Source organism: Juglans regia, chromosome 2 (genome assembly GCF_001411555.2).
Source record: "Juglans regia cultivar Chandler chromosome 2, Walnut 2.0, whole genome shotgun sequence".
Lineage (NCBI taxonomy): Eukaryota > Viridiplantae > Streptophyta > Magnoliopsida > Fagales > Juglandaceae > Juglans > Juglans regia.
In genome coordinates this window covers 30599087-30743265 of record NC_049902.1, presented here as the reverse complement: position 1 = coordinate 30743265, position 144179 = coordinate 30599087, and the positions used below count along the sequence as shown (strand labels likewise).

The following is a 144179-nucleotide window of genomic DNA, read 5'->3' as shown; positions in this document are numbered from 1 at the left end:
CTTTAAGAAAAACTGAAAGAACCTGGTCGAACAGGCATCGTAGTTTAACCATATAATCAGCACGACGATCATCGACGCCATCTCTTTCGGAATTATCAGTAGCAAGGCAACGGCCATTATTTTGGAAATCACTAACTACCTCAACACAATCTAACACAGACCCATTTGTTATAATTGAGCATCCCGCCATGAACTTGGACTTATTTCTTACTAATATTTCTTTCTTCTTCTTCTTCTGTTTTTTTTTTTTTTTTATATGTCAAACACAACCAACAACAACGAGGTTCTTATCTTAGCTTTTTACAGAAACCGATTATACAAGAAGAAATTTACCAAAAAAAAAAAAAAAAGGGGGAATTATGTTTGGGCTTGGGGGGGGGGGAGACCCTTTGCCCTGGTTTCTCAGAAGATTTACCTCATTTCTGGGTCGTGAACTGTCTTGCCTCTAATGCTTCGCAAAAGCCGCAAAATGGGATACACAGGGGATAAGAGGCGACAGGGAACAAAAGGGTGGGTTAGGCAAGCTAAAGCAATCTAGGAAATGATTAGTGGGTGCCAGACAAGAGGAATTAAGATGATCAGACGGAGAGAGAGAGAGAGAGAGAGAGAGAGAAGAAAAAATAGCCTCTGATGAAAAGTGTATAATTGAAATCAATATAAGAAGATGGAAATATTATCTACTTAACAAATACAAAAAATGATGCAATTTCCCATCCCCTGGGTACGAAAAGTCGAGATTGAAACCAAGCGTGACAAAATTTAGCCATAAAAAAACAGTCGAGAAGAATTAAGAGCAAGTACGGAGATCTAAATAGACATAGGCGGTCGTGTACCTGCCCTGCTTCCCAGTGGGGTCGGGAGAGGCAAATTCCTTTTCTTGGGGCAAGTTCAAGTTGGAGCAGAATTCTTACACCTTCAAAAACCCCCCCATGTTTTCATATCGATCCCATCACAACATGTTTGAAAAGAATACCTTGTGTGGTTTTCGACTTTCGAGAGGAAGAGAATAAACGTGGGTTCAACTTTAAACTTAATAACTAAAGAAGGATCTGGTTTAGATTTTATAAAAATAATTTTATAAAAATAAATTTATAAAATATTAAAATATTAAATTACTTCAATTTATAATTTTTTTTTTATAAATTTCTTTTTACCAAATTTGATAAATCTTATTTGGAAGTTCATATTTAACACATAACCAGTGATGCATAGTATATAGAAACATGTGCCCCATCAACTTATAAATAGAATTTTAACTTCTTTATAATTTTTTTTTTAAAAAAAAACTATAACAAGTGGTGTATTGAGGTGCTAAACTTGCACGTAACGTAACTCGTATAAAAATTAAAAATAAAGATACTACCATAATTGGATGAATTTACAAGAAAAAATAAAAGAGAACTTTGGCGAAAATGCCTCCCCATGAAAGGTAAATAGTTATATATAATAGAATATGAAAGGTAACTAGTCCAAGCAAATAATCATTTTTGACAAAATTGTTATTTTATGATTTTTAATAATATTTTGGATAAATATTTTACCCGAATCAGTCTGGAAAGGTATAACAAAAATATTAGAGAATAATGATTTAGGAACCGTTTGGAATTGCGTTTGTAGTCTTAAAAATTGCTTAAATAGCTTTAAAAGTTATTTAATGAAAAAATTAGATTGTTTGTGTTACATATTAAAATATTTTTTGTTTCAAATAAGTTAAAATGCACGTTTGAAGAAAAATATTATTTTGATATTTTTTCTTAAATGTGCTTTTGCAGATAATGCATAACGTAATTCGAATTTTAAAAAAATTATCAATAGACAAAAATATTCATACAACTTTAAAATAATTACAATTTTTAAACTTTTAAATATATGGTCATAATCTTTAAAAAATCAAATAATCATCTTTTCTACGTCAAAAATATTTTTTTTAATTTGATAAATATAATACGTTTAAAAGTGTTTTAAACACATAGTTATCGAACAATAAATAATTTTTAATAGTATAATTTATTAATTAAGCTATAAATTCTAAATTCTAAAATTATAAATTATATTTCCCACCACAATCCTAAACCTATACTAAACTCTTTCCCTTCACAAAAATTCAAAAATTTTACGTTCTAATAACTCGCAAAACACGTTAACAAATTAAAGAAAAGACTGATCGGGTTGACCTTGAAATAACTACTTGTTTGGATTCGCAAGTCATCCCAGCTCATCTCAACTCATTTCACTACTATTCATTATTATTCAGCAACTTTAACTTACAAATCTCACTACTATTTACAACTCATCTCATTATTATTCACAATTCATCTCAGCTCATCTCAAATAAAAGTTTTATTTTTATTTTATGAATACTGAAATAACTAAAAGTTGGTTTATGTCGTCCTAATTTAATTTGTTTTTTTAGGTTGTTCACAAATATATCAGTGGTCATCTTTTTAAGTGGAATTTCTTGCATAATTTGCTGTTTTTCAAAAGTAACCCAAATTCCTAATATAATCGTGTTAACAATCACCATATCCTTAATGTTCTAATAACGGACATTTAATTATAAAATTAATGTTCTATAATAAATATTTATTTTTAATAGGCAAAAAAATGATATTTACAATCCTACCGTTACCTTACTTGCGAATTGGCTCATTTTTCATAGGCTAAGGTTAATTGTATGCATTGACGTGGAGGAAAAAAATCTATAGCTTTTATTTCTTCATTTGTTTTTCCTCACAAACATTCAATCTGTCTCGCTTCACTCAAACATGCAAACTCATTTACTCCTGCTTCGAATAATGAGTTGATAACTTGATAGGAGATATAATTGAGATAGTTTAGAAATAGTAATGAAATTATTTGTAAATGATTTGAATTAAAATGTTTTATGACATTTTGGAAAAGAACAAAAAAAAATTAAATAAAAATATTATAAAGTTAAAATATTATTAGAATATAATTTTTGTTTTGGAATTTGATAAAATTAAATTATTTTTTGTGTTTTGTTTGAAAGTTTGAAAAATTATAATAACTAGGTAATGATTAATGAAAAAGTTAAAGATTTAAAATTGAAAAGTATTTATGTTTGTGATATTTGAATATTAAGATGGAATGAGATGAGATGAAAACATCTCTCTATCTAAATCAAGATTCGTTAAACAACCCAATTGAACACCAGCATTGGCTTAGCCAAATGCCAGTTCATCTTCAAAATTTGAAAGAGATGAAATCATCTGTATTGGAGTAGTCAAATACTAGTGACTTCAAATATGAGCTACAGTATTTTTAAGTGTTTCTTCATATTTGAATATGTATTGTTCATCTACAAAAATGATATTTTATTCTAAAATATCAGACCCCACTACTCATAACTACTTCGATATATAAAGATTTGCTTCTATATTATACTTGGTCTTGTCTATTAGGTTCACATATCAGTCTTCAAGAATAAGTTGATTTTGTAAATTAGGTTGAGGAAAAAAATTAGTTAAGAAATAATAATTTAAATAAAAATTAAATTATTAATTAACATATGATTAGTGTATTTGTAAAATATGAAAAAAATTACAAATATTATTATTTTGACTAATCCAATGTAAGATTATGACTTGAATGGTTTTAAATTTATAAAAAATATATACTTTTAACTAAATTTTAAAGATAACTTTAATGAAGTCAATGATAATGCTAATCTCTCAACCCCGTAACTATTTGCTCCGTGAGAAAAGAAAAAAAAATTATTTATTTGCAAGCCTATATTTGGACACATCAAGAGTCAAGACACACCAATGATGTGGAGAATGTAGAAAGATGCCACATCAACTATGACTATTTTATAACTAAAAGGGGCCCCATATTAAATGGTACGTTGACACACCGAGTTTGTAAGAAAAAGTATCCAAAGAAAGAAAATAAAGAAGGCCATTACCCGAACAAATGCGTTACGAAACTATACATATGTAGCACGTCACCCGAAAAAAGGGAAAGAAGAGCAGAAAATCAAATGCTCTGGACAAGACAATATTAACACTCATTCAAAAACAACTGGAGCATACTCTGATCCCAATTCTAAAACAAGGCCAAAATAGCACCAAGAAGGTGGGCAGGAATAATTGATTCCTTCTAAAACCGTAGTAAAGACATATTTAGCTTCTAGCAGTAGATAAGATGTATATACTTACAAAAGCCAGGATTCTTCCATCTAACTTTAATGTCAAATTAGAGTTTTATATACGTGAAACAAAGCATGTCTTTTCGTATTATATTTCCCTAATTCCATTGGGCTGATTAAGCCTAGTTTATTTCACAACTCCTCTCAACTCATCTAATCTAATCATTATAACTTTATTAAATTCTCACATAAAATAAAATAAACAATTCAACTTTTTCAAATTTCAAAATAAAAATAATATTAAAAAAATATATTCTAACAATATTTTATTTAACTTTTAACTTTAATTTCAATTTTTCTTATCTCATCTACGAAAGCAAACCGAGAGGCTACAATCTCCGAGAGACGATCAGCGTGACATGGCAACCCCTTCGACTACAATCCGACTCGAGCAAATAGATTGCTTCTAACATATTGGCTGGCCAAAAACTAAGGACGAATCCATTGCAAATGTATAATGGACCTCCGGGATTGAATCGTGCAAATTCTATATTTACTTTCTGTTTTTCTTTCCATTTCTTCCTAAGTTTAAAAGTAAATGTATATGCACAAAGACGCTATCCTTTTGAAATGGGCATGACTCCTCAATACCAAATTAACCAAATCACAGCTAAATCTGCAGCTGCCACTTAAAAGGAGAGAGAGAGAGAGCTGAAAACTCTAGCAGATTTGTAACCTCCTCTTAGACCATGTTTTGAACAGCAAAGAAGTTGGGACTTGACTTCTTGATTGCCTGATTGCTGCTAAACTATAGGAGGATTGAAAATCATCTCCTGCATAGTAAGAAAAACACATCCCACTGAGTCGAATATAACAATAAATATATCTTTCCCCCAATCATAAAACTTCATCATTCAGGCAGACCTTATCACACACAGGACATGCATCACTTCTTTCCATCCACTCAAGAATGCATGCAAGGTGAAAATGATGCTCACACTTTGTGGTAATTTTTGGATTCTCAGCATCATACTCTACAGGGAAGAAGACAAGAATATATGTACATAAATTTTCTTCTCCAAACACAACGGAATCAACTTCACATCGTCAATAGCAAAAACAAACATTAAAAAAATGTTGAAGGAAGTCTCAGTGCGGACATCACCTTCTAAGCAAATGGGACAATCCTCTTCCTCTGAAGCAAAAATAACAGGTTCCACTGGCTTTGAAAGTTCAACTTCTGACCCTTTTGCTGAATCAAGGTCAAAATCGATTTTCACTTTGCATTCTGATTCTTTTGGATCTTCCGACTTAGCTGAATTTTCTAGAGTGTTACCATCAACTGTTTGTTGAAAAGATTCAGAATTTGTTGTTTGCACTGATGCATCCATCTTGCTGTTGCAAATTTCTTGAGCCATAGGTGGAGTTTGAGGACGCCCTAAAATTACATCATATGGCATAGGTGCCGGAGGTGGTCTATAAGTGTCAGGGATCGATGTATCCAAATTTGTATCAACCAGGAGCCCTGCAGAGAGTGCAGAGGCACCTCCATGACCAGATGATAGAGGCAAATGCTCTTCTGATGCTCTTGGGTACTGCAGAGAAAGATAAGTTAGCAAAACCAAAAATATAGACAATGAGGGTCATGATGCAGCTACAGCAGCAATTGATGATTACACAAACATTTCTGAACAATCACAGCCATGTCAAGTGAATAGAAGAGCTAATTCTCCCATGACAAACTATCTGTACTCAGGGACCAGCGATAAAGTTTGATGTAGACTGTAGGCATTACATTACGGTGTTAAGTTAGAAGACCTTATCACCAGTACCAAGACTAGCTCTTAAAAAATCAACTTTGCATTGTCATACACGGATTCAAGGTTGAGCTTTTATCCATGATAATTTCGTAATCTTCCACTGGGACCACTGGGTGAATTATCCTGCAACTAAGAATTTAAGGGGTTTTCAATCTTTAACTGGTAGTTTGAGGGAACTTTGTGCATTTTCACTTTTAATTAGTTATGTAAATTTAGTTCTAGTAGTGGATTTATTTTTCCTGAGATATATGGATAACTGAAATAAAAAGAAAAGAATAGAAGGAAAAACATAAAACCAATTTTAAAAGACAACATAATTAAAAAATGCTCTTGATAAGAAATATTCAAAAATTTCAATTTCAATTTCTTTAAAAAATATCCCTACTAAATTAAAAAAAGTTAAAGATATAAAATTAAAAAATAAAAATAAAATATGAAAAATATACTTTTTAAAAAATTAATTTAAAAGTTGGCACATTAAAAAAAATATGCTTGATAAAAAGTTCAAAAATTAAAAAACAAAAAAAAAGTAAGAAAAAAATAGTTTTTCAACTTGTTGTGTTTTTAAATATATTTTTTCTATTTTTTTGTTTTTTAAGTTTTCATTTTAATGTTTTTTGAAGTTTTACTCTTTTTCTCGATTGTTTTAAGTTTTTTATCAAGGGTATTTGGGTGAAAAAGTTTTAACAGAGGGTATATTTCAATTTTTGGTATGTTTGGGGGGTATTGCAAAAATTCTGAGTTGGGGTAAACATTGCATATTGCATGGTAGTTTGAGGTGAGTTTTCGTATTTTCTGCTTATTCAAAATATCAGGAAGGAGAAAAAAAGGCAGATATTCTCATACAGCAGAGTCACAATAAACAATTGCAAAGAATTACGTATGTGATACAAAGATAACATTTTGATCTAGACTTGAAGACAGGCCAAGAAAAAATTATACTGACATAATAATATGCTGATGCAGTGTTCAATTCAGTTCCTTTGAAGGAACAACAGCAACAACCTCCCATTTCCTTTAATTTATCTTGAAACCCTCCTAAAACATTCAGTATTCGCCATTTGCTGCAGCATATCCCCTTCTTTAGTACCAAATCTATTACACAAGAGAAAAGCAATTATGAATGTTAGATTTATACACGAAATAACCAATTTAATTATTATTGAAGACTTAGTAAACACTAAAAGACAAAAAAATTAACCAGCTTCATGGTATCTCCTACTCAATGTTTATCACAATCTAAGCTAGCCATTCAAAACATACAGGGTTACCCAATCGATCAAGGCAATTCATGGGTCCAAGACTACATCAACAGGCGTAGCATATGGCATAAGAATCAGAAACAGACATGAGGAACAATTAGGCTCGTAATTTTAAGCAAAAACCCACAATGCCATAATTGCCACAAAAATCACAGAATGATAATACCTTCCGAGTAACAAGTTACTCCACAACGCACACGCCAACCTCAAGGGGTAATCTAACTCCCAAGGTATCTTAGGTGTTTGACAAACTACCATCCTTAATGGACTTCATCCACTCCTCACCTACTTCAATTTTCTTAGAAAACTAAAAAGAGAGAAGAAAAAAAACACTGCATAATTTATATTATTAAGTACATAATGATCCAGTAATTGCCAAACCTATCTATTTTTTTTATGTTACCACCACTCATTCAGTCCAACCGCTAGAACACAATATAGCTTCCTCTCCAATAATATCAACAACGTTTGTTGCAACAGAATTATGGCTTTCTCAGGCTTCACAATCATACAAGTTTAAGAATAAGAATCCGAAAATTAGATGATCCAATCTTCAACAACTCCGAAACCATCAGTAACGCTGAAAAGAAATCATAATTACTATTTGATCACCAGCATATCTCAAATTACATTCACCTCTATATGAACCATTGCGTAGTAACGGAACACCGGAGTAATATATTTGTGTGTCATGTGTAAAAGCAGAAACACATGGAACGCGTGGTGAAACCAGTAAAGGAGCTGACGGTTCCGAGAATACAGATGTCAGAAAGATGATCGATGCAAGAACAAACTGAGAAAACCTAAGAAAATAATTTAAAAACATAAATCCAAAGGTAGCGATAAATACGAACAAGACAGCACCGAAACCGATTAGGAAAAAAGCAGGTAAACCAAAAACCAAACGCATTAGAATCCAAAGCTCCGACTACGATCTTAACAAACGCGCCACGGATTGTAACAAAAGTAGATTGAATACGGTGGAAAGCGAGAGAGAGAGAGAGAGTGATCAACTCGGTTTCAGCAAGTCTGCTCGAAACGCGTTGGTGGAATCGTGGGAGTGGGAATCTTACCTTTGCGATTGGGAAATGCAATCGGAATTGAAAGATTAGATAGAGACAGTGAGAAAGAGAGGGGGGGCGAGGGAGAGTTTGGTGAACTGAGGTTCTTGTGTGCTTGTTGGCAAACCGTGACGAGAGAGCCTGAAGAGCCTTCACACAGAGAGAGAGAGAGAGAGAGAGAGAGAGAGAGCTCTCAGAGAGGGTTGGTTTCGTGTGCGAGTCCGACTCTCGGAAAAAGGAAGTCGGATAAATATTAAATAATTATAGACAAATCTTACATAAACATTTATAAAAAATAAACTTCATATTAAAAAATGTAAAAAAGTTATTTTTTATTAATAAAACTCAGTTTTTTATAAGAAGATTAATCGAAACTTATATATTTAAAATTTGTATCTAATATTAATTTAATATTAAATTATTAAAAATTATTTATTATATCTAATTTATAAATCATATCACATTATAAAATAAAAAGATAATTGTAAAATAAATTTGTGTACATAGATGGTATGTTTTTAACATTTTCGTATGCAAATTGAATTGAGTTTTAGGCTAATTATATCGTTCAACATCTGATTATAACTATATATTTAGTCAACAAGCAAGCCGAACTCGAGTTTGTCCTATTGATATTGAGTGACGTGGTGACCAGTCTTATTTGACGTCGTGACAAATATCTACTATAAATCTATAACCGCGTGGATAGATCTATTAATTTGACTGTTTATTAGCGATAATGTTACTACTAGACTTCTTTTTTAAAATAAAAATAGAGAAATATTATAGATACAGACAAATAGATTTTATAAAAATAAATCAAAAAATTGACATAATTTAATATAATATATTAGAATATAAAATTATTTTTATTATAAAATAAATCTAACGTATTAGATAAATACATATTAATTTATAAATTTATTTTTATAAAATATTATTTTATGAATAAAGCATTTCTCATAAAAATAATTTAATGAATTTGCGAGGAGGGAATTGCGTGCGTAATTTTGCACGCGCTGGCTCTATAACCGCGTGGAAGTGTGCATTATTCAGAGATGTTGGAAGTTTATTCCTTTTTGTTTTTGTTTTTGTTTTTCCCTTTCCTTTCATTGTGGGTAGAAAAGGACATATAGCTCAGCAATCCCCGAAAAATAGAAAAAAATTTACATAATTTTTTACTATTCTCACAACTTTCACACACTATAATTTTTTTATTTTTTTATTTTTTATCAAATATTTAATATATGAATAAAAAATAAAAAATTGAATTAGTTTAAAAAAAATAAACTCAAAAAAAATTTAAAAAAATATAATATGTAGAAGTTGTGAGGTTGTGTAGCAACTTTAAACGCAGAAATCAATGCTACACATGGCACAATAGTCTTTCCTACTTTTATTCTTTATTTTCTTTTTTTTTTTTGGAAGTATAAGTGGTATCTTATATTTACTATCAAACAGTACTAGTCATTACAATATTTTTCTCTCAACACAGAATTCATAATCTGTAAGGACCCTCTTCTATCCACACGTATTCTTCACTACAATTGAGTGCCAATTTAGCAAGTAAATGAGTTGTATTATTAGCCTCTCTATAATTAAAAATAACCAACCAATTCGAGTTGTCAATAAGTAATCTTCTAGTATCTTCAATCAAGATTTGATAGTCTGCCCATATCTTCTCCTTACTATTAGTGTCCTTGACTATCAACTGTGATTCCCCCTTCATAACAACACTATAAAGACCCAACACTAGGCATAAGACCATGACTCTTCTCAACTTCAGCCATTACAGGCTTCATGACAACATCTATATTTGAACAGAGACAGGCTAAAATGTCTTCTTCTAAATTTTTTATGATAATTCCAATTCCCACCTTCTTGTTCTTCACATCAAGAGTTGCATCCTAGTTTACTTTACCAACCATAGCAGTAGGTATTTGACACTTAACCACATTCCTATCAACATGACTAGGCTGTAGTTGAACTTTTGCTGCTATAAACTCATCCTTGCTCTGCTTGGCAGCACTTAACACTCTCCTCGGATTCTCAAATTTATTCTAAAAAATCAATGAGTTCTTTTTCAACCAAATTTGCCTCATGGTACAAGCCACCAGACCTACCTTCTCTTCTTCCAAGCACAAATTCAGCTTTTGCCATAACTCCATAAAATCCACTTTTGTGTTAGCCCATTTATGGATTGGGCTGTCATGTTCTACCCATACATCCAAGGCTGCTGAACAACACCACAAGGTATGAATAGTGGTCTCCACTTCTCTCTCACAAATTGGACATAGGTTGGTATCAATGATATGCTTCTTGAATAGATTCAATCTTGCGAGGATTAAATCATGGCAAGCCTTCCGAATGAATTGTTTCACCAACCCTTGTACATTTAACTTCCATATTGAGTTCCGGCCTACTTCAGCAGCAGCCATAGTCAAAGTTTCAAATTTCTCAATCCTTAACCTTGAGTACTCCAAGTGATAAGCAATCTTGACAGAAAAGAACCCTTTATTAGAATAACCCCACATCACTTTGTCTTATGCCCCCAACTTATTGAAAGGTATGCTGCAAACAGCATCAACTTCATCCTTATGAAAGAAATCTCAATCAGCTTTGTCTTCCAAGTACCGATACTTACATCAATAAGCTGTTGGACACATGAATCTTCAGGCAGAATCTTTGCAAGAGATTGCACCATATGAGATGAGGAAGATGGCAGCCATCTATCCTTCCATATTTTAATTTTACTCACATTCCCCACCCTCCATAGAAGTCCTTCCTTGATCAAGCCAATAGGGTACCACAGACTCCTCCATATCAGAGATGGCCCATGTCCCAGCTTAGCTTCCAACAATCTTTCCTCTTTAAAATACATTTCTTTCATTACCCTTGCAACGAGAAAGGAATGATTATTGAAAATCCTCCAACATTGCTTGGCCAACATAGCTTTGTTGAAGCTCTCAAGATCCCTAAAGCCCAACCCTCCTCTCATCTTTGAATCTCTCATCTTAAACCAGTTTCTCCATTGTATCCTTCTGTCATTATGCTATGCCCCCACTAAAATCTTGCCAGAACAGCTGATTTTTCTTTGCATAACCTTCCAGTAGCCTGAAGGCACTCATTGAGTATGTAGGTATCGCCTGCATGACTGCCTTTAGTAGAATTTCCTTCCCAGCTTGTGAAAGGAAATTATTTTCCCAACTGTTAACTTTGAGCCATAATCTCTCCTTCAGGTTTTTGAAAGTGTTATACCTGGAGCTCCCAACTATAGATGGCAGACCAAGATACTTCTCATAGCTGCAACAAATAGCCACTCCTGCTTCTTACTAAATCTTCAATCTCACTGACATGGGGGTATTGGAGCTAAAAAAGATGGTAGTCTTCTGTTTATTCAAGCTTTGTCTCGAGGTTTTTTCATAAGTACTTAAGAACCCTTGAATCTTTACCCATTCAGAGATTTTTGCCCTTCCAAAGATGATAGAATCATCAGTAAAGAGTAAATGATTCACCCTTGCACCTCTTCTTGTAACTGCTACCCCCTTATTTCACCTCTTCTTTCAATTGATTCAAGTAGGGAACTAAGTCCCTCAGCACACAGCATTAACAAGTATGGAAAAATGGGGTCTCCTTGTCGTATTCCTCTTGAAGGATTTATAACTTTTCCAGGCTGTCCATTCACAAGGACAAAGTATGTTACTGAAGTAACACACAACATAACCAAGAAGATCCACTGCTCCCCAAAGCCAAGCTTTCTCATCACAGCCTCTAAAAACCCCCACTCAATTATGTCATAGGCTTTTGAGATGTCCAACTTTAGCACCATGCTTCCAATCTTCCATTTTTGTCTTGTTTTCATGGTGTGCAAAGTTTCATATGCAACCATGACATTGTATGTGATTAGTCTGCCCGGGATAAAAGCATTTTGGCTCTTTGAAATGATGGTTGTAAGGACTTTCTTCAACCTGTTAGCTAGCACTTTTGAAACAAGTTTATACAAGACATTACAAAAGCTTATAGGTCGAAATTCACTAGCTACTATAGGGTTTTTCAACTTTTGAAATTAAAGCAATATGAGTAAAATTAAGAGAACAATCCAACCTTCCCCTCGCATTCAAAAAAGAAAGAATACCTTCACCTACCTTCTCCCCTACTACACTCCAGTAGGTTTGGTAAAAGCAGGCCCATAGCCATCAGGCCCTGGGGATTTTAAGGGATCCATTTGTCTTAAGGCAGCCTCTACCTCAATCATAACAAGCTCTTTTTGCATATTAGCATTCATGGCGCTGGTGACTTTTAGTTCAACACCCCTTAAGCATTCTTCTATAGCTTCTCTTGAAGGGTTTAAAGATCTGAAAACGCTTTTGAAGTATTGAAAGAAAACCTCATCAATACCTTATTGTTCTGTCAGACATCTTCCTTGGGAGTCTTTAATTTCCCTGATCCAGTTCTTCCTTCTTCTTTGATTGGCACACGCATGGAAGTTCTTGGTATTCTTTTCCCCAAGCTGATACCAAGTTCTTTTTGCCTTGTGCTTCCACGTTAAATCTACCTTTTCGAGAAGCAGTCCCAATTTCTTCTGCAATGTTCTAATGGCAGCAGCATTATGTGGACCCTCAACCTCCTGTTTTGCTTTAGCTTCTTGGTCATAAGCAAAATTTCTCTTTCACAATCCCTATCTTTCTTACAGCTCCACCTAGTGAGGTCTCCACTATACTTCTTTAGATTTCCCTAAACTTCTTTTAGAGGGTTTAGTGCTACACTGCTTCTCTCACAAGTTGTTTCTACAATCATGCCCCTTTCATCCTCCAATACCCATTTTGCCTCATATCTGAAGTGCCTCTTTCAAAATATTGCAGTACAGTTTTCCTCTAACATCACCAATAACAAAGGCTTATGATCAAATTATCTAGCTGTCAAAGTCTCCACCACTCTTTCTTTGAAAAGGTCAGTCCACTAGGGGATGGTAGCAACTCTATCTAGTCTTTCTTTAGTGAATGTATCATCTGAGTGCTTATTAGTCCAAGTATATTTCATTCCTTTCCACCCCAGATCATATAACTCATAGCCCTCTAAACATTGCCTAAAATCTTCCATTAACCCCTCTGGTCTTGGTTTACCCCTCACCTTCTTAGATTGAGATATGACCTCGTTAAAGTCTCTAATTACACACCAGGCTTGCTCTTTGGATGGTTTTAGAGACAATAGTAAGTTCCATGTATGTCTCTTTCTACTGGCCTCAGGGTGACCATAAAAGTTAGTTAGCACCCATTGAGTCATCCTCTCTTCCTGCAAGATACTAGCACTAATATGGTGCTAAGAGAAATTAACAACTTCTAACTTCACCTCTTATCTCCACAGTAGAGCCAAACCTCCACTTCTACCTCTTGAATCCAAAACAAAACAACCTACACAATTCAACTTCTTCTTAATAGTTTCAAACTTACATGCTCATGAGAAAAACTATATTAGGTCTCTTATCCTTCACCAATAGGTAAAGATATTGAACTATTCAAGGGTTCCCAAGTCCCAACGGTTCCAACTCAAGATTCTCATAATGCTTGGCAGGGCTGACTTGCAGCCACAACCACTGCCTGAGAGGGCACAATATCATCAATTACTACTTTTGCCTTCCTTTTTTCATAGGACTTTCTTCATTACAACACACATCTAAATTAGATAAGTTACGTTTGCAACTATCAGTCAATAAGCTCACTACAGAATTACCTGCAATTCTAGCTCTTCTCTTCCACCTTCCTTTGCTCACCACACCACATCCCTTTTCAAGCACAGAAACTTGCTGCTCCATTCCAGTCAGTTTATTTTGGGCCTTGGGACTTTCTTTCTGCTGCTTGGTGGACCTTTGAGTTTTTTGCTTTCTGCTCTGGCTTATAGGCTTAATGCCAAACTGATCCAATATACCCGTCCCTCTTGTCTCTCTACCCTTTTCTCAAACTGATCCGTACCCCCTCCCTGTCCCACCTCTTCTACTCCCCAGTTAGATACTTGTTGGATTTGGTTATAACATCACCCATTTTCTCCACAGGTGTCTCGTTCGTGCCATCAGATTTTACCAATATCTGAGGTACACAATTAGTCTCCTTTTTGCTTTGGGACCCCTCAAATCTTGAGACATCAATGTGTACAAGGCCAGATTTGGAATTAGATTCTCTTTCCCTTTCTACATTTTCCCCATGAGATTTCCACTCACTAGTCCCATATTTTCCTCTATCACCAAGCGATTTTCCATTTTTTCTTCTAGTCATGCCAACTGCACGAAGCCAAACCCCATACTAGAGTTTTTCCCCTTATTCACAATTGTGTTAGCTCCCAAATTATTACATCATTTTCCACCATAAACTATCATCCCACACTTAAAGCACATCCTAGGTCGTTTCTCATACCGCAAGGGAACTCAAAGCTTTTCCCCCAACAAATTAACAATTCTTTCCTTTGCTATTGCTTTTTTTCAAATTCATTTCAATTATTTCTCTCAGATAGCTCCCACAACCAGTTCCATCCTCCCTTACGTCTACACCCTTCACATTGTCGAATGATTCTCCAATTTGTTGTCCAATTTCCCGATTTATACATGCTAATGGAAGATTGTTCAACTGAACCCAGAATTCTTCATTGTCAAAATTCATCTTCTGAGGGGGGATAAACTCATCGAATGGTTTTAGTACCAACAACCAATTATCAAACAACCAGGGCCTCCCTTCCATCACTCTCCATTTATCCTCGTGGCTTTCAAAAATTATAACAAACATGTTTGTATTGATCTCCTGAAAGTGGAATGAGCTTCCCACCTTCCATATCCTAGTCATATTTGATTTGATAACATCCTTACCCATTCTGCGATACTCCTCTCCCCTTTTTCTTCTACGTTCTCTACATTTACCGATACGATTTCAATAACAGAATTCTCGTTCTCAGTGAGACTAAATTGATCCCACTTCTCCTCCAAATCCTTCATCCCTTCCAACCTTAGTCTCACAAACAGACTAAGGGAAAGCTCTTCCTCAATTGTTCCAAGAGCAACGAGACTACCACTCCACCTATTCTCTCTCTCAAAGAAAGCTTAGAAGAGACTCTCAAACTTGTCACTTAATTATGAACCACCTCACTTTTACTCTTTGTTGGTTGCGTGTGTTGTGGACAATATTTTATTATTTGGGGCATAGTAACTTACACGTTTTATTTTCATGTTACCATTAATTTAGGAACGTTTTGGCACCGTTTGCAAGTTCGGCACGAAATTAAAGGGGTAGGATGTAGAAGTCTTATTGGTTTAATTAAATAGGTAAGAACCTAAGATTGTGGTTGACTTATATTTTACTCTAATTTGACTTGGTATAATGTAAATCTGAAAATCACATTTAGGTTGTGTTTGGAGCGTGCTAAGTGCTGCAAAATAAAGCATGGATGAGTACATAGCAGCAAAAACTCGGCAACAACCTAGCAATATTGAGCGGAATGTGGTAAAGTGGCAAAGACCTACTAATGTGATCATGTTACATTGGATTAGTCAAATTATAAATATTTAAAATTTAACTACAGTAACTTTCAAAAGTTTTTCCAAATTTGAAGGTTACTGTACATACATCAAATACATATTTTATTAATTATTTCTCTCTCAATTTTTCTATCACATATTTTATCACAATTAATATATTAATTTGATTTAGTGATATATTAATTTAATAAGAACATGATTATTAATTAACATATAATAAGTTGAATAGTAAAATATGATAAAATTAAAAAAATTAATAATTAAAAAAATTAAATATTTTTGAAATTAGTAGTTATTCATTACCATATAATGAATAAATGTATAATCTAATGTAGAGATTTAATGTGAATAACTAAAACTAAATTCATCTTATATTATTTTATTATTATATAATAAAAAAATAATTATTTTAATATAAAAATTTATGTGAATAAAATAATTAAAAATTAATTTTTTTTATATTTATTAAAACTGTCATTTAATTTTAACTAATTCAATAAAACTGCTCTTATAGAGACGCATACAGCTCATTTACTTGCTAAATTAGCGCTTATATGTAATGATGAAAAGGTGTGGAAAGAGAAAGTACCCTTACAGATTATGAGTTCTCTTTTGAGGGAGAAATACTGTAACGACTAAAGTCAATGAAAGATACCATTTATACTTCAAAAAAGAGAGAGCTCGAGGATGCCATGCCATAGGCATGGGTCCAATAATGCAAGAGGCCACTCTGCACAAAATCTTTGCCGTGAACAACAATGGCTATGTAACGTGACAGTGTACATACACCAACCAATAATGTCAGCAAAGAAAACGGGGGCAGTTAGGCATCCTTGGACTTTACCGAACCGATTATTTCCTTTATTTTATGTCGGATAGTGATAACTTTACTATTTTATTACTATTATTTAAATACATTTATTTTTTTTTATCATTTTTTTAAATTTTTTTTAACATTCTTAATCACTTAAAAAATTAAAAAATATATATATAATTTTATTAATATTCACTTTCTTAATTATTAAATAAAATTAAAAATTAAAAAACATCAAATATAAAAAAAATAGTATATAGATAATAATAAGATAGTAATCCTATCATTATTATATACTTTTTTTTAAAAAGAATACAGTTGAAAAATTAATTTATTTATATAAATTATTTATTTATTCCCTTTATTCAAAAGAGTGGACAATATTTACACTATGAAAATGAAATTGCATAGGCACGTCAGGTCAATTAGGATGAAATCCACGTGTCAGCATTGCACGACATTGGTTTCACAGATCTCCGTTTCACCGAACAACAGCCTGGCCCAACCACCCCCACCACCTACATTATCGTATTATATAATTGAGTTGGCGGTCATTTCCATTGTGCATTAAAGTGTAGTTTTATGTCTAGTCCTCCCAAGCCACCTTTGAATATTTGATCATCCTAGTCAATTTTCAGACCCATAAAATCTGCCTTTAGATATTGTACGTAGACATGAAGGAACCCAACGTTTTAGCACAAAACATGAGTTGCAAACAGGCATAATGTTTGCTAAAACTTCCCTTGGGTCATTGTCAGGATGGTTTTAGTCCACCTTTGTCCAAATCCTCCTAGACAGAATGTTTAATCAGTCACTCAAAATGAATGAGAATGTTAGACATATCCGTCTACTGATATAATAATAGAGAGGCATCCGCCAAATATTACAGGGTTAGAATCCAGGAAAGAGATTAGATATGGTTGGCTAACTACCCTTTCATATCAGTCTGCTAATTGGATCAACATCTAAAGGTTAGGGGTCAATAAACTAATATGTATATTATCATACAAGCACTCAACATTCACAGTTCCCCTTTTATCTCAGTTTGCCAGTTGACTTGTGTCTCTTGGCAGCATGAACAAATTCAGGGATCACTTGTGCCTCGTCCACTTCTAGCTGCATCAGAAAAAGATATCAGATTTATGAGCGTGCATATTTGAGAGAGAGAGAGAGAGAGAGAGATAGCGACCTGAGTGACATGCCGCTGTGCGGCGTTAAGCAATCGGTCCCTCGATGGATTAAAATTGCTGCTCACCTACAGTTAAATTTTAAAATTAAGTAAAAGCAATACAAATATGCAGAAAAATACATTCAAGTCCAGAAGGAAGCAGAAACTCACAAGGCTGAAGTGTCTGCAATATCTCCACAATGAGTCCGTACCCAATTTGGCCAAGTTTACCCTCTGATAATCCACACCAAAGATTGAGTAAATACTTTAGCTTAGCAAAAACATAAATTACTATCTGCTAACTGAAGAATCGTTGTGTGTGAAGTTTTGCACGTGCATTGCACATCTAGAAGATACTCCTAATGCACAGAAATAGATGCCAAGTGCCACAACAAATTGCCACATCAAACCATATACTTGTTTTGATGCCTGAGGGCACAAAAAAGAACTAATCCAGCATCTAAGATCTCTACAGATGAATTCGAGCAAGGTATAAAAAAAAAAAAGGGTTACTATGGTTTTTCTTCTCTGTAAAAAGCTTGACTACTTTTAGTAACTATCATAGAAAATCCTTTAGCCATTCATCAGCAAGATTTGAGTCCTAGATGCTAGCTGCACAAAAACATCCTCGAGCTTCATAAATCTCTTAAGTTTCCAAATTCTTACTCTTTGAGGTGCGTGGATGGATTGAAGTTCTCTGTAACAGCCACGATTTGTTGACTTTGCTGATGCAGATGTTACCCAAGGCTTTGTCCGTATTCTTGGCTTACTAAGTCTGTGGAACTCAATACTAGTAGCTGCTCAAGCAAACAAAACCGACCTTAAAGGCAGTACTTCGAACAAAAAAGAAGAAGAATATGACATGCCGAAACGTATGTTTTTTCCTTTTTGAATAAGAATGGCATGCAGAGACCACACAACCAAGCATCATCATTCAAGACTGTAACTTACAAAAATCATTATCCTTTTCACCAATGTCAGAACTACTGCTAGAGATATCATAATCATGATCCTCATCTTCTTCATGCCCAGTAGGATGTTCCAGCACACTCAACGCGTTTCTTTGCAGCTTTACTTCAACCCCGTTTTTCAGAACCTGCCATGTCAAAGTATTGCCAGTAAACATATGCAACCTGAAGATGGATTACATTGGTGACAGTACAAAAGAGGACAAAATCCCAATCTGTTGAAAAGACAATAAATTTATAGTGACAACTAACACGAACGAACCATAAATCAGCTCCAGACTAAAAAAGTAGGATTTTTAATGAAATCCCCAAAAAAATTATTTCTCTTTTTTCAATAACAGAGATTGTTATATTGCAGCAAAAAGGTTGCATATATCTGGAAAACTTTAGATTATATTATCATCCAAAATCCATGCATTGCTAGAATTTTCGAGTTATTGTTAGAAGTAAAAAGCTTCAAGTAACAATCTATTAGGTTTAAAACAATAGTTAAAATATTTCTTTCCCTTTGAACTAGGGAAAATAGAATGTTAAATGTTTGCAAGCTTAGCCATCCACGGTTCACACAAATTCTGTACAAAAAAAGAAGAATTCAATTAAATAATTAATTTACAGTAGTTGCATGTAGCATCACTCTTTGCTACAAATTTCCAATTGCCAAATTTAATAACTTGTAACTCTATATTTATAAAAATCCATAGTAACTTACTAGGTCAGACATGATGGCCTAATCCAGAATATTTCTCGGCTTTGCGGCCAAATAAAAGCAACTTTTTTCAAAGATTTGTTCTTTTCACATAGATTCGAAACCTTCAAACCCTTTACACACGTTAACCATGTGCAGCCTTATTCAATTAAGGAAGTAGAGAGAACCCAATCTAGTTTCCACATCAAAACGATTAAACGCAACATTAGAAGAGAGAGCCAAAAAATAACAATCTAAGTAACCAGACATTAATACGAGTAAGATAAGTAGATTCCTCTTGCGAGTGATTAAACAAGGAATTCATTAAAGTTAAAGGAATAAAGCAATACCAGCCAATGCCAACCTCCAAGACCAACAGCCTTCTTGACGACGCCTTGCAAGCCCACCAACACAGACTTTGTTCTGTTGTTTCCAGTAACAATAACTTTGGTATGCCTGGGAAGCACGGAAAGTTCCTCATCCCCACTTTCCTCGCGGAAAGGCGAAAGAATCCTAGAAGTACAAAGCTCAGGCTCCAACATTCTGACTCACCTTCCCAACTTTTCTTCTTGCTTTCTTTTGTAAGGCTAAAAGTTGAATTTACACGAACCCAATTAACAGGTAAAAAAAAGCTACATAAAAACTCCACTATCCAATACTCAAAATCTCTAAATTTTGCAAGTTCCCGAAATCTTCATTTATCACTTCTAAATGGGTTTTGCTTGTAGTACTAAAATCAAACTTCTCGAATTAATCTGCAAAATGAAAACAAGCTTCCCAAGGCCATCAAACTCATTAATTTTCCAGCTCCAATTGCGGTTCCTGAAGCAGAAACAAAATAATGGAGTCATAAGATTTCTATAGACATTGACTTAACGAATGAGAGAGAAAGAGAGAGAGAGAGAGAGAGACCTTTGTGCTTGAAGTCTGACACGTATTTTTCAAGGTCGTGTTAAATCATAAATGCGGATGAGCCACGGAGAGAGTATCCTATTCCATCCAAGATATCTTTTCACGGACTCGGATTGATCACAATGAATGAATGAATCCACTGTTCATTCAGTTCACTATTTTCTTATGCCTTTTTATAATTTAGAGTGACATCACCACCACCGCACCTGAAAAAAGATTATCAAATTAAATATCAGGCTAATTATTAAATGCTACTTTAGATGACAGTTTACTAGTCCACTACCAAACAAAGAACTGGCAACCTTGGACATCGTTTGGTTCCCGCGAAAGGGCAGGAAAAGAAGTTAAAGAAATCAAAGATATTGTTTTTTCTTGAGTTACGAAATTGTTAATTGCGTTTGGAAACGTGTGAAAGTTATCTGACGTAAAAATAATATTAAAAAATTGCCGTAGTTTATTTTCCTAACAAAACAAAGAAGATTGAAGGCATGGAAATACTACTTTTCCTCCGCTTTCGAGGAAATCGAAAAGATAAGAAGGGCAAGAAAACTACACCCTTTCACAAACAGCACTGTCTATTATGCCCAAAGCTGTTCAAAGCCACTTGACAACTCACATAAATAGTAAACAAAAATCAAAATTCAAAGGAATAAGGATTCAAGATTATAAAAAGAACCGCTAATCGGTCTAAATGCGAAAGAAAGTCAGGAGTCGGAATTCACTGCCAGTAAAAACGAACGAGCATTCGATATTTATGTGATTGGAAAATCCGAAATAATAAAAAAGAAAACCGTGAATCAATAACTCCGAAAGCAGAGCAGCACCGGGAGCTTTAAAAAGCTCAAGTACCTGTTTGTGTAGGAAGAGGAGCCAGAATGCAAACCGATTTGAGCGGCCGAAACCACGAAACTAGTGGGGGAGAGGAATCGAATTTCGGTGCGTAAATTCTCGGAGGAGTGACCGAGTGAGGGATGTGGAAAATATCGGATTGGATTTGTTGTTTTGAACGTGGGTAGTGAAAAATGCAGAGCTTTTGAGAGAGAGAGAGAGAGAGAGAGAAAAGAAAGAAGATTGGGATAGAGGGAGGAAGGGAGAGAGGCAATCAGTAGAAGCAGCACATTAAATGCGTACCAACTGCCATTGGAGGGGGCAAACGACCTGCCATGTGCCGTACGGTCACCCACTTAATAACCGGTTTCGCCGGTTAGCCGCACTGCCAGCTCTGTACAGTCACTTCGCGCTCCCTCTCCGGTTAGTGTTATCGGCTTTCTGGCTCCGTTGGCTCGGCTGGGCATGGGCAGCTTTAACTGTTTTCGGCTTTTGTCCTTTTTGGTGTGGAGCGGCCGCTGGTGGTACAGATATTGTGGGCCCCGGTTCACACTGCTGAAGTAAGATTTCTTGCACGATAATGCCTGGGATCTTTTTATAGCATCACCGGCTCATCTCTCTCCAATCTCCTCTGTTTGAATTTTGATTCGCGGGTACTCGCACCTCCTATTTAATTATATATATAATTGTTAGTTAGGTTTTAAATGAAACTTAAAAGATTGAATATAATTTTATTATAATATTATTTTTAAAATTTTAAAAAAATTGAATTATTTATTATATTTTAAATGAGAATTTGAGAAAATTATAATAATGAGATGAAATAATTTTTGTATAGGACCTTAGTTTAATTGATGCAAATCTTGTTCTCTTTCTAAAAAAAGTTTATTATTAAAAAATAAATTATTTTACATAAGTTATAAGCTAAAATGAATATGTAAATTAAATGAGAAATATGTAAATTGTAGTAAAATTATTTGAGACTTTGAGTTATAATGTTTTATGAAATTTTGAAAAATGAGAGAAAAAAATTGAATAAAAAAATTATAAAATTAAAATATTGTTAAAATATAATTTTTTAATATTATATTTTTTTGATGTTTGAAAACTTTAAATTTTTTTATATTTTATTTGAAAGTTTGAAAAAAATGTAATGATTAAATTAAAAGTTTTTAGTTTTTAGTGATATTTGATAAATAAATGAAATTAAATGAGATAAAATGGATAAATTTGATCAGATCAACCAAAAATAAAAAAAGATAAGACAAAAAACATTACCAAACATCCCCTTACCTATCTATTTCCCATAAAATATTAAAAAGTCATGTCTTTTTCTTTTTTGAAAACTGTAATTCCTCTCCTTTAAACATCCTACATTTATTTTAAAATGAGTAAAGTCAAGATTAAGTAGAGGGTTGGATAGTAAATTAAGATGAAATGAGATTTAGAGGTTTTAATTTTTATTGTAATAATAAAAATTAAAAATTAAATAAAATATTATTATAAAATTATTTTTTAATATTATTTTTATCTTGAAATTTGAAAATGTTGAATTAGTTATTGTATTTTGTGTGGAAGTTTGAAAAAATTATAATGATAAAATGAGATAAGTTGAGATAGTCTCTAAATCCAAATAATTCCTAAATTTATTTAGATTAATTGTAAAATAAATCTATGTATTTTTACCTTTTTATACTTTGTTTTGGATTTTCAACTTTTGTAAAGTTGACAGCACCTCCGACATGCACTTACACCACTAGTGAGCAACACAACTGCCAAGCTACAATGCTATGCATTAATCTGATAAGAGAGTAAGCTTTTTACATGTCAACTATGCCATGCATTAATCTCAAGTGTCATTTTGATTTCCTAACACAATCTCTTATAAATCTAGCTACATCTATTCCTTCCTGATTGATGTGTCTGGCAGCTGGCTTGTACTAGAGATCATACCGACTAATGAGAAACGATGAGTTATAATACTTAAATCCTGTCACCTAAGCACAACATTATACTAGTTATTATCGCCTACTTCACTAAAACAATGTCATGTTGGTGTATTTTTCGATCTCAGGTATCCAATAGTATAGTCGGATGATCTCATAGATTAAAGATGACCACCCTCTTGCTCCTCCTCTCTTCCCCCAATTACAAGCCTCATTGGTTCTCTCCTAAAAATCCTCCAATTCTCTTTGGTCGTAGCTTCTCTTTTAAATTGCAATGATTTGTGAATAATAGTGAGATATTGTTGAGATTAGATGAATAAAAATTGATCGAGTTAAAATATTTTATAGAATTTTAAGAAATTAGAGAAAAAGTTTAATAAAAATATTATAAAGTTAAAATATTATTTTTATTTTGAGATTTCAAAAAGTTGATATTTTCTTAAATTTTATAAAAGTTGTAATAATTAGGTAATGATTAGATAAAAAAATTTAAAATTTAAAATTGAAAAATGTTTTATTTGTGGTTTTGGATATTAAGATGAGATAAGAGTATCTATTTATCCAAACTCGTTTGCATTTAAAATCTACATTAATTCATCTCATCTCATTATTATAACTTTTTCAAATTTTCATACAAAATATCTCAATTATTTACAATTCATCTCAATCAATCTCTATTATCTCTTACTTTTTATTAATTTAAATTTCATTTCTTAAACTTTAAGACTACGTTTGGATGTTGAAATGAGTTGTGAATAGTAATATTCTACTATCAAACACAAGTTAAGTCACGTTACTACTTTATGTCCATTCTTTATTCTGTTTGGTTAGAAGAAAATTAATTTCTCCCTTTATTCCTATTGGCCTCTTTATACTTGCATGTTGACTTGACTCCTCAACGACGTTACCATTTAACTCATTTTATCCTTACACTGAGACAATGTAATACTGCATCGTCCATTACATTTCTGAAATTGCTAATACAATCACCATTTAGGATTATTGGGCCAGACTCTGTGGGGGAGGGCGTGCTCCGACAACGGTCTGTGACGTCTCACGAGTCACGAGTCTTCTCTATCTGACACAGGAGGGCATGGTAGGGCATTTAGAAAAGTTTGAGCTCTGACACAGCTAGCTGCTAATATAGCTTAGCCAAGCCAAGCCAAGCCAAGCCAATGACCGGTTACTTGAAAGAAAGGTGGGGAGAGACAAATGAAGTACACGTGTCAGGGACACAGCTGTCGGATCTTATCCCAGCAGCAAATGTATGGTATTGTACAATCATTTGTACCGTAAGATCAAACAAAAATAGTACCAAATCAGAGCAACTGTTCCCCAGTATATTTAGAACTGTTGAGGAATACAAAAATAAATAAAGCAATGAATTTAAGATATATTTTTTTTTAATTTTTATAATTGAAAAAACTTTTTAAAAAAACCATGATTAAAAGTACCACACTCTTATCAATAATATTTATAGAAAAATTTTATACATTAACTAGTATTTATTTTCAACCTCACATATATAATTTTCTTTTCATTAAGTGTGGTGGTCTTTTTTTAGAAATTTTTTTATTAAATATGAAGTATGAGATAGTAAATAGTAAGTCAATAACTAATAAAAATAATTTTTCATATTTATATATCACTAGATTAGGTTAGGTTTAGATACAATAACACTTTCAACTAATCTTATATCATCTAATCATTATAATTTTTATAAATTTTTACATAAAATATAAGAAATAATATAAAATTTTTAAATCTCAAAATAATAATAATATTAAAAAATAATATTTTATTTAATTTATAATTTTCATCTCAACTCATCTCATTTTAACGTACTATTTAAACATCTCCTAATTTTATTTTTTAAAAATAATATTATATACTATATGGTATAATAAAAATTAAAAAGAATAGTAAAAATGTGATAAGACTATTATTATTCTTCCTTATTCTTTTTGGAATGATACTATTATATTGTCTGAATAGTACCGTTCCAAGTAACAGTTAAATCAAATTTTTATTTATTTATTTTTAATTTCTTTATTCATATTTTTTATCATTTTAAAATATTTTTAAAAAATATAAAAAATATTAATATATTAATAATCACTTGTTTAATTATTATTAAAAAAATAAAATATATGAAATATCAAAATAAAGGACAAGTTTAGGCAAAACAACATTTTTCTTTTCTTTTTGGGATTTTGAAGTCGGACGTCGGCGCAATGCCAGCGAGCTTAGCTGGAACGCATTTTGAAAAGCCCGCTTTCAGATTTTTAGAAATTTCAAGAGGTGGACCCCACTCCCCCGTACTCTCTCTCTCCATCCCTTCTATTTTTTTTTAGAACTATGGGTTTCGAATTCGGTTCCAAAATGTGTCCCAAAAAGATTTTTTTTTCTTATTTTTTTAATTATTATAAATATTTTTTTAAAAAAATATAAAATTTACAATATTATTAAAAAATATTTTTTTAATCATTCAGTAAAAAAAAAAATTCTCATTCGGGACACAATTCGGACCCAGAGCATTTTCTTTTTTTTTTTTTTGGTATTTCATGCTTTTTTAATAAAAAAAAAAACTGCTGCCTACCAAAAAATATATATATATAAAAATAGACTGTCGTGACTCGTAACTGCAAGTGATTTATTAAATTTATTTTAAATTAAAAATAATTCTATAATTAAACGTATTATATAAAAAATACGTTAATTTATAAATTTATTTTTATATAATTTTTTTTGACTAATTTTTTTTTGTTTGTATGATCTGTTGGCATGATATGAGAATCCATGTTGGATTTAAGTTATTCGGGTTCTTATTGAACTCCAATGAGATTTGAGCCCTCAAGATGAATTTTGTATTTGTAAGAGCATTTTAATTTGGTGTCTTAAATCATTGTTATTTCTAAATTTTAGAGAAAATTTTAGGAAGAAGATGAAAAATTTCTTCCCATCTCATTCCCTATTTTACCATTTGATTTTAGATGAGCTATAGTTGTTTGATTTTATGGAGAATCATTGTACATCTCAATCTCTTTCTCTCATCCCTTTTGGGTTGTTGGTCTCACATGTTTCTCTCTCTCGACTCTCGATTGCCCTTTGTCGCATTTGCTGTCATCATTGACGGTGGTTTCTCTTCATCGGCTCAAGTATATGTTAGTTGTACCATATTTCGTACGATTTTACTTATTGAAACCCCCTCCCATGGTTGGACTTTGTCATTTTTGATCCACGATTTTACACATAATCCATTTCCCATGGTTGAATCTGATGCGTATTGTTCTGTATAATTTTTCCTTACCATTGGATCTAACTTTGGTCCCAAATGTGGCCAGAGTAAAGACATTTCCAGGCAACGGGACAATTTTTTCACTTCCAATGTATGCAATCAATGCTTCCCAGCATTCCTGGGAATCCCTATTGTTCACCAACCGCAAGCAATCGAGCAATATCATTGGCATTTGGTGACTGCAAATATTTATCTGAAAAAATAGTTACGATTATCTTGCAGAAATTTTTTTAGGCTCTCAATTGCGGTGCTTTCTACAATACGTATGTATTCATCCAAAAAATCTTCAGTAACCCCATACACTAGCATTCTAAGCGATGCAGTTATCTTTTACATAGAAGATAAATCAAATCTTCCGGCATTATATTTTCTCTGGACGAAGTAGGACTCGTAAGCTTCTATCTCATTTAGAATACAGATAAATAGGTGACAATCCATCTAGGGGTGATAACCGGACCGAGACTTAGACCGATCCGGTCCAGTCCACATTTTAGAGGACCGAATGAAAAAAAAAAATTATATATATTTTATATATAATAATTGTTCAATTAACAATATAAAATTTTGAATATATTATTAATACTTATTAATATTCTATAAATTAACAATATAAAATTTTAAATATGTTATTAACACTTGTTAATATTCTATGAATTAACTAATATATAATATCAATTAGTTAATTATATAGTAATTATATAAATTAATAATATAATTTTCATCTAATTTATTATCATTAACCATATAAAATATTTTTTTATTGAGTTTGTTACATAATCCATATTGATATGTCACTTAATTTAATTTAGTATATTAAATAATTTTTTTTATTAATTATTTAAAAAATAAAAAAATTAGACCCGATCGGACTATCGGTCTAGTCCGATCCCTTTGGGTGTTCGGTCCAGTCCGGTCTGGAAAAATGATGGACCGTTCGCCGGACCGGACCATTTGCACCCCTAGACTCATCTGAAATCTCATTCGAAATATATTCGAGTGATATACTGAATTTTTTGTGGAATAGTCGTGAAAAAGGCACTCATGCCCTTGAATATGATCACGCCGAATAAACTTACGACGTTTGCGATTGCCACGATGCCTTGATGACTCTCCATCGGCCTCGGCTTTAACAACAACATCCAACTAGTCTTTAGAGGACAAGTATATGATCAATTTACGAAAGAATGAACGAGTCATCTGATGAAGGGAGTTGGAGATGATGGGGGAATGTTGAATTTCGGTTCTAAGATCAAATGAGACTTGGGTTTCTGAGAATATGAATGCAACCAGAATGTGTATTTATAGAGAAAAAAGTTATCATTACATATAGGATAAAAAATATTACCGTTAGAGAAAAAACAAAAAAAGTTACCGTTTAAGAAATGACAAAATATGTTACCATTGGAGGTATGAATTCAAAATGTTAACGTTGAAAAAATGATAAAAAATTTTATTAACAATACTCGGATAGGTATTACCGTTAGAGAAATCGAAAAAATATTACCATTATATGAAAATGAAAAAAATGTTACCGTTAGAAAAATGCAAATCAAATGTTACTCAAGTATATATAGGCAATATCATATTAAAAATCCCATTGTATTGGAAAATGCACATATTAAAAAAAATTATTATTTTTAATACTTATGTTGGATTGAAAATAATATTGTATTTGGAAAAAAAATCTTATAATTATTTATAAAATTATTAGAATGTGATATTTGAAAAGAAGATAATAAAACAAAAGAGTTAGTGGTGAAGAATGCAAATAAAAGTGAGAGAAAAAGATAATAAAACAATAGAAGAATATTATTTTAACAGAACAGATAAATTATAGGGAATGAGATGTAGAAGGTTTTTTTAAAATTAACAAAATTTAGGATAAAATTATAGAGATTAGTGAGTGTCATTTTTAGCTAAAATTTAGGGAACCGGATAAGAATGCTATAGGTATCCTCCCTCTTATGTTGTGAGGAATTTTGACTTGTGAATTGTGAGTCTTTACAAACTCATCTAGAATTAAGGCTCCATTTGAATTGAGAAATCATCTTAACTTATCTTATCTCATCATTAATATTTTCTTAAATTTTTATACAAAATATAATAAATAATTTAACTTTTTTAAATTTCAATTCAACTTTTTCAAATTTTAAAATAATAATAATATTAAAAAATAATATTCTAATAATATTTTATTCAACTTTTAATTTTTATCTAAAATTATTTTATCTCATCTCACTATTCAAACGGAACTAAAAGTGATAAAGTCTCTTCCACCCTCCCAATCTTATCTTCTTCCTTTATAAAAATAAAAACCTGCACAGCAGTACAGTACCGTTCGGTTCATAAAGGGAAGAAATATGTATCCTATAGAACTGACTGAAGTTGCTTGTTAACATTATGACCATCATAAGAACAATTTGAATTATATAAATCCATAATTATTGTTTTGATTCCTGCTAGCTAGCTATTCTCAACTGCTTTCTCAAGCTTATGTCTTAGCTGCCTATCAGGATTTTCTATTCAGAAAGAAAACTTTTTAAAAACCAGAAAAATATTAAAGATTAAGAGAGTTTATCGAGTAAAAATGCGCAAAATTCAGTAAACCAACAACAACAACAATAATAATAATAATAATAATAAAAAAAAAAAGGCAGAAAATCTAACAATAATATGAATAAGTTTGGCTTGAAGCTATGTTCAATTTTTTACCTTCAGTGACTTGACAACTCACTGACTGATTGACAAAAAAATTAACCCAGCTTTCCTCTCTTTTCTAAAAATAAAATGATTTAGACCCGGTTTGAATTCTATAATAATTTCAATTTATCACATTTTATTATTATAATTTTTTATTTAAATTTAAAAATAATTTTAATTCATCACATTTCATTATTATAATTTTTTTAAATTTTTATATAAAATATAATAAACAATTCAATATTTTCAAATTCTAAAACAATAATAATATTAAAAAATAATATTTTAATAATATTTTATTCAACTTTCAATTTTAATCTAAAATCATCTCATATCATCTTACTATCCAATCCTTATCTTATACACTGCGGTCTTCGAATCTTAATATTTTATAAACTTTATTGATTATACAAATTAAATATGTTTGGAATAAGCTATCATTGAGAATTCTAACATTAATATTCCAAATCATAACAATAATACTATATATGTGCGGGGCTTGGACATGTATGAAACTTTTCAGCTAGAAACATGGGATAAATTTTCGTTGTTGTAATGTGAAGGTTAGACTGTCAATTTTTTTCGGACCCACCCATAATTGTTAATATTGACCCATATGAAATAATGTGTTTGAGCTGCAATAACGAATGATATTTAATAATTTTTAATTCATAATTAGAATGATATATATTATAATAAAAAACTTTGATTTTTGAAAATTATAGATTAATCTAAATTCCGAAAATGATTTGCTATTAATTATGTGATTTTAATATTTTTTTGGGTATGTATTTATTAATTGCTATTAGTTAATACAAATTTATTTGTAAATAATACTCAGTCATTACAAACATTATGCAATAATTGGTGAGGCCTACAACTATCAAATCATTCAAAAAGTTAAAACTATCTCATTTCATTTCTAAATTCAGACACACAAGCTTTTAAAAATATAACTTATCTCATATCAACTCACTGTCCAAATGACCCTTTACAACCTTATCATTAATTTAGGCAAAATTTTAGATAAGTTTAGCTAACATGTCACTTTTTTAACTTTTGGCTAATCACTCAAAATTTGAATTACACATTGGATTAGGTATCTCACTTTCTATAATAATAAAATAATTTTATCTACTTATTTAATCATTATTTACTTTTTAAATTTTTTTTTTTTTTTTTTCATAATTTCCATCAATTTATATATTAAAATACATAAAAATCCATCTATCAACCTAAATTAACTTCATTTTCAAATACAAAATATTAAAATATCTACAAAATATATTCATAAATGAATGAGAAATAATATAAAATTCATTTGCCTTAGTTTCTGTAGCTCAATAAATTTGTTGAAACTCATAATCAAATTTATATACCAATGCCTAATCCAATACGAGAGTTTTAATGGAAATATTAGCTAAATTTTAGCTAAAGTTGAAGCATGCCTAAGTCAATGAGGATGCTTTGGTTATGTTTGGGTAGTGAGGTGATTTCAGATGATCAGTAAATAGTAATGAAAAATTAATGATAAAATATTAAATAATAATAAATAGTAATGAAAAGTAGGTGAAAAGTAATGATAAAATATTAAATAATCAAACAACTACCCAAACACAGCTTAGGCTATGGCTATGTTTGGTAAGACTACTTCACTAATATTCATAAACAATTCACTACTATTAATAAATTATTCACTATTATTCATGACCTTTTTTACTTTTATTCATAGATCATCCGATATCACCTCTCAACATACAAATGTAGTTGAGGCTCTGTTTAGTAACACAACTGTTCTCAATTATTCTCATATATTTTCTTTACAAACATCATTTAAATATAAAATACTTTCAATTTATAATATTTAATTTTTTCATTTAATCATTACACAATCATTATAATTTTATCAAACTCCAAATTAAAACATAAAAAATAATACTAACTATTCAAATTTCAAAACAAAATAATATTAAAAAATTATATTCAAACAATCTTTTAATTTTATAATATTTTTATTCAATTTTTTCTCGTTCATTTCTCAAAACTTAATAAAACATTTTAACTCAAACTATTTAACTATTATTTACATATATACTAATATATTCTAAATATCAAAATGGGTTACCATCAACATCTCCATTTTTCTTGTTTCTCCATTTTTTATTTTTCTCTCATTCCTCATCAAGTCATCTATCACAACGTCTCCACTGGTCTCCACATCCGCCGATCTGTCTGATGAGGAAGAAAACTGTTCAAATCAATGGTGCATGTGGCTCACGCGCAGCTTACAGTGCTCGTAGGCCTCATGCGCCTCCGCATCAGAAGGAGTTTCCAGCCACCACACGTGGCACCACCGTGGCCAGCGGCCTCGGATCTTTCAGATCCGCCTGCTCCTTTCTTGCTTAGTGCGACGAGTGTCCTAAATGCGCAACTGTCGTCAATGACGGTCTTTTGCTGGTGTATCGGGTCTTCTAGTTGCTATTCTCCTATATTCCTGTTTTCCCTAACAAGCGATCAAGATGATATGGTCGTGATAGTCTCTTACAGTTGGACCAGATCAATGAAATGCAGTGCACCCCTCTCAACTATGGCGTTTAGTCGTATTTTAAAACCACTTTTGAGCGGCATCCCCTTGTGGGACCGGGTTGGAGCCAAGCTTTTGACTTTCCTCTTTTTTATTTTATTTTTATTTTAGTGCTGTTTTTTGTTTGTTTTGGGAAAATTGTCGGGGACTCCCATCCCACTAAATCTTATATCCTTGTAACCAATGTTTTTAATTTCAAAACATTGATTGTAACCGCGTAGTTTATCTATGCAATGATTAACTTGCGAAGAAAAAAAAAATCAAAATGGGATTGAAAGACTACAAAAACACCAACGTCCTTGATGGTGTGGTTGTTTTGCACTTGCTAGTAGTCTGTCTACTTTGAACCAGAGATAGAACCCAAGGGTAATGATCAGTTTATCTTTTTTATACTGTTTTGGGAAACAAATTCAAAGGACCAAGTAAATTACTATCAACAAGGATGAAGGATGCATTCATAACTCAAACCCTTGAAAGAGTAGAACTAGCTGGAGTGCATTTCTAACTCTCTAGAAGGAATAGAGCAAATTTGGGAAGACAGATTGGACCATTATAGGCATGGTGTAGGAAGGTCCACGATATGGGCTAAACATGACTCCATGCCTCTCATTAAAAACTAATGTTTCCTACCCCAGGAATAACTTTAGATCCCATGCATGGCCACTTCCAGACCAAAATGAATATAAATACAAGTGTTCGGTCTACTTCTAATCGCAGTGAACACTGAATATCACCCGAGCCAGTCCTACTGGCTACTGGACGTGAAATTATAGTGTAGAGCGGAGACTTTGCGGATTGATTCTGAAGCTGAAATCCAATGTGAATTGCATAGTTAATACTTTACTTTGTTTACTGAATGTCGTCGGGATTCGTAGAAAAGTAAAGAGGGTGTCTCGAAGTTAGATATTCAAATGATATACCGCCAAGTGAGGTGACGTGTGAGGGCTGCATGCACGCACGTACATGACAACAGCAAAGATGGAGTTAGTAAAGGGTCTCGTCAAGTTGCAGGCTGGCACATGTCAGGTGATACGGCAGAGAAGGATAAAGATAGGTTTACTATCTACGAGCTACCAATATTTAAATTTTAAATATATTATGGAATAATAAATAGATGGTAAAAGTCTATCATTATCCGAGAATGACCAAAAAGAGAGAAATAAAGGGGGAAAAAAGAAAAAGAAAAAAAGTAAGGACGTTTTATGTATGAGGTAATATGAAAATTTTATAAATAAAAATAAAATAATTTGTAAATAGTAATAAAATAATTTAAAATTTTATTAAATTTTGAAAAATGATAGAAAAAATTAAATAAAGAATATTATAAAATTAAAATATTTTTATAATATTATTTTTATTTTGTAATTTGAAAAATTGATTTTTTTTTATTTAAAAGTTTGAAAAAATTATAATGATTTATTTGAAAGTATTTGTATTTGAATGATATTTGAGATAAATATGAGATGAGATGAAAAACTTTTCCAAACATCTACTATTTGATTTCAATTATGGTCTCATCCTATTTAATCTCATTTCATCTCAACATCCAGACACAATTCCAACACAAATATTTTTTAATTTTTAATTTTTAACTTTTTTCATCTAATCATTATTGAATCATTACAACTTTCTCTCAAACTTTTAAACAAAATATAAAAATAATTCAAAATTTGTAAATTTCAAAATAAAAATAAGAAAAATTATATTTACAGTCGTAGAAAGCGTAAGCGCCGTATAATCTCTTTGAAAAAAGTAAATACGAAATACATATGAAAAAAAAAAATTATTATAAATCTCATTTTTTTAAAAATAATTGCACAATACTTATAATTCTAATGTGATAAGTAGCATTATTCTAATAATAATATTTTAATTTTATAATATTTTTATTCAATTTTTTTTCTCTCATTTATCAAAACTATATAAAATATTTTAAATCAAATTATTTTATTACTATTCATAAATTATCTAATTACTATTTATAAATTTTTCATCATGTCGTCTCATAAATTATCAGACTCCTGTAGTTGCAATCTCATTGGCTTGGCCAAAGTTGAAGAATGACTAAAATTTAAATAATCTATGCCAATAAACCCCACATGATTTCTAAAACAATTTAAACTTCTGTCACAGTAGTTGGCTAAAGATGAAGAAATATAATTAATTTACTAAATATTAAAATATTAATTTCTCACTTCAACTACTTGTAGGTGTTTATGCAGGTGAATTTTTTATTGACATTGAAATGAGTACGTTACTAGATATTTGATTAATGAATAAGAAATTTAGATAAAATTTTAGATAAGTTTAATCTCAATTTTTTGTTATTAGTATTAAATCATTTTTGAAAATATGATTTTTTTAATATTAATTTAATTAAAATATAATTATTATTCTTATTAAATTAATAGAATTATAAAACGTGATATAAGTAAATTAAATAAAAAAATTATTAATTTAATAATATTTAATTATTATATCAAAAGTGAATGGTTAATTTAATATGAAGATTGAATTTAAATAAAATAAATAAATATAAATTAGTGTGATACTGGCTAACTTCCTTGTAGTGCTGGTTATTTTGTCCATGTGCATCAGCAAAATAGCTCAACGCGAGCTGCGAAAATCGATGCTGTTCCCAAGACAAATACTAACTGACAACCACAAGTAATCTCTTACAAAGCCAGCGTGATTGATAGTCTGGTAGCGTAAAATGTTTACAACACAATACAAACATCCCATAAAGAGAGAGAGAGAGAGAGAGAGAGAGAGAGAGTTGTTAATTGTTTTACGAAAGACACTCAAATCCCACGCTTCACAGGGAAAGCCCACGTCCGGTTTACGAACAAGTAAATGCAGGGGGTGATAGAGAGACTAGCTATTATTCAATAATTTTTGCTCTATCTAGTGTAGCCACTAGGTCCAGCCGACCAGGACCGTTCCCTGCGCCTCCTGTGCGAGTCATAATCATCCGTCCTACTATATGGAGAGCGTGATCTTCCTCGCCGGTTCTTTGAATAGGAATCTTTGTCTTGCCACCGGCGAGGTGAAAAGCTTGGAGACCTTCTACGACCATACCCTGCACATTTTTGGCTACCAATTAGTCCATGAAAAAAATGGGGTGGGGGGTAGGAAAACTAACTGGCAAGATAGGTCGGCCCACAACTGACCCTTGTATGAAATAAATTATTCTGACTTAATTGGGATTAAAGTATATGACTCAAACCACAACTGAAAGCTGACGAACTGAGCTAGGTTTGAATACGTCATCAACAACTGCTCTAGGTGGCCCTGACCATAATCATAATCATGGTAACCGAGTTTGAAAAATTGTTTCCATGGGCAGAGCCAAAAAAGAAAAATCAAAGGTCACCTTTAGTCACACTTTACAATTGTGCAGTGGAGATCCTTTCTGTTAAAATGATCCTCTAGTTTTAATATGGGCCTACGTCAAGCTCGATTATGTGCTCCCCCAAATTATAGGATCAGCCTAGAGAGCAAAGCACAAAAGGCTGATGAATCAGACAAACTCCTAGAGTGTCTTGCTTAAAGGATAAAGGATCAAATGGAAGCCCCAAATAAAACTTATTAATTATTTGATACACATTTATTCCAGACGCTAGTTTTTTCCTCAGAAACTACAGTGAAGTATGCAAGATCAGGTCACAACCAGTTATAGCGCAACATAACACAATAAACAAATTTCCCCAGGTTACTGCAAGAGTTATTCCAGAATGTACCTCGTCTATTGTCTCTTAAACCTTGATACCTTCCCGGTGTCGGTGTTCTGCCACGTTTCCTTTTTGCCTGCATTAAGTTCACAAATAGCAAAATAATGTCATGGCAGATAAACAATCCAACAGTGTAGTGAAAAAATTGCAGTGCTTTCCAAAAACACCTGTTTGGAAAATTAATACACATCTCAAGAAGATGAGGATTTCCCTCTAAAACAATCACGATACTAATCCACAAAAACATAGGGGGAATTCAAGGAATATTCTAATACTCATATTTTTTGAGTGACACCAGCTACCCTTATCATTGGGGATGCGGTCTGTCATGTACTGAAGGCAGATGTTATAAATAAGATAGGACATCCACCTCAAAGGAATTAAGCAGGACAAGCCTAACAGTCTGCTGCACTTTAACTAGTTGACGATGTATCTAGCGCATCCCAGAAAATTAAAAATGAAATAGATAAAGAACCAGGTCAGATACTGTACTAATGAAGTCTTTTGGGCATACAACCCCCTGCAAAATAGTTGAATTTGATACATCATCAACTGTTAAGAGCATAGATTGTGCACCAGGCTAACAGTCTGGTGCACTTGAACTAGTTCATGATGTATCTAGGGCAACCCAGAAAATTAAAAATTAAAAATGAAATAGATAAAGAACCAGGTCAGATACTGTACTAATGAAGGAAGGAAAGACGGGCATACAACCCCCTGCAAAATAGTTGAATTTGATTCGATCAGTTTTGAATGTCGATGCAGAACTCATGTCGAAGGAAAAGGTTCAACTGTTAAGAGCATAGATTGTGAATTCGATGGAGCTATACAGACCAGACCTGCTGCCACAACTTATCAGGCAACCTTTTCGAAGAAAGAGAACGTAATAAAGAAAATTGTGATTGGTTCTCACTACATGGTAATGATTTAGAACCTTTGATGGAAACTAATACCTTTTCCACAGTTATCAATCGACCTTCAAAGACCGATCGATTCAAATACTTGATACAGCGTTCTGCATCTTCATTTGTTTCCATAGTGATAAACCCAAAACCACGGGACTCTCTAGTGCGAGGATCTGTAACCAGATGGCACTCCAAAACCTGAAATCAAAATTAATATGCAAAGTTTAGCAACTGTTCTCAAAGACAGTGTTCCGAAAGATAATTGATTTCTTCTTGACTCAGAGTTATCAACTTAAATACTGAAGCCTTTTAATCCCCGTAAATTATATTACATAATGAACCCTTGAGTTTGAACTTTGTTTCAGATTAAATCCTAAAGTTTATATAGCATCAATATCCACTCTAAAGTTTTCAAAATCTTTATAATCAGGACTCTCAAGTGAATTCCATTAACTAAAAATTACAGGAACCCTTTACCCATAAAAAAAAAGAACAGGAACCCAAATAAACTCCACTTGAGATTCATTTGAGATTAAACAACCCTTCATATGAACAACACAGGTTATTTCAACCCAAAAAAACCTAGAAGTCAATAGCATCTTCATTAAAATGTATTTAAGTAATAGAGCTTTTAAACATGAAAAAGTAGCTTTCTGATTATTAATATTTTTAGCGTCAAAATACCACATCCAAATTACATAGTGATTTTTAGTATCAAATTATGTAAAGCCCTTTCTTGACTGTACTAATAAAAAAAAGTTACATAAGTTTCTTAATTGTAGTAAAGTGGCATTTGACAAAACAAGGTTATTGGAAATAACAGGCGGTATTATTTTCTATGAGCATTTTAACTGTTTATTTCACATACAAACATCTCTCGACTTCAACTTCAATTACAAAATGGCAGAAACCCCAAGCCATAGCCACGGCAATCAAGTTGGATCCAGGTCATTTTTTATGAACATTCGGGACTCGATATAAATTTAAATAATCAAACCATGTCCATATAAGGGGAAATTATGCATGTTACACTGACTAAAAGAATTATATAACAAGAATCGTACCTTTCCTTCCCTGCCAAAATACTTTTCAACATCACTGGTAGTAACCCTTGTGGACAATCCTGTTACATATAAGTTATTCCCAGGATTGGCTACATCTCCAGAGTGACTCCTGGAGCAAAAACAATTGACTTATCATATAAACTTAATATTATTAAGAAGGGAAGCATCTTCAGATCAACATAAATTTTTATTATTTTTTTATAAGTAAAAGTACACACATATTATGGCATAGCATAAAACAGAAACAAATTTAGGTAAAGATGCATCTATTTCAACATACCGTAATTAATGGTTGAGAACAACTGCATACCTGGACCGACTTCTCCTCGACCTTGAAATTGATCTTGATCTTGACCTTGATCGACGATGTCTGACAGGTGAAATAGAGTCCCGTGGCGAGGCAGACCTAGAAGCATAAACAATAAATAGTCGTGTGCAACTCATAAATACAAATTTATGGACAAAATCAATGAAAGGAAACTCACCTTGCTTCCCTTGAGTATGACATCTACCAGTACACAAAAACAAGAACATATCAGACACCCTTCAATTTCACTGAATTTGAACTATGACCCATCGTGGCATGCTATGTATATGTATAAAGTGTGTATGTAGTCAGCTACAAGTTTCAGCGGCATTAAATCTTTTACTTTCAGAGAACTCACCCACACACAAATTATGAGACAATAGAGACACGCGCAGGAACAAGCGCGAGCTAACTCATCCATATAGTTCTAAGATTTCAGATATTTCCAAATTTACAGTTCTAAATTTCTAGCTGTTATACATATATATCTTGCATTTTCTCAGCAACCAAGCAGATAAGATTCATATCTGACCTAATAGAAACTCATACACCCAATAAAATCTCTATATACAAATATCTAAACTTTTCTTGCCTCCGAGGTTTAAACAAACTCACATCAAAATAAATCAAACAAAAACCTAACTCGAAGCCCTAGCTTTTTCCAGAAGAGGGAAATCTTGAAAAACGCGAGCCATCGTAGCTTTACCTTGGCGGAAGATTCGCGGAGTCAGCTCGGGTGCCCTAATACAGTGAGCGAACCCCTGATCTGCTTGCAGATTCTGAAAAGCTTTGCATAAAGCGAATCGTCGAAGAGTGCAGTGCGGAACCACGTGTGTGAGAAATCGTAATGGAGCTTCCCACGTGCAAACTGAAATCTACTGGCCCGGTATTTATTGGGCTTGGGCTCTTTTATTCTAGTACTATTATTTTAAAAGATTCTGCTACGTATAAATAAATTTAGATAAATTCTATTTGCAGTTTTGAAGTGGAGATTGTATGCGCAGATACATACTTAAATGAGAGAAAATATTATTTTAGAATGGATAATTTTATAATTTTATAAAATTTTAAAGTTAAAATAATCTAGACCTGCACATGCAGTCCCCAAGTGAAGACTGTACCTAGTATTGCTCATAAATTTGCGGACCGATATGCGTAATGACGTTGATGTAGATGATATTGTCGGATGTCAATGTTATAAGAAAAACTCTTCTTTCAAGCATTTTTGGGCACCGAAGCGCACCAAAGCTGACTTGAAATGAGATTTAATGAAACGGTGCGCATGGATAAAGTGGGGAAGACGAAATTTGAAGTGGTTTGCGGGAAGAGACCGAAACGGCGTGTTTTGATTTTATGAACCATCGATGGCTCTTTGCGAATCGCCGTGCTTCATCCAGTTTCTTCAACAAGTTCAACCTTCATCTCAATCTTGTCCATCCTACAATCAGCCACTCTCTCTACAAAGTCTCTCCTCCTGTACTTTTCTTTTTCAAAGCTTTAGCATTTTTCTTTCTTTGACAACACACCCACTAATTGGTTCCAAGGATACCATTGATATTGATGGATTTTTTTTTTAAAAAAAGGTGTTTGGTTGCTGAGAAAATATTGTGGAAATATAGAAACCGAAAGCTCTGGTCTTTCTCACAAAAATGATTTAAGTATAATGCAAGTGTTTAATATTGAAAGCATCTATTTATTGTACACACGAAAAAATGCTAATGATTCCTACTGGAAAGAGCAAAACTCAGGCTACATATGTGAATAAAAATATAAACCTGAAATTACTCTGCCCCACTCTCCCACCGAAAAAAGGAAAAAAGAGAGATGAGTCAGCTTATGTTGAACACTTTTTCCTTCAGAGAAGCTTTTTATTTAAGTAAAAACTGGAGTGAATCTTTCTTATATACTAACAGTGCAAGCGAAAAATCGTTGACTCTCATGAAAGAATGTTTTTGTTTTCCATTCTTGGACTCGACCATGGCCAATGATGATTTTTCAGCCAGAGAGACCATGGTGGTATTTTGGGGAAGACGAAGGGGATTTGATTTCGACGAAGGGGATTCCGTTTATTGGTTTTCACATAATGGCGACTTGGGCGTGTCCTATTTTCTTCAAAAAGCATCCTCTGGTCTAGCCTTTGTGCATGTCTTCTTCTCCTCTGCGTTTCTAGTTTTTTTTTTTTAATATAATAAACTACGTCAGCAATTGGTGCACAATCGGTATACAAGATTGCTTGTACCTAGAAGAACTGATGTTATAAATAAAAAAATACAAAAAAAAAGAGAGAGAAGGGGATGGGGGGAAAGAAAGAAGAAAACAAATAGAAGAGAAAAGAGCTTCATCTTCTCGTCGTTGAGAAACTATCTATCTACACACGAGTTCACAAAATCTCCATGTTCATCTTTTTCATTTGCTGCAGATTTTTATCTCTATCTGCTGAAACATTTTCTCTGTGGGTCTCGTGGGGCTCCTTTTTTTTGGTTTTTGGATTTTACCTGGCGCGAGTAATATGTTTGTCATTCTATTTCAATCAATACTCATAATTTACCAATTTTTTGCCTCTCAGACGTACACTTTTCTGCGTTCTATTTTTGCACTGCTCAGTTGAGTAGGAAATGTTTGGAGTGGGAAACATATATTGCAGAGTTTTTTGAAAAAATGACGACAGGTATGGTGCACGACCGGAAACATATTAAGAAGCAAATGGGTTGCATGGTTGGGTTCCTTCAGATCTTCAACCGCAACCAAATTCTCACTAGTAGGTTGAGCAAAACACGACAAAGAAGGCAACTTTGATTTACGATGCTTATCGCTGTTAGAGATTGTAGATCCTTGGAATTAGGAAGTTCTGAGATGAGTTTCAGATAGGAGGTTGGGAAAAAGTTTGCGTACGTGGCTAGTTTTCGAAGGTCTGTGCCTTAGTTTTTGGGACAACTTTGAGCAAACTAAACGAAACATTTGATTTTGTTGAGAGAAAAGTTTGTTCATTTATGAGATAGGAAAGAAGAATGGTTACCTGAATCATCATCCTCCCTCTTCTCTAGCCTTTGTACCTGGTTTGAGAAGAACACCATGGCTTACCAACATATTGATGTTGGGTTGTAGTTAAATGGATTCAAAAATTCGAAATCCCCTTGAACGATTTTGCCTCTGCCTTATACCTGATCTCCAAATCTGCACCGTTATTAAAGGTTGACTTTTTGACTTGCCATGTTGGATGGGTGCGCGTATAGGTGCACAAAGCCGCTTACAAGTAGAATTTTCCTATTTTAAAATAGCCTTATTAGGTACAAGTGATTTGGCGCATCAAACAGTATAAAGACAATTTTTTTTATTGAAAACAAAATCAAAAAATGAAACATTTTGAGAGAAGAAAATGTCCTATGTTTCATGAAAATCATTTCCGTTTTCAATTCGTACCGTTTCATTAAATGATGGATGTCTTACATGTCAGCCTCAGTGTGCGGTTTGATGCGCGAACTTACTTGCAAAAAGACTTTTCCTTTTAAAATTTATACATCACACACTGACACGATTTATGTGATATAATTTGATTTTGAAGATAAATTTTAAAATTAAATCTTATAATTTTAGTCTTATAATTTAAGTGATGTGGATGATGTGTTTTATACACTAATTTGATAATAGAATAACACATTTTGTTCGTATCAATTTTACATTTTTTTGTTGTAAGAAAATGTAATAATTATATTATTATCTCATAAATATTGTCAGTTTTTAGGATTATTAAATAGCTAATATTCTTCCAATCCAAATTTTAAAATAATAATATTAAATATAGTTTTTGAATGTGTGAAGTCCGTGCACTCTCTTTGAAAAAGTGTGAAATTTGTTATTAAAAAATTAAGTTTTTCATGTGAGTCCAATATTTAATTATTGTTTTTAAATAAATTGCGAGAAACTTATCTGATGAAATCTTATCATGAACAACAACTTTCATGAGTTTCTAGCATTAATGCTTGCAGCCACACATAGTTGCCACAGTCAATAGTAGTTCTCCCACGAACAAATAATTTCCATTTATATAAGAAGAAACGGTACAATTATAAATTCTCTATTCACATTAATTGCATCGGACAACATTGGTTTCTTTGCCTGTTTACCTTTTCATTAGAGCATCGATATATTTTCCATCAAAAGCAAAAAACTTCAAGCCCATGCATGGACACCAACGAGGAACAATACTAAAAACACTGCCTGAGACATATTACGAGCTCAAACCTCTAATGTAATGCCAATCATAGGGCTTGAGCTTTGTTGCAGAGATACTATAGCTCGTATATGTCTTGTCCCAGTGTCCTGTTGTCACCGAAAGAAGAAGACACTATCATATGTGTGATAAAGTTTGGTCATAGAAACTTTCACAATTTCTTGTTAGATTTGCGTTGGTCTTTCCTTCGAAGAATGTGATTGCCCTGCATCATCAGACCTCCCCTTTATCATGAGAAGTTTTAAATATTTATTATGTGACTGTCAAGAGCTCTAACAACACTCCAAATTTATTACTTAGCCAAAAACACAAAAATGGTGGGTGTGGAGGATGGCCTCTATGGTTATTATTACTCCTAATTTAAAACCAAAAAATAAAAAAAAATTTACTACAACTAGCTTTAATCTTGTAACCTATTGTATAAATACCATACCAAAGAAAAAGAGATTTGCGAGAGGGCATCAAAGCAAATAATGTTAAGTTGTGTTGAGAGAGAGAGAGAGAGAGGGGAGGGGTAGGTCAATAAATAAGCAACAATAAGAGGTGCAAGAATAAAAAATAGTAAAAACTGTGGAAGACAAAATCGTTAGAGATTACTAAACTCAAAGTGTTACGTTGAGAATAATAAAATGAAGAAAAATGCCACAACTGAGCCCTGACCAGAGCAGATAACTTATGAGACAAAATCTCAAGAGTCTGAACAAATTAAAGACAATGCAGTGGCATGATAGCTGAAAATTTTGACATTAATTATGCAAAGTCAAACATAACTCAGATTCAACCCTTGAGGAAGGTTTCAATGGCTTAAAAAAAGAAAGGTGTCATTTCAGGGCCCGGAGTCTTGATTGCACACTTGACCCCAAGGGTTCCAGTGATAGAAGTGAGTTCGATAAATAATAGTACCCGTCGAGGGATTTTAGCAGAGAAGTAGAATACATCCTAGTTTGCATGCTTTCGCTTTGCAATAAAGAAGATGTTTGATTGAGCTAGTCGGTCTAAAGTCGTTTCCATGCTGTTCACCACAATGCCAGGGAAGTCCTTGGAAATCTCATTTGAATCAGGAATGGATCTCCATGTATGTGATTGAGATGAGTATTAGACCACAATTGGCGCAATCAGGACTTTTAAGTACATTAAGAGCATCCAAGATAAAAACTTGACCCCACCTAAACAAGTATGTATCCCAATCAATATGAGACAAATATACCAAAATTTGTTGCAGCATAAAAATGACAATAAAAAACGCCAAAACTAAAAGAAGATTAATATCTATAAAAGTAGCAAGGCAAGGTTCTGGAGGCCTTTTGACAACATAGATATCACAAAACTAAAGACATACATGATGTAAATGCTCTGGACTATGGATAATAACTAATCCTATACTCCATGTCCCAAAGACACCGGCATCTATAAAGTCTGCAGAGAAGAAACTTTAAGGCTACTTTGACATAAGATATTGCATACAAACATCATCAAATTTATTTTCTGCAGCCTAGTTCTAGGATGAAGTAGATTAAAGAAGCACAATAACATCTGCTGCAGTTAAAAATTGTATACCCCATATGAAAAATATAAGGGTAAGTGGTGTATGAGATCTCACATTGCTTGGGAATGAGACTTTCTTGCTCTTTATAATGTTCCAATTGAGCTCCAATTGTATTATTGGCTAGTCCTTTTGGAGTATAGTCTATGTGGTTGGGCCTTCCATTGGGGCATTATAAATGGTATCAAAGTCTATCTCAATCAGAAATGTAGGACTTGAGTCGTGCCACCTATGATGAACTGGTTTGAAGAGGACGTTGAGAATTTAAGGGAGAAAGATTGTGATACCCAATATGATAAAGATAAGGGTAGGTGGGGTATAAGATCCCATATTGCTTAGAAATAAGACTTTCTTGCTCTTTATAATGTTCCAATGGAGTTTCAATTGTATCATTGACTAGTCATTTTAGAGTATAGACTATGTGATTTGCAAAAACTAACATATATATTTGATCAAATTGATGTCCCACCTTATACTTTGTCAATAAAAAATACATTTCTTCAAATTATCAATGAAAAGTAAAAAGAAAACGTACTCAGTGCATTCATTTAAAGTAGTAAGTAGCTTTGAGATAGTGTGACTAGTGATCTAAAAAATGGGTCTGTTACTATTCTCTTGTATCTCTGCGAAAGCTACCATAGCATTTGCAAGAACCATGGGATTATTGTCAGATATCAAATCCTTGAGAGATTCCAAGAAGCCTCTGTCCTCGACTAATTCAGCATTTATGTCATAAAGTTTCGCAACACATATGGTTGTTGTCTTTTGAACATATGGATCATCATCCTATCAAAATAAAATATAAAGAAGATCTCAGAACACTGGGTTAAAACTCAAAGAATAGATTACTAACTGAGATAGGGTAATTGATGTCATGGTCCAAGTGACTCATCAAAAGTTAATGCTCAGTTCCCAGAAATAGGAAAATGTGGCAAATATGTCATCTTTAAATCACCTTAAGACATCTCTAGAGTGGATCACACAAATACTCTCTGATTTTATCAACACGTATGCATCCCATTGTCCGCACAACCAAGGCTCGAATCAAAGGATTGGGGTCTTGTGAATCCTACACAAATTCCCATAAAAGTATAAGTTAATTAGAAATGCTTAAAAAGATTATCATAGTAAGTCGAACATATTAGGTTTCAAAATCATTCAAAGTAAAAGAGATTAGCAATACTGTTCAACATAATATGAAATAGAAATGTCACATAACTAGGATTGAGGGGCATTTTTTAACCCAATGAAGGAAGGGATTCTTTAAAACAAACACAATCAATTCCTTTGTGAACTGTTCGGTTTTGCTATCCTATGAGGTACCCCTTAAAAATTTTGTGCATCTATGTATGTTTCCAGTGAAGTAGGGGTTGGGCGCTCGTTTTGAAATTCGGATTCAATTAATACACTAGAAGAAGAAGAAGAAGAAGAAGAAATCTAGACTGTGCAAGATAGAAGATTCAATTATAGTTCGTACCTTCACAGATGTATTTACTGCAAGTATTGCTAGGTCAGGTTGCCTTTTAGCATAATTAATAAGATACAGATAAACAAGTAAGCTTGCCATTATAAATTTAGAGGGAGAGAGAGTTGAAACCAACATATTATGCAGCCAATACTGCAAGGGTATCAAAACTACTCTACTAAAGGGTACGACATCTAAACCCACAAAAAAATTTTACATTTCTTGTAACAAAGGGATAATAAACTTCCATAGATACTACAAAGTTTAAGGAAATCAAGCACACATATATATGAATAGAACCCAATTGCTGCAAGCTGGCAACAGTTACAAACAAATTCTTAGAATTTTGTTTTTTGTTTTTATAACAAATTTTATTGATCAAAGAATAGGCATAGCCATATACAGAAATCTAAACAAAAAAAACAAGAGCATGCCCTTCACTACGTAGGCACATTATAGACAAGAAAATCATGTAGGTCCATGCCATTGAAGTCAACAGTAATGGCCCAAGTACAAAGTGTTTTAAAAAATAAATCCTTCAACTCCTCCTACGATCTCTCATTGTCTTAAAATGTCTTGTCATTACACTCCTGCCATAAACACCACATAATACATAGAGGGATCATCTTCCAGACAACTTTAATCTGTTGCATGCCTCTTTTATTTGTCGAGCTGGCCAGCATTTCCACCATTATCTCCGGCATAACCCAAAACAAGTCTCATCTCCTGAACATCACATTCCATAATACTCGACCTGTCTCACAATGTAGTAAAAGATGGTTTACAAACTCTCCCCCTTCTCTACACATGCAACACCAATCTACATGATTACCCTTCATTTCTTCAAGTTGTCGGTTGTGAGAATCTTCCCGAAGGAGGCTGTCCACACAGCATACCATTACACACAAAATGCCTTTGTTCTCATATTATATCAAGACCAATTCTGTCCACTTTCCTTCGTCAACAGGGATTCACAAGGAAGTTTACTTGTCTGGCTGAAAAATGCATTATTTTTTAGGCAATTTGGTTGGAGGGGGATTTGAACCCAGGTCATGACACCACCAAAAGGGTGCAGAAGCCACCACACCACAACCATTGGCTTAAAAACGCATTCAAAATAGCTCGTTAAAACTATCCTGAAATTATTTTTCTGATACTAGTAATTATGTCTTCTCACAAAATGATTATCTCGTACTTCCAGCACCAAGCTGCTTAGGAACGGTTCAGCCAAAACAATTCTCCTCCAGATTCAATGACCCACCCCTTCAAGTGACGCTTCAAATTTTGAACTCCTCAAGAGTAAAGATACCTTTGACATTTATTCTTGAAACCTAAAAAGCAATAAAAATCATCTCTTCCTTCCAGCTCTTAAGTTGCTCAGCAAGCTGGACACAATATTCTTCTAGCTACAATCGCCAATGTCCTATTTCTTCATTTTGCCCTCTAAATTTTGAATCCCCCCAATATAAAGGCAGTTTATATATTTACACCTAAGCTCCAAAAACAATATACTACACCTTGGATTTAAGAGTGATAGCAAAACAACTTGTACATTTTGTTTTGTTTCCCCATGTTTCCGCTACAATCAAATAGAAGATCGGATTTTTTATCATTAGTTATTAAATCCTCCCATTTAAATAGATAAAAGTATAATATATTTGCAAAAATTGTTTTGAAAATAAGGAACATTCCCGGATGGTTTTATGGCCTTCTTCTATCACACATTGTTGCTTTGGGCTTCATCCGTAGTATGGAATGGAGCGAGCTTTAATGACTTTTATGCTACTTTTCGTAGCGGGTAGTTTGTAATTAGGCTTTTTTCTTGTATACTTTCTATGTACTTGGGTGTTGCCTATTTACGTGGATTAACAAAACTTCTTACTTATAAAAAAATATATATATTTGCAAAATCTTGGAAATGTTATAGATGTATATCAAAACCTCACGCATCACAAATTATACACGACACTTCGGCTCAATCAAATAGAAAGCAATCAACTCAAAGAACCTTTCGCTTTGTCGTATTAGCAATCAGAAAAACTCAGATTTACTTTCCTTTACGAGCGATTTCTCAGCCACCAAACAGAGCATCAAGCTCGTCATGACCAAAGCTAGAACATAAATTTAATCTCTACAATCTAGAAAACGTGACAAAATTTCAAAACGCCAAATCCGATGAAAAACGAGGATTTGGAATCATGGCAGCTCATCTCTGCGTGTCTTCGTTTTCTCTCTCATTTTCTATCAGAATCGAGGAAGAAGAACGGTTATGGCAAACATGATTTCATCCTAAATCACTGTGCTATAGCTTAACTCCGAGACGATTTGCGAACCAGTTTGGACCGTTGTGCTTGACTAGTACGAGCCGGATTAATTTCGAGTCGTGTTTGTTGTGCACTGCTTATTGTACAACGTAGCAGTTTTGTTATTTTGATGTTCATCCGGTTTTGAAGAGTTAATCTTTTTTCTCTAAATTGAAATGAAGTAATTCTATATGCAATCGTGAAGTATGTAAATGTTGCGTAATCGTTTTGAAAAAGAGTATAGTCTACTATTAAAAAATTAATTTTTTTCATATGATCTCATGTTTTTATTCACTTTTTTTCAAAGCGATTATGCGGCGGTTGCACAATTCACGGTTGTAAATATTTTTTTTTTTATTGAGATGATATGAATGACAGATTTTCCTCTAAGTAAAATGTTTTATGTCCAGACAATCAATTTTTTTAATTAAGTATTTTTAATAAGAAAAAAAAATCAATCAATCTATTTATAAAAATAATAAATATTACTTTATTAAAATAAATGTACTTTTTATGAGTTAGAAAAAATTCCTCCAAGAATAATTTTGTCTTATACATTATTATAAAAAAATAAAGCAATGTACAAAATAAAATTAGGTTTCATAAACTTTCTTATGCTTAAAAAATTAGGTTAATGTATAAGACAATTTATAGATGTCAAGATATGTCAATTTATAAATTTATTCAAATAAAATTAGGTTACGTTTGGTTACGCAGTTCAGATGAGATGAGATGTTTTGTTGAAAGTTGAATAAAAGATTGTTAGAATATAATTTTTTAATAATATTTTTAGTTTAAAATTTGAAAAAATTGAATTGTTTATTATATTTTGTGTGAGAGTTTGAAAAAGTTATAATAATAAAATCAGATGAGATGAGATGAGTGGTTTTGTGTATCTAAACCGAGCCAGAAAAGATTGTACGACTGCTCGGCAAGCCTCGGGGAAGCGCGTTTCTCATGAGGTTTCATGATATGTCATGGCTTTGCTGACCATCTCTTGCGGGCAAAGAAGAGGATGCAATGAAATATGATCCATATAAGGTTCTACGTACAAGGTTGTTCATGAATCATGTACAATTTTCATGTAATTTTCAAGATGCGCTCAATCCCTTGCTTGTTATAATTAGTAGGCCTTGTGGAGATTTTCTGGAGAATTCAAAATAGATAATAGCTCAATGCCCAATGGATTCATTATTTGTGGTTGGTTATGAACAGACAGCCAAGGACCAAAGTTATGTACATCGAGTTGGGTGTAAAAAGAAAACAGTGGCTGCTGACATGGACTTCTTTACGAGGACACTTGGATTGGATGATGATGGTAATAATGATGTTCCTTTTTAATGCCATGCCCAATTAATCTTTTGCATTCTTGAATCTTATTTTTTTTCAGAATCTTCAAAATGCAGTTGTCATTTAAAAGTGTGGTTTTAGAACGGAGACAAGGAAACTGTGCAGATAGCTGAACTCCCAAAAGAAGTTCGAACTCCTTTCAATGCAGGACACTTGAACTGCTGGATATGGATCCATCGTTCTTCACAGCAATATTGCAGGACATGCCGGGGTTTACCTTACTAGCGTTGAACCCTCCCAACTTTGAGTAACCATGTTGTGCTGCAGGCCTGGTAATATCGTGACGAAATGTGATAGGTGAAGTTATAAAGATCATGTTATTGACAAAACCATACTGTGGCATGCATGCCTCAGTCTGAAGTTTGAAGATAGAAGAGAGATTTGAAAGGATGAAGTTCCAAGTATATATATATTAATTGGAGGCAGAAATAGGAGAAGTAATGTGTCATTAATATTATTATTAATATTTTTTTTATGTCGGAGAACCTCTCCAAGGGAGGGCCTTTGTACTTTTTTACCCATATTAACGTCTATGTTTGTAGGTCCTTTGTGAGCAAGTAATGTGTCATTAATATTTAATCAGGGCACGTTAATTTAGGCGTTTATCTGGGGGAAGATCAAAGAAATTGACTAAATGATTAATTGTGGCTTGCACATTCCTAGCTTGAAGAAATTCTAAGAAGTTGGCATTTCAAAAACAGAAGGATGGCTGCATTCGTAGTCTTGAAAGTGTAGAAACTATCTCAGTTACATGCCAAATCAATAAAAGAAAATAAACCTCGAAATCTAAAAATTCGGAAAAGTATAAAAACACAGAAGAACTGCCAAATTGAAAGGAAATTGGCGTCCATATTCTGTCCTGCATGGGCATGAGGAAGTGTTAATCCCAGTGAAAGGAAGAATTGGTAACTGAAATGCTTGCAGTTTGAAGAGATCATTAGATAGGATATGAGCCCCACAGAGAGGTCCATTTCAATTTGCAACCAGAAGAATAGTTGCCAGTACTCACAAAAGTTACTAGCAGTTATGTGATTTGCCTCAAGTTGTGTTTGGTAATTGAATTTCAGAATTGGCTGCAGCCATTCTGCTGCCTAAACCAGGCCTCTAGCCATCATGAAGTTGCTAAAAGATATCATGTGCAAACACTTTTGAGAGAGAGGGAGAGTTATAATATTAATAGGTAACTTAATGGATTCTTCACATGCTGGAGGAATTTCTTCTACCTACTGTTAGACCTAGAGGGACTCTAGCATTTGACTGCTTTTTGGGCATTGCCTTTCCCTTTTAGCTCAACACAATTTGCACTTGATTATGTATCCCCAGTTTTTACACAAAATACTTGACTAAAGAAAAAAGGAAAAGCCACTCTCCCAGCAAGGCAAAAGATTCACTTCATAAAAAACAATATGCTTAGCATTGCAGCTCATTACTGCAGATATAAAATCAGTTTTTGAGAGAGAGAGAGTTTATGTACAAATATTGAAAGCAACATGGACCACACTCCCAACTCCAAGTAGTGGAGACAAGTAGAATAAAATGTTGTACACATTAATAGAGGACTGAATGCGAAATCATAAGAAAGTTTTGCCACAAATAAACCACACGAATTGTCCTTACAGCACCCTCCTTTGGTTTAGTCAACTTCAAGCCATCTCTAACTATTGCTTGGCAGAAGGATGTATGGTTTTATACAAAAGGTATATGACATGTTTAATTAAAATAGCAATTTTGCCTACTCGAATCTCATTTTCATAGCTTTCCTTTGGAGATGGATTCCAATAAGTTGAACCTATAAAATGGTAGCTGTTAGATGTCTGCCTAACTGGTTTCCCTCCAAAGGAAAAGGCTTCAAAGTTTATTATTATTCGTCTTTCTTTTTCCTGAATCAAAAGTTTCATCATCAGTGACATAAGGTTCTCTCCTGTCTGCTACATGGACAATTTGATCAAAATAAAATAAAGCATAAAGCTAGTCTAAATAATAATCATATAGCATTCGTGCGTGCACAAGCTTAAAAAAATGAGCTTCTTTTCAAAGTAGAGTTTTACAGCATCATTAGTATTAGGAGCTTCTTTATAAAAATGAACATGGAATTTTTGATATACCAACACGAAACCTTTTCGATCTTTGGACCAAACAAAAGGACAGGGTAGTCGACAACTACTTCTTGATCAATCACTCATTTTCTCAGCATATCTCATCCCAGAGAAAATTCTCTTTGGGGGAATCTTTTCCAATACGCCAATTGACTAATCATCTTATAATCTATAGCAGTGCAATGATAGGAAATTGAACTAGGTTTGTTTATTTAGTTATACTAATATTGTGGTCTGGTCAAAAGTTAGTCTTTGGAATCATTATTGTTGGGTGCTTATGATCAAATTTAATAAGCATTCTTTTTCTATACTGCTCTCTCCATTAAGTTACTCATCTCTCTCACTAGTCTCTCATTAACATTGTTATCATAGCAGGAAGATGGTTTGCTGATAATAAACTTACTGCATAATTATAAGATTTGGAGCTGTGGATTGACAAGATTCGGTCTTTGTATCTCCATTTGTGACTCTTCTTTGGATGCTTATTGTTTATTTTTGGGTTTCCATTGGCATTTTTTGATAGAGGAGAACAATTATTAATTGGCTGTCATTCTGAACAAGTTAACAACAAAATCATACCAGGGTTATGACTTTGGCATACTATTAAGAAGATTTGAGCTTTATGATAATCAAAGCATCTCTTTCTAATACCCACAATCAGACACGAATGCATCAATGACACCTTCTTTTTTTCTTTTTCCAAGATCCAAGTAAAGACAATCTTTACAACAGTCCAGACCTTCTCTAATTCGAGCTAAATCTTCATTTTCAATCAAGAAGTATTGCATCCTGCAGATATGGTTCCTATACCGGCATGAACCCAAAGATTATGTCCCTTTTGTGGGCAATGCCACTAAGCTGGTCAGGTTGACACTTGGTGCCTTGCTCTTATTTGTGCCTTGTGGGAGTTTCCTATATAGAAATAATTAAGATGTTAGTCCTAGGAATTGTTTGTTTAATTGGAACTTTGAAAATAGCTCTGATGCCTTTATTTCTTTTTCTTGGCAACCTTAACGTACTCGAGCCTTCAAGGTCACCTGTTCATGAGTGACTCCCTTCTAAATTTATTAGAAAAACCCTCACTTGTGATAGAGGAAAACCTTAGGAACAAAATAAACATTTGGGGATTACGAAACACCTCAACTTAACTCACCAAAACAAAACTAAAAGCCATTACCCAGTAAAATAAAATCCAATTTCCCTAATCAAATCAAACACTTCAAAGTCGTAAGTAAGGCAAACCCAATGCCTCCAATCTAAGCAATCCCCTTACTCGTTGCGGTAAATCGTCTTGATTTCCATACCTCCTAGCCCAACCAGCTTCTCCTTGTCTAGCAAAAAAATCTGCAATTTGATTAGCCTCTCTATAAACATGGAAAATGCTATAATGCATTCCATTAAGAACTTCTAAAAGCTCTTCCCAGTAGTTCCAGAGGTACCAAACAGAACTTCTAAGATGCAGTTTCTCTTGATTCAGAAATGATGGCAGTAAAAGCTGCACTGCTCATCTATATGTTCATTTATAAGAAGTTAACCAGAGGCTACAGGTTACATTCAAAGGTTCTAGCTGTAAGCTCCTCATGCCTCCTATGATTTTTTTTTTTTTATTCAAAAGGAGAAATAATCAAAATTTGTTAATATTAAAAATAACAAAAATTTTATGTTCAATTATTTTTATGTAGTCATTATTAATCTGATTGATTACATCACTTCTTTATAATATAAAATAATTATTTTGACTAATTATATTAGAGGAGTGTACAAAAAATATAAAAAAATGATTGTATATTATATAACTCTAAAAATAATTTTATAGATATTAAATTAGTTTTTTTTTAAAATTTTTTTGGATCCTGAACTTTAATTGTTTAAAACTTCGAAATATTTTGGGGCATGCAAGAGTGGAGCATGCCATTCACACCCTATCGACATCTCTACAACTTGCAGTAAATTACCATCATTATGACCAGCGATTTGACATCACTAAAGAGGGTTGAAGCATAAAATACCTATATACACACACGCCTCTAGCATTGGAAATTCTTTGACTGATTTCTGATTTGTGAATGGAATTCTCATTTTCAAATGTTGTCACGTTTGGCCATTTAATAAGTAATATTAATCTCTTTTTCATTTGCACTTTCTTCTTTGGCAATTTCGGGTATGCATGTTTGTCTGATCAGGAAAAGAAGAGACAATATTCGTCAAACCAAACTTATTAAATTAACTATTGGAGGAGAGAAAATAAATAATAATAATCAATGCATGTGATGTTCCTTTAGTGCAGCATCATATGTGTCAGTGTTACAAGAGTCAAATCAAGATTAGACAACTAAATAATTTCTTTTCTTCAACGAAATTGATTAAATTTTATGAATTTAAATTTTTTATCAAATAATAATTTTTTATGATATTAAAATATAAATCTTAAATTAAAATTCTGATTTTATATTTTTGATGAGCTTAAGAAATCACCATCTAATGGAGCTCGAATATTTTTATAGATAAATAATATTAAATATAAATCCTAAATAGATAAGTATCATATAAATTTTTTATAAAACAATAGATCTCACTGATATAAATTAATATCATAATTAAGACTCTAATTTTAAAAATATTTTTCCACACGCACATCATGGTTGGTAACTATATAATCAGAAAAAAAAAATTATTAGTTATTATTCACTATCACACATCTTACATCTTATAAAAAATATCCTCATATTTTATAAAAAAAAAATTGTAATTATAGAGTGTGAAAATGAATAGTAATTGATGTATAACATTCCTTAATTAATCAAGTAAAACTTAAGAAGATGTTTGGATTCGAAGATGACTTGAGATGACTTGAGATGAGCTGAGATGGATTATGAATAGTAATGAGATGAGTTGTGAATAGTAGTGAGATTTGTGAGTTAAAGTTGCTGAATAGTAATGAATAGTAGTGAGATGAGTTGAGATGAGCTGAGATGACTTGCGAATCTAATTATTTTAGCTATATATATATATATAAGCCCGACTAGTAAGCTTAATTCAGTGCCACAAATTATAATCAGGCCTCAGCATTCTCGTAAATAATTCTCTATTTTATTTGGGGAGAGTTGGTTTTTTCTCTTCCTCATTTCGTTAAATTTTCCGTCTTTAAATTACTTTTTGCCTCGAATTATTAGTTATTCTCTTGGTATGCACAAGCATATATAATAACTATGCAGGTTTGCTTAAAAAAAAAAAAAAAACTAAGCAGGTGTTAACTCCCCCAGTTCAGTGTTAAAGAGAGAGCGCGCGCATTTATATATATATATATATATATATATGAAAAATTCTATTCCTAAGCCTCATACACCACACACCATCCTTTTTATGATTTCTTTAATTTTATTCTTTTATTAAATGTGTGGTATATGAATTATGAGTAGAATAATTTAATTATTTTAAAAATAATAAAACCAAAAAAAACTTTAAAAAAATTTAAAAAAAATAAAATTTTTTTGGTGTGTGGTGTATGGGCTTATGAATAGCAATGCTCATATATATATATATATATATAAAATAAATAAATAAGAATAAGGTACATCCAATACTTCACATTAATTGCTGCATCAAGTTGTCAATTAAATACTAATGATCCTAAAGGTAGAAAAAGCATGCAATCCAACCCAAGTATACGCTCCAACGCATAAATGGCGATGCCATAGGAATATTTTCAAAAGCAATTTTAAGGAGGACATATTTTAGAGAAATGATACTTGCAGTCGTGAGCGTGCAGTCGCCGTGTAGTCGTTTTGAAAAAAGTGAATAAATAAGAGACCCACCTGAAAAGAAATTAATTTTTTAATAGTAGACCCCACTCTTTTTCAAAGCGACTGCACGACATTTGCGCATTCCACGACTGTATGTAGCATTACTCATTTTTTTTAGTTTTTCCTACTGTTTTGTCTTTAGAAAAATGACATCTTTACATTTTCTTTATTATTATTTTTTTATTTAACTTTTTTTTCTTTTACTCTATGAATTTGAGTTGAAAATACATATTCTTGTATAATCTAAAAATAAATAAATTTAATTAACTAACGTAATTATGTAATTTAATTAAAAATAATTTGATTATATTAATTAATTAAATTTATTTTTTAAAATTATTTAAGAACATCATATTTTAAAATTTTTAATTTAAATTTAAATTACAAAAAATAAAAAAATAGCTGCACAGTCGGGCTGCTGGTTTTAGTCAAAGATGTTAAGATGAATGTACGATAGTCCTTTAACTGAGTCCTTTCAACTTTCAAGTGTACCCTCATGTCATAATCCAATTAAGATAGTAAAGAAAAGTTTCTGTTTTGTGGCTGCCAATTTCCTAGGTTATACTAATATGCAAAGTTAGAGCAACTTGCTCGACTGTGCCGTTTGAATAGTAAAAGATTAATTTAAATTTATATAAAAATTTAAATTTAAATAAAATATTATTTTTAATAATAATATTATTTATTATATTTTATGTAAAAATATAAAAAAATATAATGATAAAATAAAATAAAACACTTTTATAATCTAAGCGGACTAAGAATAACGTTGATTCGAAGGAAAAAACTAGCGAATGGAGGTGTTTTCACACTTTTTATGTGTTAGATTTACATGAAACGAATTTATAAATTAATGATAAACTTATAATTCTTTATACAATTATATTTTAAATTTAGGATATTTCTATAAAATGATGGTATTTTGATAAGTTATTTTATAAAAATGTTCATAATTTTATTTAAAAAGATTATAGGCTGTGTTTGGATGTTGAGTTAAATTGAGTTTTCTATAAATAGTAGTGAGTTGAGATAGTGAAATGAATTCTGTAGAATCTACTTAAGATAAGTTTAGTGAATTTTCTCACGTGTAAATATATGTTGAGCTAAAAAAAATTATGAATCCCACGCGTAAAGAGATTTTGAGTTAGAATGAGTTTAATGATTTGAAAATTAAATATTTAGATGTTAAAAGAAATATAAATTTAAACCAAACTAAGCTAAATTTTAGTGCATTCAAGGAACTAAACGAGCATATCATTTTCTTTCCAGTAAAATTTAAAAAGACATCCATCCATCCATCCATCGAGTAACTTGGCTCAACTTCAACGAAATTTCTCGTTAGAAATATTTACGCGTGTGCGTGAATAATGTAAATGATTATGCTAACAAAGTAGTTACAGTTAGGGATTAGTTAGGGATTAGTTTTAAGTCCTTATAAAACAATAACTTAGGGGATGAAAATACTAAATAGTAGATGATTTTATTTGTTTAATTTATTATTTTGTCTTCTTCTTCAGTCATGAAAATATCAAATAAAAAGATTTATTCTGCTGACCCTTAAAATTAAAATTCCAAGTAGAATTTATTAATGCTGCTTTAAGCAATGGAGGATTAAAAAGGAGAGACAACAGTACGGATCGGACAAGCAAGATATTTTTGCCATGTCCTCACATCACTACCTAAAGAAAGTAAGACGAACTAAAATATTGCCAGCAAAAGAAGAAACTTAAATCAAACTAAGGAGTATATTAAATATTTCCTTTTTCAATTTGGAAAATTCTTTATCATCCTCAAGATATTACCAAGCTTTCTACAAATTTAATTTCCTGATCAATAGGCAGTTAAGAACATATCATGAAGAACCAAAGCATCCATCTGGCGCATGTGATTCTTAACAATGCCGAAAGCTGTTGGGCCATTACTAGAATGTTTTTTTTTTTTTGGTCAACTAACCCATATGTTTTATCAATATGTATTCAAAAAAAAAAAAAAGAGAGAAAAATCTGAAATGGTATCTTGAAATATCTTCATCACATTATTTACTGTTAATTTCTGATTAGTTTTTACGCTAACCCTTTTGAACACAAACAGAAACAGGATTCTGTAGTTTTCTGCAGCATGGCTCTGAAGACTGATGCAACCAAAAAAAACAGTTCTTCTGTGAATTTGGGTATGTTTGGGAATATTAGCCCTGTTTAGACAGTAATGCTTTTAGATAAAATTTAAAAGTTGAATAGGATATTATTAGAGTATTATTTTTGAAAAAATTAAATTTAGATTTGAAAAAATTAAATTATTTATTATATTTTATATAAGAATTTGAAAAAATTATAATGATGAGATGAGTTTAAATAGTTTCTCAATTCAAACGGGGTAATATTTTTAGATAATTTTATTACTATTTACTATTATTTCATTACTATTTACAAACTATATATAGCATCCAAACGGAATAATGTCAAGTAAAAACAAATACACAAATAAGCAATAAATGTTGGAAGACATTTCACGAATCTTGTTTATTTTTGCATATAAGATGAGATATGATGAGTTGAGATAAAATGTAAAAGTTGAATAAAATATTATTAGAATATATTTTTTAAATATTATTTTGTTTTGATATTTGAAAAAATTGAATTTTTTATTTTATTTTATGTGAGAATTTGATAATGATTATATGAGATAAGATGAGATATGAATGATTATAAATACAAACGAGGCCATATCTCTTAAATTCGGGTAAATTTTGAATAAGAACTTGAACCACAAAATTTTTTATAATTCAAAATTTTTCTCTCTCCAAAATTCTATGTACATAAGAATTTGCCCTCCCAACAACATTATAATCCTTATGTACTCTTTAAAATTTTTTAAAACATGTATACACGTATAAATGTCTCTCTCTTATTTTTTCCTATATTTTATTATATATATAGATATATCTTTCTAATACTTAAAAGCGTGTATAAGATGAACAGTAGTGAATAGTAGCTTTCTCATTGCTTCTTCTGATTGCATTCTGAAATTCAGTTCCAATTTTAGTCATATTCTTCGTTCAGTTAGCATGTAAAATATCTGATACATGTAAAATATCTAATCTTCATTAGATATATAACAGATGAAATATCTGATCTATACTTAGATCAGATATTTTACACCACAAAATAACCTAACAAATCACAAAATTACCAAATAAATTTCCAAACAATTCACAATTCACCACAAAATCACAAAATTACCGAATAAATTTATATTCAAATCACAAAATCAACACACAAATCACAAACCAACAGATCCGTGAAGAGAGAAGGCAAGGCTGGGGCTTCGGCTGGAGGAAAGGAGGAAGAGGAGGGGTCGTCGGCGAAGGACGAGGCTGCTGCTGGTGGTGCGGTGGCGTAGGAGTGGCCAACGGCGGCGCTGCGGGGAGAAACCCGTGCGTCGAGACCCATTTCGGGTTGGTCGCGTGCGGCTGAGGGAGGAGCAAAGGGGACTTCGACGGTAGGGTTTCCACGCTGGCGTGAGGAGAAGCTGGTGATGTAGTCGGTTACGTCGGATGGTGGCGCACGGCGGCTTTGGGCTGCTTGAGGGAGGAGATCGGGTGAGAGAGAGGGAAGACGCGCGGGGATAGGAGGAAATTCCAAGGGACTTCGACGGTGGGTTTTGATCGTCGGCGTGAGGGGAAGCCGATGATGCGGTCGGTGACACCGCACGGTGGCGCACGGTAGCGCATGGTGGCTTGAGGGAGCAGATCGCGTGAGTGAGGGAGGACGCGGGACGCGGCTGAGCGGAAGGAGAGAGAGAGAGAGGGAGAAATAGAAAGTGAGGAGAAAAAGAAAGAATTTTAGACTTAAATCCAACCGTTTATCATAATCTCTAAATTTGATCTAATGGTAAAAATTTAAACACTAATTAAATTAATTTAAAATAAATAAATAATATATAAATATTATATCATAAATAAATTATTAAATTTAATTTATAAAATATTAAAATTTTTTAGATTTAAATCTAATTCTTTATTATAAATTTCTAAATTTGATCTAATAATAAAAATTTAAATATTGATTTAAATTAATTAATTAACATATAAATATCATATCATAAATAAATTATCAAATTTAATTTATAAAATATTAAAATTTGTAAGATTTAAATCAACCATTCATTTTACCACTTTTTTTTTTTTTTCTTCGATTGGATTGATTCGATTTTTACAGTGAAGTACTATCATTATTACATAAATTCTTCGCATCTCTTTTCACTTGTTAGGTGCAAAAATTGAGTTCATAAAAACTCTCTATAACTTTTTTTTTATTCGCATGTTTTTTCACATATTCTATTATTGTTCATCAACAGTATGATGAACAGTATGAACAGTATATTTTTTTTCCTCTTTTTTTTTTTGTTTGTCCATGTGAATACCAATGTGTAACGTAATACTGCAATCGTGTGTAGGAAATGAGAGAGGAAGAAAGGAAAAGTGGAAAAAAAAATATTGATTTTTGAGTTTTAAATGAACAATAAAGAAGCTGTTTTTTTTTCTTCACATGTTCTTTTCGCATATCCTATTACTGTTTATTATATCATACACTAAAAATCAACTTTAATTTATAAAATACTAATTTTTCATCATTAAATAAATGATGAAATTTTACTGTACATTTTTAAGAGAAAAAAACTATCTAATTAATTTGAATTTTTAATATAATTTAAATTTCATAATAAATGATGAATATATATAAATAATAATTTTATTCTTATACATTAGACTATTTTAATATTCGAAATTACACTTTATTTTTTTCTTCAATTTGACAAATGTGGCCGATCTGTATAGTAAAAATAAAAAAATATGAACTAATTAATTACTGTCATCTGGCAGATCTGACGCTTCTGTCATTGCTGACTAAAGAGAACTGCTACAACCAACAAAAAAATAGTTCAAAAATATGTCTTGAATGTGTATTTCATTTTTTTATTTTTCTGTTCTTTTTTTTATGTATTTTTTTAATCATCATAAATATTTTTAAAAAAATAAAAAATTTACAACATTATTAAAAAAATACTTCCTCAATCTCTAGATAAAAAAAATATTTTGCTTATGATTATGGTTTTTTTTTTTAAGACAAAACATGTTTATATTTTATAAAATAACTTTTTTTTTCTTCCAACAGGGCAAACGTGCATAGCACGTTGAAGCACTGCTAGTAGATATATATCTTATACCTATGTGGACCCTTCAAAATTAAATGCTTTGCCTCCAGCAGTCCTTTCAGTTTGATTGGTAAAGGCTTAAAACTAAAATTAAATTTATGAGAATAATAGATTTATTAATATGGACACAAAAGTTATTGATTATATAATATTAAACTTCTTAATAAATTTAGACTGAAATAAGCACTAAAATAATCATTTAAGGTTGATATTTTCTATGAAAAAATAGTCGATAAATTTTATTCTTTGAATTTCATTGAGTAAGAAAATCATTATTTGGGATCTCAATTGTAGCATTATATAATTAATATGGCACCAAATATCTAGATTTTATATAAAACTTCTTTAAACTAACTTACATATTATAATGAAATATGTTTTATAAAAAATTGCTTGTTAGATTTTATTGAGAGCAAAACTTTTAAAAATATCATTATAAAAATATAATAGATGAATATTATTCTACGAGAAATATTCTAATATGAAATCTAAAAGGGATGATAAGATGCGTTTTTTTTTAATAATTTTCTTTTTTTACAGATATATGGAAAATTATATTTTGTTTCCTTCAATATGAATATCGTGAAATTAAACTTCAAAAAATATTTTACATAAATATTTTACGTTAGAAAAGTTGGCCCAAAAAAAAAAAATTGTATAATTCCGCCACTGACTTGAGGCAACCACACTACATGTATTCATATCACAACACCCAAAACATCCAAAAAACTAGACATGTTAGATCCAAAAGGAGCGTCAATGCTAGCCATAGCCAAAGCATCAAGTAGTTCTCACCCAGTTCAAGCTTCGGAAGATGATAAAGAGTCATTAATCATAATTACTGGTCACCTCATATATACATATAGACACGATAAATGTCCCACAAAAAAAAAAAAAACTACCAAAAGTACCATAAAGTAACTGATCAGGCTAGTCTTTTTTAACTGCCCAACACACAAGTTTAACCTCAGCAACCTGTGGTGAATTATTCATTAAAGAAGAGGAAAAAGAAAAAGAAACATTTTCCGAGTTATCTTTCTCAAAAAAGTTTTCTGATCATGCAGTCCGAACCAGTCCAAGAAAGTTCCTCCAGCAAAAGATTCTTCCACTGATCAAAATCCGTAGCACTGGAACTGTGCATCTCCATAACTGCTCAGAAGCTTTCCCATTCCCACTGTTCCATTGTCTTCATGCAGTTCTTCAAGCTGGATATTCACACACATGATAAAACTTTCTTAGAAATGGAGTCATGTGTACAAGAAAAAACAAGTACAGAATATATTGCATAGTGAAATATTGTTTGCATCTAAAAATAAAAAAAGGTAAATTCAGACGAATGCTTAAAAACTCCGTTCCAAAAAAATAAAATAATTAACACATGAAAATGTGGAAATATGTTTTACCCAGGGATCATCTTCGTCTTCAATACTGGTTGAACATGCAGTCTTGGAAATCTCACTGGTTTCATCGTTGCGTGCAAACCTGCCACGTATACGGGGTCGGCTGTCGGCTAGTGTCTTGCGGCATGCATACTGGTCCCGACCAACAAAAAAAACGTAAAAACTAGACTCAATTATAGTTTAGATTAATGGAATAGATCATGTTAACGCAACTTTCTTCAAGAGTATTGCTATTAGATTCTTATGCTTTTGCTCAACTAAATTACAACCTTAATGGTCTTGCTGAAGTTCCTCTGGGTTCTTTTGGCTTTGTATTTGGAAATCTTCTCTTTTCTCTCTTCTGCACTGTAACGCCCTACTTTGATGTTTGCTTCCTCATTGAATGGGCTCTCCATAGCCAAAGGACTTGAGAAAGACCGGTGGGTGCCGGTGGCATGAGCTGCTTTACCACTCTGAAAAAGGAAGGAAAAGAAAACATAATTTGATTAGATATTTGATTGAAAAACAGAGGAAAGACAGATGAGAAAACATATATTTTAGATATAGTATAGGTGGTAATTCTGACCTGCAAATCTCCTGTGCTACAAGCCCTCCTCATTTGTCCACTAAAAAAGCTATTTTCCGGGGGGCTCAAGGCCTGGTTCTGAAAATTTGAGCATTCAATGAAAGAATCAAACCGAGGCTGATATAGAAAACCAGGCTTTCCATCGAAACAGTTACTACTATAGCTCCTCTGCATCAACTTAGCCACATTCTCAGCCCCACCGCTGTAACTGTGAGGAGCAAATGCCTGGTTGAAAGAAGACTCAAAGCCCATTTGAAATTCTTCAATTTTGACCTCCAAATCCTCCAAGCCAGACAAATTCCAAGACCCATTTGCCAAATCAGAACCATTTGGTAAACACTGCAAATGGGTGGTCTGGTAAAGGTTCAAACTCTCGAATTGATGGCTTGGTGAGGAAGAGAGGAGCGTAGAAGAATATTGGTCAAAGGAGTGGGATTCATTAACTGGATTTTGCTGGTTTTGGGTGTCTGGAATTGCCTGAAAAATATCAAGGGGTGAGTCGGGGAAGAAGGGAAGGTCTCCATCAGAGAAGACCATGTCTGAGTTTGAATGGCAGTAGAAAGGGTCATCAAAGTCATGATAGAAATCCGAAGACATTGAAACCACTCAAAAAGGAATAGGAAAAATTAAAGAAACTTCAAACAAGCAGTATTTGTTGCTAAACTAAAAAATAATAGCAGCAGTACGTATTTCTTTTCTCTTCTTCTTTCTTCGGTGGCTATTTTCTGATTTCTCTGGGTATTTGGCTCTGAAACTGCCACACAAAGCAAAACTGACACTTGGGTTCAGATTATTTATTGAAGAAGACTTGGGTTTACTAGAGCAACAAGACAAAGAAAAGCCATTTCCATTTCTTTCTCTCTCCAAATGAGATTTTCAAACATACGCACACAGAAGATAGAGTCCGCTGCCTCCGTCTCTGCATATATAAGAACGAAGAAGTTGTTATTTGCACTTTGCCTCTCGTACTTGTAGAATATTTCTAAGTAACCCCGATACTTTTTTGACTTTTTCTAAAAAACCAAGAGAAGTCAGAAGCCGTGATGGATCTAAAAGTTCAGTTCCCAAATTTGCCCCCCAACACTAACCGACCAATAATAAAGTGCCACGACGGCTGTCCGTCGTTGTTGAGAAATCTGTCGCTGGGGAAGGCTTTTTATTTTCTGATTATCGAGTTTTTCCTCTTCTTCCTCAATCCTTCGTCAAAGACCTAGAAGCTAGGGGTTCCTTTTGGTTGTGGCAAGAGCGAGAGTTGCTACGGACATGGCGTCGCAGGAGTACTTGGACAAGATGCAGCTACGCCAGAACTTCCGCAACCTCTGGCACTCCGATCTTATGGGCACTATTCAGGCTGACACTCCCTGTACTCTCACTCTCTCTATTCCTATTTTTTTTTTATTTGTATATGCGTGTGCATGCCTTTTGCTTTTTCTGATACGGTGTGAATGTGTTTGCAGATTGCTGCTTTGCATTGTGGTGGTAAGTGCTCTGGATCTGTCGTTTTGTATTATGGATCTAATTGTGTCGATGATTTCTAATCGGCTCACTCGGTTGTTGATGATTTCTTCTCGCAATTTATATTTTATTCCGTATTCGCTGAATCTTGGTTCGTATGTTTTAGAATTTTTGGTCTTTGAAAAAATTTCTAAATATCTGTTTGACTTATTCTGACATTGCTTGACTTTGTGGTTTTTTTGGTCTTTTTGTCCAATTTGAGTGGAATTTGACATCTGCTTTTTTTTTAATAGATTGGAATTTACTGATCATGAGTCATGACATTGAACAACCCTGTCATTGCTGTGGGGTGGGCAATTTCTTGGTATAATTTACGAGTGATTGTTCAGATTTTGTTTATTATGGTACAAATGGTCACTAGGAAATGTTTATAATCAATTCTCCTGAATCTGGAAATGTATCTGCATGACTGCTTCCTTTAGCTGTGAAGATTGAAGACGTTTTCTACACCATAGAACTTGAAACGAAAGCAGAGAATCTTTCTTTCAGGCATTTTTTTAACAAGTCTTAGTGATTTTGATACTGTGGGTGTTGTGAATATTTTATAGTTGGGGGTGTTAGAGACCGTCCTTCATCAAGCTAGGGTATGTTGACGTAAATGAAAAGTCAAGCAGCCTTGATATGTTTTTTTTTTTGACCCCTTGATATGTATGTTGGTTTGTATTAAAGTGGGATTTTTTAAAGAAAACGATTAACATATAATATGGCTAAGATAGAGACGGTTCAATATAAATTGAGTCCTAAGATGAAAAGTCAAATGGTGCCTTTATTTCCTATTATTTGGTACTTGGTTTTTTATATCAAATGTTCAGTTTTAATTTGTTTTTCTTTTAAAAACAAATTCTTCTCACTTTTTGAGATGTGAATTACTAATCAAATTTCTGTATTCAAGTTCTACTAGTGTATTATTCTCAATAGATTAAGTGGATAATTGATTTAATCTTTCTTGGTAAATAAATACTGATAAAAAAAAATCTTTCTTGGGAAATAATTGATCACAAATTGGATTTTGTTAGTTTTGAGTAATTTTATTTATTTATTTTTATTTCGCAAAAGCAACTGCTACGAGTTTTGTCGATGATATTATATAATCAATGTGTGGGTAAGAAAAAAAATCTACTATTTGTATGCAGTTTTGTGCTTCGACTGGTGTATTAGTTTTTTCTTGCAAAACTTTACTTATTATCTTTTTGGGCCAGTAATATCTGAATATTACCATGTTAGAGAAAATTTTCAAGAGTGAGACAACAGTTTTTTAAACCATCATCATTTAAAAATCTTAGTTTTTTTTTGAAATTAAATAGAAAATCAAATTCATCTTCACATACTGTGGATTGTTCAAACTTATTTAGAGGTAAAGAAATAGTATGATCTACTGTGTATATATGAAATATTCAATTTTAAATTAACCATTAATGCAACCATTCGGTGTAAGGTGTATGTGTTCGGCTTGTAAGTATGTTTCAAATCTTAATAAATTTAGAACAATGGAACCTAGTAGTGTGATGATTTGAATGCTGAACAAGAGCCAATTAAAATCATTGGCATTTGTGGAACAGAAAAAAGTTATTAATACTTAAATATCTAACTAAAAACGGCTTGTAAAAAATACTTAGAATAACTAAAAAGGAAAGGAAAAAATAAATTTATAATAGGTATAATGAAAGAGTAAGAGGAAATGTATAATTTTTGTGAACAAGAAATCAAGTGTGAAAGGTGCAGAGATTGTAGAATAGAATAAGAGATGAGAAGTTATGAAATGAAAGAAGAGCAAAAGGAAACTCCAAAAAAAAAAAAAGAGTTAGGTGAACTTTAGAGTCTTTAGTATCTTTAGTCCAGGTTTATCCCTTCTCTTTTTCCAGATGCCTTTGACCTCGTTTTGTCTAGCCATTTAACCGTCTCTCTTGTAATATCACATCAAGGCATTATCGGATTGAGTTAATGCTGATAAGTGATTGAATCATTTTTAATTTGGAATTAAACTACTTATAAAAAAAAAATGGATTTAAACTGAGTCACTAGCACAATATATCTACTAGGCATGCATATGCATCCCCTTGTATGCATGTTGGATAATATCCTTTGAAACAAGTGTTCTTTCTTTTTTTAAACATCACTGGTAGAACTGACTTATTTTGATTAATAGTGACATTGGGCTTGTATAATTTGGTATTGTTCACTTGCGAAAAATCACGATGATGGTGCTTCGCCGTTACTGGAGTCGCACTACTGGTGTTTGAGCTTCGCGGTTTTTTTTAGTGCTTTGTGATACTTTGTTTTAACGTTTGCTTGGCTGTGATGGAGTCGTGTCGTAACGTTATTATTGATTATAAGACTTTCAAGTTTAAGAAGGAAGATGATAGGTGGTGGAGAATCACGAGGAGTAGCTGTCGGGTCATTAAACATATCTCCATCAATCATGAAGCTTTGGCTTGGCTGGCTGTTCAGGTGAAGGAATGTACAGCTTTTGGGGCACCCTCTGAGTTTGTTAGAACTCGCAGAAGGGGGAACCAGGTCCTGGTGATGCAGAGACAACTCAACTCTCACAGTAGGTTCTTCACCTTGTTGGAGTTTGGGCGTGAGAGGAGGCGCGATCTGATAGCGGTACTGGTAGGGAGGAAGGGGGACGAATGGAGGAACTTCAGAGAGACCTTGAAGAAGCTGTTAGCTCCAATCTCTGTTTTGGGTGAGAAAAACAGAGGCAACGGAAGGCTGCCCCCACCTTCGACGACAGTGCTTAAGCCCTTCACACGATCATACAGAGAGGTGCTCGAGGTGCCTCGAGTAGCGAAAACAACAGAGGAGGCAGGCTCGGCAACAGGTACAGGAGGGTCTTTTTCTTTGGTGTTTGCTTAGAGTTGTAAGGAGAGTGGCAGGGCAGCGGTCGGGCTGAATGAGGAAATCCTTCTTCAGGCGTTGGCTGAGATGGAATTGCAAGTGGGTGTATTGTCTGAAAATATAAGTTGGCTGAAATGGTGCGTCAAGGGTAAGGCAGTTGGGGACAGGGGCTTGGGCTTGGGCTTGGGCTTGGGCTTGGGCTTGGGCCAATTCCTTTCGAGGCCTCTTCAAGTTGGGCAAGTATCGGGCCAGTTTAATGGGGTTGGGCTGAGCAAAGGCTTAGGCCCAACATGGGTATGGAGGGAGAAACATCGGGCCTCGCCCGATATATCGGTGCAAGGGTGTTGTCCCCTCACCACGTCGCCGATACGTGATCGGTTGGTCCCAGCTCCAGCACAAAAGGGTTGTCGGGACCACCCTAGTGGGTCGGTAACGGCAGATTGCCGGGGGGAGTGCGAGAACCTCGAGAAAGGAGAAGTTAGAGAAGTTTGATGGAAAGGGAGGTTTCTATGGGGAGACTAACACACCTATCCTGTCGGTTTTGGTTGGGGAGACCAGCACTCCTATCCCAAGGTTGGGGGAACTGCCCTTGAGGGGGGACCAACCTAGTTTTGGTGGGTGTCGGCAAGAGAAGTAGTTCTGAGTTGCTTTCGGATGAGATGCAGGAGGGGTGTTTTCCTGGGCTTACGGCGGCAGGGGAAGTGGAGTCTGTTCCTAATGAGCTGAGAAATTCTGCTGGTTACTCAGGGGAAGTGGGGTCTGAAATAGAGGGGAGAGTTGCGGGGGAAGAGGTGACTGATGAATTTTAAAGGGGCTTACGGATGGTGGTCTGTGAGGATAGGGGTGATCTGAACGAGTTGGGCAGTCCTACCCCGCTCTGTACTATTCATTCTAATCTAGCTCCTATCCCTACGGATTGGGTGCTAAAAAGGTGGCGGAGCTTCAAGAATTTTTGGGGATGAATTGCTCTTCTGGTGGCCATTGAATCTGGTCGATCAGCGGCAGTAAAGTCGGCTGCTAAAAAAGACAGAGAGTTGAAAAGATTAATGTGCTCTATAATTACAATAATAAGAAGGGTAGTGTTGGGAGGGAAAGACAGAAGGGGAGGGGGAGCAGTTTTTCTTATGAAGCCTAAAATCATATCGTGGAATGTTAGGGGGATTAACGATGCTAATAAGCGACTTCACATTCGTTCTCTTCTTTACAATTGGAAAGTTGATATTTTATGCCTCCAAGAGACTAAAGTTGAGCCATGTTGTCAAAAATGTTATCTAGAGTTTATGGGGTTGCTCATTTGGGGGATGGAGTTTCTTAGCCTCTTTGGGAGCTTCTGGAGGGGTTTTGTTGATGTGGGGTATGACAATGGTGGAATTAGTAGAGGATTGCATTGGGAATTATTCAGTGGCTGCCTCTTTTAAGAATATTGTGGATGGTTGGAGGTGGGCTCTTGTGGGGGTGTATGGGCCTAATATGGATAGAGATAGATGATTATTGTGGGAGTAGCTTGGGGAGTGCGTAATATCTGGTAATTACCTTGGGTTGTGTGTGGGGTTTTTAATGTGGTACGCTTTCCTTGTGAGAGGGTGGTGACTACTTCTTTGACACGGGCTATGGAAGACTTCTCAGAGCTGATTTTCAATCTCAATTTGATTGATCTTCCTCTAGTTGGGGGGTGGGTGTTACACTTGGTCTAATAGTAGAGGGGGGGTTAAGATTGGGCAGATTTCTAGTTTCACATTATCCGGATCTAATTCAAAAGCGTTTGCCACGGGTATGTTCGAATCATTTCCCTATTTTGCTAGATTGTAGCGGTATTCATGGGGGAATGAGATATTTCAAATTTGAAAATATGTGGCTCCAAACGGTTGGTTTTGAGGAGAAGGTGAGGAATTGGTGGGCCTTCTACTCTTTTCATGGTACTCCTAGCTTTATTGTGGCTTGTAAACTTAAAGCCCTCAAGTTGGAGTTGAAGAAGTGGAATATTGAGATTTTAGACATACTGATGAGCAAAAGAGTCTTCTGTGGAATGAGTTGAGCTCTCTATAAGAGGGGGAGGTAAACGATGAGTCTTTGTTGAGAAAAATTGAGGTGGTGTTCGAAATAGAAAGAGTTTTGTTGTTAGAAGAAATCTCTTGGCGGCAAAAATCTAGGATGACGTGATTGAAGGAGGGTGATAAATGTACTAAGTTCTTTCACAAAATGCAAAATTCCCACAGGTGCAATAATGTGATTGAGGTTATAAATTCTGGTACCACGGTGCATCAATCTCTAGCGGACATTCAAGCCCATATAGAGAATTATTATGAAGAGCTTCTTAAAGAGACGGAGGTGTGGCGTCCTAAATTGGATGGGTTACATTTTGAACAGTTGGATGGTAGTGCAACGAGTTTGTTAGAGAGACCTTTTGAGGAGTCCGAAGTGCTGCAGGTGGTGAGAGGTATGTTCAAAGATAAAGTTCCGGGTCCGGATGGTTTTTCTATGGCTTTCTTTCAAGCGTGTCGGGACATAGTGAAAGATGATGTGATGAGGGTCTTCCATGAATTTTATTTTTGCCACAAGTTTGAAAAGTCCCTTAATGCTACTTGTATTGCACTCATCCCGAAGTTAGTAGGTGCCATTGAGTTGAAAGATTTCCGTCCCATCAGTCTGGTAGGCGGGATTTATAAAATCATTTCAAAGGTGTTAGCTAATCGAATGAGTTTAGTGATGGATAAAATCATTTCCAAGCCTCAAAATGCCTTTGTACGTGGTTGGAAAATTTTAGACTCAGTTTTGGTAGTGAATGAGTGCTTGGACAGTCGGTTGAGGGCTGGTATTCCGGGAATTCTTTGCAAGTTGGATATGGAAAATGCTTACAATCATGTGTGCTGGGATTTTTTGATATATATGCTGATGAGGTGTGGTTTCGGAGATAGGTGGTGCGGTTGGGTGAAACATTGTGTATCATCCGCTCGGTTTTCTGTTTTAGTTAATGGGCAACCTTGTGGATTCTTCCTGAGTTCGAGGGGCTTGAGACAAGGGCACCCGTTATCTCCCTTTCTCTTTGTTATAGTGATGGAGGCCCTGAGTCGTATGGTGGAGGCGGCGGTAAGGGGAGGCATTGCTGATTTTTCAGTGGGTAACTCCGATGCTTTTTCCATTTCCCATTTATTGTATGTGGATGACACTTTAATTTTCTGTGATGCTGACAGTGGACAGTTGCAAGCTTTAAAAGCTGCTCTTTTGTGTTTTGAAGCTGTCTCAGGACTTAAGGTGAATTTGGGAAAGTTGGAATTGGTCCTGGTAGGGGGGGTGGACAATATCAATCATCTAGCAGGTCTGTTGGGGTGCAAAGTGGCCTCTCTTCCTAAGAAATACCTCGGTCTTCCTTTGGGAGCCTCTTTCAAAGCAAAAAACATTTGGGATGGTGTTGTAGAGAAGGTAGAAAAAAGACTGGTGGTTTGGAAGCGGCTCTACTTATCAAAAGGGGGGAGACTTACCCTCATCAAAAGTACCCTCTCCAATCTTCTTACATACTTTCTATCCTTGTTCCCTTTACCGGTGGGAGTGGCCAATCGGATTGAGAAATTGTTTAGGGCTTTCTTGTGGGGTGGTATGGGGGAAGAACATAAATTTCATCTAGTGAGTTGGCAAAATGTGTGCTGTCCGAAGGAGTTGGGAGGCTTGGGGATGCGCAACTTGTCCTTGTTTAACAAAGCCCTCTTGGGGAAGTGGTTGTGGAGATTTCAATTGGAAGAGGACTCACTGTGGAGATTGGCTATTGATTGGAAGTATGGTTATGATTGGGGGGGTTGGTGTTCCAAGGAGGGCGGGGTACCTATGGTGTAAGCTGCCTTTGGAAATTTATTAGAAAGGGGTGGGAGGAGTTTGTAAAACACACTAATTTTTATTTGGTTTGATGTATGGTGTGGCGAGAGTGCTCTATTTATTGTTTTTCCAGGAGTTTTCAGATTGGCTGAAAATCAGCAGGCGGCTATTTCAGATGTAATGTGCCGTGCCAATGGGCATGTTCTGTGGAATATGATCTTATCCAGAAACGCACAGGACTTGGAAGTGGACGAAATTTCAGGTTTTTACACCCTTTTATATTCCAAGAAGATAGGAGGAAACGAGAGGGACAGAATGCTATGGAAACATTCGGGGCGAAATGTTTTTTTCTGTTAAGTCCTACAAAAAGCTGGCAGCCCATCGGCCCATTCGGTTTCGTTGGAAAGGTATTTGGAGAGTTCCTGCACCCCTTAAAAGTCGCATTTTTCGCTTGGACTGCTGCTTTGGGATAGATTTTGACAGCTGACAATCTAAGGAAACGCAGGATGATTGTGATGGAGTGGTGTTACATGTGTAAAAGCAACGACGAATCAATTGAGCACCTTTTCCTGTATTTTGAGGTGGCAAGGGAGTTATGGGCGGGTATTTTCAGCCGAGCTGGGTTGTCTTGGGTCATGCCTAAGAGTGTGGTGGAACTTTTAGCTTCTTGGAACAGGCATCATCATTGTTCCCAACTGGCAACGACATGGAGGATAGTTCCTTTGTGCCTATTGTGGTGTATATGGATGGAACGCAACGAGAGGTGCTTCAACAGCAAGGAGAGGAATGTGGGGGAATTATGGAACTTTTTTGTATTTTCTTTAGTTCAATGGTTGGCTGCTACTGTACTAAAGGGAGGGAATGTTCATGAGTTCTTGTTTTCTTTTCAGCTTTTTAGAATGTAATTAGGAGTCTCTTTTGTATACTTCCTGTGGACATGGGCAGTCTAGTTTCATTCAATCAATAAAATTTCTTTCAAAAAAAAAAACTTCTGAGTTTTAGACCAAGGACACCAAAAAAGGGCAAAGGCCATCCTGGAAACTGGGTTACCATTTATTTAAGAAGCACTGATATCAACACAAGACACTGATGTGATACTATACATATGCAGAAATATGACAATTCTAAAATGATTTGGATATGATAATTCGGGTGCGTGCTTGGGCTAATGCCTATTTCCTTTCTGAGTAAAACTTATTGATTACCTACAAAAATGTCTAATCAGTAAATTCTTATAAAAAAAGGGTTAGTCAGTAATTATTCTCTTTAGCACTTTCGAAGTCTCTGTGCTTCCTAGTTGTTTATATAGGTTGCCTGAAACATTGGTTAGGCATATGTCCATACTTTTGGAGTTGTTGCCTTTCAAATGTCTGTGTATTCCATTTGCTATGTTTATATGTGTAAATCAAGTTGACCCCTCCCCCCATTTCCCTCATTTCAGGAAAATGGAAAAACCCTACTTTTATGTCTAGATCTAAATCTTGATTACTGGTATTTTAACCTTCATTTTTGAATTCATGAGCTATTTACTTGTTATAGAAATTTTCCTCCATACAAGTACCTGTTTCTAGTTCTTAACTAGGTGTTTTCTCTTGTATGTGTCCCATGGATTTGGGCTACACCTATTATTTTTACCAATATAATTCCGTTTACCTTTAAAAAAGAGATGTTTCTTCCCTATAACACATAATTTACTTGGTTTAATTGTAGCGCGCCATGTGCATCATACTTGCTCCGCAAACGAGCTCTTTACGATGACATGTCAAGGTAATGGATTCTTTTGATTCCCCCTCTGACTCTGGTCTGAAAAACTGGACCTCTCGGTGTTAATGTATTGTCCTCTTATTTATTGTAGATATGTCTGCTGTGCTGGTTATATGCCCTGTAGCGGCAGGTGTGGGGAAAGTAAATGTCCTGAATTTTGCCTATGCACTGAGGTACAGATCTATTTGTTTTTGTTGGTGGAAATCGGAGTGGATATATAGTCAATGACTTCACATTCCTATATGGACGGTATTTGAGTCTCTGTCCCTTCTTAACTCCCAATTGACAAGTTAGATTAACCACCCATGAGAATATTGAAGGGATGGAATTTAGATTTTTCAAAACAGTCTGGCATTTTTCAATCAGAAATATGCCCTGTATGCACTGTATAAAGCTATTTAAGATTCTTTTTTTTTTTTGATCGGTAAACAAAATTTTATTGATCAAAAGGAGGCAAAAAGCCCAAGTATACGAGACATATACAAGAGCAATGCCTGTGCGTGCTAGTTTATAGATACAAGGAATTCATGAAAAGACATGCCATGGAAATCAATTACAATCGACCAATGAAGCAAAGTATTGAAAAATAAATTTCTAAGCTCTTCCATCGATCGCTCTTGATCTTCAAAGCTTCTTGCATTCCTCTCCCTCCAAATGCACCATCATAGACATATAGGTATCATTTTCCATATGGATGCAATTTGAGAGTTGTCCTGAATACCTCTCCACGAGGCTAGAAAGTCACATACCCCTTCCGGCATCATCCAAGCTAAACCCAATCGAGCAAAAACTTCATTCCACAAGATCTTGACAATCTCACAATGTAGTAAGAGATGATCAGTGGACTCGCCCCACTTCTTGCACATATAACACCAGTCCATAAGTATGATTCCACGTTTCCTCATATTGTCTATAGTAAGAATCTTTCCCAAAGAAGCTATCCAAACAAAAAAGGTTGCCTTTAGAGGTGCCCTTGTCCTTCATATGCTCTTCCATGAGAAGGATCGGGCTGAGGTGTGCATGGTCAAAGAATGGTAGAAAGAATGGACTGTGAAAACTTCCTTCTTGGAAGGGCGCTAATAAATCTTGTCTTCACCTTCCCCTAACACGTGAGTGGAGTACACCTGGTCAAAGAACACCGAAAATTCATCCATTTCCCAATCTTGTGCATCTCTATGGAAAGTATTGTTCCATTGTGGAAGACCATTGGAGATGAGAACTAAATCCGCTATTGATACCTCTTTTCTTCTTGCTAAGCCATAAACTTGAGGAAAAACTTCCTTGAGTGCCCGATCACCACACCATAAATCATGCCAAAATTTTACCTTCACTCCATTTCCAACTTTGAAACAAGTATGGCTGCATATGTGTCCCAACCTCTTCTAATATGTTTCCATAGCCCAACTCCATGAGGTCCACTTACCTCATTGGAACACCAACCTCCCCATGATTCTCCATGCCTCAAAGCAATTACGGTTCTCCACAAGGCCTCCCGTTCACTCCATTTAAGATTCATTAGAATTCATATAGTTGCTTGATTTACCTAGCTACCTGGAATCTTGGTTTTTTTGTGAAATATTTTGTTTACAGAGCAGTATAGCCTATTTCTTATTCAGTGGTCCAAACTTCAACTCACCTTAACCCCTATCAATGTGAGAGAATTGAGTCCATTACTTGAGGATGTTAGCAAAATATGAAGAGACGAAAGAGGAATGAGCAAAGGCATAGATTAAAATGATTGTCTTTTGTTTCTTCACGTGTAGATACATATGGGAAAGATCTTATCCATTTCATATTGATAGATACATATGGGAAAGATTTTATCCATTTCATATTGATATACAAACATATATATACACTACATACAATTGACACTTATACCTTTACACACTTGTACTAATTACAAACATGTCCTCTAACACTCCCTCTCAAGCTGGGGTATATATATCATATAAACCTAGTTTGAAACAAATAAGTTTTAACCGACTCCAACACAAAGACTTAGTAAACACATATGCGAGTTGATTGCCAGACTTCACAAAAGGTGTAGCAATGTCACCACTTAATATCTTATCTCGAATGAAGTGACAATCAATCTCTATATGTTTAGTCCTCTCATGGAATACAGGATTAGAGGCAATATGCACTGCGGCTTGATTATTACAAAATAATTGAAGAGAAGTAGGGGCTGGAAACCCAATTTCTTGAAGGAAGTGTTGCAACTATGCCAGCTCACTAGTAGTGTGAGCCATTGCCCTATATTCAGCTTCTGCACTAAATCGGGCTACTACTGCTTGTTTCTTACTCTTCCATGTAACCAAGTTACCTTCTACAAACGTACAATATCCAGTAGTAGATCTTCTATCTGAAGGGGATCCTACCCAATCAATATCTGAAAAGGCTTCAACCCCAAGATGTTCATTTGGTCAATACAGTAATCCAAGGCCAGGTGCTCACTTAAGATAACGAAGAATATGAATTACCGTATCCCAATGTGAGACCCTAGGCGTTTGTAAAAATTGACTTAGTACAATCACTGCATAAGAGATGTCTGGTCTAGTGATAGTAAGATAATTCAATTTCCCAACATGTATTTGATACCTACCTGGATCTCCAAACAACTCCCCTTCCTCTTTTAAGAATTTACGATTTGGGTCTTGGGGTGTCAATAGGTCGTGCACTCAGCATACTGAATTCTTCCAGAAGATTAAGTACATATTTCTTCTGAGATAGGTTGATACCCTTTTTAGATCTACTGACTTCAATTCCAAGGATATATCTAAGCTTGCCCAAGTCTTTTGTCTGAAACTGATCATGTAAACACTGTTTAAGCTTAGCAATTCCAGTAGTCACTTCCAGTAATTACAATGTCGTCCACATATATAACCAACAAAATGTGACCTGCATCACCATGTAGGTGAAATATCGAATGATCTGTTTGGCATTTATGGAGACCAAATGCCAATACAACATTAGAAAACTTCCCAATCCATGCTCGAGGAGATTGTTTCAAACCATATAATGCATTTTTTAACTTGCGTACAGTACCTCGATACTCCCCCTGAGCAACAAACCCAGGTGGTTGCTCTATATAAACTTCTTCATGCAAGTCGCCATGCAGAAATGCATTCTTAACATCCAGCTGAAATAAGGGTAAGTTTAAATTAGTAGCAAGAGTGATCAACACTCGAACAAAGGAGATTTTGGCAACCGGGGAGAAAGTCTCCTCGTAATCAATGCCATATGTTTTAGTGTAACTCTTAACAACCAAGCGGGCTTTCAGACGTTCCACAGAACCAACATGATGAAATTTGATTGTATTACCCATTTACAGCCAACATGTTGCTTATCAAGTGGTAATGGAACAAGATCCCATGTCTCATTATGGTGAAGGGCATCCATTTCATCTTTCATGGCTGTCCTCCATCCCAGATCAAATAAGGTATCCTGAACTGTCTTAAGAACATAAAGTTTTGAAAGTTGGGAGGTAAAACATGAAAATGAAGGAGATAAGGTATGATATGAGACAAATTGATTAATCGGATGTTGAGTAACACAAGATCGAGTACCTTTGCGGAGGGCAATAGGTAGAGAGTCTGAAATACTAGGTAACTCAGGATCCGAAGATGAAGACACGATTGGTGAAGGCATGGAAGTCGGTAGCTGCGAGCGACGTGAGTAAACCTGTAAAGGAATTGGGGGAGGGGGTGGAGATGGAGGACCGGCGATAGGAGGGGAAAGTGTAAGATTAGGTAATGGTAAAGGATCACATTTTACACTTGAAGCTATGTCAGAGAAATAGGGTATAGATTCAAAAAAGGTAACATCAACACTCTTGAAGTAGCGTCTAAGAACATGACTATAACAACGATATCCTTTTTGAGTCCGAGAATAACCAACAAAAAAACACTTGGTAGAACGTGGATCAAGCTTATCAAAACCTGGGCCAAGGTTATGAACATAGCAAACACACCTAAATTTTTTTGGAAAAAGGGTAAATGGTGGAGATGAAGGAAACAAGATGGAGAAAGGAGAGGAACCATCGAGAACTGATGAAGACATACGGTTAATAAGGTGACAAGCAGTAAGAACACCATCACTCCAAAATCGTTTAGGAACATGCATGTACAGTAAAAGTGCTCGGGTTACATCTAACAAATGACGATTTTTGCGTTCAGCCACCCCATTCTGTTGGGGTGTATAAGAACATGAAGTTTGATGAACAATTTATTTGCTATTTAAGTAAGTAACAAATGCACTAGATAGATATTCTCTAGCATTATCAGAACGCAAAATCTGAACACTTTTGTTAAATTGAGTTTTAATTTCTTTCCAGAACACTTTGAATATGGAAAGGAGTTTAGATCTTGCCTTCATCAGAAACACCCATGTCACACGAGAGTAGTCATCAATAAATGTGACAAAATACTGAAATGTATTTGATTCAATGTTGATTGGTCCCCATATATCAGAGTGAACCAATTCAAAAGGACTCGAGGCTCGTTTATCAACTTGAGGTATAAACGACATACGATGATGTTTACTAATTTGACATGCTTCACAAGGAAAGGGAGACACGTTTCCTAGATTCCTAACCTGACGCTTTAAAAGGGAAAGAGAGAGATGACCAAGATGACAATGCCATTCATAAGCAAATGATGTGGATGTAAGGGCTCGAGTGAGTGACTATTCAATATCAAGATAATACATGCCATCAGCTTCATGCCTCGTACCAATCTTGTTTTCCGTCTTGAGATCCTGAAAGACACATGAAGAGGGATAAAATGTTACTGAACATTGAAGACTTTTAGTAATTTTACTGATGGACAACAAACTAAAGGGACAACTAGGAGCATATAAAACAGATAACAAGGATATAGAGTCGGTGAGTTTAGTGGATCCAATGTCTGTAACTTTAGCAAGAGAACCATTAGCGTGTATCACTTTTTGGAGATGTTACAGTATCTAACTTAGATAAGACAGAGAACAGACCAGTCAGATGTTCATTAGCTCCTGAATCAGTGATCCACGGATCTTGAGTGGACGAGGCAAGACATGTGGATGCTATACCTGAGTGGGTAAGAGTAGCTGTGGAGGATGAAGTCTGTGTGTGACCCAAAAGTCACTTATACTCATCTTTCGATATACTAATCATACTTGAGTTAGAGCTAGTTGACTGTGATGTAGCATCTTGGCAAATGGCTTGATTAGCAGACCCAGATGATCTACCATGTAGATCCCAACAATAGTCCACCGAATGGTTAGTGCGACCACAATGGATGCACTTATGAGATTCTCGACCTCGAGTGCGATTACCTTTGACATCACGTCCCCCACGTGCAGCTCTACAACCTTGACTTCCATACCCACCAGGATCAACATAAGAGGTAACTGCATCATATAACTGTGACTCAAATTAGTTGTCATATTCGAGAAACTCCACACAATATCTAAGAAAAAACACAATTCAACTTGAAAAATCCGAGAAACACAATCTGAAAATGTAGATACTTAGCCCAAGTACCCGAAAAACAACTTGAATACCACAATTTCGGTCCTATATCGGTCTGTATCAGCCTGAATCGGTCTGTTTTGGATCTGAATCAGGATGTTTCGGGTCTATATTGGGCTGAACCGGCCTGTTTCGGGTCTGTATTGGCTGTGTTTTGGGTCTGGACCGGTACCGGTTTAAAACTAAGCTGAAACAAGAATAAGCCATCCTAAACGAGGATAAGAATACCGTATACGTGTTACCAAACATGTGTTATTTCGGATAGGAATACACTCTTGTTTTGGCTATTCAAAATCAAGGATTGGATAACTTATACCTGCAGCCAAACACTCTGGGCTTCAACCTTTTGCCGGTGACGGAGGCCCTTCCTGGTAGCGACAACGATGCTAGTAACCACAGACAAGGCCGACGAGTCCACCCTTGGTGCCCAGTACCGGAGAAGCCGGAGAGTGGCCGGAAACCACTTCAAACACTACTGAGATCTATCCAACGTACACTACGCTCTGATACCATGTAGATACATATGGGAAAGATCTTATCCATTTCATATTGATGCACAAACATATCTATACACTACATACAATTGACACTTATACCCTCACACACTTATACTAATTACAAACATGTCTTCTAACAACATGAAACTAAGGATGATGCTTGGGGAACTTTTGCTTCAATTTCTGGCTTGTTCAATGGCTTTTGAGTATGAGTTGAACTTTCCTTCATTTGCTTTTTGAAGAAACATATTTATTGTTGATACTTTCTTGCAATAATTCCTGCATTGAGCTCTGTAATGGCTGATGGCATGGTGTAGAGATTGGTAAAGTGCTAGAGCAAATTGATACTTCCTTTGAAGATTATAATCGAAGCTTTAAAATGGTGATTTTATGCCCCCCCAAAAGGTTATTATAATTCTTGCATTGGATACTCATAAACTCTCTCTGATAACTGTTGCTTAATTTTTTTTGCTTCCATATGGAAGCTCTGTGAAATACGTGTTCGTTTGTATAAATTAAACCTGATTGTTTATATAAGCAATATAAGATCCATTGCCTAGTACCCTTATTTAATTATGGCGCATGTTTCTCTCACAGAGGTGACTAGAGCAGCGGACTCTGTTTATGATGCATCATCTGAAATTTATGATCCCTTTTAGTTTTCTCAGTTCTTGCTTGATGGCAATATGCTCTGCCCACTGTCAGTTATTGCTATTGATGAATGGGAACACCTCAAAAGTGATTAATAAAATCTTTAGAACTAGTCATTCAAGGAGTGGATATTAATAGATTGAGGTTTGCATTACGTTTCAACGATATTTTAACTTTTGCAGCAGACTCATACTCTTATAGAGCTTCTGTTCTCGGAATTAATGGTTTTATATTGTGTTTATCCCCCAGGTTTTTCTCTGTTTTGGAAATTCAGTGGCCTCAACCCGGTTTTTGTTACAAGATCAATTTAACATTCAGACAACACAATGTGATAATTGCATCATTGTAATCTCTCTCTCTCTCTCTCTCTCTCTCCCCCCCCCAAAAAAAAACAAACATCTCTCTCATTTGCAACTCTTTATACATGTTTCCTCCTGTTTTCAGGGTTTCATGTTCTGTTTACAACAAATTGCATGCATCTTTTCCATCGTTGCAATGATAGTTGGGAGTGAGGAAATTCAAGAGGCTTCTCAATTGTTATCTTGTTTGGCGGACATGGTGTACTGCACGTAAGACTTTCTTTCCATTTTTTTCTCCTGAACATCTCAGTCAACGTGGCCTGAAATAACTTACCGAGTTGATTATTTTCTTTTTTAGGGTATGCGCATGTATGCAGGTATGGAGCGAGAAAGTGATACTTGCAAGAGGGAAAACATGGTCTGTACTTGAATGAAATGTCATTATGTCTAACTTGGGTTATTTGCAGACACAACACAAGATAGAAATGGACAAGCGAGATGGCAAGTTTGGGCCTCAACCAGTAATGGCAGTACCCCCCATGCAACAGATGTCTCGTATCGACCAGCCTTTTCCTCCATCGGTTGGGTATCCACCACAACCAGCATATGGACAGCCCTATGGTTATCCGCCGCCGCCTCAGGCTCAACAAGGCTATCCAGCTGCTTATCCTCCTCCTGCTTACCCACCTCCTGGCTATCCCCGGTGATTTTGTTACAACATTACAAGTTGAATTGCAATTTCAGTCGATTTTTAGCTGTTACTTGCCGGGTTTTAGGTAACGAACTGTAAAAAGCTCCAATTTGTGCATGGACCAGAATACATCTGTGATCTGGCCCATGGCCCGGCGCACTTGTTCTGATGTTTACTTGCTTGTAAGTGATGTGAATGGTGACATGTTCGTGTGTGATTTGGATTGTAATTGTTATTTTGCCCATTTGACAACAAAAGTTTGAAACAAGTCCTCGTCGTCCCTATACTTTGTCTTACGACCTTTGCCTTTATAATTGATGTTTGTATAGACTTATTTATTGGACATGAGCATATATCATCGTAGGGTTCTGCCACACATCATTTTACACCACACATGTTTTATTTTTTTTATAATTTTTCTTTTATTTTATTCCTATTAAATTAATTGAGTTCTTCTACTCATCATCCATATATTATATACTTGTTAAGGGAAAAAAAATAAAAAGATAAAAAATCTTGTGTATTGTGTGGTGTAAGGATGATGTGTAGAATTATTCTATCAACTTGTTAGCCAAGATGGACTGAGTTGTGACATCACTCAGTTTCTCTTGTGCTGGAAACTAAAATCCTTTTTTTTTTTTTTTTGTATTAAATGGCATGAAATGCATTTCCTCTTTCCCTATGAGTTGTGACATCACTCAGTTTCTCCTGCACTGGAAATTAAAAACTTTCATTTTGTTTTTGGGTAATAAATGGCATGAAATACATTTCCTCTTTCCCTCTAAATTTGGTTACTTATTTAATTTTTTTACTTTATTCCTTATTACGAGTCTAGGACGTGGGGTTATTGTTCTAAACTCTGCTGATGATTTTATATGTAAAGTCAAAAGTGACCATTTTAGGTTAACGACTCTCTGTGATTAATAAATAGAAAGGTAATTCATTCAGGAGAAGATGGCTTGTTAGCTTGGACAAAGGCTATAGTCTCCTATCAGAGCACTTTTCCCCGCGAAACGACTACACGCTGTTCAGAATGCTGGAGGAACTGTATTCATTACTGAGCTGATAGTATGATACGGTACCTTCTCTTATACGTCGTAGATGTATTAAATACATTTCGTAGATCCATGTGCTTTTTAATAAATTTTAAATTATAATCTACTCTCCCCTCCGAATCCGACGGTCATTGTGGACTGCATTTCAGTTCGGTATGTTCAATACGTATATATTGTGTGTATATGTGTATATATATATATATATATATGTATTGGTATGGGTTTATTTATTTTCTTCCATCTGTATGTCCTTCATACTTCTTTATATTTTATAATATTCTAGCATGCATGCATGTGAGCCCCTAGAGCAATTGTTCAACAGGGTAAAAAAAAAGGTAGCGTTACTGAAAAATTCCTGTAAATGCATTCGTTTCTCTTGTCTCTGTCCTGTTAAGATTAAGAGATTATAGAATTAGTAATTCAAGAGGCATTGATTATTGGTCAAAAGATGAGAAAATAAAAGGATAGACTGACTATATGTCAATTTTTTTGTACTAATCCTCAGCTTCCACGGTTCCATCACTCTCTATATACCTGCTGATCTGTGTTTCCGATGACTGATGTTTTCTCTCATTATCTCATGATGTGGTAATAAATGATTGAATATTTAATATATTTTACTTATCTATCTATCATTTGAAGTTACGGTAAAAAAATATTAAAAGAATGACTAATATTATTCTTCTACAAAATCTGTCTTCATATCAACATCTCTTTTCTACCAAAGGTTACGTATACTCTGTCTTTGAATAACCTTGACAGCATCCTATAAATGCATCTCGACGTGCTTTAATTCCTTACAATAAAGTTTTCTATTTGTGGAGTTTTCAACCATTATTTTCAGATGGTTGTAACGGTACCACTTACTTCTGTACTTATTAATGATAAAGTTCAGCTGATTGGAAGAATATGTTAAATTTACGTTATGTTTCTTTGAATACGTGCTCAAGGACTAGATGGATGAAATTGGAGGAAACAATTTGCTCACTTTTTAATTTGGAGCTATGCCTGACGTTGTATGTTGGGAACTCTAACGTTTGATATGACCGATGTCTTTATCATGGACATTGATGTATATGGCTTATTTTCTATTTTTGGGAAAATAATGCTAGAATAATGGTATGGTTGCTATCTTATTATTATTTTTTTATTATTTTTTTTATATTTGATTTTTTTTAATTTTACTTAATGATTAAGGAAGTGTGTAATAGTAAAGTTATATATTTTTTTAATTTTTTCTTAGTGATTAAAGATGTTAAAAAAATACTTAAAAGAAAATGATAAAAAAAAAAAAAAAAACTTGAAATACCTTTTGGTAGTAGATGAGTAGAAATAGGATAGTAATTTTATCACTACCCAATTATGTGCTATACTATTTGAACCTTTTTTTCTTGTATTGGGTCATATTTGAAAACGAAGGAATTTTTTTTTTTTTTTTAAATTTCTTCCTATCAATTAAAACAACATACATTGATTTTCACAACAAAATTCACAATTCAAAATTCAAAAAAGTTTCCATGAAACTTCTCTTCCAAAACATATTGTGAATGGTTATCATAATTTTTTCAAACTTCAACGAGAAAAACTCTACAAAAATTTTTCAATAGAGAAATGTTTTAGGCATAAAGTTATTATACATAAATATAAAATAATATGTGTACTTAATATAATACGTCAGATTGTATAATTATTTTTATTGTAAATTATATTTAATATATCACATGAAATCACGTTAGTTTATGACTCTACTTTTATAAAAAGATTTTGTGGCTATAGCATTACTCTTCCCAATGTACATAGTTTTATTGATCACACCATTTTTTTTTTAAAAAAAAAATCGTTTAAATATATCTTTAAATTTTTTCTAAGATTTTCAAGAAAAAATCCAGTCCAAACATCACACAATCAAAATTCAAAACCATTTTCATATTTTCACAAAGAGTCCTGCTAGTGTGCTGCTCAGTTTTGATTGTTGGGCGTACCCGCTAGCACAAAATCACTTTTTATTTTTATCTTCTTTTTTTTTTTTTTATATTTTTAAATATATTTAAATGTCTTTAAAAAATAAAAAAATGTATCAATACATTAAAAATCAATTTCTTAATCATTAAGTAAAAAAATAAATAAATACATGAACAGTCAAAATGAAGAGGTAAACTTAAACGACATACTAGAATTTTCCTTTCACAGACACGTTTTCATGCAGTATTTTTATTTTATTCCCAAGACTACTACCATGGAGGTGTTCTAGATAGTTCAACGTTATCTACATTATCGAAAATTTGAACGACCATTAGGGACCATCTAGATTAAGGGCTGGCGGAGCAAAAATCCAATTCCTTTCCTCTTCCTAATAAAAGGACATCTTACTATTTCAACCTAATATTATAGCATCTGACCAAGTTATTCCATCACTCTTTCATCATTCTAAGACCACGTACACGCTTACCTGTAATTTGTATCTATTCTGCTTGCTATCTTGAATGAAAATGGTCAAGCTGTGGCAGAAAATTAAACCTAATCAAACGTGTACATCTAGAAGGATTAGGTATTAAATTCGAGCAACATCGGTCGGGATTCTCAAACCGTGTGGGCTCGCTCGTCCTTATGAAAGCTGAATCCCTACGGCATTATGTTTGCTGAATTATGAGAAATTATATTTAACAGCCTACATGACACATCTCTATTTTTTTTTTATTATTTTTTTCTTCAGCATGTGTGTGGTGTAAAACTGCGAAATAGAAAAACTCTTTATCTTCTTTTTTTATTTGAGTGGGGGGAGAGGAGTTTTGAACTCCAGACATCTCTTTTGGAGGTTAGATGTTATGTCAATCAGACCACATACCTTTAGTAGAAAAAATCTTTTATCTAAAGACAAGGGAAAGAATACAAATCTAAAGATAAATACTTTGACCATAAAAAAATTCATAAAAGTAAACTCATAAACTAGCGTGACTTGATATAAGAGAAATACTTTAGTCATAAAGTAATTATACAAAAGTAATACTGAGGTAGTTTGTCAAATTGTAAAGTTACTTTTATTATAAAACAGATATGACGGATCACATCCAGCTATGTCGACTTTAGATTCTAGAGTCACTTTTATTGTAAAGTAGATCTAACATATCTTATAAAATTATGTTAGATCTAACACATCAAATGTGCACCTCAAATATACACACCAGTACATATTTGGGATGCACATTAACCGTTACAAATTCACTAATAATCATTTTCTTAACCATTACGAAAATATATACACACACATTAATGGGCACATTAAAGAGTCATAGTAGAATTTTCCAAAAACATAAGTATGGACTCGTCCAACGGGGCATGACAAATGCTTTCCACATACAAAAAAAAAAGTTCTTTTTGTGAAATTATTTTCATTATATAAACATATAATTTGGGATGTTCACCAAATAGAATTTTCTTAATATGGCATGTCTCCCTCCGGCCGATCAAGCCATGGTTATAATATTTACACGCAAAAAAAAAAATAAATAAATAAAAAGTTTTGTTTTGGGGTTGGTACAAATTAGGATTAAAGGAACTCCTTGTGCAATTTGGAATATAGTGTAGAAAAAGAAATGATAGATTATTCATGCCGGCAATATTCATAATTAATGCACTTCACTCGACCTGTTCAATTCATGTTATGCTACGACTAAAAAACAAACAAAGAGAAAAACAAAACTCACGTCAAACAGTATACATTAATTAAAATCATGGGATTCTTAAGTAAAGTCTGATAAATTTATGACGTGTTACTCCCCTAATACTACTGCTCAACCGAGTGGTATCTTGATCAAAGTTCTTGTTCAAAATCACAGTTCATCTATTTCTTTCCGGCTGGCTGCCGCTGCTAAGATGCATTGATGCAACACTGTCCCCCACAACCACAAGCAAAGTTTTCAAAGCCATTTAAGACAGTTTCTGTCGTCCGTGACCCATAATTTTTATCCAGGTTTGGCCGCATACAACCCCATGTCACCCTCAAATTCTAAATCACCTATTGCATTGACACTCCTAATGCCAAGCCAAACGCCACCTCCACCAATCTTGTCATATCCCCCACGCATGCATCCAAAGAAGTAATCGTTCATGAACCATCCCAGTTTCACCAAAACCCCACATTATTAGTCGATTATGTCCAATCAAATAATCCCAGTAATTTTAGATGCAAAACTACTAGGTAAAATAATATATATCGCCATTTTTTGCCAAAATTCAATATACCCAGCAAAGAAACTATACAAAATCATCTAAATTTCTGATATTTTACTTTTTGAAATTTTGAAAAAAAAAAGAGATCATCTTTCGTATGTACACAGATGAACCATCTCAAACAGCCAAAACCACAACTCTTATCCTGCTCTTTGGATTTTTGGTTTTTGATAAACTGAGAGGTACTACCAACCAGTAAGATGGGAATAGTCGCCGTAAAATTCAGGGATCCCAGAAGCAGCCCAGAGTCTCTCGTTAATAGTTCCTTGCATATCATCCGGAATAAAGGGTGTTCGGCACAGAGGGCACGTCTTCTGCTCGTACCCCATCCAACGGTCGAGGCAGCCCTTATGGAAGATGTGGCGGCAGTTGGTGAGCCTGCGGATCTCGTCCTGGGACTCGAACTCGTACAGGCAGACGGCGCAGGACTCCGGCGGGTCCACCAGGTCCGAGAACCTCACCACCGGAAGGATTTCCCGGATCAGAACAGCCGACACGGAGTGGAATTCAGGGATTCGGTCAGGCGTGTCGGGCCACGAAATGTCGGGCTCCAGAAAATCCCCGAGACCCAGATAGCGAAATATGGTGGAGATGAACTTTCTGAGGAAACCCAGAACGGAAAGCGTGTGGAGAAAGAGCTTCGGGAGGAGAAGCTCCGTGTAGCCCACCGGAAAACCCATGGAACAGATAGAGCAAGAGAGAGAAAGTCTTGAGCGTCGTGTACGGTAGTAGGGGACTCTGTTTCTGTGTCTTTGCAGCTAACAGAGACGGAGAGATTAAGGTATGGTTATGGAGAGGGAAAGGAGGAAGAAAGAGATCGAGAGTCTTATAAAGAGGAGTGGGAGAAGTTCAAATGTCAATAATGGGTCTGAGGTTTGTGTGGAATGACAAGCGAAGGGACATGAGAATATGATTGCGGTGGTGAGAGACTTGTTTTTTTGTGGAGTTTCGGTTTATGTTACTGTTCACTACTGTCTTATTCACAGGCTTTTACAGGTGTGAATTCAGCAACACCTTGTGAATCAATATACATAGAAGATAGAATAGATTATAGCCGTTACTTCTGGAGGATCTGTTAGTCTTTACAGATAGGATTGAATCCTGGTTTAAGTTTTTATTTTACTTGTGGCTGTGATTTTTGTGGTTTTGGATACGAATGTTAATCTGTTGTATAAACAATATATGATTTGTCTCTCTTTGGCTTTCCAAATTTTGGTATACGTATATGGTCTGATACTTCATCGATGCATTTGAAATTAAAAGGAAAAAAAAAAAAAAAAAAAAAAAACAGAGACCCGTTTGGAATTTAAGGTAGAAAAGGCAAAATCCTCCAGGCTTATCAAGGAAACGAAGGGAGGGGAGGGGGGGTGGATAAAAAAAACATAATGATAGTCAAAGTTGAATGAATGCTCAGCATGTTTGATTGCTATGTGAATTATTGTCCTCAATAATGCATATGGTTTCAATAAAACTACAAATACAAATGGCTGGTATCAGAGTCTTTGGAAATTAAATTTTTGAAATACATGTTGATTTTACGTGATATTAAAGTAGAGATTCTAAATTCGAATTATGACTCTACACTTTATATCATTTAATTAAATATTCTATATGTTAGACCACGCATTGAGAGAGTCTGGATCACATGTGAGGTGAGTGTTAAGAATATAATACAAATGATTAAATCTATTTTTTTCCATCAACATTGGTGCGCCGTGCGCGTATTGATATATAAATCCGTTTACAACCAGATTTTTTCATTAAATATTGTAGGAGTTCATGATGTGTCTCTCTCTCTCTAGAACTGGATCATCCAAATCGATTAGACAATAGAAGAAGGTCTGTTTCGAAAATCAATTTGACAAGAACGAATCAATTAATTATTAGGGATCAATCAGGGAGTAATGGGCCAAAAGGGTGGGGAAAAAGGAGAGCCATTGTTTTGAAACGTCCTAGACATGAAGTGGGTGTTGATGGTTACACCACGCATTCTCTTCGGTCCCTTTGGAAGCCCACAAGACTTGTTACACATACACTAAAAAACAGAGTACCGGAAAAGAACAGAGTAGTTATGGCTAGTGGGTGGGTGATATCTTGTTTTCTTTTGGCATATCATATATGGTGTCATTGTCCATTCTTAAATCTCCAGTCCGGGCTCCCACTAACATATCAAATGGCCGATTTGGGACATTCTTTAACTCTCTCCATCTCTCACTCGCAAACACATTTTACGCTTTGTTCTTGTTTGGGTTGAATTTGCATGGAAAAATGTTATTCCCAATTAACCAACTTCTGATTACATGTTGATTTGAGTGCTAACTTGCTTCATAAAAAAATTCGGTTACAAACGTGTAGTCATATGCTATGGTTTTGAACCAATCAACTGATCATTCGTTGAGATGTAATAAATGCCATTGAAGACAGATAACAAGGGAGGGAAGACAGAGAGTATTGGGTAAAGGCAAGGGAGGCCCGGCCAACCAGCCAAGCAGGATAGGTTATGGGAACTTGGGGCAAAAGGAGTCATGGAAGGCGTGGCGAAATGTGAACACAAAATGGGTAGGGGCTGGGCAGAGGCATGTTCACCATGGCAGCACCAATGCCCGATTACCAAGTTGCTCTGACACGTGTCTGATAAGGCCACGGCATCATTGGCCCACCCAAAAACAAACAAACACATAGGCTATACAGTCTTTCACTCTTTCAGGTCCCCCACCCCTATATATATATATTTCACAGGCAGCTGGGGGTGGGGCTAAGGGGGGCAACCCATGCACGCACCCAACCCCGACCGCCAGGACCAGATTTCTGACCAGTCTCCACCACCTCTGTTCCCTTCTTTTGTCTCATCCTTTGTCTCTCTGCTAATGCCGTGGAGTCCCAATCCGAATCCCAATCACTTTGTTCATTATTTTATGCTGACCAATTGGCCCACTGTATTTGTTGAAGTATGGTGCTGTTTACTTCTTGTTTTCATTTTATGAATTGAGATGGGTTTTTGATGTGTAGTTTTATACTCTAATGGTCCATTCAATTGAAGCACCTTTCATGCATGCATGTGTTCACATAATTTATCATCTCTTGGGTCATGCAATATTCATGATGCACACGTTTACCTTGGGCTACCTCAAATAAAACCAACTTTCCAATGGATAGGAAAAGAAAAAACAAAACAAAACAAAACTGAAATGAGGCATGGGTTTGAGCTCACTGGCATTAATTTTGTCGCTATAAGGATCAGACGATGAACAGGTGATCAGCCAGCTAAATCCAACCATGATTTGTTTTTAATCCCAGGTGTAGTCACAATATCTTAAGCCCAAAGAGATTCCACTTTTCATATTTAATGCGTTTAGTTCTGAGCTTGGGGCTTGTTTTCTACTTGATTCGCCTACACATTTTACGCCGAAAGACATGCATGATTTGTACGCCATTAGCTCCCTAAAATTTAAAATCAGAAATTGCCTGCCATTATGTTGAACCAAAGATTCCAACTTGTCTACTTATTATTAAGTAAAGATCAAATTCTACCCAACCTTGCTTGTCAGATATTGTCCAGTACCCTTGGTGACAATGGCCAAGAAACTCCTGAGGAAATACTTGATGATAGCAGAAATTAGCAGCAACTTGCATTGTAAATTAAGCAAAAGAAATGGTTTTCTGGGTCGTGCTTAATTTCACATGTGAGAGCACGTTGATCATCGTTGCCTCATTGGTGATATAGACTGACATCACCACGTGGCTTCTCTTTCCGTATGTCCTTTTTCCTTTGTTTTGGGAAATTGAAGTACTAATCATTGTTTTTCAACCTTTAATTTTTATATATATATATATATATATATATATATATATATATATGATATATTCTTCTACTAGGCGACTGTTGTGAGCCGTCCTTGGCCTACATTGGCGTGTGAAAGAAGTGATAATATAAAATAGTACAAATCAATAGAGTAATAGCTTCCCAAAAATAATGGGATTTTCTTCCCTTTTATAACCCTTCTCCTTTTTCTAAACATAAGAATGATTCAAGAAAGTTATAATACCATGCAGAGAGCTATGCTATATGCCTAACATTTGAAAACAAGGGTATATTTTGCACAGAGCTATGGAACAATCAGTTTAGATCTCTCTCTCTCTCTCTCTCTCTCTCCACCAGCATTTTAGTAATAGCTACTATAAAGGCAAGCAAGGCATATGCAGTAGGGGGGGTATGGCTTGTGAAAGTGGGATTACAGGGAGATGAGGTAGCAGTAGCATATATAGCACTTTTTTCCACAAGTTGCGTATATATGTATTGGCATTACAGTCTGCAGATATGACTGTAGCAAAAAGCTTTGTAAAAAGGATAGAGGTAGCAGCTAACTCTTATCTACTTACTGAAATAGTTATACGTACGTACACATCTATCTACTGCATGTATATATGTCCTGATCTTCTTTGTTTTCAGATAAATGGGGTGGGTTTCCTGACTCTGCTACATGAGTTGCTTTTGCTTTCGATGATCAACAGCTCACCCAGACGGAAACTTTGCTGTATTCCCACGTTTTGTTTGCGCTCGGTACAAAAAAAAGACCCTGAGAATTAGGTGAAATTTGTTTGGAGGATACCTTCCAAAATGAATGAATACTGACAAATAAATTAAGAAAAATTCTATTTACAAGCCTCATACACCACACACCATTCTTTTTATGATTTATTTAATTTTATTCTCTTATTAAATATGTAGTATATGAATTATGAGTAGAATAATATTTCTTGTTTTAAGAATAATAAAATCAAAAAAAACTTTAAAAAAATTTTAAAAAAATAAAAAAATTTTGGTGTGTGGTGTATGGGCTTATGAATAGCAATGCTCATAAATTAATAGTCACTTCTCCCACCTCCACCACTTTTCCGTACAAATTAAAATGTGAGCTTGTCCCCTGAGTTGGATTCTCTCTCAATTTTGCCACTATATCCTCTAATTCATGTTATTAATTATTCATCACTTTAAGTACTGTTCTTTAAGGGTACATCAGCATACACACAAACCCAACTAGTTTATGAAGAAAACGTATGTTTTATCTTCCTCTCATAAATCTTTTGTTTCGATCTGTTTTTGGCATGACTTGAAAGTAATGCATGAGTTCATTGAGTTGGGAGGATGGAGCCAATTAAGAGCATAATCAGACAGGACATTATACTTAAATTAAGGTGATTGTTGAACTTTAGAGCTCAGTGTAGGGGTCTAAAAAGTAGATTCATAGGGCTTTGAAATTGGATGGGAATGGGACCCTGGACACTGCTTAAGAGAAAAGCCAAAATGAATTGGGAGATTTGGAGATTCACATTGTGATTGCTGGTGCGAAGATAACGATATTAGCAGAGACACAAGTCAGATAGGTGGGTCATGTTGGCATGTGGGGATGTCTGGTGTTCTTGTACCTAACACAAAATATCCTTATAAATCTGAAGTGATCCATCTCTTCTCTATGAAAGTTATGTTACACTGTCTCCACCAATGTCAAGCTCTTCAACTCTCTCTCTCTCTCTCAAACTCAACAGTGTGTATATAAGATATGCAGATCAGGAAAACATGATCATCTCGCGCTAGCTCTTGATGATATATTATTTCTTTGCTCATGGATCTCCAAGGAAAGTGACCCTTTTATTGCTTTTACCCAAAAGTCTTCTGTCTAAGAAAATGACCATGTCAATATATATTAATTTCGATTATTTTAATTTCTTTTCTGTTTAAACTTTTTCTGATTTAGATGTATGCAGATCATGCATGGGGTGTGGTTGGATTCACTAACAAATTAAAGCTGTTTTTATGTAGCACTATGAGTGACCCATCTCTTAATTGAGTTCAATTTTCTGTTGTAATCCATTTTTTCAATGCGTATTTGTTGATTCTCAAATTAAACGTCTATATCCACTATCCAGCTCTATTGAAAATCTTTGGCATAGCATGAGTGTTTTAGCTAAAAGCTAAATCTACAATAATATTGGTCTACCCGAAAGCCAGAATTAGAAATGTTTTAGTTACAAATAGATCCTATAAAAATAAATTCTCAAATTGATGTGACTTGATGTGGTACATTAGATTGTAAAATTATTTTTATTGTAAAATAGATTTAACGTATCATATGAAGTCATGTCACTTTTGTGGATTCATTTCTAGAGACCAAGTTGTGCACGTTAAGGAATATATGAGACTAGCTAGAGAGAGTATTATAAGCCGAATCCATAAACCCACATCCTCTAGCTAATGATTGATTAAAGATGGGGTATATAATACTTACAATTACAATAAACTCTTGCCGTTAGAAATACTCTTTTCATACTGTTACACCAATATCTCTCTTATAGGTAGTTAATATTATACTCTGATGGGTAATTTGTACATACTGCAACCAGAAATATTAGGCATAATATGCATAAATATGGAGAATTGCTAAATTTATAACCTAAGGTGAGTTATTGCGATATATATACTTTTACAACAAAAATTATTTTTCAATTTAACATGTCATGTCAAACCATATTCATTTATAAATTTTTCTCTAAGATTACTTTATAAATTAAGCATTTCTACATGAGTATGTTATATTAAAAGAATGTATGTTATATGAGTATGCTATATTAAAAGAAGAAAAATTTTATTTATCATCTTCACGCACCACACACCACATACAACACTTTTTTTTTTTTTTTTTTTTTAATTTTGTTCTCTTACAGGTTTTGGACATATTTTAAAATCGAATCAGTATATACCGGTTTTGAGATTTGAAGAACCGATACCGCATCAATTAAACCTCTAAACAGGTACTTCCAGTTTTATCAATTCCGGTCCAATTCAATCCCCTTTTTCCAGTATATTATATATATATATTTAGTATATATAATATAATATATATTATAATATAGTGATAATATATTATAATATATAGTGATATAGTATTAGTATAACTACTATACTATAGACTATAGTGATAATATATAGTTATTTATATAAAATTTAATGTTATATTAATTAGTAATTTATCATATAATATAAAATTATTTTATATAAAATTATATATATTATATATAAAAATTATATATAATATAAAGAATTATATAAAAAATATTTTATAAAATATAAAAAATTAATATATATATATGAATTGATCCGATCCGATTGGATTCGGTATTAAAAAAGAAAAATTAGAGGTCCGGTTTCGATCGGTCTGATTCGATTTACCGGTTCATTAGTTTATTTTTTTTATCCCTAATGTGTAGCAAAGCTCTTAAAAGAATGTCCGTCAAGCCTCCTGATTGCCAATGCCTTACCATATGTGTATTTAACAAGCTGGGGAACCATAGTACAGTCCGTGTTTAATGGTCTTTATTGTGAACTTGGGCCAATTTAGAGACCCTATGGGACGAGCATAAGCATAGTCAGTGACCTGAGCTATCAACCCTAACCCTATAAAAGTCCAGCAGCTGCATCTGTGTTTCAAATCCACCATTTGTACGCATGAGCCAGCCCATGAGCTCGTTCCCAGTTCACAATCATCTGCAGATCCATCAATACTCATTGGAGCATATACTGTTCACATACTGATAGATGCTTTAGTCATGATAATATATGTTTTAAAATTCTTTCTATACTTATTAAAAGAGCATTGCTATTCATAAGCCCATACACCACACATCAAATTTTTTTTATTTTTTTAAAATTTTTTTAAAGTTTATTTTGGTTTTATTATTCTTAAAATAATTAAATTATTCAACTCATAATCCATATACTACACATTTGATAAGAGAATAAAATTAAAGAAATCATAAAAAAGTTGGTGTGTGGTGTATGAGGCTTAAGAATAGAATTTTTCTTATTAAAAATATGACTAATAAAATTATATTAGGAATTTATTTTATTTTTTCTTTGTATTCATTTCTTTCTGAAAAGGATCCTTTCTATATATATATATATATATATATATATATATATATATATTATTGTTGTAGTTTGATCCTAACATAGTATTTTCACTATTTTGAAGAAGCTAATAAATTCTACATTTGGGCTTTTGTCTACGTGGCTTTTTGTCATACAATCTAGTACTAATCAACTATCATAAATGTTTTTTTTTTATTTATTTATTTCATTGAAGATTTTTTTTTTTTTTTTTCCCCTATCAGGGCTTCTTTTGTTCGATTTATTCCAAGACACCTCGATACTGACTCTGAATGATGTCTCGAAGAAATCCGAAAAAAGAACCGAAAAGAAACGAAACAAATCGATAAGCAGCTTGCTTTGTAATATTGTGAACTTTAAAGCATTTGAATAGTTAGACAAGGACATAGGGACAATCATAGTTTATGCTTGGGGGTGACCATAATTCCAAACGTGGGTCAGGAGCAGCCACCATCATCATATTACCTCACCATTTTTTGTGGATTTGGAAAGAAAACAGTAGGCCACTAAGATAAATATCATAATATTCCAAATGCATAGAATCCCCATGTTGATAGGATCCTCCTTTGGATTAGCTACATGCCAACCATTTCAGGGCCTACCCTCTGCAAATATTTGTTCTTTTTATCCCTCAAATTAAACCCAGAAGAGAAGTGTTTTGTGAGAGTGAGAAAGGAAGACCACATCACAGCCTTTAATGAAAAGGAGCTTAGCTCATGTAAGCCAAGGCTCCCTTTGTCCAAACTCCACCATTGGTACTCATTTTAAGTTGAACAAACTGATTTACCATCTCATTTATGTGCCCTTACTTTCACTTTTACCTTTGGTATCTGGCTTTAATACGATTTTGAACACAACAGTAAGTCGACTTTGGAATTTGTTGGTCAAATATATATATATATGGAAATCTCTCGACAGTAACTACTGTTTGGTGGTACAAGATTTATCGTGTAAAAAATAACCAAAATCAGATAGAGATCCGGTTCTAATGAGTGATGCCAGGGGAGGGGAGGGGAGGGGAGGGTGACATTTGAGTGTAGACGCTCAGAATTAACATTCTTTCCGAGGGGTATACAAAGCTCCAATCAATCAAAAGTGTTGGAGACATAAGGAATCATTGTAGTTTATAACAGAAATAAACAAGTCTTATGAATGGACAGCATTGGAGCCTGTGGTGACCATGACTCTCTCAACAACGTGTAAACGCATGTCTTACTTCATCTGCAAATGATGACAGATTATGTATATCTTTAGGCAATTAGGAGCACTCAGGCCATTTTGATTACAAAAAAAGTCCCATTCCCACCCGTCGAAGCAACGAACCACACGGGATATTGTTGCTCATTCTGCAAGCATAAAAAACAAAGGAATCCCACGCAAACAATTACTCATTTGTAGGATCTCTCTCTCTCTCTCTCGCCCGTTCCTATAAAGACAGTTCCAAAGCCGCATATTATAAGGCCGAAGTCACCAAGAGGAAGAGCCAAGAGCCAATCTGGACGCAACAGTGCAACACTCGGGCGCGCACAAACAGAACAGATACTTTGGACTCGTCTCTCCCACATTAAATTGCTTCCTCAGTAGTCAGTAGTTCAGTCCCTCTCTTGTTTTCCTGTCTCTTTCTCGATCACCTGTCTCGTTTCCATCGCCATTTTTTTTAATAATATTCTCTCTCTGTCTGTCTGTGCCGTTCTCTGATGCCAACGTCATAAACAAACTGACAACAACCCCACACACCATTAACGCCTGCATTTCATGGCTGCGGCAACTACAACCACTACTCACCTTAAAGCCCAAACCCAACACACCAAGCCCAAACGCCGCAAGTGCCGCGAGACTACCATCTCCGCTACTGCCACTTCCGACTCTACAGGACACTCCTCTCGGAAGCTCGACCCGCCCACCATTCAAACCCCTGACCACAACCCCTGGTGCTATCCCGCTTCGAAACCCGTCCCAAGTCCTCCACCTCCTCCACCATCTCCTCCGCCTCAACCTTCGAATCCCCGACGTGCAACGAACTCGAAACAGGACCCCATTAACTCGTCCTCATTTTCATCATCTTCGCCTTCCGATTCACCATCGACCTTCAGGATCAGATTCTCTCCGGGTAGTCTATCGCCGGTCATGGACTTTACACCCACCACAATGAACGACCGGGATACGTTTTCTTCCGGCTTTACCAAATTTAACTCGGTCCTCACCGCCGGGCTTCTCAACCCAATGTCACCACCTCCTCCACCCGACAAGGTGATCCGATCCAGTCCGACCCTTCTCGAAATGATGGCCAGCGAGCTCGATCTCCATCATTCCAGAACCCAGATCCCACCCCAAAACGCCGTCGTACCAGTCCCCAAACCGCAACTCACCCAAATCTCACCCCAGGACCAGCAAGCCCTGACAATGCAGCGAATCTCCGAGATCTTATCGACCCGCAGCCCTGGAAACCATTTCAACGACTCGACCTCGAGCGACATAAAGCTCACCTTGAGCTCCAAGGATGGCGTCAGTGTCTCCGTGAATCTCCACCGTCAGATTCTCGTCGCGCACAGCCGGTTCTTTTCGATCAAGTTGTCTGAGCTGTGGACGAAGCCGCAGAGATTAGCAGGGTCGCCGTACGTCGTGGAGATTGCGGACTGTGACGACGTCGAGGTTTACATCGAAACCTTGAGGTTGATGTACTGTAAGGATCTGAGGAAGAAGCTTATGAAAGAGGATGTTCTCAGAGTTCTTGGCATCTTAAAGGTAATGTTTCTTTTTCTGTTCCAAGGTTTTTAGCCTCTGTTTCATTGCTGACAGACTCTAGGAATAGACGGATTTGTCATATTAAAAGAAACTGTGGGTTTTAGGAAATGCTGCCTGAGAGTTGCGAAAGATATAACATTTGCGCTTAATTATATGCGTTTGGGCTGTCTTGAAATGGGACCCAAACTGTTTGTGTTCTTGTCTAGGTATCGGCTGCAATTGGGTTTGATGCTGGGGTTTTGTCTTGCTTGGAGTACTTAGAAGCTGCGCCGTGGGCTGAGGATGAAGAAGAGAAGGTGGCTTCGTTATTGTCAGAACTCCGCCTTGACAGTGTCGGAGCTGGGGAAGTTTTGAAAAGGGTTTCAATTGACGTTGCTAATGGAGCTGATGATGGTAAAGACAATGAAGAAGTGCTGCTTAAACTTTTACATGTAGTTCTTGAAGGTAAAGACGAGAAGGCAAGGCGAGAAATGAAGGGGTTGGTATCGAAGATGCTTCGTGAGAATTCTTCGCAGAATGACCTTCGGAAAGAATCATTGTACTCGGCTTGTGATGGGTGTTTGCAATTGCTTCGCCACAATTTTATGCAGGCAGCCGGGTCGCACTTACAGGATGTGGGCCAGATTGCGCGACAAGCAGATAATTTACATTGGATTTTGGATATTCTGATCGATAGGCAGATAGCTGAGGATTTTTTGAGAACATGGGCATCACAATCTGAATTGTCTGCTGCACATTCTAAAGTGGCCGCAGTTCATAGGTTCGAGGTTAGCAGAGTTACAGCACGGCTATTTGTTGGGATTGGGAAGGGGCAGCTATTGGCTTCTAAAGATGTGAGGTGCTTGCTACTGAGGACATGGCTAGAGCCATTTTATGATGATTTTGGATGGATGAGGAGGGCATCAAGAGGCCTTGACCGTCACTTAATAGAAGATGGTCTTAGTAACACCATTCTCACTCTGCCTCTCTCTTGGCAACAGGATATTTTGCTTGCTTGGTTTAATCGTTTCCTGAATTCGGGTGAAGATTGTCCAAACATACAAAGAGGTTTTGAAGTTTGGTGGAGGAGGGCTTTTTGGAGACGAAATGGTGAGCAGGAAAGACAACGACCATTGCGAATTACAACTGCAACTGTTGACAACTAGAAGTCACTACTACTTCCACAATTCCGGAGAGGTTGGTGCTCTTATGGGTCTTTTGACATCCATTACTTTTATGTGTTCTCACTTTGGTTCTGATCCTTCATTAACGGTCATATGTTTTGTTTGTCGTCTTCCTTTCTAAACCTGGACGTCTAGCTTTCTAAACTGGGACGGACAGTTCTTTGTCATCAAGGAGTTAATTACGTTGAGATGTATGCTGTATTTGCCTTCACTTTGAAGAAGCCAGGTTTAGCCTGGAAGAAGATAAAGAGACCTGTGGGTGCAACTCCCCTTAGCTTGTTGAGAAGTGAACGGAGTAAAATTGGTTGCTCTTTTCAGTTTCATACTAAAACTGATTGTCTAATTGGAGGATTAACTCCCTCGAAGAAGAGTACGTGTATGTTAGTCAACCACAATCAATTGCCATGGGCCTGTACACTTCCAGGATTAGTGCTAATAAAAAATCAATTGCCAAATGACAGATGTGTGGACTTGCTAGGCATGGTATTTTAGTCACCATTGAAGTCATAATGCAACAGAACACGTACTGGTTATATCCAGTGTAGTTCTTTGAATATTACATTCCCTTACACAAAGCACATCTGTCGACACAAGACAATCTAGTAAGCTATGCATGTCCTACTTATTTCTGATATATCTCCGCTCATTATCCAAATGCCCCTGTTCCATTTGCTCCGTCTGGAAAGTTGATTAACCTTGAGTTCTCTAATTTCTTAGAGAACTCTTTTTTGTATGGAAGTAAGATTCATCTTTATTCTCTGAACAAGTAAATTCGGAACATTTTGCTCCAACAAATGCTTTTAGCTGTCTCTCTGCATGTCCCTTCCCAGATTTACGAACCATACATATTCCTTGTGATTTATGTCTCATTTATCTGATATACGATGACCATTTGATTGGTTGAGATTTGGTCAAATTTGAGGCTGCATGTTATAAGAACGTTTGGAGCTTACAAGAGTTGTAGAACTAAGATGTCCATCTATAGTAGTGATGGAAACAACATAAATGATGGATACTCTTATATGATTTCTCTCCTTTTGGTCTGGGTGAATGCTGGAATGTGGCAAAGTATTTTTGACCTTTTTCGGGAGTGCATATTCTTAGGAATAGCTTATGCAAGGTTTTTTCTGTTGGTATATGACTTGGTAGCTTTCGAGATTCCCATTCAACTCTATACGCAATGCATATTTGCAATATTGGGGACACCTTCTTGCATTTCCTGTGAGATAACTTTGGTGTGGTTTTTATTGCTCTGCTCTTATGCGATAACTTTCACCTTATCAAAACGCCCTTATCAAAACGCCCCTTGTTCCGTGGCCTTGGCTCGTTAAAACATTTGGTGTTAGGCGCGTTCGGGTTAAAACGTTGGAATGAATTGGCCTCCTCAACTTCGGTTTTTTCGAGCTCAATAGCTCTTGTAATTACGACTAACCCACCAAATGCCAATTATATTTCCCCAATCAGTAGACACCACCACGTGTTGCAAATGTACCACAAGATGGTTTGTAATATCATTTCATCTCGTCTAATTATTACGACTTTTCCAAACGCTCATACAAAATATAATAAATAACTTAATTTTTTTTCAAATTTTAAAATAAAAATAATTTAAAAAAATTATATTACATCAATATTTTATTTAACTTTTAACTTTCATTTCATCTCATTTGTGTAATCAGAAGTTTGTAAAAAGAAAAGGATAATGCTAGGGTGCACCCTAAATATGAATACCAATGCAAATGGTTTTTTTTTTTTTTTAAATTTATTTTTCCCCTTTTCTTTTAAATATTTTTTAAACATCCTTAATCACTAAGAAAAAAAATATATAAATTCATTAATAACCACTTTTTTAACTATTAAAAATAAAATAAAATATATGAATATACATACACATTTGATAGATACATTTAAGAAAATATTGGGGAACGAACAAACAGAAATAAAAGAAGTTTGTAGTTAAAATAAGTACTAAACAATAAAGGCGGGGGATGTAGCTCAGATGGTAGAGCGCTCGCTTAGCATGCGAGAGGTACGGGGATCGATACCCCGCATCTCCATATTTTAATTTTGTCCACTTTTTTCTTTACTTCTCTTTCTTTTCTCTCTCTTTCTTTTCTCTCCTTTTGTCCTTTCTTCCAGGAAGAAGTAGCAAATGCCTCAGATATTTATTTTCTTTTTGGAGCTTTGCAATAATTGCAGCTTAGGCATAAACAATAGTTGGTTGAAAAGATGGGTTGTTTCAGATCGACCTGCCAATTCGGACTGCAAGGTTGTACGTAGAGCTTCCAATATTGTAATGTACAATTTACAATCTTTCGGTCAGCTGTACTTAATTAATAAAAAGACTACAGTCTACAGATAGTGTGACTGTTGATGTTTTAGTCATTTGCTAATTCGTTAGTTTCAGTTTTCATTTCAGTTCATTGGAGGCAAATTAATGACAGTGAGTCATGTGTCCCATTTCAAGTCTCAAGACATCGCACATTTCTAAGGAAGAACCGTGCTACAGCCCCCGCTCCCTGTCCCGCTCTCAGTCCCGCTCAGTGTAAAATATAGTGTTTTTTTATTTTACTTTTTTATATATGTATTTTTTTAACACTATAAAATATTTTTTAAAAAAATAAAAAAATTATAATATCATTAAAAAACACTTACTTAATCATTAAGTAAAAAAAATATATATTAAAAAAATAAAAAAAAATATAGCGAGACCGGGAGCAGGACCGGGAGTGGTGAGAGTAGCATTATTCTTCTAAGGAATCCACTTTCTACGTGCTTTGGGTGTCTTCAGCATAACTAACTTTGTTTGATGGCCGTAGATGGTGTCATGCACCAAAAATGGGGACCATTGTCTACACTTTTATATTTGGAAAATGCTAATATGTCGTCTAGTTTTATCTTTTTATTTTGACAGTTTATATATTTAATTTTTTTTATTTAATAATTAAGGAAGTGACTTTTAGTGTATTTATATTTTTTTAAAAATATTTAAAAAGTACGAAAACAAAAAAAATAAAAAAATAAAATATAGAACTTGTATTACCAGCGGTCAAAGCTGGGCGGCATACTCGCATCACTTTTTATTATTTGGATACATATAGATATAATATCAATATGTAGATTCTTAAGGTATTTTGTGGATGATCTCGACTTTAAATACTTCATACGAGATAGATAGACATACATGATGGATGTTGTTGTATCTATTTTCTCCGAATTTTAGATAGATAAGATATAAGGAATCCTCATATATTCTGGTAGGACCATATCAAGCTTGGTGCATTGATGATTTCTACACAAGAAACAAAAGTTCTTAGATATTAGCCATGGAAATTGAAGTTTGACAAAATTTTCGTCCTTGGAATTAATGGTGGAGTCTGGTAGGGGACCAATCCGCTTCTTCAGGGTCCCAAATCATTTGTCCTTTAGGTTGAGGAATCTCTGAGTGTGATTGCGCCAATTGTTCATCTAAAAATATCTGTCTGTGAATTTCTGAGTGTGTGGCTATGCTTAATGCTTATTTATTTATCATGTTCATGGTCTTACAAATTGGGTCAATCAGTTAGCTGGGCTTCTGATTTTTGTTTGCCACTTTTTACAGCCCGCCCAAGTTCAGTAGTTAGTTTCCTATCCAATTCCCAGGCTGAGAGGGTTTTTGTTTTTGTTTTTATAAGGGGGGTGGGGTTCGAAACCGGATTTTTCATTTAAAGAATCGGATTATATGCCATCAGGCTCTTGACATCATGTTGAAAGGCTTAGGCTTGAGTCAATAAATTATACCCCTCCATTTGCTACTTATATATGTTATTTTTCAGAAATTAAGATGTCATTAGCCTTTCATTGAAAAAAAAGAGAAAGAAATGCACAATGCTATCTACATGTCTCCCCTAAAAACTAAAAAATCACCCTTTTGAAGTAGTTTTGTTTTCTCAATGATCATCTTGAGTTTCCTAAAATTAGTGCTTCATCATTTGCAGAAGAAACCAATCCCCATTTCCCCAATTAACATAGACAAATTATATATGTGTAAGACAATTTCATCCTCTCTCAACAACAAAACATTATTGGAAGGAAATTATTTATGAGCTATTATTTTATTATATTTTTCTGCTCAGTCTCATGTACAAAAAAAGGTTGTAGAGAAAAATCGAATGAGGACAGGTACAGATGCAGCATTAAGGGCAGGTTTGAGGGATGAAATAAAATTTTTGTATTTTGTTTTAATGTTTAAAATATTATGTTTTAGTATTATTATTGTATTGAAATTTGAAAAAGTTGAATTGAGATTTGAAAAAGTTGAATTGTTTATTATATTTTGTATGAGGATTTGAAAAATGTGTAATGATGAGATGAAATAAGATGAGAATTTTGTGTCTCATCCCCCCCCTCCCCCAAAAAAAAACCGCCCTAACACTCTCGTTTGGAGAGACTCGATCTTTACATAAGCTCTAGGAAATGAAGATACCATATCATGAGCCTTCTTTTTGGTATTTTGGCTTCAACAATCAAAGGTGATCGATCCGTTTAAACCATTGTCCCTTCTAATTTTACATGCCATAATCGAAGGTCATGAGTTTTGAAAATATTTACTATTTAAATGCTAGGTAGCTAGCTAGGCATGTAATGCTGATCCAAACTACTACTTTTGAAAAAAAAATAAGGAAAATACTCTAGCCATAAAGGGTTTATACAAAAACAATCACACAAATTGATGTGGCTTGATGTGATTCGTCAGATTATAAAGTTACTTTTATTATAAAGTAGATCTAACGAATCAAATGAATCCACATCAGTTTATGAGATTACTTTTGTATAATTCGTTTGTGTATGTAGCAGTACTAAAAAAATAAAGAATAATTTTACTCATCATTTCTACATATATCATACATTTATTTTTATTTTTTATCTTTTTTTTAATAAATATATGGTATAGGGATGATCGAGAGAAAAACATCAATTAGTTTAGCCCGAACAAGAAAAAAAAAAAAAATTTAAAACACCAATAATGTGAGGTGTCGGCAAGTAGTGGATAGCATTCCTAAAAAATAAATACCAAAACTATATGAGATTGGTGAAAGTTTGTCAGCAGCAATGCCATGGCAGGTACCTAGCTTTTCCTTGGCTGTGGAAGAACAAATTAAATACAGTACTGAAAATTGAACAGTCCTTTGCTTTCTTAAAAATAGTTATTTTTATATATTTTTTTTGTATATTTTATTAATGTGATTAGTTGTATTATTTTTTTAATATAAAATAATTTATTTTAACTAATTACATTAATGAAATGCTAAAACTCTTGTTTTATTTCCCAGTACAAATTGGATCCTATACATATTTTTCCTTAGCTTTTTATTCGGCCATTTATAAAACCAAGATCGATCCCAGGTCAAGCATGAAGTCTACCCAAGTAGAAAAAATAAAAAAAATAAAAATTAGATATATACCTACAAAACAGTAGCTGTCATTAAATTTGTCTCTTACAAAAAGGGCTTTCTTAATCACCCAATGGAAAAGGCCACCAAAGTCGCCAAGAAACTTCTTGTAATTGACAATACATAAAGATTATTCTAACAAGAGTATATACGATACGTGCAAGCTAGCTTTAATTAACTTATATACTTTTTTAAAATTTGAATATAAAAATCAGCCCAACAAGTTTAATATATTTATATATATATATATATATATGTATGTATGTATATGCTATGAGGGAGTAAAGAAAGAATGAAAAATAATAAATTCATTGCTAGCTGATCAGCAAGACATTATTAAGGAGTGATTTCAGAGATGAGTTGAGATGGTTTGTGAATAGTAAAATAAAAGTTAAATTATTTATTATATTTTATATGGAAATTTGAAAAATTTATTTTGAAATTTGAAAAAGTTAAATTATTTATTATATTTTATGTAAAAATTTAAAAAAATTATAATAATAAGATAAGATAAATTGAGATGAATTACGAACACATAATTCTCCATATAAGACAAAGATGCCTTAGGCTTCTATTTCTCTTGGTTTATTTTGTCACGTCTCTTGGCTTTAGTCCTGTCGGTGACTCATCTTTCGTGCAAGCCAAGGAGAGAATTCAAAATAATTTATAATATTATATCTAAGGGTGATTATTATATATATAATCTTTCAAACTTTGGAATATATTATAATTCTTAAATCTTTCTTTCTCCTTTGAAAATTGTAAGATTAAATTATAAATGGCATAATGCATGGGATATTAAATATTGCCTAGTTCAACTGAAATTTATTAAATATTAGTATTAATTCCATTACATTAATCTAACTCCCAGCTTGAGTAGTACTATTAATAATGTTTACTTCACATATATATCTCTTTCAGTTGAACTCAAGGCTCTTATAATTCTATTCCAGTACTATATAATATAAAATATAATGCACTTTCCATCACTCTTTATATATAATTAAGATCATTTCTTAATTTTTAAAAAATAATCCAATTTTGGTGGATAATATCATCTCATCGTATATATATAATAATGAAATAGGGATGATATATGATATATATAGTAGTATATATGTACAATTTTTCTTAATAAATAGTATATAATTTACTTTATGACTGTATTATTCTTCCGTTGAAATTCTAAAATTTAAATAAAAATTTGAAAGGTTTGTATTTTCCACGGAGACAGAAGGAAATTGGATCTTTGAATTTTTCTATGGTAGCGGTCGGGTTCATATAATATGCATGGCCTTCTAATAATTAATTAGATTCACACACGTCCTTGATCTGGTCTACACAGACAGACCCCACAAATTAAAGTAATTCAACTGCATGCATGCATGCATGCATGCCTGTACATGATCATGAGATTAGTCAATTGATCGAAGGCTAAGCTTAATTCTTTTCAAATAAAATATTACTTTGTTTCTACACTTAATTTCAATTCTCTATGTCCTAAAATATTTCTTGGGAGACACCTTCTTAATTATTCGTAGATGCATGCAGCAGTGTGATATAATATATCATAATCTTCTCCTCCTTTTTTTTTTTTTTTAATTTTATTTTTAGTGGATAACATGCATGCCAAGTAGTATATCATCTTTAATTTGTTGCACTCGATCGATCCCTCCTTGTCAACCTACCTACCATGCTCTATTAATATTGACAGCTTCTACCTTCTACCAATGTATGATTTTCATCTAAATATATGCATGCAGTCGTCAGTACCTTTCATGTATGCATGGTCGACATAGTACTCGATCATCCTAAATATATATATATAGATATATATTGTGAGAGATGACTAATCTCTCTCTCTCCCTTTTTTTTAGTGACCAGTAAGCTGTACGCAACAGTGCGTACATCGTTCTGAAGCATTATCTTACTACAACAAACATATCAACCTAGATTCATGTATTAGCAATCGTTCTCATGTCTGCTCATTTCTTAATACTTTGGCCATTTAAATATGGGACCAGACGAACATTTACCTCATTTAGTTCCTTTTTAAATGTTTATAATTGGGATCCAGCCATTGTTGTGAACATAACACTACACCCATAAACAACAATAACAAGAAAGACAGTAAAAATAAATGCAAAAATACATAAATCAAGCATACAAAATCACACGACACAAGAATTTACGTGATCATGCGACTCACCTACGTCTATGGAGTTGTAGAGGATTTTGTTCAGAGGAGATTACAACACATAGTAAGTTACAAGAATTTTACTCTACTCACACAATCTCAACTCCCTCTCTCTCTTTCTAGGGCTTTTTTCTCCCTCACTTACTCTCAAACTCCTCTTGCCTCTCCCTCTTTCAATCTTATCATATTTTTCCACTTTTAAACAGTACATATATAAAGGTCCTAGCGTGAGAAACCTAAGGTGGAAAAATCAAGGTTCTTCGCTCAAGCAGAATATCGAGCACATCGCCAAGGAACAATCTATGCAATATTCGCTCAAGCCAACCATCGAGCGCACCTCGTATGAACACTAGGGTTTTTACTTCGGTTGAGTCTACTGTCGCGTGCACCTCAAACGAACAAATTGTCTAAGCTTCGCTCGAGCAAATTGTCAAGCGTACCTCGAGTGAACTCTCTACTTAAATTTTACTCGAGCAACAATCGAGCGAACAATCTGCCTGAAGCTTTTCAGCTCTCAAACCAAGCTCCACACATATCCCACCAATCTCCCAGCCACTGCCTCCACCATCAGCCGTATCACCTCTGTAGCTCACAACTCATTTCTTCAAGCCAAAAGAAAAACTAAAGTCGAGCTCGACTTTAGTGTCTCACATTGATCACCTTCAGTCGGCACATCTATTGGATGACTCACAACTCCCACTGCACTGGGAATATCTGGTCTTGAATTGACTTTGGAAAACATTAGAGAATCTGTTGTTGATGTCCCCTACTCTGATCTAAGCGACCGATTCCATAGTTAACCTATTTTATCTTCAGTCGACGACGTGCCCATCTTTTGTGCAGTCTCTACTTCCTTCGTGGAAATCCAGTCAACTTATTCTTAGCTAACTCTCACTTGCTCAATCTCCCGTCTCACAAGATTTTTCTTTTGTATTGTGGCTTACCACCTTCAATTGGCAGGACATAGATCAAGCTAGGTGACCATTGTGGAGGTTTGGTCGTCCTGACAGCTCTGTGAGCACCAACTATAGGTGTAGACGTCCTTGGAACACCACACGCTTTGACCTTGTCTCTCACACCTCTGCTATGCACCGTGGTTTCAGGAGATTTTCTCAGGCTTACATGAGGAACTGTAAAAATTGAATCCCTTCTGCTTCTCCATCTGATTCGCACTAACAAACCTAATCTACCTCAACCTTGTATTTTCTTGCACATTATTGGACCCTGATGTCAAATACAAAGTATTAATTCTCTTACCAAGCGCTAAGACTAACGCACCCTTTGTGACCTCCCACATTTTTAGTTGTGAAATGAGCAAGTGGTCAGTTTATAAATGTGAGATAAAACATCACCTCTTGAGTTAGTTTTTGGAGTTGAGAGAGGCCCATGACCACCCGACACTGGTATCAAAGCCAGGTTTACCGACAGTCTCAACCTAACAGTCCGCGGGAGAAACAGTTTGTCGGAGCAGGGCCCAATGTGTGAGGGGAAGATTGTGGGGTTTATCCCATATCGGTTGTGGAAGGGGCTGATGGTCAGTTTATAAGTGTGAGAGAAAGTTTCACCCCTTAATTTAGCTTTTGGGATTGAGAGAGACACATGACCACCCAATAAGTACCATCACCTTGATCTAATTAATTAATTTGTATCTTTGGCCTTGGTATATAATATATCATTTATTATATCATGTGCTTATTTGAATAAATATAAATCACTCAAAATATATTGCATCGATCGATATAATTTAAGAACGATAAATTTAGGAGGACATATATAACATTGTTCTCAGGTATAACATAAAGCCATAACAAAGATTTCGTAGCAATTGAAGTACATTTTTTTAACATAATATTTTATGATAGCTAATTTCAAAATTTTACTTGAAGATATGCATGCCACTACTTAATTAGAATTGAACTCATCTACAATTAAGGTGGACCATCAAGTTGGTTGTCTTGCCTGGATCATGACTCCTGGAAGCCCCCGGCCATGCAGTTAGCTTCCTTCTGGATCAGCGATTCAGCAGTCAAACTTAGGTGCTTCTTTCTTTCTTTCTTTCTTCCTTCTTTAATTCTTTTAATTTCTATCTTTTTTCGTTTGAAAGGTATGCTTCTCTTTAACACGCGCACTCGCAAGTCGCAATACTGCAGCTGGGACCTACGTACAGTACTGGATTGACACCCGACACAAACAATATTGCTCTGCAGCCTGGTCTTTCCTATGATTGCTCTTCCACTTTCCCTGCAATAGGATAGGGTTTATCATTTGCTACTTGCTGTCCTTTTTTTTCTATTCTGTTTGTAACTAAGAATTACGAGAGAGAGAGAGAAAAAGTCAATGGGTGGGGGTCAAGACTCAAGATTCTGCGCGAGGCTAGCTTGTGTCAAGGGGTGGGATGATGGAGGCGTACGCACGTACGAGAATGCTTCCAATATATATATATATATATATATATATAATTATATCTAGTAAAAGTGGTCCATTTTGTTAGAGTACTGTGAGCAGTAAAATTTGCTAGCCTTTGTTATTTGTTCCAGAGTTGCAGTTATAATTGGTTCATGAGTAAGAATAAAATCCAGAGTATACCACTGCATGCAGCATGTATCATGTATACATTTATTCACGTTTGAAGACTTGAGGTCTGGTCTTTGGCACATGGTATGGTGCATGGGATTGGGGTTCAAGACTTGATCATCAGGTCTTCAAGGCCGGGAGCCGCGTGAACTTCGTGCGTGCATGCATGCATGGTACGTACAGGAGAAGCAAAGACCTCTCTCGTCGATAACAGGGTCATCTGCGAACGAAAGACAAGATCAGGATGCATTACATTTACATAGCGCGCGTTTTCCTTAAAAGCTGTTGCTCAAATCTATTCTTTCACTTTGATCAAGTGAATTTTTTTAGAAGGGGCTAAGCTTCACTTTTTGTCTCTTACCTGCATGCATGCTCTCAACACTTGCAACCATTATGCTAAAAAATGATCTGATCAAGACCGTTGGTTTGATGGATGACTACTGTGATTGGTTACTTATTCATCAACAGGATCATGACAGTTCATCCAAGAACAAAAAATGGATGAAGATTTTGATGCTGCGCCAAAAAATAAACTAATTTTAACTGCTACCCAAACAAAAGGACGATTTTTTACTTAAAATAATTTGGACTACAAAATGCTTATCATTATTGTGGCCCGCCAGAATAAAAAAATTCATGTATTGGTGCCGTCTAAATTATGTTGCATTAGGAGAGCAGCTAGTACACAGCTTCTCATTCTAAGGCTGTGTATTTTGGTAAGTTAACTATTTTCTTATTATTTATAAACAATTCATTATTATTTATTATTATTTACAAATCATCTAAAATCATCTTAACATCAAAATATAACTAGCCTTATTAATATTGCTAAAGGAGCACACTTCTCACTTTAAGGCTGTGTTTGGTAAGTGAATTACTTTTTTACTATTTACAAATAGTTGACTATTATGCATTTTTTTTTACTACTATTCATGATTACTATTTACAAATCATTTGAAATCATATCACCTTAACATCCAAACGTAACCTTAACGTTAGTCTTCCATGCGGGAAGAAAAAAAGGCCAGACTATATTATATGTTTCTTTTTTCTAAGAAAAAAAAAAGAAAATGAATGGAATTAAAAAATGTAATATATAATACTTCAGGTCATGATAAATTATAAAATATATTTCTTTTTTTAATTGTAAAACACATAAATATTAAATAATGCTAATAACTATTACCATTGGTTTTGCCATTTCTAGGCTGCCAATGAAAGGGAAGCATATATATTATATAGTCTTTCAGGCAGCCGCCTTTCAACCCTATTGATCTTTTGAAGGAAAATTAGGTAACTCCAATATTATTGATAGGATGCCATAACATTAAGATCAAAATAAATTAACAAGGCATTATAATCAACTTAATATTAAATTGTTGATAGTGTATATATATATATATATATATATAGTCTTTGTACGTTGGGCAGCCTTTAATTCCACGCATTCTAATGGACGCCATGTAAATATACTTTTCTAGGTATACATTCAATTAAGCACATCTAATTTAATTTCAACGCATGGTGCAAAAGCATTTGAATGTAACCACCAAACAACGACACATGATTTTGAATTTTAGAGGTTCTCAAAGAATTTTCTTTCTTTTATCTCTAAATGTCCTTTTTTTATCATGTTGGAGTATTTAGAATTCTAAGGTATTTTTTGCCTGTCACTGCCAATCATGATCTCTCTCTCTCTCTCTCTCTCTCTCTCTCTCTCACTCTCTCTCTCTCTCTCTCTCTCTCTCTATATATATATATATATATATATATATAGCAAAATTTGACAATTTTGCGTCATGTGCATGCCAGCTCCTTATATATGTTTCAAACTTTGACACATCGAAAACGAAATGAAAGAGTACCTATTTCTGCTTAAACCGATCCCTTGAAATAGTTAAAAATAGCCAGGCTTAAAGATGATGCCACTTTCGTCCCGTGAATAGCTCAAACGCTCCAACTTTACGTGGATGTGCTAGTTATTAATTGGTTTTCACTTATTGTAATAAGATTTTGAATAAGTTTAAAAATTGCTCCTTTTGCAAGATGACATAGTTAGCTAGGATCTTATTAACTAAGTTGGATTCAAGTCTCCTAAAGTTTGGACATGTAATTAAGAATACAAAGAGATCATACAGATAGATATATAAAGTGAATCCTACAATTTTTATGTCTGCATAAATACTTTTGTGCAGTATTAAATAAATAATAAATGTTGCATGTAAGGTCTACGTTACGTGTCTATCTTTATTCCATTTGAAGCCCTTAAATTCTTACCCACACTTAACAAAAAAAAAAAAAATGAAACATTGAGTTGGAGCTAGCAGAACTTTGAGGAAATCTTTCTTCGCACTAAATTCTAATTCACCACTCTCATAGTTTATGGGTGTTAGAATTTTCTCACTCAAAACCTCAACGTTCTCATCTAATCCTTTGGTCGCGGCACGACTTAATCAATGTCACACTTTTTGGTTAGAGTTGATTTTGATGTATTTTAAAATAATTCATTGAAAAGTATGAATTAGAGAATTTAGACACACACACACACATATATATATATATATATATATATATATATTAGCAGTGGCTAAACGTGTAAAGCACGTTTGCCACATCTGCCTAATTGAAGGAACAAATAAAGTGTGATTTCAAATATTAAAATAGTCTAATGCATAAGAGTAAAATTACTATTTATTCATGTTCATAATTTATTATGGAATTTAAATTATATTAAAAATTCAAATTAATTAGATAGTTTTATTCTCTTAAAAATGTTTAATAAAATTTCATCATTTATTTAATGATGAAAAATTAGTATTTTATAAATTAAAGTTGATTTAAGTGTACGATATAATATTTATATTTTAATTATCTATTTTATGTCAGTTTAAATCAATATTTAAATTTCTACTGTTAGATTAAATCTGAAAATTCAAGATGAAGGGTTGAGATTTAAAACCTCAAACCCAACATTTTCCCCCACTTTTCCTTTCTCCCTCTCTCTCCTTCCCTACGCACGTCTTCCCTCTGTCTCATCCGATCTCCTCCCTCAAGCAGCCCAATGCCGCCGTGCGCCACCCTGCGACGTAACGGACCATCTCACTGGCTTCCCCTCACACCGACGAGCAAACCCCACCGTTGAAACCCCTTGGCAGGTCGTCTCTCAGCCGCACGCGAACAACCCGAAATGAGTCTCGACGCACAAGTTCTCCACCCTTTCGCCACCGCGGCTCAGCCCCAGCTCCACCAAGCACCACCATCGAGTTCCCCTCACGTCGTGGAGCCCTTCCATGGAACCCACCATATGTAGCTCCACCCTAGACTCACACACACAGCCCCTCTACATGTACAAATTTCTCCCCATAGCGCCGCCGTTAGCCACCCCTACGGCACCTCACCACCACCACCACCAGCATCGTCCTTTGCCGACGACCTCTTCACTTCCTCATTTCCTCCAACCGACAACTCCTGATTTGTGATTTGTGTGGTGATTTTACTATGAGGATGTAGAGGGGGACGTAAGGGCAATAAGAAAAGCGTAAAACAAGTGTATTGTTCATACTATTTATTACTGTTCACGTTTATAGTCACTTTTTAAGTATAGAGAATATATATATTACAAAATTCAACTTCATCTTAGAAAAAGAATCAATATAAGCCTTACGTCTTATTTGGATTCTGAGATAAAATGATACAAGTTGAGATAATTTATCAATGGTAGTTAAATTTGTGAATAATAATAAATAATAATGAGATAAATCGAAATGATCTTTAAATCTTTAGTAATAGAGTAGTAATTAATATATATATATATATGCATATAATAACTCCGTACGACAAATTACTTGATCGAGCTATGTAATTAAATTCAAGAGCTAGATCGAGCTTCATCAGCTTGCTAGTTCCCCGACAATAATATCCCTAATCTTCAAAAGGCAAGATCAAAGCCAATTTCAAAGGGCAAATGCAGTGGAAAAAAAAAACCGACACACACTTAATCTCCGTACAATCTAAAGTACACCATATTGGAGTAGACCCCAGCAGTAATAATGGCATCTACCATACTCATCACCAATCCGTAGCCTCAGACAGTAACTTGAACCACTCAATTGCACAGTACTACTTTCAATTCCAAAAAGACTCCCACTTCCCATCTCTATTTACCTAGCTAGAGCCTAGGTCCAACCCTACCCAATCCCCCCTCCCCCTCCCCAAAAGAAAGTTACATAAATAACCCATTGGTGCATAGTCCCACTGTACTACCTTCCCCCCATTACCTTATCCCATTTAGAATGGTCCATCCATAAAGTTTATGGAAGACAGGACCACCCTCTCTTCCTATTTACCCTACACCCCCATAGTTACAAGTTTCAACCCAAATTGTATCCTTAATTATTTGCACCAAATCATCATATTGACTAGAAATTCTAAATAAATCTTATACGTCATTATCAATATGTAATTTATTATTTTTATTCTTTTATTTTAATGTTTAAATATATGTATTTAAATAAAAAAATAAAAAAAAATAAATTACATATTAATTAAATAAATATTTATAGTGTAAAACTTCTTTATAGATCGAAAAGTAAAAGGTTATTGTCTCTTTCACTATTCCCTCGTTTCTAGAGGGTGCCCTCTGGAAATTCCTGTATCGGAGGATCTGCATGTATCGGAGTGAGACTGTACTTGAGTCATGCGTTGCTTGCTATTATGCGCAGGAGTGGGTAGTGTACTCCCTTGCTCCACATGACTAGAAAGTAGAGAGTACAAATTAACAAAAGCAGGGAAAGCCAAAGAGGAAAATGATGTCATCGTGGGTGTAGGGCATAGGATTAGGAAGGACCAAATGGCAAGCGACGGAGAGAGCTCCTGATATAGGACCACCTGCTTTTGAAGGGACAAAAAGCTAATGGTTTTTTTCCCCTTCTAAACCCACACTCTCGTGACTTTGGTGCGTGCGTACGTACCATGCACGTTGTTTCGACCATGGAAACGTTAAATTTGTTGTTAGGTCCATAGCATTAGCCCGTTTTCTTCAACTTGAAAATGAAAGTGAGATGAAAATTGTGTCTTTAATGATGTCTTTAATAATAAATATCGATTATTATACATTATCTCATATTTAAAAAATACTTCATATTCTATAAAAAAAATTATCAATTGTGAAATTGAATATTGACTGATGTATAACAAAACTCAATATGAGGTCGGCCTCAAGTCACATTGGATGATTGAGTGAAGGAAAATTTAACCACGCTAAGCGATGTTGGGTTTGAATTATACTATGTTTAAGTTTGGACATAAAAACGTACACTGCTTACTCTGAGACCATATCAATCATATATTAACTGATGTAAAGATCAGCTTCCATTTTATCTATGTATTTGGCGTATTAATAAATACAAGCATGGTGCATGGTGTAGGATTGTGTGTTAGTGACAAAACATCCTATCCTGCGCGTGGAGAGGGCATAATTCCATCATAAATAAAAAAGAATAGATGCGGTCCCAATCAATGTGGAGGAGAACAAGAGAGAGGATGATGGGTGGAATACTTTAATACACCAATTAATGAGAATTAGAGATGGGAAAAGCAAATGGACCACTCATCTCATCATACCCACAGTTCCTTATTTTGGGAACACTTTGTGTAATCCCCATGCGCATCTATTCCATCTTTCACCCCAATATGATCTGTCTCTGAGAAAACAAAATAATCTGAGACTTTTTCATATTTACATAGGGAAGGGAAGGAAGCCTTCGATTTTAGGTTCAGATGAAGTACTGCAGACATAGGCAGGCCCACCAAAAAACCCCCCAACAGAACCCTCTCTGAAACCCATCTGAAAAAGCCTGCTAACAACTCCTACTTTGAAAACTGCTTCTTGGGATTTGTTCCCCTGCATACACATCTAAAATCCCTTTCTTTTCTTTTTTTTTAAATATTTTTACTCGGTTTTTGGCAGGATTTAATTTGAGAGTCCTGAGAGAGGGTGGTTATGAAAATCATTAAAGTAATATACAGAACAAGTCATATGGCGGCTTGTAGTTTGTGTACCAGGCAAAGGACGATCATTACTTCATTACTTTCTGTTGTTGGTGGTCCTCCTACATCAGCAGTACTACCTTGTAACCGGGCCAGTTTACTGAGTTGTCCTAGTTTTTTTTTAATATAGATTTGAGATTTTATGTGTTGCCTTTTCTTCTCTAGGTTATGAAAGCCATTTTTTTAATTGTTGGATGTGAAATAATTGAGAGTCTTATTTGATTTTTTTCTTTTTAAGAAGTCTATTTTGGATGTATTTGTATCATGTTGCATTGACCCACGAGACTGAGAGAGAGAGAGAGAGAGAGAGAGAGAGAGAGAGGGGGAGGCTTGTATCAAATGATGAACATGGCTTGGAGATCGTCATCATCAGAGCGAGAGGGTAGAGAAAGAGAGAGAGAGGAGAGAGAAGGAGAGGCATATTTCAAATGATGAACATGGCTGGGAGGTCATCATCACCCTTATCTGATCTTCTATTTCTGAGGAGATATATCTGATCCTTCTTCCGAGGTTGGCTTTCATGGAATACCATATTCATGTTGGCATATTAAGAGAAGAATTCCCTCCTTCCCCATCGTTTAGCCAGTTCCCTCTACCGATCGAGGTCCACCCCCAACACAAATACGTGCATCACTTCTTGGTCTCCACAGCCACAGAATCCACTCTTCCATTTCTGGTAAAGTCTCTCCCGTTCTTTCTCGTTCCTTAGTTTCCACATAAATAAGAAACCAAAATAACCTCTTTTTCCCTTTTTTTTTCTTCCACATGATGAATCACAAGGGTAATCTCTTTTACCTCATAAATTAAATCTGATCATTGAAATTGCTTGATGGTCTTCCACTGTGGGTTGATACAGGTTTCTGGGTTCTTTTCGTTGGAGTGAATCTTGGTAGGATTGTAATTGTAGAATCAACATCCATTTCGATATCAGAAGCTGCTACGTGCAAGCGTAATATATATTAAAAGCAAGAGAAGATTTGTGTTTCATGGCTCGAGAACACTGTGAAGGTAAATCCGGGAACATGGTTTCTTCAGCTGGCTTTTGTTACTCGGATGTTTCATCGAGTAACCCGAACATTCAGACTCATCTGGTGAACCAGATCCAAGGCTTTGGGTCCAACCAAGAGATGTTCAACTTGACCACTGGCATGGATATGATAGGGTTTTCAAAGAATCTACACCAACAGAGTGACAGTGACTCAGTCATGTGGAAAGGGTTCTTTGGAAAGTCTCAAAGCCACCCTGGTCCATCCTCTTCAAAGACGATCAACGAGTCTACGAGTGATTTTTATCAGCATGAGTTCAATAAGCCTGATTTCACAACTGGTATTTCTGAAACAAGTAGCGAGAACCTAATAGTTGCAGCACAAGAATCTGGAGCTTGGCAGGAGAATAGACTTCTCATCGATGATTCTTCTTTGAGATGTGTGTTTCCTTGTGAAGGAAATGAAAGGCCAAGTCAAGGTCTTTCACTCTCTCTTTGTTCAAGCAATCCTTCGACTATAGGGGTACAATCCTTCGAGCTAAGGCACAGTAATCATCACCGTCAAGACCAAGAAGATGATATGAGGTTTGTTGCTTCAAGTTCTAGAGATGGGTTTTACGGAAAATCATCCAACATCCAACAGCAACAAATAATGCAAGATGGGTCATTTGGAAAAGCTTCAAATCTTCATCAAGAGCAGTTCCAGCTCAGGAACTCAAAGTATTTGGCCCCTGCACAGGAACTTCTGAATGAGCTCTGTAGCCTTGGAGCAAAGCAAACTGATCCACTGAAGCAAAAGCCCCACAAGGCCAAGAAGTGGGAAGAGGATAATGGCAGTAGTTCTTCCAGAAAGCAGGCTCTTCACTCCCTCGAATACATGGAATTGCAGAAGAGAAAGACAAAATTGCTTTCAATGCTGGAAGAGGTACATATATATGTATTGCAGATCTTGTTATACTCCAATAAGCTGGATCCTTTCTTTTTGCCATTTTCCTCGCTGATTTTCATTCATTCCTCAAAAATTGGAAATAAAATAAAAGAAATATCTGTTTTTCTTGAAGTTAGTATCAAACGAAGTTCTAACTTGGTGGTTGATGGATTGGGGTCTCTAAGACTTGATTCTTGAACTAATTAAGAGACTGCGGGCCCTTTCATTAATGGCCACACCGTGACAATTCTGGCTTTTCATTTACCTTTAGAAACTCTATTCCCTCGTCTTTTCATGTCATCTTATTTTCATCTTATTAGTCTTTTAATAAAGTAGAAAATATTCTATGCCGTAACTCTTGTGCCAAAAACTTGAGCTATCTTTCACTTCATCTCTTTGATCTTCTTCTTAAGGTGGAAAGAAGGTACAGGCACTATTGTAATCAAATGAAGGCAGTGGTGTCGTCTTTCGAAGCCGTGGCTGGCAACGGGGCGGCGACTGTCTACTCTGCGTTGGCTTCAAAAGCCATGTCAAGGCATTTTAGATGTTTGAAAGATGGGATTGTGGGTCAGATTCAGGCAACCAAGGGAGCCATGGGTGAAAAGGATACTGCTGCACCCGGCACAACCAGAGGCGAAACACCAAGGCTTAGGATTCTTGACCAAACACTGAGGCAACAGAGGGCGTTTCAGCAAATGAACATGATGGAGAGCCATCCATGGAGACCCCAACGCGGCCTTCCCGAGCGATCCGTTTCTGTTCTTCGAGCGTGGCTTTTTGAGCATTTTCTCCACCCGTAATTCCCTCTTGATTACGATCTCTATTCTCTTTCCAAACTATGGAGTTCTCTTTGCAAGTGATGTTAATTACAAAAATGATTAATTTCACAAAAGAATCAACATTTTGCCAAACAAGAAAAATAAATCATGTAAAATACTTGCAGTTCATTTAGTTGATCTCTTTCTCATTCGTCAAGTTTCTGTAATTTTTGCTTGCAAAAACAATATATATTTTGGTATTTTCTACCCACCAAAATTCAGATTCCAATTTCCTTCTTGTCATCTTACTATCAACGATTTAATTTATTTCTGGATATTTGCCAGGCTTCCTCTCTGTTACCTTTATGTGGATCTAATGCTAATTTCATAGGACCCATCTCTCTCTCTCTCTCTCTCTCTCTCTCTCAACCACAGACACAAGTAGGTAACTAACACTGTGTTCTCGTGAAACTTATGCAGGTACCCAAGCGATGTTGATAAACATATCTTAGCCCGCCAAACTGGTCTCTCAAGAAGCCAGGCACATGATTCACATCTTTCTATATTTTATTTTCCTTTTCTCGTGAATTAGTTAATTTCATAGATCAATAGGGCATATCTTCTTGATCTTAGGATCCATACTGCCTTTTCTTTGTAAGATATTCTTGGGATCCATACTTTAATATAAACAAACACATAATTCTACTAACTGACAAGTGCTTATAATGTGTATTAATTTAATGCCTCTTTGTTGTTACGTATGTTGCTACAGGTATCCAATTGGTTCATTAATGCGAGGGTGAGGCTGTGGAAACCCATGGTAGAAGATATGTACGTAGAGGAGACAAAAGAGCAAGACAACAACTTGACTTCCTCGGATAGAGTTACAGATCTTGATGAGAACGGCCGGCAAAATCAAAACCCGCTTCGAACACGCATTGAGGATCAAAAACCTACCCAGGACCAACTTGTCCGAATAGACTCTGAGTGCCTCTCATCCGTCATGATCAGCAATAACCCGGACAAAAATCACTCTAAAACCAGTACTAAAGCCTTTCAAAACCACCCTATCCACATGCACCAACAACACGGTTTCGGGCGTGTCGCCGAGGCATATGGGGCGATGGAGCTGGACTTTTCATCTTATAATCAACACCCGGCTGGTGCGGTGTCTTACGCCAATAACAGTGCTACTCAGAATATAAACAGTGGTGGTGTGTCTTTGACATTAGGGTTGCAGCAGCATGGTGGGAGTGGGGTGAGCTTAGCCTTCTCGCCTGCCTCGCAAAGTTCTCTGTTTTATGCTAGAGAGCACATTGATGAATGCCAAACAGTTCAGTACTCGCTTCTTGATAGCGAAGGACAGAATCTCCCGTACAGAAATTTGATGGGAGCGCAGCTGCTTCACGACTTGGCTGGATAGAATCGAATTACTAGCTAAGTCCGATGTGGTTGGAGAGTAGTTTGGAGAAAAATTCTTATCAAAGGCGGTGAATTTTATTGGTGATGGCCGTAGATAAATTGTTTTAGGTACATATATATTATAAATACTTCATACATACATGATACATAAAGCTATACTTGGTTGGATAATAGTATAAGAATATGATGATCTCACGATCCATGGCTAGCTAGCTGGTGATTTTTTGGAAACTTTTCTTGATTATTGTAAGAACATGATCCACCTTATAATTATTACCTTTAGGCTAAGTTGAAACTGCTGGTGATTGATGCAATGAATATACTTAATTAATTTCTTTCTTCTTTTCGGCAGATTCTTTTTCTCAAAGATCAATTAATTTTTAACATATACCATGACTAGGTTTCCACTCTAAAGTGCTTGGAAAATCGTGGGGCTCAAGGAGATTTTTTTGTATTTTATCTTTTAATTTTCTATGAAGCTGGCAGACATTAAACATGATATTGCAGCACAATTTGGTTGGCTCCTAACTAGTTTTTGAGATGAAATTACAAAATATCTTGATCATTTGATGGGTTGTGGTCCCTAATTCGACCGCATGAGAATGCTATCTCATGCCAATACGTATTGCCTGCTTTATGATCATTTGCCAACTTTAAATTTGGAGTAGTTTATGCGGCTGCTTTTCCCCATATTAAAAAAAAAAAAAAAAGGCTTCCTTTCATTTATAACTGCCTTTTTAGTTAGTGTGAAAGGCATTAGGGTTTTCTTGGACTCTTTGTTCCTTAAAAGTTGCAACTTGTTAAAGGTCGATCGAAGAGGGATATATAGTAACACCAAAAGAACTTTCTCCATTTCAAGACACACTAGAGATTTAGGTGTTGGTAAGCCGTTCTTCATGCAAGCTTATGCAAATGGAGATTAGCCATATTTCATGCATCTCCTACTTTTGGTCAAACAAAATTTCTAATACTCACTCTACGTTTAAGGATAATATTGCATGCATGCTGCATGGCGCGCGCGCGATGTTCTCTCATCAGAGACGATGTATGAGGACTCTCTCATACTTACGAATGCTAACGGCTTTAATAAGGGAAAGGTAAATCAAGCTGGAAAAGAGATTCGTAAAGTTAGAACTCTTTTATGAATATACACCAGTAATTATATATATATATATATATATATATGTGTGTGTGTCTGCCTGCGCGCGCCCTATACCTTTGGAGGCCGACATAAAAAAGGCATTAGGTTTTACTTACATGCATGCACGGAATCCTAGGAATGATAAAGCGTCATTAAATATTACTCCTGCATGCAAATTGTTTTTTTAGTTTTGCTTCCCTTGTATATTTGTTTATGTCTCTCTGCCCAAAAGGAATGCCTTGGAAGATTATTTAGATTGCATATATATTATGCACGTTTAATTTCAAGAAAAAAAGCATGCATTAATTAAAGCTGTCTTGTTCATTTTCACAAAATTTATCAACATATTTTATCTAATTATTATAATTTTTTAAATTTTCACATCAAATAAAATAAACAATTCAACTTTTTTAAATCTCAAAATAAAAATAATATTAAAAAATATATATTCTGATAATATTTTATTCAACTTTCTATTTTTATCTTAATTAATCTCATCTTATCTATAAAAATAAATAATACCTAAGAATTTTCAAGTAGTACTAATCAATCGAAGTGGGTATGAAAATATTAATAATGTTGAAATTAATATATAAACACCCCCCCCCCTTTTCCTAGGGTATGGAGGCTTAATGTCGTGATGCAGCTAGGCATGCAGCTAGCACACGAACAATTAATTCTTTGATAATTGGCAATTAATGTATAATTAGCAGTACTACACATGATGAGTCTATATATATGCATGTATGATGCCAACAATATTGCATCGGATCATCAGATATTGATCACGAGTACTACGTCGTACGTACGTACCCATTGCAGTACTCTTTGAAAAGGTTTCTCTGCATGGATTTCATTTGGCACTGCATGATGCAATGACGTCGCAAAAAGCCAGGCATGTTTCTTTATTAATTAAACATTTTCACTTATTATTAATCTCATGTTCTAACCCCTCCTCTACTTTACCCCTTATGAATCATGACTTTCATTCTTCCCACAGTTTGGCCGTACGGTATTTGCTCATGGAAAAAAATAATTAAAATGGAAATCTCTCATGAACTAGTACTGGATGATTGACTTCATGACATTATTCGGTTAATCAATCGATACCGCAGTTTTTGTTGGTATATATTAATTATTCTATTGGCCCACCAAACTACTTCTTGCCCAACTTGATCACATCCTTTTTGTAATTACCTGGCCCATTGGCCCAGGACGAGGCCCAAGTCCCTCAAACAAACTATTTTTGTTTTTCTTCCCCCCCAAAAAAAAGAATCGCATTCTTTGACTCTTTGTTGTTCTCACATATTTCTGCTGTTGTCACTTGTAACACTCGCACTCCACCCCAGGTTGTCGTCGGGCTCCTCTATCGCAGATACGTACTTTTCTCCGACCGCCTCTCATATGTTATGGTTCCGCTGGTTCAGTATTTGAAACAGGGATGAATATGGGTATGTGTTGTTGTATTTTCGATGTTTGAAGGAATGAATGTACAACAGTTGATTGTAAAAATGACAATGAAAATTTCTGGAAATAAAGTAATGTTATTAGGGTTCTTCGAGGGAATCCTTTAACCTCCTGAAAAGTTCAACTTCAAGATGATAATAGTCTGATGCTCTCTTACATTTTCTCTCCTCTTCATATCCACACAGGGATAACAACCCAAGCAATAAAAGAAAGACAAGTGTGCAGAAAATAACAGAAAGAAATGTAATAACAACTAAGGAATACAAGATTCTAGAACTTTTATTCATTAGGGATGAAATGGTGTGTTTCTAGCTGTCTGCACCAAGTGAAACGGTGCACTTCAAGCATGCTACTATGGTTATTTCCCCAGCCTTCAAACGATGCGCTTCGGTTCCCCTGGAGTGTGCCTTGGAGTGTGCCTTCAAATGGCACGCTCTGAGTTCCCTTCTAACCAAGTCCCTAACACGATAGATCTCATCACTTCATCTCCCTTATGTCTCTTACGGCGATACTTATCCCCTCTCTGCCATCACCACCATACCTTCGTAGAGAGGTCATAACAATCCCCTCCCCTTAAAGGACCTTGCCCACAAGGTGCGGGTAAAGCTCCTTCAACCTCCATAAAAGTTTCCAGCTATTATTCTCAGAAGATGCTCCAACCCACTTGATCAAGACCTCTATCATTGCTCAGTTTTCTTGCTGTTTAAGGCAGCACTCCACGATGGCCTCGGGCTCGGACTGTATCTCCCCATTTGAGTTCACGGGAGGCAGTGTGGGAAGGGGGCAAATCTGAGTACCCAATTTTCGTTTCAGGCATGAAACGTGAAACACGAATGGATTCGAGAAGTGGCTGGCAGATCTAGGTTGTAGGCCACCTTACCAACACGTTGGGTCAATTGGAAGCTGTCTGTAAGGTTGCAATCTAAGGTAAACTCAATCTCCCTCTGCAAATTCTCGTTCAGTTCCTTTTCGGTCTGCATAGCTCTTCATTCTTTGATGAGTTGATTCTAGATTTTGCTTAAGTAATGCCCTAATTTGCACGTAGATATAAGAGTTTGTCTACTGCTTCATTAATTATTGTGTCTGGTACGTAGGTGATCAGTCTAGGTGGGGAATACCCATATAGGGCCTCAAAAAGAGAGATCTTGGTTTAGGTGTGATAGGAGGTGTTATACCCAATGTTTTGAATACCGTACCGGACGTCGTACCAGTCAAGGCACTGGAACGAAATATTTCGATACCGGTACCGTTTCGGAATAGCGTTTCGGGATAACGTTTCGGGATAGTCGATATATAAATAAATTATATATAAAAATATATATATAAATTATATTTCAAAATAATAGTCTATATATAAATAAATTATATATAAATACATATATATAAAAATTATAAATAGTCTAGTCTAAATTATGGGTTAAAAAATAAATTTGTAGTTTGAAAAAATGAAAAAAAAAAAAAATACAGGCCGGTACAAACCGAATATATGGCCCATGCCGGCGTAGTTTATAACCGGCCGGCCTATATATCATACCGGCCGGACGGCTGAAACGAAAAATTTCGGCCGTACCGGTCGGTACGGTACGAAATTTAAAACACTGGTTATACCACCATTCTGCCATGGGCAACCATTGAACCCAACCCTTAGGCTTAGCCCCTGTATGGCAACATAAATACCCCTCAGTGTCTTATTTAATGCCTCAGTTTGACCATCAATTTCAGGATGGTAGGATGAGTTGTATTTTAAGGTAGAACCTTGCAGCTCAAATAGGGTTTTCCAAAAATAACTTAGAAATATGGGGTCATGATCTGAGACAATGGCCTTAGGCAGACCATGCAGTTTGAACACTTCCTTTAGGAATAGTTGGGCCACGGTTGCAGTTGTATATGGGTGGGTTAAAGCAACAAAGTAACCATATTTGGCCAGTCTGTCAATCCCCACAAGAATCACACTAGCCCTTTGTGACATAGGCAACCTTCCAATAAAGTTTAGAAAAATCTCCTCCCATGCTTGTGTTGGTATGGGAAGGGGTTGGAGGAGGCCAGGTGGTAAAACATTATCGGTCTTATTGATTTGGCAAATATCACATTCACGAACCAATCTTTTGATGTCATTTTTCATTCCCTTCCAAAAGAAATCCCTATTGGCTCTTTAGTAGATTTTTAGGTACCCCAAATGGCATGCATGTGAGTCTAAGTGTATAAAGTTGAGGACGTTTGCCTTAAATTGAGACTGTGCATCTATAACAATTCTTCATTTCTTTAAGAGTAATCCTTGTTGGAGGATAAAGCCTTTTGGCACCTACTAATTATTCTGAAGCTTCTGCATAATTTCCCTTAACTCTAGTGATGCTGTGTAAGTAGCCTTAAGATCCTCAATCCAAACTGGAGTTGGAAAGGTGATAAGAGCCAGAAAACCTTCCTAACTCAGATCTGGTTCAAGCCTTCTAGAGAGGGCATCGACCACCTTGTTCTCCTCGCCCTTTTTATACTCAATACATAAGTCATAGTTCATCAACTTAGTGACCCATTTTTGTTGTGTAACAGTGCCCACTTTCTGCTCAAGTAGAAATTTCAGCTCCTATTGATCCGTTTTAACTATGAATGCCTGGCCCAATAAATAGGGTCACCACTTTTGGACTGCTGTGACGAGTGCCAGCAACTCCTTCTCATAGGTAGAAAGGGAAAGAGTCATTCCCTTCAAAGCCTGACTCAAATAGGCAATGAGTTGTCCCCCTTGCATTAATACAACCCCAACTCCACAACCACTTGCTTCGCTCGCACTCAGTTGTAAAAGTTTGGATAAAATCTGGTAGTTTGAGTATGGGTGGATTGATCACCGCAGTCTTGAATGTCTGAAATGCCTCGGTAGGTTTAGCATCCCATGTAAAATAATTCTTCCTCAACAGTTCAGTTAAAGGGGCTGCTATGAAGCCACAGCCCTTGATAAACTTTCGATAGTAACCTTTTAAGCCCAAGAAACCCCTTAAGGATTTAGTGTTTTCGGGAATAGGCCATTCAAGCATTGCTGTCACTTTCTTAGGGTCAACCCGTACACCTTGTCCCGACACAATATGACTTTAGTAATCCATTTATTCAACCCCAAAGTGATACTTAGTCAGCTTAGCATACATGTTGTGCACAGATAAAGTACTCAAAACCTGTGTCAAATGCCCACATGCTGATCCATGTTGCGGCTGCACACTAGGATGTCGTCGAAGAAAACTAGCACGAAGTTTTGTAAAAATGGCCTAAAAATAGTGTTCATCAACCTCTGAAAAATTGAAGGGTCGTTGGTAAGCCCGAAAGACATTACAAAAAACTCGTAGTAGACCTCATGGGTTCGGAAGACCGTCTTTGGAACATCTTCTGGCACCACCCTTATTTGGTAATATCCGGATCTAAGATCCAGTTTAGAAAATACCACAACCCCGTGTAACTCATCTAGTCGTTCATCAATCACAAGGTTAGGAATTTTGACTTTAACTGTTTCCTGATTTTGTGCCCTGTAATCGACACATAAACGTCAACTTTCATTGGCTTTTCTGACCAATAGGATAGGTGAGGAGAAAGGACTTGAGCTGGGTCTAATAACACCTATTTAGAGGAATCTTTTCAATTTCCGTCTTCTGATAATACGGGTATCGGTAAAGGCCGTGTAGAAATGGGGCTGATTCCTTCCTTCAACACACTTTTATAGTCATGGGATCTCTTAGGTGGCAACCCAGTTGATTCTTCAAATACATGTTTAAAATCAGCCAAGACTCTTCTAAGTGCAGGACATTGCACCTCACTATTCTCTAGTGCCAAGTGTAAAGTTAACTGTAAGAGTAGACCCTTACCCTTACAAAGTGAGTGCAGCAACAGCTTGTGGCAATCTCTAAAAGATGTCTCTTTTAATTTTAGGCCATTCAGATCCATTGTTTTACCCCCCACTGGAACTGCATGTACAAGTTTGAAAAAGTCCCACATAATGGGCCCTAATGTTTCCAGCCATTGGACCCCTAATACAGCGTCACATCCTGCTAGTGCTAACACATAACATGAGGGTCTGAAACAAGCACCCTTAATTCTAGTGGCCGCCTCAAAACAGGATCTCATAGTCATTACAACATCACCATTAGCTACTTGCACCTTTAAGTGTACAGCCTCATTCATTGACAATTTATTTTTCTTAACCACTGTTGGGTCCAAAGTTGTGGGTGCTTCCTGAATCTACTAAAATTACTACTGACTCAGTACCAATTTTTCCAAATAATCTCATGGTTATAGGGCAAGGGGTTCTTTTTAAGACATTGAGTGAAATAGCAGGGTTGTCGGCTTGTACTATGGGTGGGGTTGTGTCCACCAAATCTGTAGAGTCATAGAACACTTCTTCCCTTTTTTCTTCACTGTTATAGTCACTGCCATGCAGAAAGTAAATCTTGGGAGACTTGCATACATGAGCTGGGTTCCACTTCTCATCGCAATGGTAACATAACCCACGCTTCCTGTTCTCATCCATCTGTCCCGAGTATATTTTTCTAGTGGGGTTTGGTGATTTTGGGGCTTATGATGAACTGCTATAAGGGGCTGACCACTATCCTTCAGTAAGACATGATGAACTGTTTTTAGCTACCCATGACTTCACTGATTTTCTTGTACTAACCAAATATTCTTCTTGAATTTTTGCAAGGCCAAATGCCATGTTGAGGTTCACTGGATTCAACGTTCGAAAGGGAAGGCGGATTTCATCCTTGAGTCCGCTAAGTAAACAACTCAACTTATGTGTCTCCGAAAGGCCTTTGAGAGGGCTTCAAACCGACCCTTATACATAGCAACAGTGGAAGTCTGCTTTAGCCTGGTGAGAGCCTCCATGGATCATCGTACGCTGTAGGTCCAAAGCGCATCTGGAAAGCTTGTGTAAAAGTCTGCCAACAAGTGAATTGACCCGCGTCCACTGCATCTTGGTACCAGATCAGGGCCTATCCTTCCATGTGATAAGAGGCCATAAGCAACCTTTGGGCAGGAGGTGCTTGATAAAATGCAAAATAGTGGGAGGCTTAAAAAATCCATCCAGTTGGGTCTTCACCATTGAAATGAGGAAAATCTAGTTTAATTCCTCTAGGGCCTTGTCTGTGTTGCTCAGCTATTTCTGGGTCACCTTCCAAATGGGCCATTCAGTGAGCTACTTAGTTTTGAGTAGCAAGCATCGTGCACATCATGTCTATCATTTGGTGTATATGTTCTCTGAGTTCTTGAATACACTACTCAAGGTGAACAAGCATGTCCTGTTGTTGTTGTTTAGATATAGTATTATTAGCCATTAGAATCGTTAGGCTCTTGATACCACTTGTTATGGTTCCGTTGGTTCAGTGTTGTAAACAGGGATGAATATAGGTATGTGTTGTATTTTCGATGTTTGAAGGAATGAATACACAACAATTGTCTATAAAAATGACAATGAGAATTTCTAGAAATAAAGTAATGATATTAGGGTTCTTCAAGGGAATTCCTTAACCTCCTGAAAAGTTCAACTTCAAGATGATAATAGTCTGATGCTCTCTTACATTTTCTATCCTCTTCATATCCATGCAAAGATAACAACCCAATTAATAAAAGAAAGACACGTGTGCTGAAAATAATAGAAAGAAATGCAATAACAATTAAGGAATACAAGATTCTGGAACTTTTATTCACTAGGGATGAAACGATGTGTTTCTAGCTATCTACACCAAGTGAAACAGTGCACTTCAAGCCTGCTACTATGGTTATCTCCCCAGCTTTCAAATGATGCATTTCAGTTCCCTTGGAGTGTGCCTTCAAATGGCATGTTCTAAGTTCCCTTCAAACTCTCTCAAGTCCCTAACACGACAGATCTCATCACTTCATCTCCCTTATGTCTCCTGCGGTGATACTCATCCCCTCTCAACCATCATCACCATACCTTCATAGAGAGGCCATAACATCATCCCTCATTCCATCTGCTTCTATCCTACGTCGGTGCCTCCTCCTCCTCCTCCTCCTCCCCTCTCTCCCTAAAAAATCACGTTCTCTCCCTCTCTATTTCTCTTAATTGGCTCTCTGTCACTCTCACATATCTTTCTGTTGTTGTCGCTTGTAACACATGCACTCCACACCAAGCTGTCGTTGAGCTCCTCTACTGCCGGTACGCAATTTTCTCCGACCACCTCTCTTCCCTCATTCCATCTGCTTCTCTCTCTTAAAAAAACATATATTTAAAATAAAATAGTGTCTACAAATATAAAAAGATGAATACTAAAATTTTAAATTTTCTCTACCCTTTTATGTTTCTATTTTTAATTTTTTTAATAAGATGCATGACACATTGAGTGGTATAAATTATAGGGCATAGTAACATTACTCTACTAAAAAAAGATCAATTTGTTGTACTTCTAGTCGTTTAGAGAAAATACAATTACAGTGGTCAAGTGTAAAAATACATAGAAATTTTATGTCATTGTCCATTGAATTAAGAAAGTAAATTAACTTTGCTTGCTAATAATGTTTTTCATCTTATATAGTTATTAATTAGATCCATATCAAAAGGTTACCGTATCAGGCTCAAAATATTTCGACGAAGATATGACGTTATTCATTTTAATTTTTAAATTTGATCAATTTCAGTTATATATATATATTAACATGACACATTTTAAGTAATTTAATAAAATTGAAGATGAAAAATATGATTTTTTTTTTTAGTAATTTGATAAAATTTACGGTGAAAAATATGATTGCTCAAATCTAAATGATCGAAGGCCATCTTAGAACTAAAATGTTTCGACAATAAGTGGGCCTTTTGAACCCTTAGCATCTGCCAATCCTTGACCCATCAGTAATCTATGGTTAGCATGACCGGCCCAATCCCCCTAAATTCCTTGTTCACCAATCTTCCATCCCAGTTAGGGTTTTTCATACACCCATTTCTCTCCTCTCTGGACCGTATTTAATAGCGTGTGGTGCAACATTCTGAAATCTTGCAGTAGAAAGGATGGCATATTGGGAACGAATTCGCCAATCGAAGCTGAAACTGTCGTATCAATGGAGGAGATACTATTTCCAAAACCCTTATGCCTCTTCGCCCAGTTTCACTGCTTCACATGCAAAATCGAGTCTCTCTTCCACAGCTTCACATGGAAGATCATGTCTTTCGCGGGAGCCCTGTTGGGTTATCCCAAACAGTAACAGACCCTCTGATTTTTGCAATAACATGAGGCTCTTTGGTGGTCCAACTCAGGTATCTTCTGTGCATTGTTTGTTGATTCTTTGGGGTTCGATTATATTATTATTCTGGGAATCCATTGATTTGTAGTTGGGCGTAAGAAGAAACTCGTTTGCTTCCGTTTCAAATTTTGACGGGTCGGGGTTTTTTATTAAGCGATTTAAGTCTAAATTTGTTCAGTTTTGCTCTGGCAGGCTTCAAGTTCGAGTTTGCGATTGCTTCCAACGAATAGGACTTTGGATAATCGTCGTTTTAGTGTTTTCAACAAGTTCTCAGAAAAAATGAAAGGCGAAGCTACCAGGTATTTTAGTTTGTTTTTTCGCTTTCCAGCTTGCTCCCTTTACAAATATAGATCAGCAATGATGTATTGTTATGACTTATCCTTGCTAATAAAAAGATGAGGACTTTGTCAGCGTCTTCCTTTGGTTGCTTCTTCTTGTTCAACAATTGTACTTGTCTTAGAGTTTGCTTTTCAGAATAGATACATACATTTACACGTACACCACACACACAGTTAGTTGTTTATACACATACATTTATTTATTTTTCAAAAATTTTACTCATCATCCTTACACCACGCACCTACTTTGATTTTTTATCCTTTTATTTTTTTTCCCTTAGCAAGGATGTGGTGTCGGGATGAATGAGTAGAAGAATTCAATTAGTTTAGTAGGAATAAAATAAAAAAAAATTAAATCATGTGTGGTCTGAGGTGTAGGAGGCTGTGTGACAAAACCCTTTATTTGTATATGGTGGCTTTGATTCGCTGACAGTGACAGCAGCATGAGACCTGATATTGGAAACAGAAAAAAGAAAGTTATAACTTTGATGTCTAGATACTTGGTTGTTTATGAATTGAGAAAAAAAACTGACGTCTGACTCAGCCTAGGTTGATTTTTAGTTTAGCTTATGGGGTCATGAGAGGAGGATTTTTGTTGGACTAAGTGGTCGAATAATGGTGGCATATGCTTGCAATGTTATTTCTTTTCAGTGTTGGGAAAACTTCAAATTTTTATATATAATGTTTTGTTGTGTTTCTGGATGGCAATGGCTCAAGTCCCCATTGCCCACTTAGAAGCTGAAGAAAACAAGTCTTCTCTTACATTGCCAGTTTGTTTTTCATGTATTCTTTGAAATGTGTTTGTGATCTTTAGTATGGGAAAATTCAGTTGTCATTCTATTGGTTGCAGAAATCCAGAATTTCAACAGTCACTTAAGGATCTGAAGGAGAAAACAGAAGAGCTGAAAGGGGTCAAAGAAGAACTGAAAAATAGGTAATATTGTAAAGTAGCCTCCTAATGTCCTATCTAATTGTAGCTTTATCAATTAATAGGCTGAGACATACTGTTGTATGTCAAGGCTTAGTGGACACTCAATGGAGGGATTGAGATGGTGAAATGGCGAATGCAGAACGAAGCAGACAACTGAGCAACTCTACAAGCATGTGGATGGTGTATGGAATGAGGCTGAAGCTACAGCTAAAAAGGTTTGGTTTAAATATTTCCCCTTACGTTGCCAAACAAGTGAAAATACAGACAACAACTTATGTTTGCGATGATCCTTACAATACATATGATGGATGCTTTGCACTGCATGTTTCCCATCTCTAGCGAGTTTGTTTGAGTGCTTGGCAGTCTGTTCAAATATGTTTAAAGGTTATGTGTTTAGCTTGTGGGGCAGGCTGTAGGATTTTTTATTTGAAAAATGTGAAGTGTCCTTGGCACTCGTATTTGAAAAAGGTTATTTTCACATTCCCTGGTTGCTGCCATGTATGTATTGCCCCTTGTTAAGTATCCATCGTCTACACTAGAGAAGTATAATTCATGATAATTTTGTTGTTTTCAGGTTTCTGCCAACATGAAAGAGAAGATTTCAGCTGCAACAGAGGAGGTTTTCTTTCTAATTGTTTTTAGCATATTGTTGACGTACTGCTACATGCTTTGTGTTGATGATGGATGACAATATATTAGTTATTAATATCATGTACTATTTTATTAGGTCAAAGGAACGTTTGGAGTTGGGAAGGAAGAGTCTTCTGAATTTAGTAGTACTTCAGCTAAACATGGTGCTGATATGAAAGATGGAAACAGGGCCTCCTCTGGGGAAGAGAATTACGAGCAGGCTGCAGCTAGTGGAACTGCAGAAACTTTGTTCAGCAAATTTAAGTCCAGTCTTCCCTCCCAGAAGGTTTCTTTGGCCTACCAAAAATTGAAGGAAGCAAAGGTCACTGATTTAGCAAAGAAGGGATATGATATTGTAAAAGATGAATTGAGTGGTACAACAAATAAGAAAAAGCACCTGCAACATACTCCTTCCACATCAACAGGTGAAAGAAGTACAAAAACTGACATCGTTGTTGTACCCGTAAAGCAGTCTCCATGGAATAAAAAGTGGGAGGCATTCAAAGGGAAGGTAATTTTTATCCTTGATGCTAACTATACTTCAAACATCTATAAGTTTTAGATAAGTTTTGTCGTCTCTTATCTGAAATGGATTTTTTTCTGTTCTTTTTTATTTTGCAAGCTTCGAGGTCACCCTGCATTCAGGCGTATTAGTGGGTTCAGTGAACCTGTTGTCACAAAGAGTCATGAGGTAATTTTCAGTCTCATAATGCTAAACCATTCTGCTTTGTTTTCTTGTTCTACTGTCGCTTTATATCTTGAAATGGCTCGTCATATGCCCATTCTTAAGTTTTAAACAGATGTCAAACTGCCACTTAGTGGCAAGACATATCAGATGTGTTTTAAAAGAGAATGGCATTGGAACTAAACATGATTTATTAGCTTTCTTGTTCCGTTTGTTTCTTTCTTGGTATTTAAATTTAGTTAAAATATTATAACCAGAAAGGAATTTGAAGTAGTATGTCCTTATTGACTTCTGACATTTACGGAATTGTAAATACTGATTGATGTAAATGATAGCCAATAATGACATGGTATTCAGTTTTGCTTTCTTTATAATTGACTTTTCCATTTTGTTAATACTCCCACACAAACGTGTGCTGTAAACTTTGTGTGGGTTGGAATGGGCAGATTGCAGAAGACATGAGGGAAAGATGGGAGACAAGTGATAACCCTATTGTTCACAAAATTCAGGAGTATGATTTTCAGCCTTGATACTTTTTCCCCTTGTTCCAATAATATTTTGTAAATATGGTTCTCAAAAGAGTTATTTCACTTTTATTCTGAGTGCTAATTTGATGTCTTCTTTTTGTCAGTCTCAATGAAAGTATCTTTCAAGAAACAGATGCTGCAATATCAGTCAAGGAAATACGTCAACGAGATCCGTATGTTCATGTATCCATTGGTTTTTGTCTTATCATTCGTGTTAACAGCATTCAACTTTTTTGACTTTCTATAATATTTGTGTGGATTAGATCTTTCTCTTTACCGGAGTTTGTGACAGAAGTTCAGGAAGCAATCAGGCCTGTACTTCATGCTTACATGAAGGTGAGATGCTGAGCTTTTTGAAGAACTCTGGAATGGTGTTCCCCTCTTGTTGTATTCATTTCTTCTTGTGTTCTTGGTACCCATTCGATTTTTAATGAGTTTCAAGTACTTATCCAAAAGATTACTTGTAAAAAAAAGATGTATCCAAAAAAAATATTTCTTCTTTTCTATTTCATTTTTTTGCAAGACATCAATATGAAAATGTGGCTCATGTTATCACCATTTGACTTTCTATTCTCTATGGAGTTACAATTGGATTATCTTTACAGGCAGATGTTGAAACTCTGAAGAAGTATTGTGGCCCTGAAGTGATTGAACGGTGTAAAGCTGAGCATAAGGCTTATCAAAGCAATGGCATCTTTTTTGATAACAAGGTAAACAAGTTCACTCAGCCCAAGTCAGGCTTACTGTTCTTAGCTGTCCCATTTGGATACAAGAAGTGTTTCATCTCATCTCATTATTACAACTTTCTCAAATTCCCACACAAAATATAATAAACAATTTAACTTTTTCAAATCCCAAAACAAGAATAATATTAAAAAATAATATTCTAACAATATTTTATTAAACTTTTAAATTTCATCTCAATTCATTTTATCTCAATTCACTATCCAAACGGCACCTAAGTTAGTTTTATCGATGAAATCAAAATAATGAAGAAGTGTTTCCACACAACTATAATTCCATTATATAAACACTAGGCTAATGTCTTGACACATCCTCCTCTCTTCCTCTTTCATTTTCATGAGTATGTTAATGCATATGATGAGCATCTGACATATATTTTAACAAAACTGAGAAGTGAGAAATTTTGGAGGGAACGAGATATAAAATGTATTTAAACCTTGTGAACCCATATTACATCTTGGAACAATAATATAAAAACTGTATGCATGTGAATCTCTTGCTCGGATTTGGATCTCTGTCAATAATATTTTTTTTATAATTAATAAGAATTTTATTATCACGAATAGGCATAGCCTAAGTACACATGAAGTATACAAAGGAAATACCTACTACACTCTAGAAAACAGGAAAACTAAAACAGAAACAGATAGTACTTTCTCATCATTCTCATAATATTAGTCACTGTACAGTTTGATTGGATACCGTTTGGTTACATAGATGAGAAATATGTGAACAGTAGTGAGATAGCTTGTGAATAGTAGTGAAATGGTTTGAGTTAAGATGTTTTATGGGGTTTTGGAAAATGAAAGAGGAAAAATTAAATAAAAATATTATACAGTTAAACTATTTTTTTTTATAAGTAATTATATAGTTAAACTATTGTTAGAATATAATTTTTTAGTTTTATTTTCGTTTTGGGATTTGAAAACATTGAATTGTTTTTGTGTTTTGTTTGGAAGTTTGGGAAAGTTGTAATGATTAGGTAATGATTAGATAAAAAAGTTGACAACTTGAAATTTTGAAATTGAAAAGTATGTGTTTGAATGGTGTTTGGATGTTGAGATGAGATGGGTTGAGACCATCTGTGAAACCAAATGGGGACTAAGCCCTTCTAAATTTTCACTCCATTTTACTTCCCCTTCATAGTTGGCTTGTTACCTCTGTATCCTAGCCATCAAGTTGGGCTTTCATTTATTTTATTTTTGAGAATACATTATGAACTTAAAAGGTAGCTTACTTACTATTACTTGTTAACATGTTCTGCCGTCCATTTTTAGTCCAGTGAAATACATAATCATTTCAATCAGATAACCTACAGTACCACGTGAATAAAATCTTCTACGAAAGGTTGATCGTAAGGGTTTTTTTTTTTTTTAAAGAGGATGAGATGTCACAAGGGATTGCAAAACTTCCTTTTATGTGAGTTGCGTATGAATTAAAGGAAAATAGTCTTTTTATTAAACACATGGACGTTGTTAGAAATCAAAATGTTGATTGGAGTTATGACAATGATTTAGTTATTTTTTTGAAGTATGATGAGATAACAATTTCAACATACACACTAGATGGCTAATTTATGGCTTTTCTTATTGCAGATTCTCCATATTTCAGATGTTGAAGTTAGAGAGACAAAAATGATGGGAACTTCTCCCATTATAATCTTAATGGTATGCACTTTCAAATAAATCTTAATGGTTTGCATTTCTTTTTTCTTTCAACTCGATGGCAAGCATCTCTAAAATTCGTGGAAAAATGTTTAACACCAATGATACTCTCCTGTGGAATTGTCACAGTTCCAAACACAGCAGGTCTATTGTGTACGTGACAGAAATGGTTCAATAACAGAAGGGGGCCAGGTAAAAGATTATTTTTTCAAGCATTATGTCGGACACCAGAACATAAATTTATTAGTGGGATGTTCATTTGTTCCTTGCCACTGTTATTATTATCTCTGAAGTGTAAAATGTACTCCTAACATCAACCACCAAAACAACTTGAACCTTATATCTCTTCTTAGAGCTTATGTTGATTCTTCAGCTGGAATTTCCTTTGAGAAACGGTTGTAATGTTTAGGTTTTACAAGATTGTTTTATAAGCTGGAAAATCGAGAGACAAACTAAGCCTATGCGATCATATTAGTTGACATGAATGAAGTGGACCTCCATTTAAGAAATCATGGTTTTGGCTCTGTTGAGTTCTGGTAGATGTCCACGTGCTCGGACTTTGCTTTTCGTGTCTAAAAGCCTCATTACCATGTACAAATGTGCTTGGACACTAGTCCCACTGGTCTACAATTGTACAATGTTAGTATAGATAAGTTAGCTAAGAGGTGTGTTTATCTGATGGCATGGATGCACCTCTAAACTATTTAAGTTTTAAAAAATATATAACATCCTAGCCTTTGTATCTCTCATTGCAATGCGTATCAGAAATTTTAACGATGTTATAACCCTGACATATCTATTGGTATTTCTAGGATACAATCCACACTGTATACTATGCATGGGCAATGCAACTAGTGGATGCAGAAGAACTCGGAGATGGTGCGCTCTACCCGATATGGAGGTTGAGAGAAATCCAACAATTTGGAGTCCAGGCCCTCATCTAGTTTCTCTTTTTCTCCTTGTTGAGGAATGTTGTGCAATTGGAACTTCACTGGCTTTATATCCCGTCCCTCCCGCCCTCTCTTTGGGGCATAAGTTGCGCCCCCCCTATTGTGTTTTGTTTCATAGATGAGGGAAATTTTAGTAGATATTTTACTATTTACTTGTGACAAAATAAAGGTAGGAAAAACGGGTACAAATTACAATACAATATTCATTTATTTGAATGAGATGTTTTTTGTCAGTCTCGATCGGAATTTTGATATGTGAAATGAGCCATTTTTTAACATTTCCTCCGTGAATTAGTGCAAGACAATGTGGCAAAGTCAAATGTTTCAAGAATTTATAAATTGATGTTATTTGATATGTTGGGTCAAATTTATTTTACGACAGAAATAGTAGTTCTAGTATTAGGGTAGTGAATTATATATTTATATTTTTAATTACAAGATTCATTTTATTAATTTTTTTAAAATTTTAAATTTCGTGATTTTCAATATATCAATAACTGATATGTGGAGAAGTAAGATTTTTGTAAATTTCCTTTACAAGATTTTAATGAGGCGATCCTAAGGCATTCAAAAATACTAGAATGTTGTATTTTTTTTTTTCCTTCATCACATGTTTTTCTCATTGGAATTTTTATTTTTTGCAAGATTTTAACGAGATATATTCTTTGTGCATGGTCATCCATGAGGGAGTGTTGTAAATATATAAATATAGTAAAATACATTCCATATATTTGATGGATGGCCATTAGAATTATTACATATTCATATATGCTTATTTTTCATGTTCACGTATTCCATAAATTTATGTATTGTCATTTTATAAATTCATGTATTCATTTATTATAATGTTTAATCTCATGCTTATAAAAAATAAAAAGAAATAATATTTAACTCTTGAAAAATTAATTTCATAGATTGTGCTATTTCAATTGTCTTTTTACTTCTCTTTAATTTTATAACAAAAACTTAAAGATTTAGGATTGATTTAGATTTAGAAATGAGATGAGATGATTTTAGATAAAAGATTAAAATTAAAATATATATTGTTAGAATATTATTTTTTAATATTATTATCATTTTAAAATTTTGAAAAGTTAAATTATTTATTATATTTTATATAAGAATTTTAAAAATTTATAATGATAAAACAAGATGAAATAGTTGTTTAAATATTATACAAAGGACGTTGCTACCGAACACTTTAGATTTTTTTTTTTTTTTTACTTTTACTTTCACCATTAATTTAAACTGTTTAGTTATTTTTTTTAAAAAAAACGCATATTTATTTAAAAGCACTTATTTAATTACTGAATAAAAAAAATTAAAAAAAAAAAATCGGTGGTGACCACTTTCTGTGGGAAAAGCATTCCGCTTTTCCATACAAATTATGGATTGGGGTTGTAAACTTGTAATAGCAATAAATGCAATACAAAGAGGAAAGGAAATGACCCATATGTCAATCAGGGAGTGGGACTGGGGGAGACAGGAGTACCTCGACATACGAGCTGTCGAGCTGATAACTTTCCCTTTCATGGGATCCACACATCACCTTCAAATTCAATGCCAACCGTTACGACTTCTTCATGTTTCAGCCTTTATCGGGACTTTGTACACAAATAAGTACCCGCTACTTGACCACTCCTAATGTCTGTCTTCTCTTCCAACACCCACACTTTCCTGTCTTTTTTTATTTTTTATTTTTTATTTCTTAAAAAAATATTATTTTATCTACTCAATTTATGCTCTCATTTTAACATATTATATATTTTAATTTTTTTTATTTAATAATTAAAGAAGTGATATATTGATTTTTTTTTTATATTTTTTAAAGATATTTTAAAATGATAAAAAAAATTTTTTTAAAAAAAAACTGAATTTTAGCCTAACGGTTAAAATGAGCGCTCTTTTTTCTTTTGTTTACAATGATTGTAGGTGAAACAAAATTGTCATTTTCTGTTGTCTGGTCAATATGTCTATGAAATTATCACTCCACTCTATTGGACAGCATGGAAATTCAACTGCCATGTATGAATTTGCTGTAGACGCATGCAGCGGAGTGATCTTATTTCCCGACAAAATGTTTTGAATTTTCTACCGACATTTACCTAAGTCGGTATTTGAAATGTGAATGAATGACTTTTGACTTTTGGGGTTGTATTTAATGAATTTGCTCTAGACGCCCACAAGAAACAATTCACGAAAGATACAGTTTCTGCACTGACTGGTAGTTAGCTCACGCCCAGCCAAAAAAATAATACAATTACTAAAGGGTCACGTTTGGTCTCATCTTGGCTGACACACAACTATCGTCTTTCTGGCAATAAAATGTAAAATATGATATGAGTTGGAATGAAAATTAAATAAAATATTATAAAAATATTATTTATTATTATTATTATTATTTTAATATTTGAAAAAATTTAAATTATTTATTTTATTTTGTGTGAGGATTTGTAAAAATTATAATAATGAGATAAGATGGTTTGAGAGTCCCTCTTAATCCAAACAGAGCCTCATAATTTTAACTTCGAATTTTAGAGAAATGCTTTAGCCAATCATACAAAAATAAATTTGACGTAACTTGATGTTTTATATTAAATTATAAAATTATTTTTATTATAAAATAGATTTAACATACCACATCAAACCATATCAATTTGTACGTGACTTGATATAGTACGTTAAATTATAAAATTATTTTTATTGTAAAATAAATATAATATAACACATCAAATTACGTAAATTTGTAAATTTATTTTTGTTTTGTTTTTTTTGATGTAGCAATTCTCCAAATTGTAACACTTATCTTTTCTTTTTTTTCTCCTCTTTTTTTTATATATTTTTTTTGTCGTCGTTTGGGTATAGTGAAGTCCGGGGACCAGAAATAGAAAATCTAACCCTCATTTTGGATGCCCTAGAACCAGAGACCCAGAGTCGCAGAACACTGGAAATCCTACGAGATAAAGAAAGGCTTTTTATGCACTTTGAATCCACTTTCCTGTATTCCATTCCGACAAATAACAAAACAAAAGGCTGTGCCAAAGTATTTAAGATTGTTTTGACCTAACATTGTTTGCATTTAAACTAGCCAGAGGCCCAGAGCCATCGTTCGAACTCGAGATAGAAGGTTAGAAGTAGGGCTTTGTTTGTTTGAATAATAAATCGCAGTGAGTTCTAAAAAGCCAACCTACTCGAAATGTTGCTTTGCGAAGAGATTATACTCTCTCTCAATTTGGTATCAAACAAGCACAACAACAGAGTGAAACTTTGTATTACTACATCAACTACAACTTCTGTATAATAACATGTTCCTTTTTCTCTGATGATTTCTTGACTGCTTGTCAGCAACCTCAGGGAGAGACTTGCAAAATTTGGAACGTGGAGAACAATTGAAGTAATAGAATTGAGAATTGGAGAGAGAGAGAGAGAGAGAGAGAGAGAGAAGAATGAGGACTAACACGAAGAAGAGAAGAAGCTCACATCCAAAAATTGAATAATTATGGCTATATTTCACTGATCTCATCTTCACTACATACACCCACATCTATCACCATGGTTCCTTTCTTCTTCGAGTTCATGATTCGGCAACAGTTTCTCCGTGGGGACTGCCGAAAAGCACACGAAACCACGTTAGGAAGTTAGTAGCACCACAGTCATAATTTAGCACAAGTGAATTTCATCAGTTTTCGATTTTTGACTTTAGAAGCTCTATGTGGAAACCAAGAGACAGTATGGATAATTAGACCCATTGGTGTCTGTCCTAAAACAAAAGAAGCACATAGAGATCGAAGAAACTACTTACTCTATCCCATAGATGTGGGTCAAGCTTCTTGTAAACCTCCACTCTGTCAAGACTCGCAGGATCAGCCATTTTCCACTTGCATGCAGGGTGAGAGACACGATGCCGAACATATTCACTCATTGTCTGGTTCATTGAACTCAATCTTGCCTTCGACAAGTAAAATACAAAAGGCTTTTGGCAGGGGTTTCGGCTAACTGGCCGTGTGTTGAATGCATATGCGGTGTAATCTGCCTTTCTGTACCAATTCAAGAATGTCCTTGAAGGCATTTCTATCTCACGGGGTGAAAAGACTCCACGAAATATTTGAACAGCAAATCCCCATGAGACAGAAATAGTCCACCTTTTGGATTTGTCATAACAAATTGATTGTTGCATGAGCCCTGCTGAGTCCAACTTCATAGGTACAGTAAGCTGCTGGAGGGCTTGAACGCGAGTCACATTGGGGAAGATGGGTTCAACCACATCAAGGTGATGCAATGACACCAAGGGTGCCACCGGATGCGCGGCAAGAAGTCCGAACAAGTTCCCATACACATCGTACTGATTGTCATTGACCAGAAACAAAAGCAGACATTGTTAGAATCAACGTTGTTGATCTTTCCGAATAATACATTACGAAGGTTTAATGGCAAGAAACATCTAGGGATGGCAAACTCGCACCCATTGTAATAGTTTTAATCAGTTATAAAAGCCAAAAAAAGGGCATTTGAAGAAGTGGTTTATGTCAATTGAAAAAAAAAAAAAAAAAAAGTGGTTTATGTTAACTTTCCTAGTTCTACCGGTAAAAAAACTTTCCTTTTTCTGTCTGTGTATACAGTGTTCAATAGTAGGAATGTGACCTCAAACCAACCAACAAAATGCTCGTGGGTGCAGCATTTCAACGGGGACAAAACTAGGTCTAACGCCCTTTGCGCGTAGGTCCCAACTCCACCGATTAGCCTAGGTACGGACAGCACTGAGCTAACGTTTTCCGCTATTGCTAGACAGCTCCGAGATGCTGACCCGCTTGATGTTGGATCCCACGGGCTCCTATGCACCGATCCTATGCTCTCGAAAACGCGAATGTACACAATCCCAGGCCAATCAAACTCTAGCCAGAATTTTCCCGATACCAATATATCGGAAATTCCCAACCCCCAAAAGTAAAATCCTATTTCCAGAATCCAACGAAGGGTCCCCGATATTGTACAGATTCATATTATATAATATCGGCCGATATATCGGCCATAAGAGGAAGATTCTAGCTTTCGTAGCTGGAAAAGAACAAACGCACGCCACCGACAAGTAAATAACAAAAAAAGTCCGAGTAACAGACCTGGTGAAAACCGAGTTCTTTGGTGAGTGGAACACCGAGTTCAGCCATGCAAGCCTGCATTCGGTCATCGGAGCCATAGAGCCCCGGGTATCTCTGTATACATCGGTCTTGCATTTTAGCGAGCGCCTTGGCTAATGGGTAGCTGATCGCAAAGCCTCCGCCGCCGTATGCCATCCCATACGAAAAGTATATGTTCTGCAAATGGCTCTCTGACAAGCTTCCGATGTAGTAGAACTGGTTGTGGTCGTATTTTCTCAAGACTCGAACCAGATTCTCGGTCACGAACACGGTGTCGTCGTCGCCCATCACGAACCAGTGCACGTCCTCCAGGCCGAGACGGAGCGTCTCGGACACGATCCGTGAGATCCGAATCGCGGACCGGTGGCCCTGCCGGTTCTTGTAGGAAAACCGAGACGTGTTCCCGGAGATATACACCGGCGGGAGGTATTCCTCGTCGCCGTCGTCGGTCTTCACCGGGTGGTCCAGCCACACTACGCCTCTCATTTCCTGGGGCCTGAACCAAAGCTTGATGTAGTTCTTCCTTTTCTCCCAGAGCTTGGCCGAGGCCGCGATGCCAAAAACTATGTACCTGAGCTCCGTCGGGTGGGTTTCTCGGGAGTCAGACCGCAGAGACTTGAACACCAAGTGATCCCGAATCGAGTGTGATGATGAGGTGGCGGTGATATTCGTTTTAGAAGAAGTAGAGGAAGAGAGTCGGTGGCGGGAATTGGGGAAAGGCTCTTCATCGCAGGGGCGTGAGGTGGAGACGAGCTTCAGTGTGTAGACGATGTAGGTGAGGGAAACGAAGAGGATGAGCCAGACCAGGAGCTTGGGCAAGGCCCGGGAATGATGACCCGACCCGGAAATGGGGGTCGATGGGCTTCTCATCTGTTCCCAAATCAACTTCTCTGAATCTTTGTGCGCCCCTTTCATTCTCCCAATTCTCTTTCCAGATTTCCGGGTTATCTAAACCTAAATGCAGACAAAGATCACAGCTATAACAACAACAAAAGGTGTTAGATGCTGGAGCAACCACCAGATCTCTCTAAGAATTAGTATTCCAATAGAACTCAAACGCTATCACTTTCGAAAAAAAGAAAATCAGTGGAGAATAAGAAAGACCCAGAAAGAGATGATGGGAATGGAGTGAGAAAGAAGAAGAAGAAAGAAGAACAGCAGAGGAGCCGGATTGCAGCTCTGCTATTGCATTATAGGCATTATAGCTATAAATAACAAATATCTAAAAATATTAATATTTATAATGTCAGTAAGAACTTTTCATATTAATAAAGTAATTTTATTTAAAAATAATAATTAAACCTGAAATAATATATATAATCTTATTCTACAAATCTCGCACACTTTTTATTTTTTAAAAAATAAGTAAATATCATAATTATATAAAAAAAAAATTTATAATAGACTCTACTTTAAATGTTTGCATAACTTTCATATTCTAAAATTATATATAATATTACTTCAATTAAATATACTATTATCAATACAATTTAATTAATTCCACAAGTGACCGAAATGTAAAATTATTTAACTCACTTTTATAAATATCATTAGATTGATAAAATATAAAATTTTAGGATTTAAAAGAGCATAAGATTGCAGTTTGTATTTTAGCAGCTTGTACTATTAGCGTGTGTGAAGGAGTGTTTTGATTGATGAAAATAATTTTTTATATTTTATATTTATAATTTTTTATAAAATTTAAAATTTAAAATTTAAAATTTAAAATAATAAATAGTAATTAATAAAAATAATTTTTCGTTACGTGTGTAGAATGAATGGGTGATGTGTGCACGATCTCTGTATGGTTTTGGGTCCCACGTGGGAAAAACTCCGATAATTTGTGGTAAGATAATGGGCCCCGTAAGAAACCAATTTTCCATGTATCCACCGGCCTGCATGCAGTCCATCACGGTGATCTCACTTCCGTTACCCGGACCGACGAACTCTCGTGGGTGTGACAATGATACTCCTCTTTTTTTTTTTTTCAACAATTCTCTTCGTCTTAATTTTTTACAATATTTTAAATAAATTATTTTAGAAATTAATTAAATTAAAATTATTTAGAAATTATTATATTACTGAAAATAATTTTTAAGTGTGACTAATATGATAAAATATATAATGAACAAGAGTACGCTATTTTGTTCGATGACATGTATGTAATAATGAGGAAATCACTTTTATGCTAACTGCTATTTTTTTTTCTTTTAAAATGACATGTGCTTACTTAATTAAAAGCATTACTTCCACATGTTTTGAAGCTATAAATATAATTAAAAGAATAATTATTAAAATAGTCTTAAAAGTATGGAGAATTAATATTTTTATCTTATCCTAATATGATATGTTATTAAATTTAGTTATTATACAAATACGACGAGAATACAATATCATCCATATTTTGAAAGTATTTAATAAATATTTAAAAAAAAATTTATTAGAAAGTATCACTTCAATAACTTCATCTATATATAATTTTGTACATTTCCTTTCCACATGCATACTAACATTTCTAAAATATAATTTAAACGAATCATAACTTTTTAGAGTGTTTATTTAAATTTTAAAATACAAGGCAATATAGATAAACACCTATAATGTTTAATTTAAATACTTTGGTTTTTTTTTTTTCCTTTAAAATCTCGAGCCCCTTTTAGGAACAAGCAAAATGGGTGCCCGACGTCACATAACACACGACGACAATAAAGTTCAATATAGAATTGAAAATTGATTTGAAATATAAATATAAATATATATTTATATATAGAATTGAAAATGACATAGAAACCTATGGACTATGCAGCATTTGAATTCATATATTTTTGCAAGGATCGACCAACAACTCTTTTAAACAAAGTCAGCGGTACTATATATATAATATAGAAAATGATTTACGCACAATATTTTTTATAATATTTTACATATTTATATTTTAAATGAGATATATTTTTATAAAATATCTTATAAATATAACATTATTTTATAAAAATACCTTCATTTTATAATATTATTATACAATATATTATATAATGTATTGTGTATATATGATTACTCATATAATATATATAGAAATGATCAGCATGCATGTTCTAATATTTTGTAATTATCTCTACATGTACGTGTGCATGTGTGTGTTTTATTTATAGTATAATAGTACGTTTGGATCATCAATCTATTTTAACTCATTTCAATTTATTATTATAATTTTTTAAAATTTTAATATAAAATATAATAAATAATTAAATATTTTTAAATTTTAAAATAATAATAATATTAAAAAATAATATTTTAATAATTTAACTCAACTCAATTTAACTTTTAACTCATTTTAATATCTAAACCGCGTCCTAACTAGTTAGAGTCGTTATACAGAGATAACACACCACAAGAAGAGGTCAAAGAAATCTATGCTTATCTTTTATCAGTCCTTTTCGTGGACCAACTCAGCACTTTTTTTTTTTTTTTTTAATCTTCCTTCCTTCATTTCCTTCCTTATGCAATTGGATTTTTAGGTCAATACTGGTGAGAAATATGAACACTATTTTCAATTTCGTACTATATCGATCAGTACGGCTGATATTTATTATATTGGCCACTGAGTCGATACAAGTACCATCTATATTTCATACCGACCGTACCGGTCTTAATTTCAACCAGTACCGGCTTATATTTATTCTTTCAATTTTTTTTCATTTTTTTAAATTATAAGTTTATTTTTTGACCTTTAATTCAGACTAAACTATTTATAATCTATATATATAATTTATTTATATATATAGATTATTATTTTGAAATATAATTAAATATATATTTATATATAATTTATTCATATATTGACTATCCTGAAATGATATATAAAACGATATTAGTATTGAAATATTTCATTTCAATATTTTAATCGATACGACTTTCAGTACCATATTCAAAATATTGAATGTGACTCTAGCTTTGACAATTCTTTTAAGAAACGGTTTTTTTACAGTAATAGAGGGCGTGAATATTATCTAAATATAAAATTTCATAAAAAATTAATTTTTAATAATAAATTTTACCACTTCGGTAATGAATCATGATGGATGTTGTAACGCTGACTTTTTCTATTTGTAAAAGAAAGGGTAGAAAAGTGAAATGAATGAGGAAAAAAAAAACAAAAAAAGGAATGGAGCCCCTGATTTTAGTTAAAAAATAAAATAAAATATTATTAAAATATATTTTTTAATATTATTTTTATTTTGAGATTTGAAAAAGTTAAATTATTTATTTTATTTTATGTAAAATTTTAAAAAAATTATAATAATTAGATGAGATTAGATGATATGAATTGAGATTAACTTTGAAAACAAATTAAGCCTAAATGATTCTACCATCAACCATGTTTTGTGGAATTTATCCGGTAGGAATTTCAATAATTTTACTGCTTGATTGAATATTTTGTAATTCATGATATATATTGATAACTGAAAGAAGACATGACCAAATATTAAAAATAAAATAAACACAAAACGACGGTAGGAAAAGAAACTTTGTTGACAAAAATCTCATGCCTTCTTAAAAGAAAAGGAAGCTTGATTATATATCTATTTCTTTAATGTGTAAGATCAAAGATAGGCCGGAAAAAAAAGGAAAAAGCAATAAGTTGCTTGGATTGAAGGTGTACGGAGGATTTTCCCTCCCATCGGCTTGCATATCAAGCTCACGAGGAACTATTGAGAAGTAAGAGAGCATGGCCAAACCTAGCCAAATCCAATGACTCTCCTCTAAAAGGAGTTAATAGGCTTTTATAAAGTATTCGGTCTATGAACAAAACTCACCCATGCATAAAAAAAGTAGACGGTATGGGCAGAGAGGACTCGCCTTCCTAACATCTCCCCGATAACACCCTACTCTTGAGAACTTGTATAGATAGGTGAGCGGGAAATATAAGAAACTCTTAATCTCCTAACAATAGGTATGAAATGGCTTAACAAGGAACGTCTATAAGATAAAGTGAGTCAGGGAGTCAGATCGCATTAATGGCGCCACTCTCCAGATTCTACGCAGTATTAATGATGCCGCCTCAGAAGTCACACTGCATTAAATGATTCTAACTAAGCGAACAGTTGAAGGGACATGGGCTCCCTGAAGCTAAGTATGAGCTGCCCCCATCCAGAAACCTAATATAAAAGCTGACTCACAAATATGAAAAACTCTCTCTTATTTTTTTAAACTCATGTAAAAACTAATAAGGAGATATATTGGCTTTAGCATCAGAGACTCCTCGGCCTTCACCAAGGCCCCTATATTTTCTTAAGTGTGCAGTGAAAGACTCAAGACTCGAGTTTTTAAAACTCGACCCAAAGGCGTACGAAATACAATGTTAACAAAGGAAAAGTGACAAAATTGTCAACATGCAAAGATGTAGATCACGCTATTGGAGAAAAACTGATCTCTTGCTCTCAATCTGTCTTTGATATTACACAAATTGATTAAGACAATATTGGAGACGCAAAGTTTGTCAAAATGCCTCATACAGTGTACGTGAAAGCTTCTTTGAAGTATTATAAAGTGATAAAACAAACGACTTTAAGCACTAAATATTAATAACAATGAAAACAAAGCAAAAGAGGAAACTAATATTTACAAGCAAATTAAAATTTCATGCTAGGAGGTTCGACAAAATACTTGAAAAAGCATCTACGAATTCGGCGAAATAATATGAAATAAAATTTGTTCTCGCTTGCTCATATATAGTAATTAAACACATGATAACATTAATTTAGTAAGAGTAATATCAAAGACATTCCAAATTTTACCATTAAAGTTTTGCAAAATGACATGTTGCACCTTAAAAATTAATATCAAATGATGAGTTTCATTTATATTTATTTGATTAGATATTTCATATTAATTATATGAATTTTTATTAATAAAAAAATACTTGAATCACAAAAGAATTTTACAAAAATAATATTGTAGCTTGATATAGCACGTCAAATTATAAAATTATTTTTATTATAAAATATATCTAATATATCACGTGAAATGATGTTAA

At 34.7% G+C, this 144179-nt stretch overlaps 12 protein-coding genes and 1 non-coding gene across 23 annotated transcripts in view; 5 read left to right on the top strand and 8 right to left on the bottom strand.

The window, feature by feature from the left end:
- Positions 1-963, bottom strand: part of LOC109014485 (AT-rich interactive domain-containing protein 2-like) — a 5461-nt gene extending 4498 nt beyond the window's left edge. The window contains exons 1-2 of one of the 2 annotated variants that reach the window (XM_035687834.1): positions 416-963; positions 1-235 (exon numbers count right to left, since the gene is read on the bottom strand). The exon at positions 1-235 is cut by the window's left edge and continues 818 nt beyond it. In XM_035687834.1, coding sequence (XP_035543727.1) covers positions 1-190 — 190 coding nt within the window. In that variant the 5' untranslated portion in view covers positions 191-235; positions 416-963. The other variant, XM_018996973.2, reaches the window with a different exon arrangement.
- A 3663-nt stretch (positions 964-4626) lies between these two features.
- LOC109014488 (probable E3 ubiquitin-protein ligase RHB1A) lies at positions 4627-8478 on the bottom strand. 6 transcript variants are annotated; one of them, XM_035687922.1, is made up of 6 exons: positions 8264-8465; positions 7827-7993; positions 6875-7023; positions 5274-5703; positions 5033-5142; positions 4627-4941 (listed from the first exon to the last, which is right to left on the bottom strand). In XM_035687922.1, the coding sequence occupies exons 3-6, from the start codon at positions 6938-6940 to the stop codon at positions 4912-4914; spliced, it is 636 nt and encodes a 211-aa protein (XP_035543815.1). In that variant the 5' UTR covers positions 6941-7023; positions 7827-7993; positions 8264-8465; the 3' UTR covers positions 4627-4911. The 6 variants fall into 6 exon arrangements, with proteins under 6 accessions (XP_035543815.1, XP_035543816.1, XP_018852521.1 ...); XM_035687923.1 differs by having other exon boundaries at positions 7827-7931; XM_018996976.2 differs by lacking the exon at positions 7827-7993 and having other exon boundaries at positions 8264-8478.
- A 2820-nt stretch (positions 8479-11298) lies between these two features.
- On the bottom strand, positions 11299-12080 carry LOC109014518. The gene is made up of 3 exons (XM_018997017.1): positions 11807-12080; positions 11704-11722; positions 11299-11554 (listed from the first exon to the last, which is right to left on the bottom strand). Exons 1-3 carry the CDS (start codon positions 12078-12080, stop codon positions 11299-11301), a joined length of 549 nt encoding a protein of 182 aa, XP_018852562.1.
- A 5325-nt stretch (positions 12081-17405) lies between these two features.
- LOC109014490 lies at positions 17406-21677 on the bottom strand. The gene is made up of 8 exons (XM_018996980.2): positions 21167-21677; positions 20318-20523; positions 19756-20227; positions 18704-18848; positions 18419-18549; positions 17924-17986; positions 17774-17839; positions 17406-17700 (listed from the first exon to the last, which is right to left on the bottom strand). The coding sequence occupies exons 3-8, from the start codon at positions 19945-19947 to the stop codon at positions 17620-17622; spliced, it is 678 nt and encodes a 225-aa protein (XP_018852525.1). The 5' UTR covers positions 19948-20227; positions 20318-20523; positions 21167-21677; the 3' UTR covers positions 17406-17619.
- Positions 21678-34303: 12626 nt separating this feature from the next.
- On the bottom strand, positions 34304-38545 carry LOC109014491 (serine/arginine-rich splicing factor SR45a-like). 5 transcript variants are annotated; one of them, XM_035687837.1, is made up of 8 exons: positions 38387-38545; positions 37859-37959; positions 37684-37779; positions 37374-37482; positions 36358-36507; positions 36089-36121; positions 35414-35480; positions 34304-34752 (listed from the first exon to the last, which is right to left on the bottom strand). In XM_035687837.1, exons 2-8 carry the CDS (start codon positions 37879-37881, stop codon positions 34574-34576), a joined length of 657 nt encoding a protein of 218 aa, XP_035543730.1. In that variant the 5' UTR covers positions 37882-37959; positions 38387-38545; the 3' UTR covers positions 34304-34573. The 5 variants fall into 5 exon arrangements, with proteins under 5 accessions (XP_035543730.1, XP_018852527.1, XP_018852528.1 ...); XM_018996982.2 differs by having other exon boundaries at positions 37859-37881; positions 38387-38544; XM_018996983.2 differs by having other exon boundaries at positions 36119-36121; positions 37859-37881; positions 38387-38543.
- A 21979-nt stretch (positions 38546-60524) lies between these two features.
- LOC109014521 (zinc finger protein CONSTANS-LIKE 2-like) lies at positions 60525-62498 on the bottom strand. Its single transcript, XM_018997019.2, has 4 exons — positions 61651-62498; positions 61355-61537; positions 61089-61217; positions 60525-60890 (listed from the first exon to the last, which is right to left on the bottom strand). Exons 1-4 carry the CDS (start codon positions 62245-62247, stop codon positions 60798-60800), a joined length of 1002 nt encoding a protein of 333 aa, XP_018852564.1. The 5' UTR covers positions 62248-62498; the 3' UTR covers positions 60525-60797.
- Positions 62499-62805: 307 nt separating this feature from the next.
- LOC109014493 lies at positions 62806-79569 on the top strand. The gene is made up of 8 exons (XM_018996985.2): positions 62806-63013; positions 63108-63129; positions 71521-71577; positions 71666-71747; positions 78484-78579; positions 78679-78803; positions 78892-78910; positions 79001-79569. The coding sequence occupies exons 1-8, from the start codon at positions 62914-62916 to the stop codon at positions 79238-79240; spliced, it is 741 nt and encodes a 246-aa protein (XP_018852530.1). The 5' UTR covers positions 62806-62913; the 3' UTR covers positions 79241-79569.
- Positions 79570-84534: 4965 nt separating this feature from the next.
- Positions 84535-85620, bottom strand: LOC109014495 (E3 ubiquitin-protein ligase RHA1B-like). Its single transcript, XM_018996986.2, has one exon. The coding sequence runs from the start codon at positions 85187-85189 to the stop codon at positions 84695-84697; it is 495 nt and encodes a 164-aa protein (XP_018852531.1). The 5' UTR covers positions 85190-85620; the 3' UTR covers positions 84535-84694.
- An 8063-nt stretch (positions 85621-93683) lies between these two features.
- LOC109014496 (BTB/POZ domain-containing protein At1g63850-like) lies at positions 93684-96817 on the top strand. Its single transcript, XM_018996988.2, has 3 exons — positions 93684-95199; positions 95406-96375; positions 96498-96817. The coding sequence occupies exons 1-2, from the start codon at positions 94210-94212 to the stop codon at positions 96342-96344; spliced, it is 1929 nt and encodes a 642-aa protein (XP_018852533.1). The 5' UTR covers positions 93684-94209; the 3' UTR covers positions 96345-96375; positions 96498-96817.
- A 1529-nt stretch (positions 96818-98346) lies between these two features.
- On the top strand, positions 98347-98419 carry TRNAA-AGC. The gene has a single exon. It is a non-coding gene; the product is annotated as a tRNA-Ala (tRNA).
- A 14460-nt stretch (positions 98420-112879) lies between these two features.
- On the top strand, positions 112880-117037 carry LOC109014498 (homeobox protein BEL1 homolog). The gene is made up of 5 exons (XM_018996990.2): positions 112880-113289; positions 113470-114523; positions 114940-115322; positions 115765-115825; positions 116057-117037. Exons 2-5 carry the CDS (start codon positions 113600-113602, stop codon positions 116705-116707), a joined length of 2019 nt encoding a protein of 672 aa, XP_018852535.2. The 5' UTR covers positions 112880-113289; positions 113470-113599; the 3' UTR covers positions 116708-117037.
- Positions 117038-126209: 9172 nt separating this feature from the next.
- LOC109014499 (mitochondrial import inner membrane translocase subunit TIM44-2-like) lies at positions 126210-133246 on the top strand. The gene is made up of 14 exons (XM_018996992.2): positions 126210-126554; positions 126734-126840; positions 127730-127813; positions 127950-128025; positions 128385-128429; positions 128538-128951; positions 129063-129131; positions 129572-129636; positions 129757-129825; positions 129916-129988; positions 130258-130362; positions 131992-132063; positions 132190-132252; positions 132873-133246. The coding sequence occupies exons 1-14, from the start codon at positions 126309-126311 to the stop codon at positions 133002-133004; spliced, it is 1620 nt and encodes a 539-aa protein (XP_018852537.1). The 5' UTR covers positions 126210-126308; the 3' UTR covers positions 133005-133246.
- Positions 133247-136499: 3253 nt separating this feature from the next.
- LOC109014500 lies at positions 136500-139358 on the bottom strand. The gene is made up of 3 exons (XM_018996993.2): positions 138128-139358; positions 136813-137352; positions 136500-136615 (listed from the first exon to the last, which is right to left on the bottom strand). The coding sequence occupies exons 1-3, from the start codon at positions 139058-139060 to the stop codon at positions 136514-136516; spliced, it is 1575 nt and encodes a 524-aa protein (XP_018852538.1). The 5' UTR covers positions 139061-139358; the 3' UTR covers positions 136500-136513.
- Positions 139359-144179: the final 4821 nt, after the last annotated feature.

Bases quoted from the DNA above. Each gene is read 5' to 3' on its own strand.
- LOC109014488 (XM_018996976.2), bottom strand. From the start codon at position 6,940: ATGGGAGGTTGTTGCTGTTGTTCCTTCAAAGGAACTGAATTGAACACT. The intron at 5,704-6,874 runs GTCAGTATAATT...CTTTCTCTGCAG, and splicing joins CTGCATCAGCATATTATTAT to TACCCAAGAGCATCAGAAGA. The intron at 4,942-5,032 runs GTCTGCCTGAAT...CTTACTATGCAG, and splicing joins CATGTCCTGTGTGTGATAAG to GAGATGATTTTCAATCCTCC.
- LOC109014499 (XM_018996992.2), top strand. From the start codon at position 126,309: ATGGCATATTGGGAACGAATTCGCCAATCGAAGCTGAAACTGTCGTAT. The intron at 128,026-128,384 runs GTTTGGTTTAAA...TGTTGTTTTCAG, and splicing joins CTGAAGCTACAGCTAAAAAG to GTTTCTGCCAACATGAAAGA. The intron at 128,952-129,062 runs GTAATTTTTATC...TTATTTTGCAAG, and splicing joins GGGAGGCATTCAAAGGGAAG to CTTCGAGGTCACCCTGCATT.
- LOC109014490 (XM_018996980.2), bottom strand. From the start codon at position 19,947: ATGTTGGAGCCTGAGCTTTGTACTTCTAGGATTCTTTCGCCTTTCCGC. The intron at 17,987-18,418 runs GTAAGAATTTGG...GTGGATTATCAG, and splicing joins CCATCCACGCACCTCAAAGA to AGGGTAAACTTGGCCAAATT. The intron at 17,840-17,923 runs GTGAGTTTCTGC...ATTTAACTGTAG, and splicing joins ATTGCAGACACTTCAGCCTT to GTGAGCAGCAATTTTAATCC.
- LOC109014496 (XM_018996988.2), top strand. From the start codon at position 94,210: ATGGCTGCGGCAACTACAACCACTACTCACCTTAAAGCCCAAACCCAA. The intron at 95,200-95,405 runs GTAATGTTTCTT...GTTCTTGTCTAG, and splicing joins GAGTTCTTGGCATCTTAAAG to GTATCGGCTGCAATTGGGTT.
- LOC109014518 (XM_018997017.1), bottom strand. From the start codon at position 12,080: ATGGTGCTAAAGTTGGACATCTCAAAAGCCTATGACATAATTGAGTGG.
- LOC109014500 (XM_018996993.2), bottom strand. From the start codon at position 139,060: ATGAAAGGGGCGCACAAAGATTCAGAGAAGTTGATTTGGGAACAGATG. The intron at 137,353-138,127 runs GTCTGTTACTCG...AATGACAATCAG, and splicing joins AAGAACTCGGTTTTCACCAG to TACGATGTGTATGGGAACTT. The intron at 136,616-136,812 runs GTAAGTAGTTTC...GCTTTTCGGCAG, and splicing joins ACCCACATCTATGGGATAGA to TCCCCACGGAGAAACTGTTG.
- LOC109014498 (XM_018996990.2), top strand. From the start codon at position 113,600: ATGGCTCGAGAACACTGTGAAGGTAAATCCGGGAACATGGTTTCTTCA. The intron at 114,524-114,939 runs GTACATATATAT...CTTCTTCTTAAG, and splicing joins TGCTTTCAATGCTGGAAGAG to GTGGAAAGAAGGTACAGGCA. The intron at 115,826-116,056 runs GCACATGATTCA...ATGTTGCTACAG, and splicing joins CTGGTCTCTCAAGAAGCCAG to GTATCCAATTGGTTCATTAA.
- LOC109014491 (XM_035687837.1), bottom strand. From the start codon at position 37,881: ATGTCATACTCAAGGGAAGCAAG. The intron at 35,481-36,088 runs GTACAGTATCTG...AACTTAATGCAG, and splicing joins CGTCTTTCCTTCCTTCATTA to GCAAAAAGGAAACGTGGCAG. The intron at 34,753-35,413 runs GTACATTCTGGA...AAAAATGTGCAG, and splicing joins TTTAAGAGACAATAGACGAG to GGTATGGTCGTAGAAGGTCT.
- LOC109014493 (XM_018996985.2), top strand. From the start codon at position 62,914: ATGGCGTCGCAGGAGTACTTGGACAAGATGCAGCTACGCCAGAACTTC. The intron at 63,130-71,520 runs GTAAGTGCTCTG...GTTTAATTGTAG, and splicing joins TGCTGCTTTGCATTGTGGTG to CGCGCCATGTGCATCATACT. The intron at 71,578-71,665 runs GTAATGGATTCT...TATTTATTGTAG, and splicing joins CTTTACGATGACATGTCAAG to ATATGTCTGCTGTGCTGGTT.
- LOC109014495 (XM_018996986.2), bottom strand. From the start codon at position 85,189: ATGGGTTTTCCGGTGGGCTACACGGAGCTTCTCCTCCCGAAGCTCTTT.
- LOC109014521 (XM_018997019.2), bottom strand. From the start codon at position 62,247: ATGTCTTCGGATTTCTATCATGACTTTGATGACCCTTTCTACTGCCAT. The intron at 61,538-61,650 runs GTCAGAATTACC...TTCCTTTTTCAG, and splicing joins GTAGCACAGGAGATTTGCAG to AGTGGTAAAGCAGCTCATGC. The intron at 60,891-61,088 runs GTAAAACATATT...GTGAATATCCAG, and splicing joins AAGACGAAGATGATCCCTGG to CTTGAAGAACTGCATGAAGA.